Below are 138,593 nucleotides of genomic sequence, written 5' to 3' on the forward strand. Positions count from 1 at the left end.
CCAGACTGTTTACTCACGTGGCCCACACAGGCTGCAAGGGCAGAGGGAGGGTTGCCCCAGTGCAGGCAGTAAGGTGTGTTGCCTATAGAAGATTTTAAAATAAAACTAAAACCTACTTTTTTTTGTTACCATTCATCCTCTATTCCACAATGCTAGTGACAAAATACTCCTCAACCCTGCTTGGTATGCCACTCAACCCTGCTTGGTATGCCACTGCACACAAGGCAGTTTAACCATATCCACTTCACACACACACACGCGCACACCTTTTGAGACTCCCCTTTCCCCTCTCAACTCCCGGTCTCACCTCTCCCTGTGTAGGGTGGGATCTGCAGAGCTGCTGGACCAGCACCCTCCAGGGTGAGTTTCCAAGCCCTGTAAGCCCCAATCCCACCCTCCCTGAGTGACAGTAATCTAACTGCCACATATGAGTCCTTACTCCATTCCATTTCCACTTTGTTGAATGTCTTCATTGAACATTTCCTTTTCTATTTTATTGGTGCCATCTTTGTATTATTTCTCCTATTTGCTGTGTTTGAAATCCATATGCTGACCTTTTTCTAGTGTCTCAAGATGATCTCAGATCATTGGTTTCCATCTCCTGTTCAAACATATGGATTTAATTATATGTGCCCCTCTAAACACTGTTTAGTTGTATCTAACACGTTTTGATATGTTTTATCTTCCCATTATTATTCAGTTCAAACAATTTTCTAATTTCTATTGTGGTATTTTCTTTACTCCAAGGATTATTTAGAAGCATATTGCTTGAGATCTAAGCATTTTGATATTTTCTTATTGTGCTACTGATTTCTGCCTTTCAGTGAACATAAACTGAATTGTTTCAATTCTTTGGCTTTTTCTGAAGCTTTTTCTCTGATATAGCATGGGATAATTTTGATAAATAAAATTTGCTATACACAAATATGTGGATTCTTTTGCTGTTGGGGGAAGAGTTCTATATTTGTCAAATAGGTCAAGTTGTTAATTGTGTTTTTCAGATGTTCTATATCCTTACTGATTTTTCTTTGTATTTTTTTCTTTTCTATCAGTTATTGAAAAAGTGCGTCAAAGTCTTCTGCTATAAATGGGGATTTTCTATTTTTTCATTTATTTAATTTTATCAAATTCTGTTTTGTATATTTAATATATTTTGAATACGTATTACATTGGATTTGGGAAAGGGAAAGAGTCATGAGTATATGTAACTTCAGTATCATATTGTTTCTCAAATGGAATTAGGATCAGGGTTCAACTTTAAGTTCAGCATCTGGATCAGAATCAGAGGAGGTTGACACTGTCTTGGGGGGATGGGGTCTGGTGGGAGAAACCCAAGATGCAGCTACAGAGATGACCACCGAATGCTCAGTGTCTTGGACTCATCCGGGTGGCTGAGAAGCCTCAGTATAGATCACATGCAGGAAAGGAAGGGGCAGCAGCTCCTTGAAAGGAACCTGGATAGGCCAGGTCTGGAGCAAGTGGACAGGAGACAGGAGGTCCCCACGTCTGCACAGGGAAGATCCAAGAAGACTTTGTCCTACCATTTCTGTCCCAGGATACTCTGTGGGGCCCCACTATGAGAACAGGGCATAGGATCACTTCTTGGCCCCTGGTTGGCCTCATTAATAGTCCAGTGTAAGTTCTGCAAACGTAGCATTCTTTAGGCACTGTCGCCAGCTCTTCATATGGCCCTGTGCTTGAGCAATTGTCTTTGACAGTAGGTGATTCTGTTCTTCATCTCCAGATGTACCCTCCCATCCCTGTTTTTATCGTGTGATAGTTGAAATTAAACTCCCTAGCCCATCTACTCTATTGCATTGCTGTTTCCACGACGCTCTGTATTTTCTGGCTCTGACCCAGCGCTCCATTTGCCCCATCCCTAAGCTACCCTCATGCCCTCTAATGAACTGCAAATCTCCTCATCCCCTTTACTTCTCCGAGTGCTCCCTTCACTTCCTGGCTTTAACTGAAATATAACTCTCCCTTGAGGGCACTACTTCCTCTGCAGGCCTCTGAAATGGGAACTGTTTGTTTTCTTATTAGGGGAGGGTGCTTTTCTTGCTCCACGTTGCTGCCTCCAGACTCCTCCTCCTCCTCCAACCCCCACTTTGTGCTTTAAAATAACCCCCTGCCTCTGAGGCTCAGCCATTGAGCTCAGCTGCCCTCTTCCTTCCTCTTTGCTATCATCTGTCCCCTGTTAGACCTCTTCACCTCACTCAGTTGGATGCTGGCACCTGGCAGAATGTCTATTTCTTCTCTACTAATTGTCTGCGTGGAGAACTCATTCCCCACCTGGTCTCTCAGCAACATGTGACTCCATTCCCAGGAACTTATGTGCTCCAGATCAGCCTCTCATTCTCGTTTTCACACCTTGGACCTTGTCAGCTAAAGCAGCCCTCCTCAAGAGTCACTCGTTCAAGCAGCCGGCCCAGCCCCCATCACCTAACCTTCCCTCCTTTTGTCTGTCTACTCCTTTCACCATCTATCAGCCTTCTGGGACCTCCAGGTCAAGGATGCCTCCCTTCCTCCATCGGTCAGCTCCTCCTTATCCAGCTTGTGACATAATAAGTCAAAAGAAATACATATTTGGTCATACCAAATATGTATTTCCTAGGTATATTTGGTTCTCATTCGCAGTTTCTGAAAACACTGGAGTCTTAAAGGTGAAATGACTGTTTTGTCCTGTTAATGAAGACTTTTGGACCCGCCCAAGGGCAGGGCCGGAGGCCGAATCAGCCAATGGCCAGTGATTAAGTCAGGACTAGGCAATGAAGCCCTTGCAAAACCCCCTGAGAAGAGCTTACCACTCTTTGCTGTCTTGGATCCTGCTTCTCAGTTGGAGAGACCTTCTAAGCCTGGGGAACCAGAACGCCTCCACGGGACACGGAGCCAGGCCCCAGGCCCCACAGGGATAGAAGCTCCTTTATTTGGGACCTTGCCCTCTGTATCTCTTCATGTGGCTGTTAACTTGTATCCTTTATGGTATCTTATTAAACTAGTAAAGGTACGTGTTTTCCTGAGTTCTGGGGGCCACTCTAGCAAATTAATGAAACCTAAGAGGGAGGTCAAGGGAACCTCCAATCTGTAGCTGGTAGGTCAGAAGCACAGGGAACCACGTCTGGAGTGGGGGGTGGAGAGCAGTTTTGTAGGAGGGAGCCCTTAACCAGCGTAATCTGGTGCTGTCTCCACATACTTACACACATTGGAATCCAGTCCAGGGACTGGAATGGAGTTACACTACTGTCACTGCATAATATTGTATGATATTATGTATAATATAATTGTAATATTAATAAAATATTATATAATATTATACACTGCATTACACTGTATAATATTGTTATTGTTTTATATATATATATAGGAAAACACACCTGTGCACAGCTTCAACTGCATGAACATTCATTTCAACGGCTGTCTTGACAATATCCTGAACTCCCTTGCCCCTCTGTATTTTCATCCCCTGCACTTACCTGGCAAAACCCCACCCCTAGATGAACCCAGTGACATTTCCCTCAGGGTCACTCTGCTAGCTCAGAAGTGTTGAAGGAAGTCATGCAACCAAGAGATGGTTACCACTCCTCACTTGTGGCCATCCACCCTACGGTGGACCCAGCCACATCAGGCTGGCCATTGGCTACTTTAAAATCCCTGGTCTTAAACCTACAAGACCCCTCTCTCTGTCTCTCACCTCACTCTTGGCTGATGATCTTGCTCTTATGTCACCAAAAACTGAAGCCATCAGAGGTAAACTCCCTCAACCACCTGTTCCCAACTCCATACTGCTCCTGTGCCCCCCTCCACTCGTTCCTCATGTCAGAAGAGAGAGATGGTTCTCCAACTCAGTATGTGTCATAACTGCCTGGAGGGCATGTTAAAACATGTTTCTGATTCAGTAGTTCAGGGTGGGGGACCAGAATTTTCATTTGTCACTAGCTCCCACCTGATGCTTGACACTGCTGGCCTGGGGACTCCACTTTGAGAGCCACTGGAGCAGAGGAGCTGCCCTTCTACCCAAGGCAAGTCTCTCTGATCATGTTCTGCATCCCATTTCCTTGATTATTGCCTCCCCCCCAATATTCAAACTCTCCCTCTCAAAACAAAACAAAAACAACCCCTCCCACCTACCTCTTCCTCTGACACTCTGTTGCTTTCCGTCACCTAATCCAGCCTCACTTGCAGACACAGTACATGTACCTTGATGGGATTCTGGTTTGAAAAGACATATACAGGAGACATTTTGGGGTTAGTTGGGAGGAAATTTGAGTGTATTCTCTACATTAGGTATTAGGAGCCTGATGTTATTTTCTTAGCTATAATCATGGCATTGTGGTTAAATGGGAGAAAGTCCTTATTTTACAAGATGTATGCTGAAGTATCAGAGTGTGAAGCATCATGAGATTTCCTAAATTTTACATGGTTCAAGAATATATGTAAATACTTGAATATTTGTATTTGTCTATAAATGTTGGAAGTTAAATCTAGGTAAGTGGTGGATATACAGTGATAATTGTACCGTAGTTTCAACTTCTCTGTATGTTTGAAACTTTTCATAAGAAGTTGGGGGAAAAATGATCTCTCTATTCCCTCACTTCTGTCCGCTCCTCAACCATTCTGGGCTGGCATCCGCCTCTCCCACATCACTCAACTGCTTTTGCAATGACCTTCATGGCTTTTTTTTGTTTGCCTGGCTGAATTCCCAAACCATATTCGACACTGCTGACCAATTCTTTTGTGAAACACTGCCTTTCCTTGGCTCCCAGGACTGAGCCCTCCTCTGGTTTTCCTCCTTGCCCTCGGCCTGCTTATTGCTCCTTTGTTGGCTCATCCTGCCCTCTGGCCACACTGGAATCCATCACGGATCACTGAATCCTGAACCCCTCCTCTCCGTTCAGGAGATTGATCACACCTGACCCTGGCTTCAGTTGCTGTCAGCTTATCACTCTTAAATTTCTATCTTCCCTCTTATCTCCAGACTCATGTATCAAGACTGTCTACTCAGCATCCCCTCTTGGATGTTTCAAAGGTACCATAAACAGCATATTCCAAACTGAATCATGATCTCCTCCCACAATCAGTATCATCCTCAGATCTGGACCGCAAGGGCCCTGCCTTGCCCCACACACTTTAGGGAGCCTCACCCATCACACACATTTATTAAATGGCACGTGGACACCCTGTCACTTGGGGTCCAGCCCTCCGTGCTGGCATAGCTCAACCTGAAACCCTGAACATCTGCCCTCATAATTATCACCATTCAAGCTCCAAGGAAATGCTTTGGCAATCTCTCCCCTTGTATCTTGGAAACAAGATGACTACAACTGAATCCTATGAAAGTTAGAGGTTGTGCTTTGCTAGATTCCAAGGCACACCCTGTAAGTGTAGGGAGGATTTAAGTGGTGAAAGTGCTTACCTCTCAAATAGCATGATAAATTATCATTTCCCAGAAGAGTTGAGTGTCCACTTTTTTCCTTCTGTTTATGTGCTAGGGGTATCTATTCATGTTGGGCTGCATTCACAATAGTTGGCAAATACTGATAATAGAGGAATATTTTGCAATACTTGATGATTCTTATTACTGTTAAATTTGTATGCATGCAGGTCCAGACATAACTTTTGTGAAGTTGATCTCTATATACATCCTCTATGATACTGATTCTCAATACTGGTAAATGAATGAACATGAATACTAGATTTTGAAGACTTTGATTTCTATAAAGCTATTTAGTAAAGATTTTGAAAGTAAGCCAAAAATCAGTTTTATTTAAATTAGATTTAAAATATTAATATTATTAATTTTACCATGTATTTTGTTTTTTTCAATAGATAATTTTGAACACTTTAGAAGAAAATAACCCTGACAACATATTAAAGTGATCTTAAATTTTTTTACATTTACATATTTTGGTGAAAATACATTTAAATTTTGTAAACTCTGGCTAAATTAGATTTTATTTTTAAATCCTAGATCATTGAGAATGAGTACACATTGAAATCATGATAGAAATAGAAACTATGAATATGGAACTCAAAGAAAAAAGCTGAAAATAATAAAGAATATTTTCAAGGAAGCAACCTACTTAAATTTTTTAAAAGTGGGGAAAGACAAATGGAGGCCACAATATCGTCCCTGTTTTGACACAAAATTAAATCAGTAACGAATATAAAGTTGCATGGATTTTGTCTGACCTGTTCAAGTTGTAGATTTGATAAAACACTTTTCAGGCTCACTTTCATCCAATCTACAATCTGAACAGGCAGATTAAATCCCTGCAATTTCATATTCCTTATTTGTACTTTTGTCCTAGGCCCTCAAACATCAAGATACTCTCTTTCCCTCAGGAGTCTTGTCCCCCAGGAACCCAGCCATCCTGTTGTGCTGGGGTAGCAGCCAACATGTTTCAACAGCGGCCAGCATCAGCTGCCAGACAGACACGTGAGTGGACAAGTCTTCAGATGATGTCAGCTCCCAGCCAGCGAGACCCCAGACTTTGTGCTCAGTCCCCAGACTTTGTGGAGCAGAGACAAGGGGTCCCGCTGTGCCTACCCAGTTTCCTAATCCATAGAATCCAGGGGAGTTAATGTATGGTTATGGTTCAGTTGTAAGCCACTAAGGTTTGGGCACTTTGCTGCACAGCAGTGGATAACTAATACAGCTCTGCAATTCACTGCATTCGGCTCTACGCCTGCCACCCTCCCGTGGAAGGGGCTCTCCCTAAGGTAACCATAGATGGACCTGTTCATTGCCAAATCTCGTGGATATTTTTCATCTTCATTTTGGTTTTCTTATCTGGAGCATTTGATTCTGTTTTCTACCCTGTGAAGTTCCTTTCTCTGCTGATTTTTGTGAACCGCTCTCTCTCTCTCATTCTCATTTCTCCTCCTACCTCACTGACTCTCTCAGGCTACTTTCCACGCCTTGGCCCAGGCTCTCTTCCCTCCTCACCCACACCCTTCTTTAGCACTCTCACACCCTTTGCTATGCTGGTGACTCCTAAGTGCACATTTCTAGCTCAGATTCCTCTCTTGACCTCCACTCCCCAGATTCCTTCCTCTCTTGACCTCCACTCCCAGATATCTGTCTCATGAATCTCTCCATCTGAATGTCTCCAGTTGCTTAAAAATTAATGTTTCAATTCAAACTTAACAAGCAAGTATTGAATATCCCCAAATTTGAATTTGTCTTTTCTCCCAAACCTGCTCCTTCTCCAAGGTTCCTGGTTTCAGGAATCACCAAGCAACCAGCTGCCCAAGCCAGGAAGCTGGAAGGCCCCCACCCCAGGTCACACTCTTGCTCTTCACCCAGGTTCTAATCACAAAATCCTAGCAATTTTGCTTTCCGGCTTATTACCATATCTGAATCTCTCCAACCCTGCTGCCACTGCCTGCCTACCAACATGGCATTTTCCTCCTGGCACCATGTGCCCATCAGCTTCACAAAAGTGAACCACAAACACTCCCTGGGCTTTGCAGCCAGTGCTCAGGACCTTTCCTGGTCATTCTTGACCTCATTCCCCCATCTTGCCTCTTTCCAGCGCCTAACTCTCAGCTATCTGACCCTAGCCTTAATCTCACCTCTGGACCTTTAGATTCCTGGGTTTGAACTTCATTTTCCCGTCAGGTTATGACCTGGCTTCAGTGCTCTCTGTGTGTCAGAGTATTCAACCTTGTTCTGCCCCTGAATCTAACTCCCAGTCTCAGCCACTTGGGCAGACACAGGTGGCCTGTTCAGTTCCCAGGAAAGACGGAATGCAGCACTGTTTAGGTGTCCCCACCTAAACCTCTGGAGATGTCTTCTTACTGGTCTGCTTCCAGCTTTGCCATCCCCTCTTAAGCCCACAGCTGCCAGAAGGATGTTTCTGAAGTGAAAAGTGGAACATCTCACTCTCCTATTCACAATTCCTTAATGGTTGCCTCTTCCCTTCAGGTAAACTCTCTACTTTTTCACCTGGAACACAAAGCACTTTGGGATATAATGCAATATGAAGCTGTAGTGTCACTACAATATTGCAGAAAGAGCACAGGCTTTGCAGAGCTGCCTCTAATCTTGGCTCTGCCATTTGTTGGCTGTGTGATCTTTGGCAAGTTAACTAACCTCTCTGGCTGCAACTTTCTCATGATGTATAAAATGGGAGAGGGACATTTTTCCAAAGAAGAAATACAGATAGCCAACAGGCACATGAAAAGATGCTCTACATTCCTTATCATTAGGGAAGTGCAAATCAAAACTGTAATGAGGTATTACCTCACACCAGTTAGAATGGCTATTACCAAAAAGATAAGAAATAACAAGTGTTGGTGAGGACGTAGAGAAAAGGGAACCCTCCCACAGTGGTGGGAATGTAAATGGGTGCAGTCACTGTGGAAAGCAGTATGGAGGTTCCTCAAAAAACTGAAAGTAGAAATACCATACGACCCAGTAATTCCACTTCTAGGAATTTACCCAAAGTAAACACAGTCCCTTATTTGAAAAGATATATGCACCCCTATTTTTACTGTTGCATTATTTACAGTAGCCAAGATATGGAAGCAAACTAAGTGTCCATTAATAAATGAATGGATATACAGTGGAATATTATTCAGGCATAAAAAATCTTGCCATTTGCAACAGCATGGATGGACCTGTTATGGTAATTGAAATAAGCCAGGTGGATAAAGACAAATACCAAATGATTTCACATATTTATGGAATATAAAAAACAAAACCAAAAGAACAAAATAGCAGTAGACTCATAGATACTGAGAAGTGACTGGTTGTTACCATGGGGAAGGGGTTAGGGTAGGTGGGTGAGGAGTATGAGGGAGATAAAGGGGCACAAAAATTCTCAATCATAATATAAGTTGGTCACAGGGTTGGTAGTGCAGCATGGAAAATATAATCAATGAATCTGTAACATCTTTCCATGTTAGCAGAGTAACCACACTAGAGGGGGTGAGGACTTAGTAGTATGGGTAACTGTTGAACCACTGTATTGTATACTTAAAACCAAGACTGTATATCAATGATGCTTTAATTAAAAAATCATTTAAAAATGAGATAAGTATGTTGTGAGGATTAGAGATTAATATGCTTTTATGAAGCATCAGTTATAGTGCTTGGTACATAGTAAGTACTGAATAAATGTTAGACATTATTATCTTCAATTCCTCCCACCTTTGTACTTTTTACAACTAACTTACTTGGGAAACTTTGATTACAGCATAGTTTTTCATTATCCAAGGAATGTACATGCTTTTCCCTCTACCTGGAATGTTAACTACTTACTATCCATCGCCCCCTCCACAAAAAAAGCCAGTGTATGCCTTTTTCAAGAATTAGCTCAAATCTCAATCCTATGAAGCCATTTCTGAACCTTCTAGGTAGAGTGAGTTCTCGTTTTCCTTATGCTGCCTTCTTTGGTTATCTGTTGCTGCTCAACAAGATACCCTAATATTTAGTGCCTCAAAACAATAGAAATTTATTGTTTCTCACAATTCTGCAGATTGATTGGTCAGTGCTGCTTCATTTCGTGTTAGCTGGTTCATGGGGGTAGTTGGACAATCCAAAACAGCCTCACTCAATTGGCAAGCAATTGATTCTGGCTTCTGGCTCAAGACCTGTTGTCATCTATTGGCCTCCCCCTGAGGCTGCTTGGGCTTCCTCACAGCATGGCAACTGAGTTCCAAGGAGATGTGTTCTAACTGGCAAGAGCAGAAGCTGCAGATCTCATAAGACCCAACCTTGAAAGTTACACAGTCACTTCTGCCATAGTCTATTGGTCAAAACAGGTCATGAGGACAACCCAGATTCAAGGGAAGGGGAAACAGACCGTATATCACAATGAGAGAAGTGACAAAGGATTTGCTGCCTTCTTCAATCCACCACACTCCCATTGCACTGTTACTCACCTTTATTATAGCTCTAATTACATTGTAATTTTAAGATCTGCTCATGCTTCTGTCTTTGTGCCAGCCTCTCTTAGACCTCAAAAGTTAGCAACTCACTCAAGTATTTCATGTGGTTCACAGTGTGCCTTTATTATTCTTTTGAATTAATTGCAACACTTAAAAAAATGGAGAGATTTTACAGAAAAATTGGGACCTATAGTTTCTCTTGAAAAAAATTTTTTTAGTGTGGCAAAGCTAGTTCTTAATTTTTAATGGCAACACCCAAACAGGAGCTGTTGCTTTTCCAAACAGAGAGGTGCTCTCAGTCTGTTACAACCTTACCTTGGCACTTCGGACATTACCTGCTTGGCCCTTACAGGAATATGGGGTTGCAGTCCTTGATTTAGCTCCCTGAAAGCAGAGTCTGTATCTTCTCATACTGAGTTCTTTCACTGCTGAAGTGAGGTTCTTACGAGATTTTTTTTTCCTATGAGATTTTAAAGATGAATATTAAAAAAAAAGTTATATGCGGCTGGAAGTGATGCCTAACGATAATAATAGCATCATCATCAACAACGACTTCTAAAATAGTTACTCTAAGCTGGGTACTGTTTTAAGTACTTGTATTAACTTCTTTAACTCTGACAAGGATGCTATGAGGTAGGCACTTTTTATATATTTTCATAGATGAGGAAACTGAGGCATACAGCAGTTAAGTCATTTGCCTAAGATTAACAAGTATAAATAGGAAGAGTGAGACTTCACATGGCAGAGAATAGGTAGGGAAGTCAGATTTTTTCCCCTCCATAACCACCATTGTACTTTTCTAAAGAGACTGACATCTAACTTTCATTCAATATCATCCCATTTATTAGCTCATTTAATCATCACAACAACCAAATTAAGCAAATCCTTACTTCAGCATCACCTCTTTTGGTTTGTATCTTTTTGTTAAAATAAAAAAAGCACTACAGTGATTGCTAAAACCCATCCCATTTCTCTCCTTCAGTGGTAATTATCATTCTGAAGTTGCTGGGAATCATTCCCAAGCATATTTTGTAGTTTTAACAGATATTTTTTTCCTAAACAAGTATCATGGTTTTGAACTTACATAACTATCATACAACATCCATTTTAACAATTATCTTTTATTCAATGCATTGGTAAATATAGCCACAATTCATTTAATTGCTGTGTTAAAATAAGCAGTCCATTGTAACAATAAACCATACTTTATTCATCCAATTATTTACCTTAAGGATAGATTTCTTACACCTTTTCTTGACAGTCAAAAGATACTGCAATGCACGTCCATCAATAGATGACTAGATAAAGAAGATGTGGCACATATGGAATATTATTCAGCCATGAAAAGAAAAGAAATCCTGCCATTTGCAACAACATGGATGGAGCTAGAGGGTATTATGCTCAGTAAAATAAGCCAGGCAGAGGAAGACAAACAGCATATGATTTCACTTATTTGTGGAATATAAAACAAAGCAAAACAGAAGGAACAAAACAGCATTAGACTCAAAGACACTGAGAAGTGACCAGTGGTTACCAAGGGGGGCAGGGGAGAAGGGGGAGGGGGACTGTTGAACCACTGTGATGTACAGTTGATAAAAAAAGAAAGATACTGCAATGCACATTCTTATCCTTGCCTCCTTGTGTACATATAGAAATGTTTGAGGAATGCATCTAGAATCAAAGTTGCTAGGTATTAGGGTATGTGCATTTTCAGCATTAAGGATTGCTAAATTTATTTTCAGATTTGTAATAGCTGTTTACACATCAACCCAAAACGTGTGATTTCTTATTGTCCCACATTTTTGTCAACACTTGGTGTTATCAGAAGTATTTTAATTTTGCTGACTTAGTATGTATAAAATAGTATCTCATGGTTTTGATTTGTTTATTATAAGGTTGAGCATTTTTTCATTTATTTATTGGCCATTTGGATTTCTTGTTTGGTGATCTGCTTATTCATTGCCTCTTTTCATTTACCCTACCTTGTCCTTTTCTTATTGATCAGCAAGAGTTCTTCATAAATTCTAGATACCTATTCTTTGTTGGTTATATAGGCTGTAATTATTGTCCATGTCCACAGCTTGTCTTTTTCTTTTATTATGTCTCTTGTCTTACGGAAATTAAAAAATAGTTTATACTGTAGTCATATGTGTTAATCTTTCTTTTTATTGGTGCATTTTGTATGTTGTTTAAGAAATCTTTCCTTACTCTGATGTGAATTTATTATATTTTCTTCAAACAGTTTTAAGTCTTTTTTTGTGAAATAGGCTATCTGAAATTCATTTTGGGGTATGTTGTAAGGTAGGGATCTATTTTTTTCCCATTTGGATAGCCAATTAACCCAAGAAAATGTAACAAATAATTTATCCTTTTCCATTGATGTATTACTTTTGTCATATACCAGTCCTTCTACCTGTGAGGGTCTGATTCCAAGAAGTTCTACTTTGTGCTAGTGGTCTGTTTACTTACACATGTGCCAGGACTACACTGTTTTAATTATTCTAGCTTTAGAGTGAAGTTCTGATATGTGGTAAGGCAAGAACTCTGGTATTCTTTCATCTCAAACTTGTTTTGGCTTTTCTTGGCCATTTCATCTTCCATAAGACTTTTAAGAACAGTTTGTCAAGTTCCACAAATTATCTTGTGGTTTTTATTAGAATTGCACTAATTTATAGATTTGAGGAAAATACCAGCTTTATATTGAATTTTCTCTTCATGAACATAGTATATCTCTCCATTCTTGTATGTCTTCTTTTCAAAATGTTCTCCAATAAAGTTTTATAATTTCCTCCATAAAGATCATGCACATATTTTGTTATACTTATTCCTAAGTATTTTACAGTTTTTCTTCCTATTACAAGTGGTATTTTCTTAAAAAAATTTTTCTATTTGTTTACTGCTCTGGTATAGGCATATTGATGTTGGAATATTGATCTTGTCCCCAGAGGGGTGTATTGGTTCTGATTACTGTGGGCTTTGTAAATTTTCTTTGTCAATAATCAATCATCTATGTATAGTGATGTCTTTATTTCTTCTTTTCCTTAATGTGCCAGTTCAGACCTCTCAGCACAATTTGAATACAAATAGTAAAATCTAGTATCCTTGTTTTGACTTTGAAAGTTATTTTCTAATCCTAATTAGCTAGATTTTTAAAAATCATGAGTTAGTGTTAAGCTTTGTCCAATGTGTTATTTGAACCTCTTGGGACAATCATGTTTTTTTCCTTTTGCTATGTCAGTGTTGTAAATATCAATCATAGATTTTAAAAGTGGACCATCCTTGCCTTGCTGGGATGAAAGTGCATTCACATACACGCATGTACACATATGCACCCATGCACATACATACACACTTGCACAAACTCTACTGGATTCAGTTTGCCAGTATTTTATTTAGAATTTTTAGTCTAATAAGGGTGGCTAGCCCTCTTTTTTCATTGTCTGAGACAGTTTATATAATAAATAAACAGTTCTTTTAAGAGTTGGCAGAATACTTTGTCTACAAAACCATCTAGGTACTCTGTGTGTGTATGTTTTTAACTTCTCATTCAGTATTAAAATTTATAGATCCATTCAGGTTTTCTATTTCATTTTGAGTCAGCTTCAGCTGCCTTTCATCTAATTTCCTGCCTCTTCAGGGCCAACTCCATCTCCCTTCTGTGTGTGGCTGGTAATGGACCTTAGTTAACAGAACCAATTCCCTCCCAACCCCCCTCAAGGACCACAGTCATCCTCTTGCCTTCAGTTTCTTCTTTGTTTCTAGCACCTGGGATTTTACTTTCCTTCTTGAGAACTCAATCATGTTTAATTTTTTTCATATTTTATTCAGTACTTCTAGGTGATGGTGTGTTTAGATTTTCTAGTACTTCCATTTTGCTTGATTCTGAAGTTGTTCCCACTTTATAGATAAGGAAGCTAGGGTTCAGAGTGGTTTAATAGCCTGATGAAGTTCCACTGCTAATACTTTTAACCTACTTTATAACCCAGATATTCTGGTTCTGAATCCTGTGCTGTTGCCCCATTATTCCATGTTGCCTTTTGAAGCCAATGAGGCAAAACTAGAAAGGGGCTCTAAAATGTTAAAGTGGGCAGGGGTCTCACAGGCAAGATGAGGAAGGCCTGGGATGAAGGGGGGACTAAGGAGATGGATGATGCTAGGAAATATGGAGGAAGTAATGGTGTTAAGGAAATGGCATATGGGACTCCTGGGCTGCATGCAGCTTCTGGAGGTTAAAATCAATCCATCCTCCCTGGGATCCCATAATATGTAGTCCTCTGCTCCAGATCCTGGCACAATGCACCCTCTAACCATTTCAACTCAATATTTATGGAGTGTCCAATTTTAGGTCCAGCGAATGAATGGCAAGAGTGAGCATCTGCAGTCATGGTTCCTGGCCTTAGGGAGCTTACATTCTATAGGGAGACAGACTCAATCAAATAATCACCAACAAATATAGAAGTGCAACTACACTCAGTGCCTCCAAGGAAAAGTGTACTGTGGTGTGTCAGCTCAGAGGAGGGAAATTTGACCCTGAAAGGAAGGTTAGGGCACCTTTCCAGAGGATGTGGTAAAGGAGCTGAGATCCCAAGAATGAAGAGGGGCTAAGAGAGAAACGGAAGAAAGAGCCTTTCAGGAGGAGGGTGGGCTCCTGCAAAGGCTCTCTGCCGGAGGAAGCACCACACAGACAGGAAGTGGAACACTCGAGAGTGAGGGAGAGAGCACTAAGTGTTGGGAGTCGATGGTAGAGGGGTTGGCAGGGCCACACCTGAAAGGGAAGGCCAGTATAAGAACTTGGGTCTTTAACCAAAGATCAGTAGGAAATCATCTCAGTGATTTCAGCAGGGTGCCCGCAACAATCAGGTTTGCATTTCAAAAAGGTCTGTTACTCAGGTGTGCATCTAGTGTTAGGGAAGGTCATCCCCAGTTTTTTCACTATCACAATGCTTCAGAGGAGAGCCTGGTGGTCCAGGTGGTGGCTGAATGTGGGAGATGGAGGTATGGAGAGGAGTAGACAGATTTGAGAGATGTTATACTGGATACAATTGTTAGAACTAGATGCTGGACTCAATAATGAGATGCTCACCATTAACACCCCAAGGTCAAATCCTTGGGGTGAAGTTGCACATCATATGCCTGTTTGTAATACCCAGATACCAGAACAGTCCCTGACATGTAGTGAACTCAGTACATATTTCCTGGAAGGGTGAGACTGACTAGTGGTCTCCCAAGTCATCCTTTTATCTCTAAGGTTCTTTAATTTTTTCTTGCAGGGGTCAATAGCCAGCCTTTCTGATACATCACAGGAGAAATCTGCCAAGTTCTAAAGAGTGTACTTTGGGGGAAGTTAGTTAAGAAACTACGGTCTACTTTATCCTTTAACATGAACAGTAACAGTACACTTACTGCAAGTATTGCCCAAGGGAGTAAGTCTCCTGGAAGAACCTTCTACTAGGGTGAATGATGACAGGACCCTCCAGTGCCAGGCTGGCCCCAGGGGCATCTTCTAGAGGGGCACTCCCGTAAGACTCCCTGCTGACTGTTTGAGACTCGTTTCCCAGCCCATGAAGAAGCCATGAAGCAAGCAATATGGTGGGAGAAGTGCAAATGGCGGGACATGAAGTGCTTGTGTTGGCAGCTCAGTGTCTTGACAACGCTGGGGGAAGGATGTAAATGAAGAAGAGGTGAGTGCTCCCAACTGTGATCCTGCTGGTGGCGTGCAGGCTGGAGTGGCCAGGGCCCTCACCCTACTAGGGGCAGAGGAAGGGCTTCTCATCATATGCAGGGCTGTGTGGCAGTGGGTCATTGCCTGTGCCTGGGGGAGGAGCACACCAGTGTCCAGCAGGTGTGGGCTGGCGAGAAAAGCAGAAGAACCAGTGGTGGACTCACTGATGGTGGATCACGGGCCAGGGTGCTGTTGGAAGCCATGGTCATACCAGATGCACAGGTAGGGCATCTCCCCTGGGTGCACCTGTAGGTGATGGGCCAGGCTGGCACTCTGGGTGAAGTGTTTGCCACACTCAGGCAGGGGAAGGGGTGCTAAATGAGCCTTCTCGTGGTGGATGAGGCTGGGGTGGTACCCAAACCCCACCCACAGGTGACAGAGGAAGGGCTGCTTGCCTGTGTGAACAATGGCATGCTGCAACCAGTCGGAGCTCTTGGGAGAAACCCTGCCACGCTAGTTACAGGGATGGGGTGGGGGTGGGCTGCCCAGGCACATGGGAGCTGTGGCCACACTGGCTGTAAGAGCAGGGTGGTCACCAGCATGGGAATGTAGGTACAGGGTCAGGTGTGCCCCTTAGCTGATGTGCTTCCCACACTGGGGCAGGGTCAGGGCTGTTCACTCAAGTGGGCCTGACTGTGCTGGGAGAAGGAAGCAGCAGGAAAGCAGACTCCATATCCCAGGCAGGAAAAGGGCTTTGTGCTGGTAACGGGGACTTTGGTCGGGCATGTGTGGATGGGTCAGTTGTGACAGCTGAGGGGCTGAGAGGTGCCATAGTAGATAGGGAGCCTGGGATCTGTTCTGCCTTCTCCTCCTCCTTTCCTTTGCTTTCAGCCTGTGGGGGTGAGGAGACTAAGCAGAAGCAGCAAGGAGGTGGAGGGAACACAGGAAAAAGAGGTGGGGGAGTGCAGGCTGAGCCCTACGCCTGGCTGAAGGTGTGGCTGGGCTTCAATGATCTTTCCCTTCTCCCTGAGGTGTGGCGTGGGCTTGCTGGGAGGACTGAGTGCACACCTTCCTTGTGGGCAGTTTGCCAGGGCTTTGGGCGCTGCCACGCAAGAAAAGGGCCCTCGGAGTTGGGCCTCACCTGGACAGAGTTCTCTCGAGGACACTTCACCTCCAGCTCCTGAGGCACTCAGACACATGATCTGCTATGGTCCGGGGACCAGGAAGCCTGGGAGAGGTAAAATGGGGGGATGAGGCAAGGGAGAGAGAGGTTCCCCTTTCTCCCTCTCATGACCTCTCCATGCCCCAGACTTCTTCCCTTTCCATCCATCCCACGCAGTCCTATCTCCTCTGTGCGGCCCTTGTTAACCACCCACAAGGCTCGCAGTGATCCCCGTTCCAGAGGTGTGGCGCTCTGCCTTCCCCTGAACACTTGCCGTTCACTCTGTAAGGGCAGAGCCAACATCTCAGGGTGCATCCACTGCAGCGGTCCTCGATCTTGGCGCACCTCAGAAGCACATGGAGAGCTCGTAAAACAAAACTCTGGTCCCACCTGAAGAGTTTCTATTATCAGCCTCTCTTTATCTTGCTCCTTTGCATTGCTAGTTATTCTCCACCATGCGTCTTGTCCCTCAACAAAACAGTGGTCTCTTTGTACACTTTGTATCTCTCACTTTGCCTGACCTATGTGTGCAGGTTTGAGAGAGACTGAAGGACTTGGGAAACTAAGCCTGGGGGTCCAGGGGTGCAACAGGATCTGAGCAGCCCCCTCCTTCTCCCAGCCTCTGGGAAGGAGAGCACTGGGTCCAGTAGGGTAGTGTAGTTATTTTTAATTCCTGGGTGGGTAGAGGAGACTTACCTAGAGCAAAGCTTGATATATCTCCCCCAATGGTGTCACCTTAATAAACAAGCTTGTCTGAGATGTTCACAGTCGTGGGGGCAACAGAACGGAGGTTAGGAGAACTGAAAAGTAGAATGGGACTGTGGCCAAAGGGGAGCCGAAGAGGGAACGAGAACGAGGAGGCAGCCAGTAAGGTTAGGGCTGGGAAGAACGAGGTGAGGGGGTGACTCTCCCGGCGCCCCTGGAACCCGAAGAGAAGTCGGGACTCATTCCACACTCCACGACTCCGTCTCTCAGCTCCTCCGCAGCTGTTTCTCTTTCTTAAAACTCCAGGAGCACCGCCCACCTTCTTCCCGCCGCAACATCCTGGGAGCGCTACACCGCCTGGATACCTGGGGTCGAAGAGAAGGGGAGCCACAAAAAAAGGGTTCCAGGCAGACGGCGTAGAAAGGGGGCTCCACGAGGGTGCCGTGGGTATCGTCTATTTCTGCAGGGCAGGAGGTCTCTGGGGGCGGGCGCCCAGTCACCGAGACTGCGGTGTTTGCAGGGCTGGAAGGTGCGCCTGCGTCGGTACTGAGGATGCTAGGGACTAGGGGGTGGAAGGAGAAATCCCAAGGGTGGAGTGGGTGCCGGGTTGGCGGTTCAGACCCACAGGCTGACTCTTCTGCCAACAGGGCAGAGAACTGCGAGCAGGAATTTGAGGCGGATCGGGGTGGGGGCGCGAAGGGCAAACGGAAACAGGAAGTGAGGGGCAGAGAGGCTGAAGGGGGAACAGAGGGCATCTACCCCTGCCTGCGAGTCGGCTCCTCTTCTCCAGCCTCCGCACTGCCCGGGACTCGGGGCGCAGCGGGGAGCCCGTTGCCCGGCCTCTGGCCTGCGGCCCGGCCCCGCCCGCGAACCAGAGGCTCGCAGGCAGCGAGGGCTTTCCCTGGCGCTCCCCGTACAGGCAGAGCTACAACCCCCGGCGGCCCCCCTCCACTCAGCCCGCGACCCGAGGGCCCGGGCTAGCTGACTCCTGAGAACTGTGGTCGCCGACCCTGCCCGCCCTTTTCGGGAGGCAGTGGGGTGGATGGTTCTCCCTCCTTCTTTTTCCAGCTACAGAAACCAGCTTCTTGGAATGATGATCAATTACTCTTCTTCCAAACGTCAAGGTAGTCTTGTCTGGGTCTACAAGCATTCCTTACTCTCTGGGCCACTTTGTTGCTTTCCTTTGAGTATTGAAACCCTGGATTTCAGCGTGGGCTATTGTTAGGCGGCAAGTTTGGGGTCTGATTTCACACACCTCTCTGCTTTCTTCTCTTCCAGCTTCACGGACCATTCCTCCCTATTTTCATACATATTTTCTGATTTGGAGGCTCAGAAAAATGGGATTTATACACTGAATACCTGACATTTCCTCCCCATTTCCAAGGCTAAATTTCCAGGCTTCCCTCCCCAATCTTTTTTTCCCCCTTCTATTACATCCCTAATAAACAGACACGGAACCACAAGTTTCAAAGAGGAAAAAAAGCAAACTTGTTGTTGGTAGAAGGGTATGAGGGGGAGGGTTCTTCACCTTCCCCAACATTTTGTATAGATGGGAAGTTGAGGGGCAATAGAAAAGGCAGTAGATGGGGGCACATGCCCCACTCTGTACAATATAGAAGAATCTGATATAGATACTTTGTATAAAAGCCACTTGTCCTCATTTGTGTCCTCTTGCTGGCTGGCTGGGCTAGGGGGGACTGGGGGACAAAGACGCTGGGGTGGTGGGCTAGGACACAGGGATACCCCGTGGTCCCCATCCTCTGGCTGTCCCTGTGGGGTCACTTTGGATCCTTGGTAGGGGCATAGCAGAGCTCCAGCGGCCGGGATACCTTCCAGAACTTCTCATTCACCAGTTCCAGGGTCAGTGAGCCATTCAGTGTCTACAGAGCAGGTGGAAGGAAGAGGCAGGGGAAGAGAAAGTTGCAGAAGATAAAGGATATGAATGAGGCAAAAAGTGACCAAGGGAGGAAAGAAAAGGAGTAACAGAGAGATGAGGCAAAGCAGGGCATATAGAGTGATGACAGGGAAGGGAGATTAGGAGATGCAGAGGGAGAAGAGGGTCAGTCAGTTAGGTCGGATCATGGTCTGTGTGGCCCTAGGCTCACCCCTAACCCCTTACACCACAGCCTTCAGAGGCCCTTACCGTGAAAGCTCCACCCCCAGGAGCAATGTAGATGGTGTACTGCTTTTCACTGACACCTTCCAGACTGGGCAAGGCAGGCTCCTCAGGGCTGTCACCTCCTCCGGCACCCCCACCCTCTCCACCACCCCCATCAGGTCCCCCAGGATCAGAGGCACCCCCTCCATGCCCTCCTGGCTCCCCCGCCTCTTGCTGCTGCCTCCGCTCAAGGGCAATGCGTAGGGCCAAGTACTTGGAGAGATGGTCCACTGTGGCATTCCCAGTTGTCTTCACATATCTGAAGTAGGCAAGAGAACAGGTTTAGGACACAGAAGGCCTCAAATGGAGAAGGGAAGTAGGGAACTTTCCAAAAGGGCCTCTGGGTTAGGGTTCGTTCTGGGTTTGGGCAAAGCCCATTTCTGTTGGATGTGTATGCAATCTTTTGTTTCTTATTGGTGTGGGGAAAGACAGGGCTCTCACCTAGTCTGGCAGTATTCTCCCTTCTCCACGAGCAGGGGGTGGGGCCGGAACACGAGTTCAATTTCTCCACCTGGCTCCGGAGGACTGGGGGCCCCAGGAGGGCTTGGGGGGCCCAGGGTTCCCCCTCCCAAGGTCCCTCCTCTGTCACCAGAGTCTTCAGAACCGGCACCCCCACCCACTCCACCAGTGCCACCTCCCCCTGTCCCTACACTACTCCCCCCTGCACCCCCTCCACGAGGTCGCTTGGGAGCAGGGCCTGGGGCAGAGTCAGGGGCGGAGTCTGAGCTCACATCCTCTCCGTCCCCCTCCCCCTCCCCAGGCTCTCCTTCCCCGCCACTCATGGTGGTGGTCTGATCTGACCCGGGCATTGGCCGCCTCACACGCTGGGCCCTGTAGAAACAAGTGATTTAAGTTAGAAAGCACCAAGGATGAGAGACTTAGACTTTAAACTTCAGAGAATTAGGAGAACAGGAAAATCTTAATGATGATACCTAACAGTTTTAAAACACTATGTGCCAAGCTAAGTGTTCTGCACTGATTGCCTCACATAACACATACACTATAAGGGAGGAAATTGTATTGTTTCATATCTGAGGAAACTGAGGCTTAGAGAGGTTAAGTAGTTTGAGATCATAGTCCCTACCTTCTCAAAGTGTGGTTCAAGAACCAGTAGCATAGGCTTATAGAAATGCAGACTCTCAGGCCTAATTTCAGTCCTACTGAGTTAGAATTTGCATTTTTAACAAGTAATTTGGATACACATTAACGACTAAGCATACAGACCTAGGAGGTGATTTAAGTCCCAGCAGTGTGAATGCTAGAACTTATGCTCAAAATCACTCTATTGTTCTAATATCTAGAAAGTGAGGGGCTGAGTTATTAATAGTAGTAGTGCCAGATGCTAACTAAGAAGTTGTAATTTACATCCATGATTTCCAGATCTGACAATCAGGCTGTGTTTACCTCTTAGGATGCTAAGGCTTAGAAGCTGATAGGGAGCAAAGACAGCACCAGGAGTCTGACCCATGGATCTGTCCCACCAGCCCTGCTACCACCTCCCTCCCAGACCCGAACCTGTGCATGGCCTGCATACGCAGCCCCTCTTCGATGCTGGAGCTCAGTGCCTGCTGGTTGTGCAGGCGGCTGAGGCGGATGAGAACCCGGTCTTGGTGGGCCTCGTATTCCTCCCGGCTTGGATAGATCTTAGAGATCAGGGCATCAAAGTTGGGGTCTGGCCGCAGAGACCGCTTGGATACCAGCTTCTTACGGCAGGTAGGGCACTCCTTGTTCCTGGTGTGGGAGAGAGGAGACCCTGAAAGAACAGTCAGCTGCCAGGGCATTGAGGCCCCAACTCTGTACCCTTCACCCTATTCCAAAGATGTCCCTCCTGTTACCCGCTCCGCAGGGCCGTGACAATGCAGTCAGAACAGAATCTGTGGAGACACTCCTTGGTGGTCATTGTATTCTTCAGCATGTCCAGGCAGATGGGGCACATGAGTTCTGAATGCAGTGACCGAGGAGAAACTGCAATCTCTGTGCCATCCATGATGGCTTCCTGGAGGCATCAGTGAGTTGGAAAGGTGATGGTGGGTTGAGGGGGAAATGGGTTTTAGAAACAAGTGGTTCACGGAATGGCAATTTTGAGAAGTACATATCGTGAGATGGCAGAATCTGGGTATCCCATGTTAACCACTTGAAGAAGATGGAAATTCTGAGAGAGAGAAAAGCTATTAACTTGGAGAGATTGGAGAACAGAAAGGATTAGAGTTGTCAAGAGCAGGGGCTTTGCAATAGGAAGATCTGAGGTTTGGTGAGAGGTATGGGGTGGCATGGATTTGTGGTCTGGGGAAGACTTAAATTCAAACAATTTCTTAAAGTATTGTCCTGGTACCATCTATATCAGAATCCCCAAGGGTGTGTTAAAAACGCAGATTCTGAGACCTGATCCCATTATTGTATCAGAATGTTGGGGAGTAGAGGGCAAGCCAAGAAACTCCACTTTTAAATAAATTCCCAAGGTGAGTCATAAGACTCACTAACCTATGACATTTAAATGAGAAACAGTAAAGGTAATTTCTGTCTGTTTACTATCTTTCAAATGAAGGTAGTAACACTTGCTTTACCACTCTGGCACGGCTGTTTCGAGGATTAAATGAGTTAAATGTGGAAGTGCTGAGAAAAAATTAAGGTTATTCGAAGGTAGGGCCAAGGGAGTCCGGGAAATCGGGCAGTGATGGCAGAATGGGGCAAAAACTAGAAGAGGCTGAGAGATGGGAGTCTGGGGATTGAGGGGTTTGAGGAGAGGGTGTGAACTGCTAAGAGTGAATCCGTGTCACCTGCGGAGTCCGGTGGAGCTCATACAGACTCAATTCCCACGTTTTGCTGGCATTCTGGGCATTCGCCGGCGTCGTCATGGTGACCGGGCACAGACCTCGCCACCAGGGCTCCACAGCGGGGGAGGAGGAGTGGTGGGCTGGGGACAGAGGGAAGGGGAGGGAGGGTGTTAAGGGAGCCGCCCGCGCACAGACCCCGCCCCTCCGAGGCTCCCCCCTCCGCCCCGACCCGCACCGGCGCTGCCCCTCACCCGGCTCCAGCCGTCCGCGCCCCCGCTGCCGCAGCGCCCCTAGCTGGGCCCGGGCTCCCGGGCCCAGTCAGCTCGGTCCGCAGCCGCTGCTCAAACAGCAGCTCCCGCCGCCGCCGCCATGGCCCGGGCGCTGGGGCCCTACGTCACTTCCGCCTGCCCCTCCACCCTAACCCCCCAGCCCCTGCTGGCGGAGACGTCACCCGCCACTCGCGGCGCGGGGGGGACGCGACGTGGACGCCTGGGTTCCCCCGCCCTCGGGACGCTCCCGGCCCAGTGAGGAGCTGGCTTCCTCGTAGTCCCGCGCCACGTGGGGACCACAGACCCTGTACCCGGGCCAGCGCCGTCCCGCAGCCAACCTTAGCCACCATTCCCTTCTCGAGGGCCCCACCTAGGGCCTCCGCTCCGCAGGGCGGGGCCTGGGATCGCTTCGACCCCTGTAGGGGGACGTAGAGATTGGAAAAGCGACCACCTCCCCCACCGTGTCCCCTAGCGGCTCTGGGGAACGGGTCCCCCCTCCTCACAATCCCAGGCCAGGATTCAGGGGGGGGGAAATGCTGCAAAGGATCCTCTGTCGCTTCAGTTCTCCAGTCCCGTGAACGCAACTAAGTCCCGGTGTGCCCGGGATTCCCCTTACCACCCTGGGGACTTGCTTCACCCTCCGTTTTGGCTCTCCCTAGACCCTCCGACCCGCTCTCCCCTCGAGGTTTGGGGGCGGCGGCTCGGGACGTCCAGACTCAACTCTCGGCCAGAGCCACAGACTCGAGAATTGCGTTTGGACAATCAAGAGCCGCGGCCCGGGGCGGGGGAGGAACGGGGGAATGGAGACACCACGCGGAAGCAGGGACACACTAAGATGGGGAGGGGAGGGGGTGTGCGCGTGTGGGCGAGGACAAGGGGCCGAACGTCTGGAGCGGGAAACGGGCAGAGCCTTCTCCAGGACTTTCCAGTAGGAAGGGGACGGGAAGGAAAGAAGAGAAGGGGGCAGAGCGATCCCCATTGAGGGCAGGGGATGGGAGAGGCATACGGGCATAAGAGACCGGGACGGGTGTCCTGTCTCTTCCAGCCAGAGCTCCGGGATTTGGGCTGCAGCTGCCATGGGGTGGCCTGTTTATGGGAAGGCAGCAGTGGGTCCCCTCGCCCCCTCCCCCAGTTCCCCCCTACTTCCCTGTCCTCTCCTTCAGTCCGTGGTCAGTCCTTATGTGGGCTCCAGAGTCGATTAGCGCGGACCCCCTCCCCTTCCTCCTCCTCCCAACCCCCTCCCTTCTGCTCTCCTTCAGGTCCTTTCATGGGCTGGTCCATTCCCCTAATCCTGGCCCCCTCCCCTAATCCCCCCCCATTGGACCCCAGGCCGGCTGTAGCTATTGTAAGGTGGAAAGGAAAGGGGGAGACTCAGAGAAAGGAGAGGGGTGGGGGAGGGCCACCTGTTCCAAGACTTCCTTCCAAGGCCAGACTGGACACCAGGATGGGGCCATGGACAAATCACCCTTGGGGACCATAAGGACCCAGGGAATTGGGGGGAGGAGACTGGGACTGCAGGATGAGTGGGAGGGGATGGGGTAGAGACCCCTCCCCCCCAAAAAAAGACCCAGAGTGTCACGCATCCAGAGACACACACACACTCTCTTCTCTCACACCCGGTGGCGGGGGTTGCCCTGGGAGACCAGGCACTGAAAGGGAACAATCCTCTGGGAAAGGGAAAGGAGGGGGAGGTGGGGAAGGGTCTGAGAGCTTGGACACAAGAAGAACCAGAGGTGGCAGGGAAGAGGATTTGGAATTTATTAGGGTCACAAGCACCCCTGCCTCCCATATTCAGCATTCCTGAGCCATACACTGCCACCCCTTTTGTAGCCTGGGAACTGAGTCCTCACCAGCAGGAAGCCAGGCAGAGTGGTGAGGGAGTGTGCAGAGTCCAGGGTCCTTAAAGCAGTTACATGAAAAGACCTCCTGGAAGGGGCAGAAACATTTGGACAGATGCAAAGGTGGAGAAAAATGGGCTGGGGCACCCACTTCTGTCCCTGGCCTATGGGAACTTCTGCCCTTCCCTCAGTGGCACCAGACTTGCCTCACTTTCCCTTACCATCTGGGTTCCACTTCTCTGCTCTCTCCCTCCCCAGGATGGCCTCATACCAGTGACTTCCACTGAGGCCCCTGTGATGTATCCACTGGCTTCAGATGCCAAGAATGCAACCACATCTGCTACATCTATGGGAATAGTGGAGAGAGGGCACAATCCTACTCACTCTTATAGACCAAAGTGGCCATCACCTCCCCCTAGCAACACCCCCTCTTCCCAGGCACACACAGAAACAACCAATCCTGGTGAGAACCTCTCAGATACCACAGACTTTGGGATCTCTTCACTTAGCACCGTTCCCCATGGCCTTCGTCCCCACTCAGTGCTCACCCTCAGGGCTCCCCATATGTCCCATTGGGATCATTCCAATCACCTGTAAGGAAACATATGTAGGTGAAAGTTTCTTTTATGGATTTTTTTGTAGACCAAGTCTTTGACCCTTTTTTCTTTTGTATTCATTCTTTGTACACTTAATTGAATATCTACTATTTGCCAGACACTGTGCCTGGCATTCTCTCTCTGCAGCCCAGAGAGGTTGGGTCTGAATAATATAGTTCTCTGCCCACGGCCTCCTACCTTGTCCAGCACTTTCTGTGGCACTTTTTGTGTCATAGGTGTTGTAATGAACCCTGGGAGGACAGAGTTACAGCGGATTCCATGTCTGTGGAAGGGAGAATGGCTGCTGACTTTGGAGAGGACTGAACATTGACCTTTTCCTCAGACCTCCCATAAGCCTCAGCAAAACTTCCCCTCTCCCCAGGCGTCTGACCAACCGTCCAAGCTCACGGGCTGCAGTCTGGGTCAGCCCAATCACTCCAGCCTTGGATGCTGCATAGTTTGTCTGTCCCACATTTCCCACCTATAGGTGAGTCAGAGATTTGGGATGAGTCAGAAGTCCGAAGGAGGAGCTGTCCTCTCTATGCCCATTTTAGTTGGCTGACCTCGTCCCAACTCAACCTCACCTTCCCTATGATGCTACTGATATTGATGATGGAGCCATGACAACCACTGGACACCAGGGCTTGGGCTGCAGCCTGTGTGACTAGAAAGATGCTCTGGGTTGGGAAGAGGAACAAGGCACAAAGGATCAGCTGGAGTGACAGTCTTTCTTCAACTCCCTCCCCCAGGCTAGAGGAGCCAGAAGTCACGGGTTCAGAGGTCACCACCTTGAGATTGACAGCTATGACTCTGTCCCAGTCGTCCTCAGACATGTGCAGCAGAAACTCATCCCTGTTGATGCCCGCACAGGACACAACGATAGATGGAGGCCGAGAAAAACAGGCCTATGGAAGGAGGAGGTTACACACCAAAATACCACGGAAAGCCAGGGACAGTAGAGGCAGTGTTAGAGCTTTAAAGGGGGCGAGGTCTCTCGCGTTCACCTGCACTTGTTCCAGCAGGCGCCTGGTGGCCCCTGCCTCAGACACATCAACCTGGAAGGAAGCGTGGGCGCCGCGGGGCACCCCCTCCTCGCTCCCCCGCCCGCGCAGCAGCCGCACCGTCTCCCGTGCCGCTGCCCCGTCCAGGTCGCAAGCGGCCACGGTGGCCCCCTCTCCGGCCAGGCGCCCACTGACGGCTCTGCCGATGCCGCCACCCGCGCCTGAGGTGAGAGAGAACACGCTGGCAGGTAGGAGGGAGGAGTGGGCAGAGGTCAGAGGTCAACAGGGCACAAAGTAGAATTTGGACGAGGCCACATCGCTGCAGAGTCCGAAGGCGCGACCCCAACTTCAGCACCCCAAACCACCCAGCGATAGCACCCCTTCAACCTGTGACCAGGGCCAGCGCGGAGCGGAGCCGGAGTTGAGACGCCATGGTTAGCAGCGGGTAGGTGGGTGGGAACCCACTCCAGGACTGAGCCAATCCGAGCTCAGAGGGGGCGTGGCGAGAGCAAAGCCGCGCCAATCGAAGGCCCACAGGCGCTAGGCTAATTGTGGCCGCCAGCGCAGGCCAACCTCCCACAGCCAAGCCGGGGTGCAGCCAAGTACCACGACTTGGGGGGTCGGGTAGTGGGGAGGGGCCCCACTCCCCCTAAAAAGCCAAAGACTGCGTGTGAGGTGGAAGATTTAAAGACTTTATTTCCGGTCACCACCCCTCCCCTTCCATTCAGTGATATAAAAAGAAATAAAAAAATCAGGCCATGAGATTAGTAGCCCCCCTTATCCCCCAATCACTTCCAAATTAGGACACACGATTGACATTTAATTGATCATCCCTGACTCCTCCTGCTACACTCTGTCCAGGGCTCTGGTCTTTCCTGAAACTTCCAATAACAGGTGGGAAAGAGTCAGACCGACCCTGAAGAAGCCTGTGTAGTAGCTTGGTCCTCCGTGAAGAGGTTGAGTAGCGGGACAGGGGTAGGCTGCCATCACGCCTCCTCTTTTTTATGGCCCCATGTAGCCCCGCAAATCCAAAAACATGGTCAGCACATGCTCAACACTATGGCCCCTCTGGCCTCTCATTCTCACCTCTGCAGCCCCTTGTAGGACTGCCATGGCCCTCATGCCAAAGTCACCACTTTCCTAGGATAGAACTTCTTTGGCAGATGTCTCTGGGCAGGGCCTCCAAATTCCACAGCCCCCTGACCTGGGAGACTTAAGAGGCTAGAGGTTCAGGGCTGGGGTGGGGGCAGTTTATCCCACCTCTCACTCGAGGTGGGCAATCAGCACCATCATGACAACTCCTCCCAGCAGCCCAAGCACCTCCAGAAGTGACTGCAGTGGTGATGCCTCCCTCAACAGCTCAGGCAGCACCGACACTGTTGCCACATAGATAAAACCACCTGCAGTGAATGGTAGAACCCAGCCAGGACCTGTACCACCTGCAATTTCATTGCCCACTGCTCCTCCTTCAGTTAGGAGGGCACAGGCTGTGCCTGCCAGTGCCCCTACTGCCGTGAGTAGTTGTAGACGCATCGCCTGGTGGGCAGAAGAGAGAGGCACTCAATGACATGTAAAGGATATCAGTGGTTTAGACATAGCTGTGGGGTATAGGTGCACATAGGTAGGGTAAATGCCTTTGAGAACTAAAGAGTAAGACAAAAAGTGGGGTGGGGGAAGGTCTACAATAGACACTTTTTGAACAACCTTAGATATCAAAGAGGTTCTTTCCACAGACCTGACCCAGTAGGTCAGGGTGGGGAGCTGAGTGTGAAAGACCCTCATAAACCATTCAGATGGTTTACAGACCACAGTTTAAGAAACACTGAGTGACAGGACAAAGAAAGAGAACTTCCCCCTCTCATTTCTAGAGAATTTGTTGTTAGTAACAGTATGACTTGTTTGGAACTAATGAGAAGCAGTTCTTGGGTATGGGGTGAGCAGAGGATAAAGGATTTGAGACAACCATGTTCGGTGCATATCATCACCAACCTGCTTTTTGCTGCACCCAGACTGGACCAAGATGGCAAAGTCCCCGACTTCATGGGGCACTTCATGTAGCAGGACAGTCAGTGTGGTCACGATCCCTAGCCCCCGACCCCCACGAAATGAAGCACCAATGGCCAGACCATCTGTGAAGTTGTGTGCCAGGTCAGCAGCCAGATTTAGGTACCCTGACACACGCAGATCTTGTACAGGAAAAAAGGAAGATAAAATGATTAGAGACATCCATCCTCCGCAGTCCCAGCCCTGGTCAGCCCTGATCACCTTTCCACAGACCACTTCACAACTAGCCCCTCTGTGTTTCCCAGACATCTGCCATTATCCGCAGTGTATATTCCATGTGATTCACGATGATGCTCCTTGCCCAAGCATCACCAACCCTGGCCCTCACCTGAACCTATTTTTTCATCTTCAGAATTCTCAGGTCTCACTGGCCCATCTTTGGGCCCTGTACTCCCTGGTCTTCTCTTCTGTGATCCCCCTCCTTCCTTTTCTTCTTCCTCTGAGCTCTGCTTCTTCTTTGAAGGATGCTCTGAGGGAAGAAAAAAGTTGGTAAGAGTGGGGAACAAAATACCTTCAAAAGGGGAAGTCCCCTCCCATCTAAGAGCCATAAAATGAGCAGATTCTGAGGTAGACAAGGTGGCTTTTATGAAAGCTGTTTCTGGGCTCACCCTGTCTTCCATGTCCATGGCTTCCATGTGCGTGACCATGACTGTGTCCATGTCCTCCTTTCACATGTCTCACAAATTTCTCCACCACAAGAAAGGCAACAATTCCACTGAGGACCCACAGTCCCACAGACAGAATGGGGCCCTGGCCTGGGAATGGAGGTTTTGAGACATTAAAGGAAATGAGGATTTCAGACTCCTCTACCCCAAGTTTGAGAGAAGATTAGGGAGGGACAAACCTTTCCCAGCACCCCAACCTGGCTCCTTCCACCCCTTTCTCACCATTGTGGGAGTGTCCATGTCCAGGTTGCTCCAGAGGATGGTGAGAATGAGGTTCTGGAGGAAGTAGGAGAAAAGGCTAGATGAAGGAATATCCTGCTCAGGGGTGTGCATTTTGGGGAATACTGGCAGGTCGGTAAGAGGAAAGAACCCTTTTGTCCAAAGAATAAAATACATTAAGATGTGAGGTAGAGATCAGAGGTCACTTACCCAGGGCATGAGGGATGAGGTGCAGGAAGGCATCTCCCAGCAGTCCACCTGAAGCAAAACTGAGCAGGATCTGGAGTAGAGAACGGTGCCGGGGGGAGTTTGACTCCACAGGGATAAGGAAGAGAACGAAAAACGGAGCTGCAGAGATCAGCACTGTGGCCCCCAGTGCCTGGTGAGGGACAGTCAGGGGTCAAGTGGTATAGGATTTCCCAACAATCCAGAATCAGACCCTCTCCCTCCCATCCCCTGGGGACTCACGTAGGCCCAGAGAGTGACAGTGTCCAATTCCTCCTTGATGCCTGGAGCCCCATGGCTGTGCTCATGGTCATGTCCATGTCCCCTGTGATAGAGGCTCTCATGGGAGTGGCCATGGCCATGGTGCAAATCCTCATGTGAATGTCCATGTTCGTGACCGTGGGTATGCCCATGCCAGATGCTCTCATGAGTGTGGCCATGGCCATGGGCATGGCTGTGTCCTTGGTGGAAATCCTCATGTGACTGCCTGTGGCTGTGTTCATGAAAGTCCTCGTGCAGGTCCTCTTGCAGGTCGCCATGACCTCCGTGTCCGGCCACTAGCAGCCCCAAGGCTGCCCAGATCAGCAGTTCCACGGCCCCCCAGCGGGGGACCTCCAGGCCTCTGGCCATCACGCTGACCAGAGGGACAGAGAGTGATTCCACCTGACCTTCAACTCTATACCTATGTGGGGTCCTCTTTACTCCGCTCGCGCCCTCCGTCCACTTCTATGGGCCGCTCCCCATTCTGTCCCCACCCACATTGTTCCCAGGACTCGTTCTCTTTATCCCGAACCCCCTCCCGGATGTAGGGCCCCTGGACACCGCTCTAGGCTTTGGTCGTCCGTTTTACGGGCCTTCTGGGTCCTCGTCTCTATGACCCACTAAGTGGGCAAAAAGGCCTGAAAAGAACGGACGGTAGGGTAAAGCGGGGAATTCTCACCGGCTCCAGTATCCTTTCCTTTTCCCGTTTGCTTAGACGTGGCAGTCCCACCTCTAGCTCCCGCGAGAACAGGAAGTTCCGTTCTACCTCGGTTCCAATACCTTTACTAATATGTCGGCTCTCCTGTATTGGCTTGGCTGCCCTCCCTGATGCGCATGTGCGATGTGTGTGTGGAGGTTATTTGAGGGGAGGCTGGGCGAGGCCCGCTTACAGGCCCGAGGAGACCGCCTCCTACGTTTCCAACTAGACGAGAGGGCGGGAACTAACGCGAAGACTTCCCGTCTATACCAAGATGGTTGCCATATCGGCGCTGTCATTTTGGTACGGAGCAGAGCGAAGCGCCTAATTTGACCCGGTTCAGGCCAGAGTCCTTTCCCCTGGGGCCTTCTTGTGCTCGGCCAGCCCCCGGTCAGTCTTTGGGAATCCCTGGTACCTCTTCGGTATCCCTACACTCAGCCAGGAATCATGTCTTGGGCTGCTCGCCCGCCCTTCCTCCCACAGCGGCATGCCGCAGGGCAGTGTGGGCCGGTGGGGGTGCGAAAAGAAATGCATTGTGGGGTCGCGTCCCGGTGGCGGCGGCGACGGCCCTGGCTGGATCCGGCGGCGGCGGCGGCGGCTGCAGTAGGAGAACAACAAACCCCGGAGCCGGAGCCGGGGGAGGCTGGACGGGACGGGATGGGCGACAGCGGGCGGGGTGAGTGTTCGAGCCCGTGAACAGGCGAGCCAGTGACCGCGCTATCTGCAACCCCTCCCCCAGCTCCTCTGGCGCTCTTTCCCTGGCGCTCCCGCCCCCTTGTTTGTAAACACGCGTCCCCTCCCTGTGGAGGGCTTTAGCGCCCTCCCCCCGGGGCGGGGGGAGCTTCCGCCCTCCTGGCGGTGGCCGCCTGAGGCCCTGCGCTCCGGAGGTCCCGGGAGTGGGACACGAGTCCTCAAGGAGGAGGACTCTGGACGTTTGAAGTCGGATCCTGTGTCCTATGGGGGGTCCCTTCCTCTTCCCGCACGCTCCGGCTCCAAGCTGGGAATGGAGGGGCCGACTCGTCCACCCCACGTGCTGCCCCACCCACCCTGGACGCTTCCGGCTTGGGGTGACCAAGTGCCTTGCTTGGAATTTTTCCTCTCCTGAACTATCCTTTTTGTCCACCCCCTCCTCTTAACACTTAAACCGTTTACAGCAGGGAGTGGGCGGTCTCTGGACTTGGGGATGGGTGGGGTTGGGTGGGGCGCGGTGGGAGATTAGAGAATTAAAGTCTCCAGTGGGATGATTGAAGACTCATTTTCTCTTTTTGTTTCTCTGTTTGTGTGTCTCTGTGCCTGTATGTGTCCTTTCCTCAGACTCCCGAAGCCCAGACAGTTCCTCCCCAAATCCCCTTCCCCAGGGGGCCCTTCCCCCTTCTCCTCCTGGGCTACCCTTACCTCCTTCAGCAGCCCCATCCCTTGGAGGCTCTGGGGCCCCACCCCCACCTCCGATGCCACCCCCCCAGCTGGGCTCCCCCTTCCCGGTCATCAGCTCTTCCATGGGGTCCCCTGGTCTGCCCCCTCCAGCTCCCCCAGGATTCTCCGGGCCTGTCAGCAGTCCCCAGGTGAGAGGTTGTGGCCTACTTACTGCCTCTCCACTTTCATTTCCTTGTGACCCCGGATCCTTGTGTGAACTTCCCCACAGCCCACTGACCTTCCAGTCATCTAATCCTGGCAGGTCCTTGTGAGACCCTTTGCCCTTCCTGAGGTGACTGATATTTCAGTGCATGCTTCCTCTCCAACCCTTATAGTTTTTATGTCCCTTTCACCTATCAGTGATTTTCTGCCCTTTGTCCCATCTGTCATTCTGAGATACATGCCTTTCAGGGCCACTGTGTTGCACAGTTTCAGAGGGAACTGTATGTCTAATTTCTTTGGGGTTACGCTCCAGGGATGCCTCTTCACACAGACTGCAGTTTAAATAGTATCTTCCGTAATGTGCAATGCAGGGCCCTTCTAGGTGTAGGGATGATTTCCATCACCTCCGAGAGGTTCTTCCCAGTGAGTCTCCCTGTGACTTCCCTATTTCCCCATCCCAGATTAATTCAACAGTGTCGCTCCCTGGGGGTGGGTCTGGCCCCCCTGAAGATGTGAAGCCACCAGTCTTAGGGGTCCGGGGCCTGCACTGTCCAACCCCTCCAGGTGGCCCTGGGGCTGGCAAACGACTATGTGCAATCTGCGGGGACCGAAGCTCAGGTATGGGGTCCAGAGGGTCAGCAGAGAAGAAAGGGAGTTTGTAATTTACCATTACTTGTGGCATTCCGAGGGCTGCATGGGGTCTTGTTGGAGCCAGTGCGCTGGGGAAGGCCTGATGAGAGAGAGCTAAGGAGCCTGAAGCTCAGATGTGGGATGGGCAGTGGTCAGAGGGAAAAGGGGGCTCATACAGGGTTTTTGAACAGTGAGGAGAGTGGGACTGGATCATCCCACCCGTGTGCTGGTTTCTCATCTCTGTATTTGGCAAACACAAAGTGAACTTAAAAGTAAGCTTGTCAGAGACCTAATGGTGAGAGGTCTACCTGCTGCCTTGTCATTGCTCTTCCCCTCTTCTTGTAGGCAAACACTACGGGGTTTACAGCTGTGAGGGTTGCAAAGGCTTCTTCAAGCGCACTATCCGGAAGGACCTGACCTACTCGTGCAGGGACAACAAGGACTGCACGGTGGACAAGCGCCAGCGGAATCGCTGTCAGTACTGCCGCTATCAGAAGTGCCTAGCCACTGGCATGAAGAGGGAAGGTAAGGGCCTGTCCGTCTGCCCTATGGGAGAGGAGGGAAGGGGCCAAGGGAATACTTGGGGAAACCACCAGCTATCCATCTCAGAGAGGCTGGACTGTTCTGTCTCTCCTCTAGAGGGCGATATTTGATTTCCTTCTCCCCTCCTCATCAGCAATTGTCCCTGGTATCCTGATCTGGTCCCTTGAGTTTCCTTCTAAATGGGTCTGCTTCTGTGCCCTGCACCTGTGACCACTCCCACGTCTGGTGCTAGAGTAGAATAAATTTGCCTTCTCTTGGTGGGCTTCTCTGTCACCCCTTCTCTAACCTGAATAGTCTCTCCTCTCTTTGACCCTTTGATCCTTTTTGGTTTCAGTCTCCCTATTGTCTGGTTTTTCCTTCAAATTCTGGAACACTGTACTTTTAAGCTATAGACTTTATTGAAGATCCCAAGGTTGCTTTTCCTCTTCTTTATCTTACCTTCTTAAGTCTGATTCTGGGATTCTCAGAAATGCATTATAGAGTATCTCTTTCACTTGGTCAGGCTCTTCATTTTAAAGAGATGAGCCTCAGGCATGGCTTTCCCAAGGTCATGAAACAAAACAGTTGCAGGGCTGGGATCAGAACCCACAGCTCAGAAGACCCAGGCCAGTGTTCCTTTCATTACCCCTTTGTTGGGTCAGAGGAGCACAAAATTTGCAGTCAGGCACACTTGGATTCAGATGTGCCATGTGTTATGTGAACTTGGGCAGGCTGTTTAACTTCTCAAAGCCCCAATTTTTTCATCTTTAGAAATGGGGGTAAGAGCTCACAGGGCTGTTAAAATAACTGAGTGAATGTTAAAGTGAAATGTGCTTGTCACATTTTGCCCTTGCTTTCTTGGCTAATTTTTTGCCCTTTTATAACCCGTTTCCACACTGCCTTCATTCTACTTTGTTTCTAGTGATGTTCCCACTTTCCACAAATATGTCCTACGGGCTATGAGACCTTGGTAAGGCCCTGAAGATGTTTTGGAACCCTTTCATGGCTGGCTGCTGACTTTCTGTTTTTTCTTCTCCTGCCTTTTCCCCAGCGGTACAGGAGGAGCGTCAGCGGGGGAAGGACAAGGACGGGGAGGGGGAGGGGGCTGGGGGAGCCCCTGAGGAGATGCCTGTGGACAGGATCCTGGAGGCAGAGCTTGCTGTGGAGCAGAAGAGTGACCAGGGCGTTGAGGGTCCTGGGGGAACCGGGGGTAGCGGCAGCAGCGTGAGTGATGGGGTCATTCCACTCTCCTTCCTGATGGGGGTTCAGGGGTGGGAGTCTAGGTCTTTTATTTCCCCCTCCCCTTCCCCTCACAACCTCCCTAACACTGCCTGGGACTGGAAGTGCTGCCAAAAGAAAGTCTCTCAAACATCTGAGGTGGGTCTGATAGCTTCCTCTGTCCCTCCCCCAAAAACAACCCACGGGCAGAACCCCAAGCAAGTCCTAAATAAACAATTGTTTTCCTGAATGCCAGAAGAGAAGCCTGATTTACAGGGGTGGGTTCAGATGGGGCTTGCAGAGAGACTCCGTATAAGGAGGGGGTGTCAAAAGCCTCTTAGAAGGGTGGGGCTCCAGTGTACCTCCAAACTTCCATAACTTTTATTCCCCATCCCCTGCAGCCAAATGACCCTGTGACTAACATCTGTCAGGCAGCTGATAAACAGCTATTCACACTTGTTGAGTGGGCGAAGAGGATCCCACACTTTTCCTCCTTGCCTCTGGATGACCAGGTCATATTGCTACGGGCAGGTCAGTGGCCTTGTATTCCTTTGCTCTCTTGACATTTGACCCCTTTTTGACTTGACCTTAGTGACCCCAGTGCATACTTGCATACCCAGGGAGCCAAGTTCACTGACCTCACCACCTCTTCTTCCCCAGTGTGCTTTGACTCCCATACCTGATCTCTGGCTTCTGACTCTTGCTGTCCCCCACCCAGGCTGGAACGAGCTCCTTATTGCCTCCTTCTCCCACCGATCCATTGATGTCCGAGATGGCATCCTCCTTGCCACAGGTCTTCATGTGCACCGCAACTCAGCTCATTCTGCAGGCGTGGGAGCCATCTTTGATCGGTCAGTGGCCTCCGCTGGCCCTTACGTAGAGGGGGTGGGGCTATTGGCTGGTCCGTGTCCAAGGCTGGCTGAGCTGTGACCTTTGAGTGACCTGCAGGTCCCTCTCCAGGGTGCTGACAGAGCTAGTGTCCAAAATGCGTGACATGAGGATGGACAAGACAGAGCTTGGCTGCCTGAGGGCAATCATTCTGTTTAATCCAGGTAAGAGGAGGAATGGCCCCTGTCTCTCAAGACAAGGCACCCTTGGAGCCTCCTCTTCTCTGGAGACTCTTAAGTTACCCATTTGACCCCCTTAGTAAGACCCTCAACCAGGAAATCTCCAGCTGACCAAGAAAAAAACACATAAACACATCCACTGATGTATTTCCCTCTGCCCATCCCACAAACCTGATGTGCCCTTTTTCCCTTGCCAGGCAGCTGGTGAAGGGCAAGTAGGTGGGGTCCCAAAGGGACATCGTGTGGGCAGCATCTCCACACTTGTCCTGACTTGATTTGTCCTCCTGTTCTCTCTTCCCTGCCAACCCAGATGCCAAGGGCCTCTCCAACCCCAGTGAAGTGGAGGTCCTGCGGGAGAAGGTGTACGCATCTCTGGAGACTTACTGCAAACAGAAGTACCCTGAGCAGCAGGGACGGTGAGAAGGAGCTGTGGGAATGAGGGGTTGTGGGTAGGGTACTGAGGCTCCCACAGGGGTGCGGGATGATGCCATAAGGATGTGTTCAGGACCCATGTGGCTCCAGCTCTCACTTGGCTTCTCTCACCTCTGTCTCAGGTTTGCCAAGCTGCTGCTCCGTCTTCCTGCCCTTAGGTCCATTGGCCTTAAGTGTCTAGAGCATCTGTTTTTCTTCAAACTCATTGGCGACACTCCCATCGACACCTTCCTCATGGAGATGCTTGAGGCTCCCCACCAGCTAGCCTGAGCCCAGACCCAAATGTGGTGCTCCCCACATGATGAGTGCACATCTGGGAGGACTCCAAGCCTTGGGGCAGGGCGGGAGGGGCCGTGTTCCTAGAATCTTGGTGAGGTGAGGAGTACAGGGCAGAACCGAGACCTCCAAGGGGGTTCATCAGCCCTCCAAGGGGTTTGCTTGGTATCACAAGTCAGGGGACCCTAGTTCCCTGTGAGGGCTGGACCTCTCTCTTCAGTGGCCTTGAGTCCCTGAATTTATCTGGGTTTACCGTGATTTGGGGTGATTACTCACCCCCTGCCTGGAGTGATCTGTCCTTCTCCCAGCACAAAGCACTGGCCTTGCTCCCAGGACATTACTTCCTTCTCATCCTCCCTCACTTAGCTCCCCATCTGAGGAGTGGAAATAGGAACTCTCCCAGAGATGGATACTGGGGGGCAGGCCTCCCAGACTGATGGACACAGGAGGAGTGCTCTGACAGGGCTTCCTCTAACCAAGCCTGGCAGACAGGGGCTTCTCTGGAAGAGAAAGATGGCCCTGTCATTGCCCTCTTCAGAGTCCCTCTCACACTTCACCTGCTGCTGCAGTCAGACTGAAAAATAAGGTGGTGGTTAAGGGGCGGCGGGTGGACATGTAGAACCAATCTGCTATTTTTAATTTCCTCTGAGGATGACTTACAGTTAGACTCAAAGAAGTACTGTACTTTGCCAGGTTGACTGAGAAATGCCAGTGGTGGAGGTAGTGTTTGGAAAAGGCAGGGCCCTGAGATGGTCTGTCCCTGGGGTTCCTGAAGCACTGGCCTTCCCACCCTCCTCCCCGATCTCTCCCTGTCTACCTTGGGGACGGGGCCTGGCTGTGATGGCAGGGTGAGGTAGGTGCTGGTTTGGTGAACAATCTCAGGCTCATCCCTTCCCAGCTGTTCCCCAGCCCTGGGCACATACAGTATAGGCAGCAGGGACACAGGACCCTGGCCTGAGAATTGAGGGGATACGGTCAGCCTATTTGGAGCTGGGGTGTTGGGGCTGCATGATTTTTGCCCTGCAGCTTTTCTCTCTGGGGTTCCTTTCCCCTCTCTTTCACACACAAAATCGCTTTCAAATTAAAATCGCTGTTTTCTGGACCGAGGTGACTGTTGGGAAGTGGGCAGCGCTGTGATGGGCTGGGTGTGGGGGGCATCCGGTAGGGAGCCCCTTGACGCTGCCGTCCAGGTGCCCTGGGGCCTGAGAGGCGGGCGCAGGGTGGGGGACACAAGGCGCGCTTTGTCGGGGAGGGGGGGAGAGGGTGTTCCAGGCTTAGGGCAGGCCGGCCGGAGGAAGGGGGGGCGGCTGATTCTCAAAGGTTCCTTGTTCACTTGCGCTCTCCTAGCGCCAGCGGGCGGCGGCGCCTCTGCTCGCTCCCGGCCGGCCTGGCCGCGCCGCGGGCTCCGGGCAGACCCGGCGCCGTGCCCGTTCGTGGGGGCGCACTGGACGCTGAGCGCGGCGGCCTCGGGCTTTGCCCGCCTGGGGGACGCCTCTCATCCCTGAGTGACCCAGTTTCCCCGGACTCTTCCACCTCGCCCTCTTGTCTCCACGGGATCCCTTTCCGTCTGGGCGCCCGGCCTCCCTTACCTCGTCCCTTCATTGTCATATCCTTAGACCTGATTATCCAGTGTTTGTCGGTTCGTCCGGCCTCTGGCCTTTCTCCACCCCCACGCCGGTTCCTGCTGCCAACCCTCTGACTACCTGCGCCCACCCCCCGCGACGGCGGAGCTGCAGGTCTCCAGTTGCTATCTATATCCTTGTCTATAAATACCCCTGCCCCTGCCCTGCTCTGTAATTACACCGGGCGGGCTGAGGGCAAGTAATTATAGAGACTTTGATGGCGACCCCCAGACCCGCCTCTCTCCTCCCATTATGCCCTAAATCCCGCCCAGGACTCTGCTGAAAGGGAGCTCTGGGTTCCCAAAGGGGACAGACTGGGGGCCTGTGACTGGTCGTCTGGGTACTAGAAAAGAAAAGCGCTGCGAAAGAGATACTGCGATTCCTGAAAAGAGGATCTTAGGGTACAGGGCAGTAAGTCCCTGCAAGGAGCAGAAGAGAGCAGTGCGAGGGTCAGCGAAGGAGAGTTCCCATTCCGCCCCACCCCCACCCCAGGTGGAGCTCGAGGGTGGGGTTTCCCTTCGGTGGCTGTGGGCGGGCGGCTGCAGCCAGGGGCTGAGCCGGGGGCGGAGGCGCGGTGGGGGCTCTGGGCCGCCGGGGTGGCCGGGGACACTCAGGAGCGGCAGCCACCGAAGAGGGAACAGCGCCGGAGTCCCGACGGCGCCTCGCTGCATGGAGCCAGGCCGCCGAGAGCTGTCGCCCGCCGACAGCCTCTGACCTCCCCCGCACCGCGACGTTTGAGACTCAAGCCGGCTCGCTCTCTCCTGTCAGCCTCGGGGCGTCCAGCGCCTCCGGCCACATCTGGGTCCTTGGGATCCGGTTCCAGTAGCCAGCCATGGAGCGGTGCAGCCGCTGCCGTCGCCTCGTCCTGCTGGTATCGCTGGTGCTGGAGCTGAGCGCGGTGTGGGTCTGGGCAGGTAAGAGAAGCCCTGAAGGCTGGGTTGTGGGAGTCAAGCTGGAGTTCTGAGTATCCCCAGGCGGGGCACAGCTGATACCTGGGGCGGAGCTTCTGAGTCCGAGAAGGGGATTTTGCGGGGTTAAGGGTGCAGGCTGAAGGGCAGACACGTGGTCCCTTAAAGCCAGGCTAGGGAGCTCTTCTCTTCCTTGTAGTGATTGAGAGAGGGCAAGTAAAGCTGGAAGGTGGAGGCTTACCTTAGTGAGTCGTGAGTGGGGCTGGATGCTGGGTCCCCGGGCAGAGCAGAAGATGGCCAGGGCCAGGGTGGTTCAGCGGGTGCTGGGGTGGGGAGGTGGATGCCTGTTGTTGATGGGGAAGGGTGTGTGTATGTCTTCTGGGCTTTCTATCTGTATCTTTGGGGTGAAAGCATAGACTAGTAAATAAAGAAGGGATGCCAGACTTTTAGTCCCACTGGCTTCCCCGACAGGATCCCCTTCCCCCTCCCTGTGCCCTCGATGCTGCCACGCAGCTGGCTCTGGGGAGCACTGCGGCTGGCTGCCAACAGGACGGCTGCTGGACAGGCTGGGATCAGGTGTCTGAGGAGAGAGCCAGCTCTTTGCATTCCTGCCCCACCCCTCCCCCTCTGGCCAGCCGGGCTCCCCTGGGACCCTGGTGTCCATAGCCCCAATCTTTTCCTTCTTTTTCCCAGGATCCAGAAGTCCTGGCTCTAAAGAAAGGGGATTTGATATCGCAGAGAAGGGGGCTCGGAGCACCTGGGTCCTAGGCAGGCTGAAGCAAGCCTCACTCCTGGGAACACTGGTGCCAGATTTGCATATAATTTGACTATTCATTTCTTCTTTAATGGTCTGAAAAGCAGCATAAAGGATTTAGATTAGATTACAGAGGAAGAACTTTCAACATGTGAGGAGCATGAGGCTCAGAGACAGGAAACTGAAGTGTGTGATGTCTGCAGACTCCAGGAGTCTTCCTTAGGGGTAAAAGGAACCCTACAGGCAGGCAGATGGCTGAGATGACTGTTTTTTATGTGGTGGCTGAGTGGGAAGAGGTGGAACTCTATGGGGAAATGGGTTAGTGTGGAATTCCTAAGAGTAGGGGCACTTTGGGGGCCAGAGGTAGAGCAGTGGAGGGGGGTGGGGCTACCAGCGTGGAGCCTCGGGGGCAGATTGAGGCTGGAGGCAGTGGCTGCATATGGGGTCTGAGGTGGGTAGATAGGTGGGCAGATCTGTGGGTAGGTGGTCTATAAGTTAGAACTATGCTCTCCTGGGGTTTGGTGCAGGGTGGGGGCCTCTGAGGTCTCCTTGGCCTGGGGTCTCTGTGAGTCTCTGTGTCTCTGTCTCACTCACCCTTGGTCTCTCAAAGCAGCCCTTGTGTGATGGTGTTTGCGGAGCTGCCACACGTGGGGGCCAGGCTAGGGCGGGGGGGCCACGGCCCTGGTTTCCCTGCTCCTGGACTCAAAGGGCCTTTTCTCTGCCTAACCCGCCCCACCTCACCCACCCCACCCAACTCTGCTCTCCTGATCGCTCTGGTCCCTGCCCTGCCCCATGCGTTTATGAAAGTTCTGCTGGTACTTTCTTTGGGATTTTTCCAATGTGGAGCTGATGGTGTGAGAAGTGTGTGTACCAGAGAGAAGTGAGGGAGAGGTGACCTTTGTTTTTCTGGAAGTTTGAGCCCAAGGAAGCTGAGTTCTAGATGGATAGGACTGGTGGCCTGGGTCTTGAATCTTTGGATCCCGGGTGGAGGGGATGGTGGGGCAGGGCTGGAGTTCCAGGTGTGGGGAGCTTGCCCGGCTTTTGGGCAAGGATTCTGATGAGATTCACAGATGTGTGGCTTGGGGCCCTGGACCTGCTCCGGCAGCTCGTGGCAGCTTCAGGCTCCCACCTGCCCAGCCCCCAGGCTATCTCCCAAGCGGGGGGCACAGGCTCCTGGGGTAGTTCTTGCATAGCATCCCTCAGCATGGTCAGAGTTGTCCCCCTCTCCCCAAACATGGCAACTGCAGCAGCTTGAAGCCCCTTCTCCAGACATGCCTCTGTGCTCCCTCCCTGGTCACCACCCTGCAACCCCCATGCCCAGGATGATCTATTGCCCAGATGTTGTTTGTGCTGGAGACATGGGACAGAGGCCAGAGACCCAGAGACCAAGAGATACAGAAAGGGAATGAGAGAGGGAGAAAAGGAAAGAAAAAGATGGACAGTGTGAGGGAAATGGAGGAAGACAGAGGAGGCAGGGAGATAGAAAGAGCAACATATATGGAGACAGAGAGTAAGAGAGACAAAGTGAGAGAAGGGAAGATGGATAGAGAGGTGAGAGAGAGATTAAGAGAGAGCAGAGTGAGATTCACAGGGTGGAAGACAGAAGGAGGGAGAGAGTGAGGAAGACAGAGGCAGGCGCTGAAGGGAGAGGGGCAGGGGTGGGCCTGCAACTGAGCACTGGTCCAGCAGTGCCTTTTTCTGGGTGACTGGGCTTCCCATCCATTCAGGGCCCATGCAGGAGCAGGCAGGGAGAGGTGACCTTTGCCTTCCAGTGTTCTACACCCCAAGGGTTCCCTGTCTGGCCCTTCTGAGGGTTTGTCCCTCCCCATGATCCCAATGGACCCTCCCAGGTACAGCCCCTGTGGATGTGCTCCAGGCCCTGAGGTTCCCCTCCCTCCCTGATGGTGTCCAGAGGGCAAGAGGCATCTGTCCAGCTGATGTGGCCTACCGAGTGTCCCGACCTGCCCAACTTAGCGCACCTACCCGCCAGCTTTTCCCAGGTATGGATGACATGGGGGAGTAGGGAGAGCTGGGGGAGGTCAAGGGGTGGGGTCTGGGATCAGACAGCAGAAGGGAAGGGGCTTATGGTTCTCTTCGCCTCTCACTTCACCTGTGTTTCTCTTGGGTACCAGGAGGTTTTCCCAAAGATTTCTCTCTGCTGACTGTGGTCCGGACCCGCCCTGGCCTCCAGGCTTCCCTTCTGACTCTCTACAGTGCTCAGGGCGTCCGACAGCTGGGCCTGGAGCTTGGCCGGCCTGTCCGCTTCCTGTATGAGGACCAGACCGGCAGGCCTCGACCCCCGGTTCAGCCAGTCTTCCGAGGCCTCAGCTTAGCAGATGGCATGTAAGTCAGCTTGCTCCTCTGGTCTGCCTGGCCTGCACTTTCAGGAGATCCCCTCTGGCCACTGCCCTTAGAAACCCTACTACCTAAACTTGGAAACCCTGCTAACCCTTTTGACTACACCTCACCAACCTACTGCACAAACTTCAGTCACTTCAGCTTAGAGTTTGTGCTTTAGAGTTTAAATGCTTGCATGTAGCACTAGCCTGTGCCTTGGGCAAGTCACTTAGCTTTTTTGAGCCTCAATGTCTATGTCTGTAAAATAGGAACCAAAGAATCATGAGAATCAGATGAGAAGATTACTGCACGGTGCCTGTACTGTATTGTATATGTATTATGTAGGTAGCTGCTGTGATGACCTGTTATCATTGGCTTCAACCCTTCCATTAGCTGCTTCCCAGTCCTGTTGACTTTTCCCCCTTCAGTCACTTGAACCACTCTCCCCGTAACCAGGTGGCATCGTGTAGCCGTGGCTGTGAAGGGCCAGTCTGTCACCCTCATAGCTGACTGCAAGAAGCGAGTCACCCGGCCCTTCCCCCGAAGCGCTCGTCCAATGTTGGACACCCATGGAGTGATAATATTTGGTGCCCGTATCCTGGATGAAGAAGTCTTTGAGGTAATCACAGCAGTCAGAAGACAGACTGATTTCTGGTCCCATATCTTGTGTCCACCCCCTTCTGGCCTACTACTCCATCTTCATTTTTCCTCTCATTTCCATTTCCTATCCTCAGGGCTAATTTTCTCTGTAGGAGAACTAGGTGCCCATTTATATGGCAGGGCTGGCTGTCTTCATCAGTCCCATATGTCCACCCACCTCATCTACTCATGTGTATGAGGATGCATACATGTATCCATCCACCTATTTATCTGCCCATCTTACCCACCCCCTCTCCATCCAGCCATTCATTCACCTACAGATTCACTTCCATCCATCTAGCTCCCTACTGATCCATTTCCATCTATTCTGAACTCCCACCAATCCTCCCATGCATGCATTTATTCATTCACCATCCATCAACCCTTCTTCAATCATGCATTTGAACCCCCACTCACCCAGCCACCCAGCCACCCAGCCAGTCAACATTTCCTGAATACCTCCTGGCCCAAAGCCAAGGTGAGCACAGAAGACCAATATAAGGTCTCTACCATCCCCAGGAGTTCTCAGTTCCACTTTGAAGATGAGACAGTATCCCCAAACTGCAATGCAGGGCAGGGTATACTAAGCATCATGAGCGAGCACAGATAAATGCCAGTGGCATTCAGAAGTGGCTTCCCTCTGTCCCATTTCTAGAGGTCCTGAGAATTCTCATCACTGCCATTGGAAGGTCAAAGCAACTCGGGCTGGGCCACTGTCCTCCGAAGGCCCTGTGGAAAGGCTCGTGCATTACCACGAGGGGCAGGGAGAAGGCAAAAAGTATTAAACTTAAGAGTTAAGAGGCTTGAATTCTTGAGTCTACTATTGTGAGTGACCTTGGGCCAGTCATTGCCTCTTTGAACTTTTCTGAATGGAATGTATCTGAAAAATAGGCATAAAGATCCTTGTCCTACTGACATGCTCAGTTATGAAGGTCCAGTGGGATTATGAATGAGAAAGTCCTTTGGAAACTGAAAAGGGCTGTGTACATGGGAGAGCTGATAATGACCTTTTCCCATTATGTAGTTTTACCTAGGATTGGCCTGCTGCTCTGTGCTCCAGACTATACCCTGTGCCTCTCTCTGAAGCCCTCTCTGCATCCCCCCATTGGTATCGCCTCCTCATGTCTTGTCAGGGTGATGTCCAGGAGCTTGCCATCGTTCCGGGGGTGCAAGCTGCCTATGAATCCTGTGAAAAGAAGGAGCTGGAGTGTAAGGGGGGTTGGAAGGAGAGACCTCAGAAGCAACAGTCTCACAGAGCCCAGAGATCTCCAAAGCAGCAGCCATCAAGACTTCATAGGCCACAAAACCAGGAACCGCAGCGACAGGTGAGGGAGCTGGGTGAGCCTCAAACCACAGCACACCCCAGGGAAACAGGACCCAGACATATCCCCAGGGGGATCCCCCAGTGTTCTAGAGCTCCCCATCTGCTACCGGGCTCCTGTTCTCCTCTCCCTAGTGCCCCTCCCCAACCATACCTCCCTATTCCCATCACCCCCTACCCCCTTCCCAGTCCTCATTCAGCACCCTTTTTATTTTCATTTAAAAATAAAAAGATCGTTAAGAAGAATCTGTGGCTGGGAGCTGTGTCCCCTTCTTGTGTCTTCTTTTCCAGTCCTGGAACTGTGTCCCTGGGTTTCCTATCCCTTCTTTGAATTAAGAGATTGGGAGAGAGTTGGACGGGGTGAGACCTGGGGATGGGAGATGGGAGAACAGAGCAGGGGAGAGAGAGGCAGCAACAGGGAGAAAGCAGTTGAAATGGTAAGACCTAGGGGGAGAAATGGAGGAAGGGGTAGGAGGCAGAGGGGATCCCAGAGGAGTGGTGGGTGCAGGCTGAGGGGCTATGGTGGGGGGAAGGGAAGGGTGGGGTCTGGATGGTCAGGGTGACAGATATGATCTGGGGTCAGGGGTCTGAAGGTTAGAGGGTCAATCTCTTAATCATGTCTGCTTCTGTCCCACATGCGGGACCCATCCCTCCTTTCCTACCTCTCCCCCTCCCTCTCCTGTCCTCCAACCTCCCCTTTCATCCCCAACTCTCTATTTCCCAATTCCATGCCCGCCTGTTCCCTGCCTCCCACGCCATCTCCTCCTTCCCCCCCCATCTCCCCATGCCCTCCCTACCTGTACCCACTGCCTGCCCTCCCAGCCCCAGCCCCCTGAGTCTTTCTACTATGACTACGAGACCCCCTATTACGAGGTGATGACTGCAGGGACGATCCCTGATTATCAGGTAAACTTGAGGGGCCCCTTCACTTCTCCCCCCCCCCCCCCCCCCCGCCTTTGCAAACATCTATGACACTTTCCTCCCCTCCCAGCATGTGGGGAGAGACACCACATATTTGGATTATGGGAGTTTCCTCACAGCTCCTCCCATGTCTCTCTGCTACAGCGGCCTCTGAGCCCCAACCACAGGGTTTCCCCATCCCCCAGGGGGTGTTGGACCCCTCCCCAAAAGCCTACCCAACCTCCCAAGTGGTCAGCTGCCCGGCAGGCGTCCCCCTCACCAGGCTGGAGGCACTTTCGTATTGGAGGTTCCAGCCCAGCACGGCGCCAGCCTCTCCCCTCCCAACGCCCAGCTCAGCGGGCAGCTCTCCCCACTGCCCGGGGCCCCCCCAGGGCCAGAGGAAGCGGTCACTGGCAGGTAGAGCCTGGGCATCCAGATCTCTGCCCCCAAACCTCTATGACATTGGAGACTCACTCTCCCCACACTGTCCCCGCTCCAGAGGGGCCACGAGATCTGAGATCCACAGCCCCCCCACCCTCAGCGGGACACTGTGCCGCTTCGCTGCCCCTCCCACTAACCTCTCTCCTTGCTTCCCGCCCATGCTTCTCTTCTCTCTCTTCACCTTGGGGTTAGGGCCCCACCCCAACTGAAGAGGAAGGAACCCTGGAGTCAAGCCCCTTGCCACCCCCTGAGGAGGTAACTCCACCCCCCACCCTCACCCCAGCAGGGGGCAGCAGGCCTCTGGGACCCATTCCCCCTGCCCTTGTCATCTTGATGAGTCAGCCTCTCCTCCGACCAGAGGGCTCTTTATCATAGACATTTAAGGCCTCCTGGTCATTCCAGACCTCTTGGTCTGCTTGTCTCTCTAAGAACAGCCATTTTCTTCTGTGTCCATGTCTTTTTCTGTTATGATTTGATTCTGGAATAACCTCTTCTCCCTGCTGGTGTTAAATGGTTTTACTTTCTAGGTCATATTTCTGTTCCCAGGAATCACTTTCTGTCCAATGCTGTCACTTTTTCTCTTCTTCCAGTCTTTCCATCCATTTCTTTGGTCATTCCCTGGACTCCTTTGTCTATCACTGTGTCCATGGACTGTCACTCTGTGTCCAGCCCTCTGGCCACCCTTCCTGTTATCCGCCATTTCTCCCACCAGGCCCATTGGTGTACATCCCTCCTCATTTGGGGCCTTTGATGGCCAGCCCTTTCTAAACAACAGCTCCCCTTGCTCTTCTTAAGAGAATTCCAGTCCTAGTTACCCTCAGAATCCTTTGTTAGAAGTCACACCCTGGGGTCCAGGGAAAACCTCTCAGCCCTAATGCCCCTATCTGCCCCCCACTCCCTGGGAAGGAGCAGACAGATCTCCAGGTCCCCTCCACAGCTGACAGGTTCCTGACAGAGGAATATGGGGAGGGTGGCACAGACACTCCAGCAGGGCCCTACGATTACACCTATGGCTATGGGGACGATTACCGTGAGGAGACGGAACTTGGCCCTCCCCTCTCTGCGGAGACAGCCCACTCAGGAGCAGTAAGTGAAAGGAGCTCCTCTTCCTTTCTCCACCTCCAGTCGGAGGTATAAGAATTGCTTCCTGTTGTTTTTGATTATTGTCTGTTGGCTGTGAGCTACTTCTTATCAGTGGTTTGCTATTTTCTTTTCACATAAGATATGTACGTTGCTTAGAAAGATTACTTCTTGCCTTCTCTTGCCAAATATCTTACCCTGTGACTCCTTATGGTTCTTTCTGCCCAAGGCAATTGGGATTTTTCCTATCCTATGGCCCCTTCCTGTCTTGGCCACTTTCTGTGTCAATCAAGCTAGATTTCATAAAACTTTTGGTCAATAAATCCTTACCTTGTGGTCATTTTAAGTCTGTCTCCATCATTTCTTCTTGGTCAAAACAATTTCTTATCTGTGTTGCTGCCAAATGATCTAACTTGCTATTTTGCATTTTTGTACCTACAGACCTCTTCCTATCTACCCCTTCTTGTCTTCTCCAGACATGGGATCCTTCTTGATGACTGTCAGAGATAGGACTAACATGAACTTATTATTTATGTTTTGGCTGTAGTTTTTCATGCTGTCTTGTGACAATTTCCTTTGATAATAAGCCACTTCCTATGTGTCTTGGGTCATTCAAATCATGGTTTCCACTGTGGACCTAGATATTTATCATGGCCACTTCCCATGTATAGTAGCCTTAATGTTTGTGTTTTTTGGAAGAACTGCCTTTCATTGTCATAATCCCCTTTCCAGAAGTCACTTTCTGTCTGTTTTGTGAATTTCTTGTCTCCCTTCATGGTAGCCATGTTTGTGAAGGTCCACTTCCTGGATCCTCTTTTCTTGGCTGCTTCCTGTCTGTCCAACCACTTCCTGTTTGTCTGGTTCACTTTCTAACCATCTTGTCGATGTTTAATTTTTCTTGGCCCTGCCATCATTCTTGCTTCGAAGTGTTTGTCCCTTTGTTCTGTCTCTCTTGTTTCCCATGTCTTCACCCACTCCCTGTCAGTGGGGATATTTCCTGTCAACTCCATTTCATCTTTTTGCCTGCCTTAAAGTTCGAGTTGCCTCCTCTACCCAAACCTACTGCTTTGTCCCACACCTCCCTTTTCTAATATTGCCCTCCTTGACCCTCTGCTTCCTTTCCCATATGCTGCTTTCAGGAAACTTGGCATTGATCTGGGATATGGGAAAGTTTGGAAATTTTTCACAACTGTTTGGTCTGGGTGGAGGTGGAGGGGGACATTCTGAAGATTTTTGCTGGGAGAGTTGGGGATGGTGGTGGTAAATGTCCTCCACTCTCCCTGTCCTTATCTTGGTTCTGGCCCCTAGAGTTAGGGGTGGGCATCTGAGTGGAAGTATAGAAAAAAGGGAACTGATGGGCTTGGAGTATAAATGAGGGCCAGAGGAAGAGTATATAGCATCCTTGCTGGGAGAGGAGCTGGGGAAACTTGTGGGGTCTGCTCTGGGACTTGAATAGCAACCCAAGAACTGTATTTTTCCAAAAACCAGCTATGAGATCTGAATTTGGGATTTCAGTGGGGACTACACTCCAAAGCTATTTCATGTATGGATGTTTAACTACTAGGGAGCTGTTAACTTGTGAACCCCTTGAAATTCTGAGAAAAATTCTGTGTATAAGGGCATATCTTTTTTCCTTTCTGGGGAAATATTCCAAGGATTACATCATAATCTTATATGGATCCATGTCCTCCCCCAAAACCCAAATAAAAATGCATTCACAATCTTAGAGAGATTCTTATTTGGTGACTTGGGGTACAGGTGGGGAAGTTGGTGGTTTTATAAGAATTTCTGGGGGACCAGAAGGAGTTTGGGGGATAGGGCAGGGTCCTCCAGAAGAGAGTTTGAGAAGGCTGAGGAGGTTGGAAGCCCAGGAAGTGTGTGGGTACATTCCTGAAAGAGGTTCTTGGAGAGATGAGGAGGTTGTATTTGCTGAGTTGGGGATGGGAATTGGGGGTATGGGGAGCCCCAAGGTCTCCTTGGCTGGCCTGGGAGGTCTGTGAAGAGGGAGTCTTGGGAGAGGGCTGGGGGCTGTGGAAGTAGGGTCTGTAGGTCTCCAGAAAACCTGAGAACTAAGGTGAGAGTTGGGATGGGGGCATTCCTGGTGTCCTAGCTGTTCACAGTCCCCACTGGGGGTTACATGTGTGTTTCCCTCAGGCTGCCCATGGACCCCGGGGGCTTAAGGGAGAGAAGGGGGAGCCTGCTATGCTGGAACCTGTAAGTCACTCTGGTTACTGAGCTGAAGGCGGTGGGAGGAAGGGAAGGAGGTGGGGTGCTAGCCCTGTAGCCTCTGACTTTTAAGGCTTCTAACCTTCGGTCCCACAGGGTATGCTAGTGGAGGGGCCTCCTGGCCCAGAAGGCCCTGCGGTAAGCCTAACTGTGACCCATTCTCTTCGCAGAGACCTTTCCCACACACTCATGTGTGCCCCTGTAGGGCTCACTCCTCACCCACACACCCTTTGTCTACTTGACACCCACGCCTGACCCCTCCCTCTTGTGTTCCTCAGGGGTTGACTGGTGCCCCTGGCATCCAGGGCAACCCAGGCCCAGTTGGAGATCCTGGCGAGAGGGTAAGGGAGTGTCCTATTGTGGGTGGGGGACTGCAGGGGAGCCACTGGCACCCAGTGGGGGCACCACGGTCAGGAGTTCCTCATTAGCTGGCTGACTAATGAATGAGGGGGCTGGTATGCTCCCCAACACCCAGAGAGGAGGGTGGGCTCTGGTTGGGGAAGTGAGTTGTCTGTGTCTCATTCTCCTTTTTCTCCATGGGGTGGAGGGGTTCAGGAATGATCTAGGGAAGTCTACATTTATTCTGTTGAAGAGGTTTTAAAATCGATGCCAGGACCCTAACATTCCCCTGTCACCTAAACTTCTCATTCTCTCCCCACACCAGGGCCCCCCTGGCCGGGCAGGGCTCCCTGGATCGGATGGTGCCCCTGGGCCTCCTGGTACATCTCTCATGCTCCCAGTGAGTTGTCTTCTGGGCTTTGGAACAGGCTGATGGGGAGGGCAGGAGGATTGTGTTGTGTCTCCAAGAACCAGATGGTCAAGGAAGCTAAGGAATCTCTAAAGGCCATCAACCCAGAGAGATTGCTCTTTGGGATGGAGAGACTAGGGCCTCATTAGCTGACCTAGAACCAAACATGGATCTTTTAGAACCAAACTTGGATTGTCTAAACCTGGGTAGAAAATCCTATATTTCAGAGGGTTTAGAACCAAGAGTATTTCAGGAGGAAGAGGCTAGGGAGCAGCATTTCTGAAGACCTACGAGGGATCATTGGAGAACCTCCCATAGGAAGCCCTGGAGGACATGGGCGGGAGGTGCTCAGAACTGGGAGATGGGGCAGCAGCGCTGAGGGAGCCTCTGGTGGGAGTGCCACGTACATTTCGTAGAAGAGAGACCAGATGTTCTCTCCTTGCCCTTCAGTTCAGGTTTGGCAGTGGTGGGGGTGACAAGGGCCCTGTGGTGGCAGCCCAGGAGGCTCAGGCCCAGGCAGTTCTACAGCAGGCACGGGTGAGTAGGGCTGGAGGAGATCTTGGTGGAGGGAGGGCTTTGGTGGGACAGGGAAGACGCTAGGAAGGGTAGGTTGGAATGAATAGGGCTGGGAAACCAGTGTGAGTTGGTTTGGGGCTGAAAGGGAGGTTGGGAGAATATAGGGCACTGGTGTGGCAACCAGGAGTGGATGGGCTGAGTTGGAGGATGTGCTGGGGCCTGGTTCCCCAGCTGCCTCTTCCTCAGCTCTGCTGTGTCCCCTGCTCCCCTAGCTGGCACTCCGGGGACCTCCTGGCCCTATGGGATACACAGGCCGCCCTGGACCCTTGGTGAGTGAGTAGGGTGTTGGGGTAGGGGGTATTTTAGTTGTGTGTTGGGGGGTACAGATAGTTCTGGAAAGGGACCAAGTTGGATGTTACTTTGCTTCTTTTGGAGGGGGCTTTGGGGTTACCGTTGGTTCTCCTTCACCATAGCCACCCTCCCTCCCCTCTCACAGGGACAGCCCGGGAGCCCTGGCCTGAAAGGAGAATCTGGAGACCTAGGACCTCAGGTGGTGCTCCGCACATATCTGATCCCTCCACCCCGCGCCTCCCTCCCTGTCTATGTCCATTAATCCCGTCCCTGACTCTCCCTCACCAGGGCCCCAGAGGACCTCAGGGCCTCACAGGTCCTCCTGGCAAGGCTGGTCGAAGGGTGAGTGACCTGGGGATGAGATGGGTGTGGTGGGAGGTGGGGGACAGAGTGTGGTGGACCGTGCCCCTGCTTGTTCGTGGACACCTCGCTTGCACCTCCAGGGCCGAGCAGGTGCTGATGGAGCCCGAGGGATGCCTGGAGAGTCTGGAGTGAAGGTAAGGGGCTTGGGCCCCTCTCTGACACTGCAGCCTCCCCCCGTCTAAGCTCATTCATTCTCTGGGGGTGACTGAGTTCCCCAGGTTCCCCGCCAAGTGGCACCTCCCCACTCAAGACACAATAGGGGGGGGATGGGGACCTCACTTGGGCTGCCCTTCTTCCCCCAGGGTGACCGAGGTTTTGATGGACTCCCAGGGCTACCTGGGGAGAAGGGACACAGGGTGAGTATATTGGGGGTAGGGTGTTGTGATGAGGGGGTACATCTTCTGCAGAGGGCAGAGAGGTAGGATCTTAGGGCAAGGAAGGAGGCAGAGGGTCCCAGCAGGAGCTCAATGGATGGGATTAGTTGGTTAATTGAAGAGGATCAGCATCTGCCTACGTTGGGGATTCTTACCTGTCCTCTATTTCCCAGGGTGATACTGGTGCCCAGGGCCTTCCTGGACCCCCTGGTGAGGATGGAGAGCGGGTAAGTGTGGCCAGGTCAGCAGCTCAGTGTGGGAGAGGGCTGGGAGGTGAGGCCACTTCACCAGGCCCCCCTTTTCTAGGGAGACGATGGGGAGATTGGGCCTCGGGGACTGCCTGGAGAGTTGGTGAGTGTCCAGGGCTTGGGTTATGGGTAGGGCTGGGGGTGCCAGAGGAGGGACATGGGCATGAAGGCGACACATTTTCTCTTACCACGCATGCCATATCTTCCCCTCACCTGACTGCAGGGACCTCGAGGTCTCCTTGGCCCCAAAGGCCCACCTGGTATTCCTGGACCCCCGGTATGTGACTGACCCTGACCTCAATCCCTGGTCTTTCCAACTCTCCCCCCTTCCTAACTGCCTCTTCTGCCCCTCTCCTGTTGCCCCCTCCCTGGCCCTGCCCAGCCCTGTCTCAGCCTTCACCCCCAGGTGCCCTTGCAGGGCTATGTGGAGCAGCTCACCAAAGGCTCTGAGCATAGCTTTAAAAAATTCTCCAGAAAAACAAAACAAATACCCACAGACCCACAGATCTACAGACTCACACCCTGTGGATCTGGGCTGGCTGTGTTTGCTTAGGTTTGGGTTGAATGGAGATCTGCCCCACATGCTCATCTGCCCCACCCCACCTGCTGGAATGGCTGGGCCTCTCAGAAACCACAGGTCCATCCAGGGCTCTGACCCCACCTTCCAGCCTGCTCACAATGCTCTCATGTTGCAGGGAGTCCGAGGCATGGACGGTCCCCACGGTCCCAAAGGAGGCTTGGTGAGTGGTGGGCATGGAGACCCCGCCGGGCCCTTAGCCTGTGGTCCCTATCAGGGTCATTTTTGCCCTCACTGCTATTTTGTGCTACTGCCTGCTCCTGGTTCTTGTCTCTGCTGGGACTCAGCTCTCTGTCCTGAGGTCATTTGGTCACCATCTCCTTCTGACCCCTGCCTGGTTACTCATTTCTAGGGACCTCAGGGAGAGCCAGGGCCTCCTGGACAACAGGGTACTCCTGGAACCCAGGTGAGTGGCCCTGTCTACTTCCTCCCCAACTTTAGTGACTTCCCCTGGGCTTCCACAGTGAGTGACAGCCTTCACGGGGACAGGAAACTAAGGGTCTCAAGCCTTCTCTGCTCCTGCTTTACATGGGGGATGCTGGCTGGAAGAGAGAGTGGCCCACCCCCGTGACTTCTCTCTCCCTGTGTGTAGGGTCTCCCTGGGCCCCAGGGTGCCATTGGCCCTCATGGAGAGAAGGTAAGTGACTAAGACTTCTGGGGACAGGTGTGCTGAGGGAGCGTGTAGGGCTGGGACTTCAGCCATGTTCAGACCTGACCCCTCTGGTGACCCTGAGCCGCCTCGTTTTCCTGCAGGGTCCTCGAGGGAAACCAGGACTCCCTGGCATGCCTGGCTCAGATGGACCTCCGGTGAGCGGGCCCCCACCTCTTAATCCAAATTCCACTTGACCCTCTACCCCAGGGAATGACCTCCAAGTGCCTTCAGGGACTATCCCGTGTGTCCCTTGCACTGGGAGGTCACTGGTGGTGCCTGCCCACCATCAGGCAGCTTCATTAAGTCAGAAGGGGAATTTGGGTTAAAGGAGTGCAGGGAGGGCAGAGGGAAGGTGATAGGGCAAGTCACATTCTGCGTCCTCCACCCCCAGGGTCACCCCGGGAAGGAAGGCCCCCCTGGAACCAAAGGAAACCAGGTGAGATCTCCCACACCTGCCTTTGCCCACTGAGGGGGTACCCTGGGGCTCGCAAGCCCTTGGGATTTCCTTGTCTCATCATTCATGTGCCTCTGACAGTATTCTCTGTCCCAGGCCCTGGAGACCTCTCCAGACTCCAGTGTTCTCATTTCTATTGCTCCCACCCCCAAGACCCCCACAGTGACACTCTGAGACCCCTTTATGGATACCTCTCTCTCTTCCTGCAGGGTCCATCTGGACCTCAGGGTCCTCTAGGATACCCAGGACCTCGAGGTGTCAAGGTAATGGACAGCCAGGCTGGGGGATAAGGGACTGCGACTGGGGGAGCTAGCTGGAGCCTTAGGAGCTCCATCCTTCCAACCCAACCTCCATCCATGTCTGTGTCACTCTCCCCCTCTAATTCTAGGGTGTGGATGGAATTCGGGGTCTGAAGGGTCACAAAGGTGAAAAGGTAAGCAATGTGCCTTCAGCTTCCCAGCGTCCCCATCTTGCCCCCCAGGCAACCTTTCTGCCCATCTCTTTCACTCACTTCCTTCCCTCCAGCCTGCCCCAGGCTTCCTGCCAGCTCCTGGAACCCACCCTTCCCCCCACGTGCTCTGAAATCCCCCACTGGGCCCCCAGCCCTTCATCATCTGTGATTCCCTCCGCCTCTGTCTTTCTCAGGGCGAGGATGGCTTTCCTGGGTTCAAAGGTGACATGGGTGTGAAAGGTGACAGGGTGAGTAGGAACCCCCACCCCGGGCCCACAGCTCAGGTCCTCATGCTCCTCTGCGCTGGAGCCCCATCACCAGCCTGTCCCCTTGATGCCCTGAGCTCCCCATCTCCAGTGCTCTGCTCCCTTTATAGCCTGATCCCAGTAGGACGGCTCCCCACCATCTGTGTTCCCCTGGCCCTCCAGTCTTCACTCTCCCCCTGCCCCTGCAGGGCTCCCTGTCCTGCAATGGCTCTGGGACTCCCGTCAACCCCACTCAGACTCCCTGGGGCCTGCCTCTACTCTTGGCGCCTAGCCCCCAACACTCACTTCTCCAACCCTCTCAACCAGGGTGAGGTTGGAGTCCCTGGTTCCAGGGGAGAGGATGGTTCCGAGGGGCCGAAGGGACGTACTGGACCCACTGGAGACCCTGGGCCCCCTGGGCTCATGGGCGAGAAGGTGATGGGGGATGACAGATCTGTGCCTGCATGTTTTAGGGATGTAGACGGGATGAGGGCCTGGGCCCTGGGATCAGGAAGGGGCCGGGCTGCCAACAACTGGAGTCGATGAGCCATTCGGATGCCCATGCATCGATATGCTCCTCTCTCTGTACGACATCTCCCGAGCACTGATGGGGGTAGTGGGAGTGTATGAGAAGTCAAGGAGAGCCCCTCTCAGGAGAGCTTAAGGGACATAGAGGTGGTGACAAGGCACAGGAGCTGATGTAGGGTAAGTGCAGGTGCAAGGCTGGGTGAGCATGTCTTCTGCCTCAGAGCAGTAGGAGTTCTGGGAAGGGAGATAGTCAAAGCAGAGGTGAGCTCCCAGGGTGCCTACTGCGCACCAGCACTGCTCACTTGTATCAGTCCTGTGGGGTAGACGCTGGCCCAGTCCTGCCATGCAGAGGTTTCCCAGAGGAGCGGGGAGGGTAAGGTGCTTGTTGATCACACAGCTGGTGAAGGCCATGGCTAGGGTTGGATTCCAGCCAGTCTGGCTGCAGAATCCCTGCTCCAGCTTCTACTCCGCAGCTGCCCTGGCAGGAGGGAGGGGCTGTGTGTGTGCAGGGAGGTGGGGGTTGCTGAGCATGCTGGGTGGGGGCCTGCCAGGGGACTGGTGGGGGAGGAGTGTGTGCCGGAGAAGACAGAGCTGAGGTTGACAGGTATGCAGGGACTGGATCACAGCACGTGACAGACTTGATGGAGCTGCAGACTGTAAGACACAGGGAAGGCAAGATGCCAGCCCTGGAGTTGGGGGAAACTGTCTCTCGGGAAGGAGAAACTGCAAAAACCCGGCAGCCTGTGGAGCAGATCAGGAGGGGCCAGGGTCTGGAGGTGTGGTGGGGAGCAATGCTGGGTGGGACCGGCTCCCATCTCTGAGGCTGGGGCCTCCGTGGATGGGATGGCATCTGTGTCTCCTCACTCCTAACTGCTTCCTGTTCCTCCACAGGGCAAGCTGGGTGTTCCTGGTTTACCTGGCTACCCAGGACGCCAGGGTCCCAAGGTGATGATACTCCACTTGTGCCCCCTCCTTTTCCCTTCCGCAACCCCTGATTCCGGGAAGTATGGCTGATGGAGCAGTGGGGAGTCAGAGAGAATTTAGCCCATCCCCATTCTGCAGATGAGGGAACAGAGGCCCAGAGAGCAGCCGGGACTTGTCCGAGGCCCCCTGGTCACCAGCAGGGCCCAGGTCGCCCACTGCTGCCTCCCGCGGCCCCTGACCCTTGTTGGCTCTTCCTGGGTGCTCCCTCCATGCTTTCCCAACTTTTCCCCTTCTCCATCCTCACCAGGGTTCCCTGGGATTTCCTGGTTTTCCTGGAGCCAGTGGAGAGAAGGGAGCCCGGGTAAGCTGGGGGAAGGGAGAGGGAGTGGATGGAAGGGTGGCTCCTTGGGAGTCACTGCATGGATGACGTGTTGTCTTTGCTTCATTCCCACCAGGGCCTGTCGGGGAAATCAGGGCCTCGGGGAGAGCGGGGGCCCACGGTGAGTGCAGGGGGAAGAGACTGTGGCTCAAGATCTAAAAGGGTGTATTTGGGTTCTCCTGACAATTCCCTTCCCCTCTCTCTAGGGTCCACGGGGTCAGCGGGGACCCAGAGGCGCCACTGGGAAGTCTGGAGCTAAGGTTAGTGGTCTTGGCCAGGATCCATCCACCATGTGCCTCTATGATGCTTAGAAAGCAGCTTTTATCACTTCGCTAACTCTGTGTCTCCTGCCAGGGAACATCGGGTGGTGACGGCCCTCATGGGCCCCCCGGGGAAAGGGTGAGTGTGCCTTGAGTCTCCCTGCTACTCCCCAGCTCCTTCTTGCCCCTGGCCCAGCAGCCCTCCGCATTCTCCTGACTCAACCCAGCTCTCTCTCTAGGGTCTCCCTGGACCTCAGGGCCCCAATGGGTTTCCTGGCCCCAAAGGACCTCCGGTAAGCTGACCTCTAACCTAATTTTGTTCCGTGAGTCATTCTTCTCCATCCGCCTTCCCAGCCTAGTGTTTATCTCTTGATGAACTCTTTCCAGGGCCCCCCTGGGAAGGACGGGCTTCCGGGACACCCAGGCCAGAGAGGGGAAGTGGTAAGTGATGCTAGGCCCCTCCAACTCTCAAACTCCAGAGCTGTCTGGAAGTTCTGGCAGAGTGGAGAGCATCCTGGTGCTGCTCACCATGGCCAAGCCTGCGTGGTGGCCCTGCCCTTCCTCTGGGAACCTGGGGTGCGTCTCACAGTGTCCAAGCCTCAATGTGTGCTTTGACTGCTCTCTCCTCTCTGCCTCCCTCAGGGTTTCCAAGGGAAGACTGGACCTCCGGGCCCTCCAGGCGTGGTGGGACCTCAGGTATGTCTGCCCTTGGGGAGAATGAACCCCAGATCCCGGAGTTAGTCTACCCCTCTTCTCCCTCTTTCCAGTCTCATCCTCCCACCCCTGCTTTGCCTGACCTGGAGCCTGGGGGCTAGGGTACAGTGGGGACTGGGATTTGGAGCCAGGATCTGAAACTTGGGTCTGTTTCCTCGGCTGGTTCTCATCTCTTGTCTCAGAGAAGCAGTTCCCCAACGGGCACCAGGTGGTTCCTCCACACTGGGGAATGAAAGCCAGAGCAGGGGCCTCGAATAGCCCCCAGGAATTTCCCATTAGCTTCAGGGCAGGGATAAGGGGGTTGTAAAGGGGTATTCCAGGGTGGCCAGGTGGCCTCTTTGGGCAGACAGTGGGTGAAGGGTCTGAGATTGGAGCTTCTCTGCCTCTCTCCCAGGGAGCAGCAGGAGAGACGGGACCAATGGGGGAGAGAGGACACCCAGGCCCCCCAGGTCCCCCTGGAGAGCAGGGACTGACTGGGACAGCTGGAAAAGAAGGGACAAAGGTCAGTGAGGGGCCAGGAAGGGGGAATTTGGGGAACCAGGTGGGGGCGCCAAAGGGAAGAGCTAATTGGGGATTGGAGGGGCCAGAGATCTGTCTGATTTGGGATTTCCTTTTAAGGGTGACCCTGGTCCCCCAGGGGCCCCAGGGAAGGATGGTCCTGCTGGTCTGAGGGGCTTCCCAGGAGAGAGAGGCCTCCCTGGCACAGCTGTGAGTGTGACCTCAACTGAGTCCATCTCCATGTAGCCCGGCACCCCTCAGCGTCACCCCCACTTCCATTTCTCCAAGCCTGCCTCCTTTTCATGACCCCCATCCTTTCCTGCATGTTTCCTGGGCCCCTATTCTTGAAATGGCCCACTTTCCCTCTTATGTCTATTGCCCCAAATCTCTGCTTCATAGGGTGGACCTGGTTTGAAGGGAAATGAAGGTCCGGCTGGTCCCCCTGGCCCTGCGGTGAGTCTGGGGTCCCTGGAGGGCACTGAGGAGGAACCAGGAAAAGGAGTTGGGTGAGGAAGGATAAAGGGTAGGGTCTGGACCTAGGCAAGGCTATGGGCCTGGGGATGTAATGCATCCGATTTTGGACTATTCTGGGAACCATGGTCAGGAGTCCTCTGGTCTGGTCTGATCTCCTCCGTGGGGGTCTGACTCTATCTTCTGTTTCAGGGCTCCCCTGGGGAGCGAGGTGCAGCTGGATCCGGGGGACCCATTGGTCCCCCAGGGCGCCCAGGACCACAGGGCCCACCTGGAGCAGTAGGAGAGAAAGGTGTTCCAGTGAGTGTGGGGTCTCTGGGGAGAGAGTGGGGAAGGGTCTGTGAGTGGTGAGCTGATGGGTTGGAGGGTTTCCTGTGGGGATGTTTGGGGGTGAGGGTCATTTCCAAGTTGTGACTCCTTTATTCATCCCCACAGGGTGAGAAAGGCCCCACTGGTCCGACTGGCCGAGATGGGGTGCAGGGTCCTGTGGGGCTTCCTGGTCCTGCTGGACCCCCAGGCGTGGCAGGAGAGGACGGAGACAAGGTAAGGGAACCCACAGACTTTGGCCCCAAGCTTCTTTCTAGAGGAGACCGCTGATCTGGGCCCAGTCCGCCATCCCTGTCTTACTACTCTCCCCACTCTACCCAGCCCCTTTCTCTAATATCTCACCTGCCTTCTCCTCCCAGGGTGAGGTGGGAGACCCTGGACAGAAGGGCACTAAAGGGAACAAGGGTGAACATGTAAGTGGCCATGACCTTTGACTTCTGACATCAGCCATTAACCTCATTCCCGCCTGGTCTCTCTCGCTGCCTTGGGTGTCTCTGATTCTCCTTTTTCCCCCAGGGCCCTCCTGGACCCCCTGGACCCATTGGTCCTGTGGGGCAGCCTGGAGCCGCGGTGAGTGATTGATGTCCCATCTGTCTGCACCGTCAGCAGCCAGGCAACCTCTGCCTGCCCTCAGTTCCCTTCTGCCCTGGGGTTGAGGTTGAGGGGTGGGCCCTGGGCCTGGTGCCCAGCTCTGTGTGGGATTCATGGATTGAGAATGTCTGACCCATGACCTTCCCTCTGTCCTTGTTGCTGCCCTCCCCCAAACTCAGGGAGCAGATGGGGAGCCTGGAGCTCGGGGACCCCAGGGACACTTTGGAGTCAAAGGTGATGAAGGAACTAGAGGATTCAATGGGCCCCCAGGACCCATTGGCCTACAGGTGAGTGGAGACAGGAGCTGGGAGGCGGGGTCAGAACGGGGTGACAAATGTCCTTGAACCCCTCCCCCCTCCCCATTGGCCAGCCTCAGGCTGAGGAGGATGGAGCAGGGTCTGAGCGGGAGGGAACTGGGGGCCCAGCTGCCTAGAGCTGTGCTTTGGCCAGCTGGCCACCTGCATCTGTGCTGTGTGTTCCCGCACAGGGCTTGCCAGGCCCCTCTGGCGAGAAGGGAGAAACAGGAGACGTGGGCCCTCTGGTGAGTGTGACCCCACTGGGGGTGGGTTACTGCTCCCAGCCCAAGCCCCACCTCCTAGTCACTCCCGGCCAGCCAGCTCCCACCCCAGCACCCCACAGCTACTGACACTCCTGCACCCTGCATGCCGCCGCTGGCCTGGCTGTCATCCCCCTCAGGACCGCAGTCCCACCCAGCCCTCCACCGTTCCTGACCGGTCACTCTCCCTCTCTCACTTCCCTTCCACATTTGTGGTTCTTCTGTTTCTCCCCAGGGACCACCTGGCCCCCCAGGACCTCGAGGCCCAGCTGGACCCAATGGAGCTGATGTGAGTTGTCTCAGCCTCTTGTCCCTTCAGGTCAATGTGGCCAGCTTCTGCCTCCCTTTCTCCAGGCTATAAACTCTGGCCTCATCTCAGGTGCCATGAGAAGCCACTGGCCCCTGGAAGGTCTCCCGCTGTCTCACTTCTGTGACCTTGGGGTCCCCACCCAGGCTCCTCCCCTGTGGGATCTCCTCCCTTAAGTGGTCCCTACTTCTGTCCCTCTTCCAGGGTCCACAAGGTCCCCCAGGAGGTGTTGGGAACCTTGGTCCCCCTGGAGACAAGGTAACTGGGAAGGGAGTGAATGGACCGGTCCTGGGGGAATAGGGGACAGACATCTGCCATTTTGGCCAGGAGACAGAATAAAATAAGGTGTGGGGAATATCAGGACTTTTGCAGGGGAAGGAGGTTATTAATCCCAATCTCCTTGCAGGGTGAGCCAGGAGAGTCAGGCTCTCCAGGGGTTCAGGGCGAGCCAGGTGTCAAGGTGAGTGATGGATCTGAGGCCCTGCTCCACAGCCCCTTTCATGACCTCAGTGCCCCCCACTCTTCCTGTGACCTCCTGGAGCCAGAAATCCTTCACTCTGTGCTCCCTGTCATTCTCTGTGAGTCCCGATCCCTGGAATCATGAAGGGAAGGGGTCCAGAGGACTCCCTATGGGCTTGACTTTCTGTGTGCATCTCACCGTCACTCAGCGGGTAGAGGGGAGGCTGAAGGTGTCTTGGAAGCAGGGGCTGCATCCTTGATCTTCAAGACCCCTTTGGGACCATCTGTACCCTCCATTCATCCCCCAGGGTCCACGTGGGGAGCGTGGGGAGAAAGGAGAGTCGGGGCAGCCAGGAGAGGCAGGCCCACCAGGCCCTAAAGGCCCCACCGGCGATGATGGGCCCAAAGGGAACCCTGTGAGTCTGGGGAGAGGGACTGAGAGGAGGGCCCTGTGAATGGAAGATCTGGGAATGTGGGTGTGTGTCAGTGTAAGGGTCAGTGCAGTGTGGGAAACCCAAGAGTGGGGGGGTACCTGGAAGGAAGAATCTAGGGATGGGGTCTCCTGGAGGGATGCATGCGGTGTAGGATCCAGAGAGAAAGAAAGTGAGGGAATGACCTCTGGTTAACCCCCTGAAGGCACGAGAAGGCACAAGTGCATGAGGTGGGGGGAGGGGGTACAGGAGACCCTCTTATAGTGGTGCAGGTGGGCACTGCCTGGAGAGGGGGAGTGTGTGGCATGTGCCCATGGGGGTCTGTGTTGGCTCTGGGTAGGCTTAGGGGGCTGTGACCCTGACCTTTGTTCTTCTGGACTAGGGTCCCGTTGGTTTTCCTGGTGATCCTGGCCCTCCTGGAGAAGGTGGCCCTCGGGTGAGTCTTGCCCAGAGAGGGGAAGGGGTAAAGAGGGTGGGCTTCTGTTGAGGGCCTCTGTGTGGCTGATGGGCTTGGGTGGGTGTGGAAGCTGGGTGCCGGGCAGAGCAGGCGGAGGAGTGGGAGGACTGGCTGTTTTGGGGATGATGCCAGCCAGGTGGGGCCCCCTGACCTTCCTTCATTCCCTCAGGGCCAGGATGGTGCCAAGGGTGACCAAGGAGAGGATGGCGAGCCAGGGCAGCCTGTGAGTGACCAGTGAGGCCCAACCCCGCTGAGCCCAAGCTCTCAGACCTGTTACCTGGCTTCTGTGCCCCACCCATCAGGGGCCTGCTGGCTGGAGACTAACACTCACCCACCCCTATTCCTCACTCCACAGGGATCCCCTGGTCCCACTGGGGAGAATGGACCCCCTGGACCACTTGGAAAGCGGGTAAGCGAGGTGGACACCTGGGACTTTGAGGGGAAGTCCTCGGGCAGGGAGGAAGGAGGAAGGGGCAATGGCAGGTGGGATGCACAGGGAGACCCCTGGTGTCCAATTGTCCTTGTGTGGGGTGCATATGGTGTGAGCACATGTGTTCATATGTGTGCTGCGTATATGTGGGATGTTTGTTCCTGGTTTTGGTGTGTGTGTTCTTGCCAGGGATGTTGGTTTTTACAAACTGATCAGAATGGATGCTGGAGGCAGTGGCTAGCTTTTCTGGAGGGCCCCTGCTGGGCCAGGGATTAACACTTTAGTTGCTGGGGCAGGAGGTGGGCCCTAGGTAAGGTGTGGGCACGTGGCTCTTCACCAAATGCATGGAGCTGCTCAGCATTTTAACTGGTTCAGCTGTCCGGGCTGTCGCCATCTGTGAGTTGGCTTCTGTGATTGTGCCTGTGTGTGCTCAAATGTGCATATGTGTGCACACACACTCACACCCAGGAATACTGGAAGGGGAAGGAGCTGAGCCTGGCTACTCACTCCCTCATCCTTCCTGCCTCCATCTGCAGGGTCCTGCTGGCACTCCGGGTCCTGAGGGGCGCCCAGGCGAGAAGGGAGCCAAGGTGAGGGAGAGGCTGCCCTGGGTGCCTGGACATTCCCTCCATCTTCCCACCTGCCCTGGCCCTCAGATCCATAACTCCAGACGCCCACCCCAGGTCTCCTCCTCCATGCCGACCCCCTTGTGGGGACAGGGCTTCCCTATACTTGTTCCTCTCCCAGGGACTCCTGAGGTTGGCTCTCTCCTCTCTGCCTCATCCCATCCACCTTGGACCCCCTGCCCCAACTTGTACCCCCCTCCTCTACTCTTTAGGACACAATCCTTGTGTGTGTTTCAGGGGGATCCTGGTGCTGTGGGGGCCCCAGGGAAGACAGGCCCTGTGGGTCCTGCCGGTCCAGTAGGAAAACCTGGTCCTGATGGTCTGAGGGGGCTCCCAGGCTCAGTGGTGAGTCACAGTGTGGAGACGCTTAGCTGGGATGGGAGGGGTAAGGGGCTCTGGGTGGGGCACCAGTGTGGGGACACTCCTCCTGATTTCTGTGGTCCTCTTGAACCTATAGGGTCAACAAGGCCGTCCTGGTGCCCCAGGCCAGGCTGGGCCTCCAGGTCCTATGGTGAGTAACTATGGATGGGTGGCATGAGTGGGCGCCCTAGGGTACTGGGCATCTAGCTGAAGCCCTGGAGGAGGTAGGAAGTGGTGGGGGTAGAGCTTGGTCTCAGCTCTCCATGGAGAAAGTGACTTCCTGTCTCCCCACAGGGACCCCTGGGGCTTCCCGGCCTCCGAGGTGATGCTGGGGCCAAGGGAGAGAAGGTGAGTGACAGAGACATGTGGCCAGTGGTCTCCTTTACCCTCACCCCTGAAACCGACAGGCGTCCAGAGTGCCTGCCGCTCTGCATCAGGCCCTGGCCCTGAGTCTTCCGAGGTCCTTACCTGGGGAGGCTGTTCACAGCCTTGCTCTGTCCTCAGGCCCTGCGCCCAAGTCCCTCTTGTTTTCTGGGCTCTGACACCCCTGCACCTGTCTGTGCACCTACATCCCCCTGATCACCTGTCCCTTCTCCAGGGTCACCCAGGTCTCATAGGATTGATTGGGCCCCCTGGGGAGCAGGGTGAGAAGGGTGATCGGGGACTTCCTGGCCCTCAGGGCTCCACTGGACAGAAGGGAGAAACTGTGAGTAGAGAGTGCAGTCCCAGAAGGCCTGGGATATGAGGGTGGGTTCATGTTGGGAGTGGGGGTGGACAGGAGGGGGTGGGGAGGAGGACCCAGCTCACAGGCCGCTCCCTTTCCTAGGGTATCCCAGGAGCGTCTGGCCCCATCGGTCCTGGAGGGCCACCTGGCCTCCCTGTGAGTACCCCATCTGTTCCTCTGCTAAATCCCCTAGATCCTGCCGCTCCCCATCCATAATCCTCCAGTGGTTTCCGTGGCAAGTGCCAGCCTAACAAGCATGGGCCCCAGCGTCTCCCATACATCCTCAATGCCCATTTCCTCCCCATCCTTCCAGGGCCTCCTGAATGTCCCCATGTTTCCTCATGTCTGCTCCTCCTGTCATAACCCCAGGGTCCTGTGGACTCATGATCTTGCCTTGACCTTCCCCTGCAATGACCAGCTCTTTCTTGTTCCTCATTTCACAGGGACCTGCTGGCCCCAAAGGAGCCAAAGGAGCCACAGTGAGTGATTCCCAGCCAGCTCTGACCTCTGCCCCCTGCCCCCTCGACTGGACACCGCCTCTCTAGGGAAAACATACTCTCCACAGTGGAGCTCCTCATTCCCAGTGTGGAGACTGATTTGACGATCTGTGACCTTGATTGCCTGCCTGACCTCTTGACCCCTCCATGACCTCATGTACTCCTTTGGCAGGGCCCAGCTGGACCCAAGGGAGAGAAGGGTGTCCAAGGCCCTCCAGGACATCCGGTGAGTTATGGGTCAGGACTGTTTCTCTGGCTGTCCTGGTGTTTCTGCGCTTCACCCTCACATTGACCTCGTCCCTTGCCCTCTCCATCTGTCCCTTCACCCAGGGTCCCCCTGGCGAGGTGATCCAGCCGTTGCCCATCCAGATCCCCAAGAAGACTCGGCGCTCAGTGGATGGAAGCCGCCTGATGCAGGAAGATGAGGCTATGCCAACTGGGGGGGCCCCAGGCAGTCCTGCGGGGCTGGAGGAGATCTTTGGCTCACTTGACTCCCTGCGGGAGGAGCTTGAGCACATGAGGCGGCCGACAGGGACCCAGGACAGCCCTGCTCGCACCTGCCAGGACCTCAGGCTTTGCCACCCGGAGCTGCCCGATGGTCAGTGCCAGGCTCTGGAGACAGATGCCTCAGCAACAGCATGGGCATGAACAAGCAGAATGGGTGTTGCAGCCGCCTTGGGGAAGGTGTTGGGTGTGGGTGAGGGTTGAAGGGCTCGGAACAGCAGCTCTTTACCAACCAGGGAGGAAGTATTTCAATATATAGCAACTGATACGGTCCTATCAATTTTTACCAGCTCATTATGGGCCAGTGTTCACAGGAAGAGAAAAACATACACGTGTGCACACATGCTCACATTTTTTGCATGGACAGACGTGTGCGGACCTACAACCACACACTGTACCAATATGAGGGTGTCAGTGCTCCCACCTCCTCCAATGGGGAGCCTGAGGTTACTGCTGGGGGAAAGGGCATTGGAGATGGGCCATGGGCACAAGCAAGGAGGGAAACTGGAGGTGGGTGGACTGCCCTGGGGGACTCTGCGGTAGGGGGAGGTGGGAATAGCAGGGCCTCACGCCGCCTGCCCCCTCCCAACAGGAGAGTACTGGGTCGACCCTAACCAGGGCTGTGCTCGTGATGCCCTCCGGGTTTTCTGCAACTTTACAGCAGGAGGGGAAACCTGTGTTTCGCCCAGGGATGACATCACACGGGTGAGAGCTGGCATCTGACTGCCCTCCCCATGTCCCACAGCATAGCCCCATCAAGGCCTAGTGTTTCTGGGCTTATGGAACAAGCTCCCTGGTCCTTGTGCCTCCAGAGCCTGCCGATCCTTCTCCATTCCTTTACTCCTTCTTCCTTTTCATCTGTCCTGTGGTGTCCACTTTGTCTCTGTCCTTTGACAACCCAAGGCAAAAGCTTGCTTTTTGTTTATGCCCAGGTCTCTACCTCCCACTCTGGCCTCTCACTTATCACCCAGCCCTTTCCTCCTACCTATTCCCTGCCTCTGACCCTGGCTCAGCTGCCTTGCTTCACAGATGCTCTGTAAGTCCGTCTGTCTGCTGCTGACCACAGCCCTGTCTCCCGCCAGTTCTCCTACGTGGACTCAGAAGGCTCCCCAGTAGGCGTGGTCCAGCTCACCTTCCTGCGGCTGCTCAGTATCTCAGCCCACCAGGACATCTCCTACCCCTGCTCTGGGGCAGCCCGGGATGGTCCCCTGAAGCTCCGGGGGTCCAATGAGGATGAGCTGAGCCCGGAGAACAGCCCCTATGTCAAAGAGTTCAGAGACGGCTGTCAGGTGAGAACCAGGAAGAGCTGAGTAGGGGATGGATTCCAGACTCAGGATGGAGGATGACCCTCTGGGCAGAGGCACCCAGGGAAAGCAGGAGGAGCCCAGCTTCCTGATGTCAGATATGCCTGAGGGAGCTCAGATGGGGGTGAGGAGCATTGGAAGGATGGAAGGTGGGGTTCACCAGTGAATGCCAGTATTACCCAGATAGAGTCATGCATGCTCATACGCACATTTACAGGTTGCCTAGCAGAGGCACTTCTGTACATACATTTCCCAAGTTACCTGGACAGGTCACACAGGTGCACACACATGGAACCTTGTTGGCTGTTGTTGTGCAGTTATACACACAGACCTGTGCACACCTCCCTGGGGAGTCCCACAGACTCATACAATCACCACAGACAGGTAATCTCAAAGACAAACCCAAAGCTGCACAGACTGGCTCACGAGCACAGGCATACAGGTGCACGTGCACACACGCACAGATGCGCACACACACCTTTTTTCCTAGTTTTCCCAATCCTGACTCTCTGAAAGAAACTTTAGCAAGAGAATTTAGAAAGTTTGACCACATGACAGGATAGGGGGACTAGCATCTCAGGGTGCTCAGAGGAGAGGCGAGCCTGGGCCTGAGGTCGGTGATCTGGGGGTCTATGACTCCACTCCACTCACTGCTCTCTCTCCCTGATGTCCCCTCAAGACACAGCAAGGCCGGACAGTGCTGGAGGTGCGGACACCTGTGCTGGAGCAGCTGCCAGTGCTTGATGCCTCCTTCTCAGAGCTGGGGGCCCCCCCAAGGCGGGGAGGGGTGCTGCTGGGGCCTGTCTGCTTCATGGGCTAGGATCTGCTTCTCTGTCTGACCCTGTCCGTCGAAACCAGGCCCACCTGGAATCCCACAGCATCAGCTCTGTGCCACTTCCCAAGAAGGCTCCTCACCATCTGGGACCTTGGGCCAGGGCAGCCAAAGCCCCGACTTAGGGGCCATCCAGGGGAGGGGTGGAGGCAGCACTGGGACAGCCCAGGGGAGGGGTGGCATCTGGGGCCCTTGGCCCTCCCACCTGGAGCCTGTGACCCCGCTAGACAGCTGAGACTGTTATTTAAAACTCACCTTCCAGTCACCCCAAACAAGTGGAAGAGAAGAGAAAGGATGCTGTGTATTTTGTATTTAAAAGTAATTATATTAATTATTTAAGGAGTGGAAAACAAAATAACAAAAAAGATAGAGAAATGCCAACAAATCCAATGGACTTTGGAGACAGGGCTCTCCAGGGTGAACCCCCTTGCACTGTCCCTTTTGCCTCAGGGCTTCAGTCAGTGACTGGAGTGGGGATGGGGGGTGGGGTGGGGGATTGTAGTGGGGGCGGTTCCAGGCTCAACCCCTCCTCCCTCACATCTCGCCTGTAGCACCCACTGTGAATGTTGGAATATATGGTCTCCTTTGCCTCAGGGCTCTGACTCCCTCTGCCTAGGCTTGGGCCGTCTCATCCCCACCTGCCAGGTGTTTGGTCCCTGACCCACATACCTGCTGTCTTTCCCTTGGTCTGGGGCTTACAGGAACTGCCCGCTACTGGAAGACCAGGCCCCTTCCCCAGGGGAGAAACGGAATAGTGAGGGACGTGTGCAGGGTCTGTGTTCAGCAGAAATATTAAAAGTCTTCCATGTTAGCTGGAAAATCACCATGGCCCTAAGCCCCCTGAGTATCCCATTGCCACCCCAGCCGCCCAGGTCCTCCCGTGCACAGCCCTTCCCCTTCCCTGATCTTACAATTGCAGGATTAATGTGCGGCAAATGGGGAAGGGACTCCCAGGACCTGTCTAGCCCTATGGCCAGTGTCCTTGCTGACTGATGGTTAAACAATGTGATTGTCTCCTCCCAGAATGTGTGTGTGTGGTGCTTGTGTTGTTATTTTAATCTCCATCCCAGTGCCCCTTTTTGCTGGCTGAGCTGTTACCCTATTTCCTGGAGGGCCTGTCCAGTGTGTCATGGCCCAGAGAGAGTTCATGAAACATGGCTGACAAGTACAGACTCAAACGGATTCCCCAGTGACATCAGGTGGGGGCCCAGGGTTCTGTCTGACACTGGTGCCAGATTCCTTCTGGGTGAGGGAGTGCCTGCCCTCTCTGATTCCCAGTGCGTCCCCTACACCCTATCTTTAGGGACTTCAGGGCTGGACGGAGCCTTAGATGGCCTACTCTAAACTCTTTGCAAATGAGCAGCTCACTTCCAAGACCACATTTCCTGCCCGTTACCTCTGGTCACCTCATGATCATCTGTATTCAGCAGAAATATTAAAGCCTTCCCTTCAAGTTTGCCGTATTCTGTTACAAAAAGCCAGGGCTGCCGCCAGGGTTCCCATACTTGCATGTATTAACGTCTGCATCGTACCAGGCTTTGCACTGTGTCAAGATGTACAGTCCTCCACCCCCAGCCCTGACCGCACCCCCACGACTGCTCCCACTCTGTACCTCCCCCTCTGCTCCTTTCCCAGCGTGGCTTCATCTCTGTGCCTTCCGGGTCGGTCTTTTCTGTTCCGGGCGACAGATCAGCCTGGCATCGCTAGCCAGCCTCCTCGTCTCCTGGGGTGTCCCATCCTCACACAGCGTTTCCCGGCGCCCGTCTGTCCTGGCAGTATAATAAAACTTATTCCAGGGCCTTAACCCAATCGGGGCGGTCCTTCCTCCCTGGACGCCTGGCTGCAGGGGCGGGAGGGGAACAGGTGTACGAACGTGTGCACGTGTGGGTCGCGGTTTCGCGTTCGCACCCCCGCCCCCACCCCGGAGGCTGGCGAGGGACGAGCTGCCTTGCACCCCAATACTCCCGGACCCCGAGTCCCCGAGGCGGCGTTCCCGCCTTCCCGGCAGCACCCCTGCCCTTCCGGCGGAGCCCCGACGCACCGCTTTGATCGTTGTGTTCCCCAAGGACAAAACCCGCATCTTTGAAACCCTGAGTGTGGAAGCTAACTCATTCTTGACCCGAGGCAGCTCTCCCACGGGGTCTAGAAGCCCAGTCTTGCTCGGACGTGTGGGCAGGAAAACACGTCGCAGGTGACAGTACCTCCTTCGCGCATCCCTCCGCCTCTGCTGCCCCCTGCTGCCGGCGTCAGGACCCTGTCCCGCTAAAGGGCGACCGGACCAAGTCACCTAAAACGCTTCCTCCTCCTTCGTCACCCACTAATCCACACCCACACCCACAGCGCACGAGGAGGCCAAATGCGGAGGAAGCCCCGATCTTGTCTATGTGAGGTCAGGCGATGGACGGGGTTTTTGGGGTTACCCATGCCCTCCATCTCACTCTCCAAGTCCTGGGGGCTTCAAACACCCTCTTCCCTCCCAGGCCTCAGCTAAAGAGAAGATTAGACCTAAATAGATTCTCCCTCGCACCCACTTCCGGGCAAGCAGGGCCAGAGCTGAGGTTTCTCTGGTGCTCTCTCTGCAACTGAAGCCAACCCCTAAGGTGCAACCCCGCCCCACCGCCCCCAGAGCAAAAGGGAGTGCCCCAAAGGTCACTTTTGGTCAGATGTTTCTCCATGGAAACAATGCCATACATCTACTCAAATATGCTTTATACATAGTGGTTATGTCCCCAGGCCTGGTATGCCAACCAACCTCCTGTTAAGTTTTAGGAGTGATTCTGTGCCAAGTTGTAGCTAAGGATCCCAGGGTGGCGGCCCTCTCATTGCAGCTGGACTTCTTCCCCAGGGGCAATCTGGGACCTGGCTCTCAGGAAAGATGGGAATTAGTTTAAGGGCAGGGCTCCAGAGCTGGGGCTTTTGGGGTGGGGCTGGGGGTGGGTAGTGCAGGTCACCTGGCATCTGGACATGTGGCTGCTGGCAGAGGCTCCAGCAGCCTGTGGGTAGTGGAGGCTTCAGGACAGGGCTGGGAGTAAAGGAGAGAGGCAGAGACTTCCGAGAGCCGCTTTGGGTTCAGCTGGGTCAGACAGACTTCTGTAGGAGGGGCTGGGTTCTGAAACATTCTGACTACCTCTCAAAGGGAGTTAGCTTGGACCCAATGAGGGAGACGGAGTCACTGACGGTGTTTGAGAAGGTTAGTGACATGACAGAGCTATGTACTAGCAGGTAAGGTCCCACCCAGGCTGGCTGAGGGTGTGAAGGGCCTGGACAACAGGCCTGGAGGCTTAGAAGAGGACATGGAAGGGGGAGAGCAGCAGAGTTTAGTGGGAAGGCTGTGGGACAGGCCCTCTAGCCTGTCATGCCCTTGGAGCTGCTGCTTAGCCTTAAGCTACTATTTTTGGCATCTGTGACCTGTGGTCAAAAAACAGCTCATAACATCTGGACCTCTTAGATTACTGTACCTGGGAGCGCTACATATCCCAGGAGGCCATGGTCTACATATCCCTGTCCTCCCCTCCCTTGGCTGTGTTGCAGGCTGGGATTTGTAGTTTCAGAATGGATCAGGGCAGGTGGTGGTGGAGAGGAGATAGGGAAGGGAGTGGATCAAAGCAAGGCGCTCACTGCCTCAGAAGCTCCTGTGTAGTAGCAGGTGGTAGTGACCCAGGTTTGTAGCTGTGTAGCCCCTTTCCTTGCAAGTATGGTGTGGTCATCAGGGACTGTTAGGGCCATACCCTGCTTTTCCCTGGCCAGTTGTGCAATTCACAGGCCTGATCATGTTCCAGCTCAAACCTGTTCAAGTAAGCAGAAGTCACATCTGGTTGCTTGCAACTGGCTTTCTATGCTCTTTTTTCTCATCTTCAGGGTAGTTTCATGGGAACCAGCACTGCCAGTGGACTGCCATCTCAGTAGGGAAGATTTGTCCTGCTGACCAGGGACATCTATATGGGCATCTCCTTTAGGGCTTCCTGCCGAACAGCCAGGTTGGTAGAATCAGCCTCTGTGAGAGCCAGCACGTCACACTGCCTTCCCTCAGCTGGTGTAGACATGGCAATCTATTTGTTTACTTTCCTCTAGCCACTCTTTCTAGTAGTAACATCTTCCAGGCTGAAGGTCTTTTGATTCCAAAGAAATAGATGGGTAGTTTTCCAAATTATAACAGACAAAAGCCACATTGGATACTCTGGCAGCTGGTGTAAAGGTCATATTCCAGTTCTCACCACTTCATTTATAAAGGGCTTGGTCTCCACAGAGACTGGGGCCAAAGTATGTGGGTCATGGCCATATATTGCTATGCTGTGTTCACATCTCCCTGGGGTCTGGGCTGTATTGCTGATTCAGGCAGTTCGCCAATTCTCTCATTAAATAAGGCATACTTACAATACCAGGGCAGGTAGAGATTTCTTGTAACTCTTCAATTTCCCAGTTGTGGTTATTTTTATTAAGACCTCAATATTTCCCCTGCTTTTCAGAATTGAAAATCTATAGAAACAGATAACTTAAAACCAAAAATATGGCTCAGAAATATTAAGGAGAAGATGGGAAATAGCAGCATGTTTAACTGGAGCCTTGGTGACAGAGGGAGTTAGACAGCAAAGTCTGTAGAGCAGATTGTCTAGGTGGGGCAGGGCTGAGCAGACCCGGGCGGAGGGTGGCACTGATGTTAGCTGACAGGAGACCTCTCTGTATTCCTAACAACAGCTTCCCCATTTAGCTGGCCTGTGGTACTTTGCTTATTTAATATGAGCATCTGTTTTCTCATCTGCAAAATGGGATATTACTTGCTGTGTAAGGGAATACTGTTTAATTGCAAAGAGAAGGGAGGGGAACTGATCACGCTGCCTTGGTCACTGCAGACACACTGTCTAGAGCACACTGCTTCCCTTCAAACTTCTGATCTTAGTGCTGTCAAGAACCCATGCTTCTTAAGTTTTTTTTTCTGCTACAAACAAGAAAAAAATCTGACTCAGAACAGTTTAAGCCCCAAAGGAAATTTATTATAAAAATATTGGGGTTCTCAGGATTTGAAGGAGGGGATTGACTAAAGAAGAGCAAGGGCAGTTCTGGGACCTCAGGGGTTCATGGACTTTGTCCCTGGAGTGTGACCACAAACACCACTCGGTTGATCTGCTTTCAACCTCCTTGTCTCTGGGGCCTGTGGTTCAGATTCCTGGAGTACCAATCTGGTTGTCTAGCTTCGAGAACCAACTTCCTATGGCTGGGGGCACAATGTAACAATGAACAGATAATATTTATGAGCACTGGCAAAGTGGAGGGGTGTTGGGGGTACTCTTCCCACATAAGGCAGGATTACTGAGACCCCCCAAAGTGTCTACTGTCTTTCTAAATAGACCCCTTTCTATACGTGTGTCCTGCATGATCCTACCAGCCCCTTCATGACTGCAGTTGCACTTCTGGACTCACACTCTCCCCAGTGGCCAACCCAAAGTCATGTTCAGCTGTTGTAGCCAGGACGTCATGAGCTCTCCAACCTCAGAGTCCAGCATCTCTGCTAGTTTGTATTTTGCTGTTTTTCAGCATGTAAATGCTCATGGCCATTATATCCAGGGTTACATTATGATTATGTGGTCCTGAACACTTTGGCCTTTCTGGAACCTTCCCAAAAAATATACCAAAACTATATTTTGTGACCATATTGGTTTATAAATAAATATTTCTTTATATATTAAGATATTTTCTTCAACCTAAAAGTTCATTTTCTGTTTTAAAAATAATGTAAACATTTTCATGGATCACAGAAAGTACTGTGGGTCCTATGTATGGCCTACTGTACCTAATGGATAAGTAGGCCCTGATTGTGTCTTCATTGAAGATTTATACTTTATTAATAAAAAAGATCCTTTTTCCTGTTTACTGAATTTTATCTTGATCAATATATTTTGTTTACTGTTGAAAAACCTTGCCTTTTCTCATTTGCATTGTCTGGTTTGTACAGATCTATCATTTATTTTTAGAACTTTTTGTTATGGAAAATTTCAAACATACAAACATATAGAAAATAATAAAATGAATGTCCTGATATCCATTAGCCATGAGTTGATAACAATTTTCAACTCATGGCCAATCATGTTTCCTTTCTGCTTCACCTGTTCCTTCCTCCTCATCTGGATTATGTTGAAGCAGTCCTAAATATCATAGGATTTCATCTGTAAACTTTTCAGTATGTAGTACTAAAAGATAAAAATTCTTAAACATATAATCACAATTCTATTTTCACATCTAAAAATTAATAATCATTCCTATTATCGTCAAATAGTTGTTCAGTGTTCAGATTTCCAAGATTGTTGAGTGTGTGTGTGCGTGTGTGTGTGTGTGTGTGTGTGTGTGTGTGTGTGTGTATCATTGTCTTACCCATGGGTTTCAGCCTCAGGCAAGTTCACTATGGATTTAGTGAGACCAAGGAATGACAATGGAGCATTCTTTGGGTGAAATGGTTTATTACCTGGCTTGCTCTCCCTGTGATAGGTCGAGCACTAGAATTATGTCTGCACCCAACAGTCTGCAGATCCGTAATCCTCCTTCGTCCCTGCCTCTGCCCAGAGAACTGGCACTATATAGAGCACTATAGTGACTCAGTCAATAACAGCTTATTGCCTATGGGTGTGGAAGCAGTAGCCTAGCAGCAGGCCAGTTACATGATCAAGTAGTTTAGGTTCCAGTGAGTATCCCGGCCATAGGAACTTCACTTTATCCACACTCCACCCTTCCAGGATTCTTGCTTCACAGTCTACACAGTCTCAATCTTCTTAATGGTTCCTGCGCAAGAAAGCTGGAACATTGTAACCAGATTCCACAATGGCCACAGAGGATAACAACATAGAGATAATAACAAAATTAAAATATAATAAGACTTTGATACAGGTAACAAAAATTATAATGATCCACAAGCTTGAGGAGATTATTTCAGCTATATTCAAAACCAGTTCCACTCAGATGAGTTCGTGACTTACACTTAGTAGTGGTAAGTATAGGGATCTCCATGCGCCCCAGCAAGTAGCAGTTTTTTTGCTCGGGTGTCAGCACAATCCAAAAAGACCTTAAAGGCAATAAGACACATGTTTTAGTGACACCAACATAGGCAAATCTTGTCCATCAGTTAGGATGCATGCAAGAGAGTGGTCCTGTGACAGGACTGTAGCAGGAGGGGGGTCCTGTCCAGGTCTAGTATACCATACCTTTACTCCTCTCCCCATGGGGGTTACTGAGGGGGTCTATATATATAGTGCTACTTGAAGGTGCATGCACTGGCTATAATGATAAAACATAACTCCCTGGTAAGATGCTCCTACCCTCTGGCCGTTCAGGATATACTACTGTGATCTTTGGTGACCACTCTGCTGTTACTCTGGGAATACACAGGAGGCCAGCTTCCAGGCCTTGTCCCCAAAGTGCCAGTAGGGCCAGCCATCATTTGTCCATGTGTCAAAATGTCCAAGGTCATGTCCACTAAGTGGAGTCTCCAGGGTTTAGTGCAGTTGGTGTTGGCAGCAAGATATTATTATGATGGCCAAACCTCAGTTTCAGTGATTCTTCCTTGGTTTGTACTTGCAGTTGTATAGGGGAGGCAGCCATATGTGTTAACATGTCTACAGGGCTCAGGGTTCCTTTTCAGAGTCTCTCGTTCAAACGCCATAGCACAGTCCATAGGCAGACTGACCATCCCCGCAGACTTTGGTGTCTGACTTCAGTCTAGATTTTAACAAACCATTGTACCTCTCTATCATGCCTGCTGCAGTAGGATTGTGTGGCACATGAAACTTTCATTTGATTCCCAACTGTTGCACCTATTCTTGTAGTACATGTCTAGTAAAATGCATGCCTTGATCACTCTCAATTACCTGTGGTCAGCCATGGGCAGCAAAGAGACACTCCAGGCTTCTTTTGGTCGTCTGCTGGTTTGCACAATGTGTAGGAAAAGCAACCAGAAGTCCAGTAGTTGTGTCCACACAAGTCATGGCATACCTATATCCTTCTGACACAGGTAGAGGCCCAATATAGTCTATTTGCCACTTGACAAGGGATATAGGCCCCTTAGCTATTGCCCCATGTTGCTGTGGAACTCGGTGTAAGTGCCTTTTAGAGCATACGACACACTCCTGTCGGGCTCTGCTGACTTCTTCAAAGGTCAAAGGCAAGCCCCACCAACTGGCTACAGCCCACATTGTCTTTTGCCCTCTGTGCAACAAATGCTGATGTAACCATTGGGCTACATCAGAGGCAGGCTTTCCTTCTAGCCAGTGCACCTGGGCCAATTGATCTGCTTCATCATTTCCTGGGGATGCTAGTGGCAAATGACCTGTCACATGATATGCTATGATTGTTTTAGTCTGACCACAGGCACATAAATCTTGCCACAATTCTTTCCCCTGAAGGGGCCGGTGACCAACCATCCAGTTGGCATGGTACCATGTCAGTAGCCACAGGGTCAAGCCCCAATAGATGGCCCAACTGTCATTGTAGACAACTACTGGGGAGGGCACCTGGCTGATCACAAGCCACACTGTCTACAACTCTGCCCACTGACTGCTCTCCCTTCACCATCTTCTATCCATATTGTCTCAATCTTAGGATGGAAAGCTACGGCTCTCCATTTTGGGGCTACCCATGGCTGGAGCTGTCTGTGTACCAAGCGTCTTTGGGTATAGGGGCTCTTCCTTCCCAATAAGGACTCTCTGCTACAATAGTTCTAAAGTAAATTCTTCCTGCTTATCACTAGTATATGTCACTGGCCCCAATAAGCATTGGAGTTCTTCACTCAAGGGGCTACTAAAGAGGACACTACACTGCTGTAGGTAAGCACCCCACTTGGCCAGTGTAGGTGTTTGTGCCACACCACTCCTTGGCTTTTGGGTCCAGTCTCATACCCGCTCCATGATGCAATAGGTGGTTATTACTTTTATTAGGGCCATTTCAGTGATGGGTTCTGTAGCCAGCAAGGTGTGATACACAGCAGCCAGTTGTTTTCTATCAAGGTGTATTGTACCTCTGCCCCTTTCCAAAGTTGCAACCAGAATCCAATAGGTTGGTAAGTTCATTCAAGCCACTGCCAGAGATCCCAGCCATAACCATCTTCAGTCACATGTACATCCAGCTCACAGGCCCTTGATGGGTCTATCACACTCAAGGACTGCATGGCCTTGACTGCCCATTTTACTATAGTAAAAGCAGCTGCACATGTCTCATCCCAGTCCCACCTGATGCCCTTTCGTACCAACCAGTATAAGGGCTTCAGAATTTGTGCAAAGTGCAGGATAAACACTCTCCAGTAGCCTTAGAAGACCCAAAAACTCCTGTAACAATGCCACAGTTGTAGGTATAGGGAAGGCCTAGACTTTATAACTGCTGCTGGTGTAACTTTAGTCTTATGTGACCAGATAACCCCCAAGAATCTGACCGACAAGCCAGGTCCCTGACCCTTGGTACTGTTCACAGACCATCCTTTCTCTTGTAAATGTTGCAGCAGTCTAGATGCTACACCTTCTAGATCTGAAAGAGAATCAGATGTGAGCATGACATCGTCAATATAATGAATGGTACAGCTGCACTGCTGGTGGTTTCTCCCACGTAGCCAAGTCCTGGGCTACAAGTCCATGACAGATGGTGAGGCTGTGGAGGTATCCCTGTGGAAGGACAGTGAAAGTCCATTGCTGTCCTTCCCAAGTGAAGACAAACTGTTTCTGACTTTCCTGCTCAGTGTCAATGGAAAAGAAGGTAGCAAGATCTACCACATGATGGTATGTTCCTAGTTCATGGTTGAGGGTATCCATCAGGTCTGCAATAGAATGGATGACAGCATGCATAGGGGGTATGACTTTATTCAATTCTCTGTAATCCACGGTCATACACCAGGAGCCATCTGGCTTATTTAGTGGTCACACTTGGGAATTGAAAGGACTATGGGTGGGCTTTATAATACCCATCTTTTCCAGTTCCTGGAGGGTTTCTCCCAATTTCTTTATGCCCTCTAGGCAGTTTGTATTGTTTGGTATTAGTCACCCACTGAATCACAGGCAAAGCTATGTGTGGGTGCCTAGCATGTCCCCTCAGAACTGCCTTCACCACACATACTCTCAGTCTGAACTCACCTGCAATGGTCTGCAGCCATAGACCCTGCAGGACATCAATCCCCAAAATATACTCAGGGATAGGAGATATATATGCAGTATACTCCTTTGGGTGTAGATGCCCCATTCCCAAAGGGATTTGGGCTTGTTTTTCACTCTGATAGCCTTACCCCCACATCCATCTATGATAGTGGGGGTCCTGGGGAACTGCTTAGGGTTATGGTGAATCAGTGAACATTCAGCCCCAGTGTCCACAGGACATGTTGTATGTTCACTGGGGACCAACATGTGGCCTCTGGTACCTCCCTGGTCCCTTAGAGCAGGTACCTTGACCTTCCCCTCAGTCAAACTATGTTCCCCAATCATCTTCTTGTGTGGGTTCAAGTGGGGTTGGCTTGCTCTCCAGCAGGAAGTCTTGAAAACACACAGGCCTGTCTTGTGGCTCCATCTCTGACCTCTACCTTTTTGGTCTTAATGGCTGGAACTGCTCCTCTGGTTTCAGTTGTTGCCACAACTCCAGCAAGATTCTATTTGATTTCCCATCTAATTTCCTTCTGTCTGCTCCTGCCCGTATTTAATCATAACCTTCATGGGGCCCTTTAAATTCTTCCTGTGAGTAGCAAAACTCATTTCTTTCCATGCTTTTATTGCTTCAGCCTCTCCTAAGTCTGCTACTGTATGGTTAATCATACTTATGGGCTGCCCTAAGTGAGGGGGAAGAATGGCCACTAGAGACCCAAAGAGGGACGTGAGAGCCATTTGAAGCACAGCATTTCTCATCCCTGCAGTAAAAGACTCCTTACCTGGACCATAATTCTCTGGACTAGAGATGGCAATTTTTTGTGCCTAGCTCCTGTAACACCTGTTGGAGCTCAGCATATGTCTGCCATCTAGCAGGGGAGGATGGTAAAGTACCCTGATTGGGCCACACAGCATAAAGTGCAGCCATAAGCCAATCGAGGAGGGAGGGATTTCCTGGGGTCTGATGTGCTATGTGTAATTGCTGCCTCAAGACACACTGAACTGTCAGGGAGGCCAGCTTTCCCATCTCTGATCCCGACAGAACAATTCCATCCACCCCTAAATCCCATAGATGCAGGAGTCACACTGATATTGACTCTAAGGGCTTCTGCCTAAACCCGGAGCCCAAATCCACCAGCTCAGCCTGAGTATAGGGGTGGAACATAGAGTGCTCCACGACCTGGGGAGGGGGCTGCACCTCTCCTGGAAGGACCCTCGATTGCTGTGTCTTTTATTTTCTTTACAACCACTGGGTGTGCTTTCAATAGAGGAGGGGTTGGTGCCCCAGGCACCATCCCTTCATCCTTCCCCAGCTCCTCCATTCCAGGGCTGATGGCACCTTCCTTTCCACTCCCCCAAGTGCCTCCTCTGCTACATCCTTTACCTTTTCTACAGGGCCTCGCAGCAATTCCAGCTCAGTCTTCAGCAGCTCTCTTACCTTCACCTCAATACCTTGCAGCTGGTGTTCTTGTGCCGCCTCTTCCTGTGCTTTCTTCAGGAGTCCGTCCTTTTCCTCCATGGCCTTTGCCTCCTTCAGAGCACCTGGCAGCACTGCTGTCTCATTCTGTAGGGCATCTTCTACCTCCTCCACTGGACTTCTCGGCTCCCGTTCTCGCATTGCCTCTTCCTGTGCTTTCTTCAGGAGTCCGTCCTTTTCCTTCACGGCCTTTATCTCTTCCACAGTGCCTCACAGTGATGCCGTTTCAGTCACCAACAAATATTTTACTTCCTCAATGGCACCTTGCAGTCGGCATTCTTGTGCTGCCTCCTCTCTTATCAATGCCATTTCATTCTTCAATGAATCCACAGCAGTTCGCAGCTTGTGTTCTTGTGCTACCATTTCTTGTGTCTCTTTAAAGAGCATGTTCTCATCTGCAGACTTTTTTAATACTGTAAGAAGCAGCCAACCCACAGTCCCCGCTGCCTCACGGGCACTCTGTTTCTCAAAGGACCTACTTGCTATACCAAGGGCCGCCCCTACTACCTCAGGTATCACCTCCACCTGCCTCCAGTCCTGTGGTGGGGCTCAGTCCTCTAGGAGGCAAGCCGCCTCAGACTACACACCCACTGGGGGACAATCAACTGTCTCCCCATTCATATGAGCAGCCAGCTGAAGCACCTCCCTGACCCCCCCACCCCTGCCCCCGCCATAAGGGCAGCTTCTTCTTTTTCCTTGGTCAACAATGAATCCTGCTGATGTTGCCACTTGTCTTGCCAATGGGTTTCAGCCCCAGGCAAGTTCACTGTGGATTCAGTGAGACTGAGGAATGACAATGGAACGTTCTTGGGGTGAACGTATTTATTATCTGGCTTGTTCTCCTGGTGATAGGTAGAGCGCTAGAATTACATCTGCATCCAGCAGTCTGCAGGTCTGTAATTCTTCTTTGTCTCTAGCTCTGCCCAGAGCACTGGGAAGCGAACTTTATATAGTGACTCAGACAATAATATATAATTGCCTATGGCTGTGGAAGCAGTAGCCTAGCAGCAGGCCAGTTATATCATCAAGTAGTTTAAGTTCAGGTGAGGATCCTGCCCATAGGAACCTTCACTTTATCCACAGGGGATCAGTATGAGTGTGGAGTCAGGCAAACCACAGTGTCTGACACACACTACATTGAATCAGTATGTGGGGAGTCAGTGACTAACTTCCTTCCTGGGCAGGACTCGTGAAGCTGAACTATGGTGTTACTTTTAGACTAAGTTGGCACCATTGGGTGAATTCTTGCATATTTTCTTTGGCTAAACTATTAGCACATTTTTGGTTATAGCTTCTATTGTACATTTTTTATGTCACTGTCAAACATGACAATCACCAATAAAGAAAAGATGCTTTTGACATACCTGACACCACTTAGCTGTAGATATGCCCAATACCACTTTGCTGTGTCTTTGAAGAGCAAGTTCATGGCTATTGCAAATGCTCTGAAAATAGTAAGTCTCATATGTGGGAGATACAGATGCAACTACAATGGGAAACTGGGAAGTACAATGCCACTGAATTGTGTTACTGATTTATTACCATAAACACATCTATACCCGTTCTTTTCTGGAATCATTAGATATGACCCCAAATGCCACAAATGCTTGCTGGCTCACACGACAGTGTCTGGTATTCCTTCTCTATCCTGTCACAGGGTCTGGGGCTCACAGAACTGCGCTTGCTCCTTCTGAACAAGCGCTATGGAGGTGTGTGATGTTGGGCAAGGCACCTTTTAAGATGTGGTTAACAAGCTGTTAATGAGAGTCCTGCACCTGGACTGGAGGGAACCATTCCATCATGTACTCTATCTGATGCTTCAGATGACATGCACATTGAGAGCTCAATTTTACATTTCCACATGTCTACTCTTGTTATATTTTGGCTGTGAACCAGAGATAATGCATATATTGGACTTGTGAGAAACCAGAAAACCCTGAGAGCAGTAGTGGCTTAACCAAGATAGAAGTTTATTTCTCTCACATGAAATCCCAGGGCTGGCATGGTGTTTAACAGTATCAGGGATTCAGGCTCCTCCTATCTTGTTCCACCAGCCTCTGTAATCTCTCCTGGAATGCATTACTGCTATCAATATATACTTTAGTGGGAATTCTAGAGGCTTGTGCTTGCCTTACCATAACAGAATGAATTCCTTGCTGGCACAGTCCCCTTTGGCTAGCAAGGAGGAAGGTGGGAGCTCTGCGTTCTCCAGGACAACTCAGCCCCGTGGGCTCTGACACTGAAGGAGCGGCACTGCGGGCACTTGGTCAGGGGGCCGCTCCTGCTACCAAAACCCGGTCCTCATCCCTGAGGTCAAATCACAAGACACAATGACAAGGTTTTGAGGAGGAAAGAATAGTTTACTGATTTGCTAGCAAATGAGGGAGTGGCAGGCTCCAGCCTTAAAGAACCACTGTCCTCCTGACACACAAGTGGTCAGGGCTTTTTGAGAGAAAATCGTGGGAGAGAGGCTGGGGTGCAGACACATGAAGTAGCAGCTTGCAAGGGTCCGAGCAGACATTCCTGAACTGATTCACTAGCTTTTTGTTTTTTTTTTCCTGCTCCTCCTCAGTCCCCTGGAACAGGATGCTTGGGGTTGAACAAAATCAGCTTTCAGCATTATCTCTGACCCTCAGACTCAGAAAATCTGTAGAACAAGAAGAAACTGCAATGAAACCAGGCAATGTGGGGGTAATGTTAGGTTTATATGCTGCTAAGGACTTTGGAACTTTGGATGGACTTAGATCCTTTACTCAGTTAATCAGTATATGGCCTGTATTTAGGATTAACTTTGTAGTGCAAGTCTGGGTTATTGCCAGAATAAAAAACAAGTGTTTGTAAATGTGTGAATCTTACTGAATAAACTAATGTTGGATGACTTGTAAAAAACAAACAAAAAAACCCCACTCACCCACCCCATTAGTGGTTACAAAGTTTCTGGGACTACTTGAGTTCACTTTCCAGTGAATGTTAGTGTTCAATTTTGAACAAAGATTTGCTTCCCCTTTTCCTCTATTACAAATTCACTTATTATTGTGACATTCCCTCCTCCCAGACCTTAACAGCAGTTGCAAAACAGATCATGAAATGCCTTTAGGAAGAGTTTCTGACTTTATTTTCTGAAGATAGCCACAAGTTGAAAAACACACCTCTAAGTTTTTTTTTGGAATATCGGTGCTGGCTGACAAGGCAGGAACTGCCATCTGCAGTTCAGATTCCCAGTGGACTTGTCTTATGTGTTCAAAGTCTGCAAATGCTGGTGTTAGAATCAGCAAGAGACTGTCTCCTTGCAATTGCCTGGAGCCAACAGCCTTGCATTTAATAATAACACGCAGAATTTTCTCAAGAGCCCCTCCCCCATTTCTAGTACATGAACAAATTGGGGAAATGAGAAGAGGGGACCCACAGATGCCTTTATATCCAGACCTACTGCCCTCATCCCTCCACAGAGGCCTCAGGAGCAGAGTGTTCAATGCTTGCAAGCCCAGGGCCTCCACTTTGCATTCCAGGCTGTTGCCCCCTGCTGATGCTACACTTGTTACCACTTTCAGAAATCTACAAGAAAAACACAAATGCAACTTGGGCCTTACTGAAATTTTGGTTTAGTAAACAGGTGAGGCTATAGATCCTAGGAGTCAGCCTTTCCTGGTACCATGGCCATGCCAGTCCTTAAGTTAATTCTGTGTCGTGAGTACCAGAGCTGGCCCTTCCTTCTGAAAACCTTTTAGTCGATGCTGTTGCCAAGTGCCTATTGCCTTGTGCAGCCAGCTGTGTATGCAGCTGGCTGTGTATGGATCCCACTATGCTGCCCCCCTCTCCACACAATACCCTGGGACTCTGATACCACCTTCACGTCTTCTCTCCCTATCCACATGCCCTCTAGCTTAATTGAGGTATACCTGACATAGAAACAATGGCACACGCTCCAAGGGAGGGATTGATGATGTGATTATCACCTCCTGAACCATCACCACAGTCAAGATGAGGAATGGCCATCACCCCAACAGTGTCCTCATGCCTCTTTGCAATTCCTCCTTCCCTGCCACTGGCAAACACATCCCCATTCCCAGGTAATGCCTGGTCTCCTTTAGATCCCTATAGATGAGCTTGTATTTTCTGGAGTTTTCTATACACTCATTTTTATCTGGCTCCTGTCACTCAGCATCATCATTTCGAGATGTATGCCTGCTATTGCATGGATACTAGACCATGGTTGGTTTATCCATTCCCTTGTGGATGGACTACAAATAAAGCTATTATGCATTTTGTATAAGTTTTTGCATAGACATATGCTTTTATTCCTCTTGGATAAGCTCTGCAGATGAAATCGCTGTGCAGGTGTACATAACTTTTAAAGATGTAGTGAAGCTATTTTTTTACCAGCTCCATAAGAATACTTCACTTGTTCCACATCTTTGTCAACACATTTACATTCAGGTTTTTAATTTTAGCCATTCTCATGTGCAGTATCTCATTATGTTTTCCACCTACATTTGTCTTTCACTTCCATTTCCCACATGAGTCATGTTGTTAAGAAAAAGAAAAGTCAAGCCACACATGGACTGGGGACAAATGCTTGCAAATCATACCCTCAGCAAAGGACATATATTTATAATATATAAAGACCTGCTACAGCCCAATGGCAAGAAGACAAGTAACTGTTCCTTGCTCCCCAGGAAATGGCAGAAAAGGCAAGTGATGTGTCCCAGGAGTCCTGCCAAGGAGGTGAGGTGATGGCCCCCATCACCAGCTGTTGCCAACCTGACCCCCATTGCTGCCCTGGCCCTTACCATCCTTCCCTGTAGAACTTTCTAATATGATGGAATTCTAATATGATGGAATTCCACAAAGGGTGATGGCCATTCCTCATCTTGACTGTGGTAATGGTTCAGGAGGTGATAATTAGTAGTATGATTATCTCAAGCTTCTCCAACTGTTTTATCATAATTGTTATTTTATATAGTCTCCTGGAGACCTGGCACTGTTTTATGTTTGCATTTTTTGATGTGGAAGTGGAATTCCAGAGGTTCAAACCGGGAGCTTTTCCACTTCCCAGAACTGTAGTAGTAAATTCAAGTGACATAACCAGGAGCAGGTAAAATCATGTTTTTCTGTAATATCCTTTAATGTTATCACAACTTATCACCTTAAATACTTTCTCCTCCAATATTCAAAGTAGCCCTCTTATAAGATTTCCTGATTAAAGTTTTCCTGATTAAAAGTTGCTGTTGATCCTGTATCCCAAAGTTCCTAGAATTCTGCAATATCTTACTTCATCCAAAGTTTGTTAGCGGAGTGTTGAGTGTCTCCAGACAGATCTAACGCTGTAAGAGATCTGGAGGGAAGGACATTGGGCCTATTTGTGTTGTCCTTGGAGAGGACTAGGCTTGGTCTTTAGCACAAAGCTCTTTAAACTCAGGGGGTGAATCAAAGGCAATGTGCTGAGGTGCCCCCTCCCTGGGTGAGCTGAGAGAACTGCGTCCTTGAAGTTCGCAAGCTCTTTGGTGATTCCCTTGGGCTTGGTTCCCAGCACTTTAAAACTGCATGAGTTGAGCATTTGCCAAGATGATTTCTATGGCTGTGGCTTCTGTACCTGCTAGAATTGGATTGTTTTTTATTCTTCCTTAGCCTCTTTTGTAATTTTATTAACTTGCTAGTGGATCTGTTATGTTCTGGGAATCTGATATACTCAAATCTAATGATCCATTACCAGACAAGACACTTTATCCCCATCTTCTCATGCTTCTTAAATTCTTTTTCATTTTGCAGTTCTCTAGTAGTTTATTCTACAGAAGGCTCTGCCTCCTTTAAAAGCCACATGGAGAGGGCCTACATTTTTTTAGAGAAAGATCATAAATTCTCTTCTGCCTGCCCATTATCGTAGCCATTAGTTGTATGTGGTTATAACAATTGAAATTTAAATAATTTAAAATTAAATGAAAATTTCAGTCCCCTAGTTGAACTAGCCACTAACATTTGTTAGTGTGTATGTGGTTAGTGGCTACTCTACTGGATAGCTCAGATGTACAGCATTTCCATCATATCAGAAAGTTTTTTCTGTTGGCATTGCTCTAGATGTTCAATGATCACACTGATTTTATAGAAACTAGGATTCTCCACTTATGTAGACCTCCTTCTTTCCAAAGTTGGTGCTGAAGGGTTGCCTTCTGTTGGTATATTTTCTTTAAATTCAGTTATTTAAAAATATAATTAGGGCTTAGAGGCAGAGCAATGGTTAGCATATTTTCACAGCTGCTGATAAAGGCACAGCCATAGCACAGAAGAACTGGTGCTGCTAAGCCCTCTACATTTGAGCATATTTATTCTGAGTTTTGTATACATAATTCTTTCTCTTTTTCATTACGGATGTTGTAGTAGTTCTAAATTTTTGACAAATTCCCTTCTTTCTTTTTTTTTTTTTTTTGAGAGAGCATCTCTCATATTTATTGATCAAATGGTTGTTAACAACAATAAAATTCTGTATAGGGGGGTCAATGCTCAATGCACAATCATTAATCTACTCCCACCCTAATTCTCATCAGTCTCCAATTTTCTGAAGCATAACGAAAAAGTTCTTACATGGTGAACAAATTCTTACATAGTGAATAAGTTCTTACATGGTGAACAGTACAAGGACATTCATCACAAAAACTTTCAGTTTTGATCACTCATTATGAACTATAAACAATCAGGTCAAATATGAGTATTCGTTTGATTTTTATACTTGATTTATATGTGAATCCCACATTTCTCCCTTTATTATTATTATTATTATTTTTAATAGAATGCTGAAGTGGTAGGTAGATGAAAGATAAAAGTAGAAAACATAGTTTAGTGTTGTAAGAGAGCAAATGTAGATGATCAGGTGTGTGCCTGTAGACTATGTGTTAATCCAAGCTAGACAAGGGCAATAATACATCCACGGATGCAGAAGATTTCTCTCAAAACAGGGCGGGTGAGGTTCTAAGCCTCACCTCTGTTGATCCCCAGTTTCTCACCTGATGGCCCCCCTGCGACTGTGCCTGTCTTAGGTTGCTCCTCCCTTGAGGAATCTTACCTGTCTCTGGCTAACCAGTCATCTTCCGGGGCCATACAGGGAAATGTAAAGTTGGTAAGTGAGAGAGAAGCCATATTGTTTGAAAAGCTTAGCCTTTTACTTCTTTACAGATTTATGCCCTGTGGCTTCTATGCCCAGCATTTGTCTTGAGGTATCTTTACCACTTGGAGGAGTTATAATACTCGGTGAATTCGATATGAGACATGAATTCTATTTAAGGGTTGTAATTAGGAAGGAAGAAGAAAAGTTATAGAGGTAGCAGATGGAAGAAAACATGGGAAGATTATTATTTCTTTGACATATCTTCTTGTAGAGTAACTTAAGCATGTATAGGTTTTAAACTCCTAATTAAATTGTGCACACACATTAACATAATAGGAATACAGTTACATAACCAAAGCAGATCTATAATTAGCAGCCATCTCCAGTGAAGCCAAGAAAACCAGTTAGGCACCCTAGGCATTTGTGAAAATTTGTCTATGATATAATGGATATTGTCCAACTGTATTTGAACAGTCTGAGAGAAATCAGACAAATTAAAACAACCCATTCCTGGGGACTGTTCACATCCCATATGTTCTTTTAACAGTAGATAGTCTGTAGTTGTAAGATTTTGGAGTGCTACAACTTGCACTTCTCCTAATTCTTGGTTGAGTTCCAACAGTATAGATCCAGTCAAATTTGTTGTTTTACTGTATGCACAGGCCACCTTAGATATCTCCTTCATTCCAATGGCAAGTCCAAGAACTGTTGGGATGAATGCAGCTACAACTGCAGCATCGCCTGGATCTTTGTTGAGGTTTTTTGATGATCATCTTCTGGTATGTCTCTTTCAGAGAGTGCTGATGTTGGAAGTTCTTCTTCATATCGTATCTTAGTTCATTTTCTGGGTAGCCAAATTAGGCTTTGATCCTCTGTATAAACACAAACAGACACTTTGCCCACACTTTGATATGCCCTTTATATCATTGCATAGAGAAAGGAATATTATCAGAAAAGTGTACATCCATAGCCGATCTCTGACACCCTTTAAGTGGTCAAAATTAAGGATATTTAAAGCATGCATTAATCGTTGATTTACAGTTAGTTTTATCCTATCAGGGAGTAATCCCCCTTCTCTTTCTTTTTTTTTGTTATCTTTAATCTACACTTACATGAAGAATATTATGTTTACTAGGCTCTCCCCTATACTGGGTCTCCCCCCATAAACCCCCTTACAGTCACTGTCCATCAGCATAGCAAAATGTTGTAGAATCACTACTTGTCTTCTCTGTCTTGTACAGCCCTCCCCTTTCTCCACCCCCCCCCATGCATTCTAATCTTAATACCCCTCTTCTTCTTCCCCTCACCTTATCCCTCCCTGCCCACCCATCCTCCCCAGTCCCTTTCCCTTTGGTACCTGTTAGTCCATTCTTGGGTTCTGTGATTCCACTGCTGTTTTGTTCCTTCAGTTTTTCCTTTGTTCTTATACTCCACAGATGAGTGAAATCATTTGGTATTTCTCTTTCTCTGCTTGGCTTATTTCACTGAGCATAATACCCTCCAGCTCCATCCATGTTGCTGCAAATGGTAGGATTTGCCCTCTTCTTATGGCTGAGTAGTATTCCATTGTGTATATGTACCACATCTTCTTTATCCATTCATCTACTGATGGACATTTAGGTTGCTTCCAATTCTTGGCTATTGTAAATAGTGCTGTGATAAACATAGGGGTGCATCTGTCTTTCTCAAACTTGATTGCTGCGTTCTTAGGGTAAATTCCTAGGAGTGGAATTCCTGGGTCAAATGGTAAGTCTGTTTTGAGCATTTTGATGAACCTCCATACTGCTTTCCACAATGGTTGAACTAATTTACATTCCCACCAGCAGTGTAGGAGGGTTCCCCTTTCTCCACAGCCTCGCCAGCATTTGTTGTTGTTTGTCTTTTGGATGGCAGCCATCCTTACTGGTGTGAGGTGATACCTCATTGTAGTTTTAATTTGCATTTCTCTGATAATTAGTGATGTGGAGCATCTTTTCATGTGTCTGTTGTCCATCTGTATTTCTTTTTTGGAGAACTGTCTGTTCAGTTCCTCTGCCCACTTTTAAATTGGATTATTTGATTTTTGTTTGTTGAGGCATGTGAGCTCTTTATATATTTTGGATGTCAACCCTTTATTGGATCTGTCATTTACAAATATATTTTCCCATACTGTAGGGTTCCTTTTTGTTCTATTGATGGTGTCTTTTGCTGTACAGAAGCTTTTCAGCTTAATATAGTCCCACTTGTTCATTTTTGCTGTTGTTTTCCTTGCCCGGGGAGATATGTTCAAGAGAAGGTCACTCATGTTTATGTCTAAGAGGTTTTTGCCTATGATTTTTTCCACAAGTTTAATGGTTTCATGACTTACATTCAGGTCTTTGATCCATTTTGAATTTACTTTTGTATATGGGGTTAGACAATGGTCCAGTTTTGCCAGCACCATCTGTTGAAGAGACTATCATTTCGCCATTGTATGTCTATGGCTCCTTTATCAAATATTAATTGACCATATATGTTTGGGTTAATGACTGGAGTCTCTAGTCTGTTCCACTGGTCTGTGGCTCTGTTCCTGTGCCAGTACCAAATTGTCTTGATTATTATGGCTTTATAGTAGAGCTTGAAGTTGGGGAGTGAGATCCCCCCTACTTTATTCTTCTTTCTCAGGATTGCTTTGGCTATTAGGGGTCTTTGGTGTTTCCCTATGAATTTTTGAATTATTTGTTCCAGTTCATTGAAGAATGTTGCTGGTAATTTGATAGGGATTGCATCAAATCTGTATATTGCTTTGGGCAGGATGGCCATTTTGACAATATTGATTCTTCCTATCCACGAGCATGGGATGAGTTTCCATTTGTTAGTGTCCCCTTTAATTTCTCTTAAGAGTGACTTGTAGTTTTCAGAGTATAGGTCATTCACTTCTTTGGTTAGATTTATTCCTAGGTATTTTATTCTTTTTGATGCAATTGTGAGTGGAATTGTTTTCCTGATTTCTCTTTCTATTGGTTCATTGTTAGTGTATAGGAAAGCTACAGATTTCTGTGTGTTAATTTTGTATCCTGCAACTTTGCTGTATTCTGATATTAGTTCTAGTAGTTTTGGGGTGTAGTCTTTAGGGTTTTTTATGTACAATATCATGTCATTGGCAAATAGTGACAGTTTAACTTCTTCTTTACCAATCTGGATGCCTTGTATTTCTTTGTTTTGTCTGATTGCTGTGGCTAGGACCTCCAGTACTATGTGAAATAGCAGTGGGGAGAGTGGGCATCCCTGTCTAGTTCCCGATCTCAGAGGAAAAGCTTTCAGCTTCTCACTGTTCAGTATAATGCTGGCTGTGGGTTTATCATATATGGCCTTTATTATGTTGAGGTACTTGCCCTCTATTCCCATTTTGCTGAGAGTTTTTATCATGAATGGATGTTGAATTTTGTTAAATGCTTTTTCAGCATCTATGGAGATGATCATGTGGTTTTTGTCTTTCTTTTTGTTGATGTGGTGGATGATGTTGATGGATTTTTGAATGTTGTACCATCCTTGCATCCCTGGGATGAATCCCACTTGGTCATGGTGTATGATCCTTTTGATATACTGTTGAATTCTGTTTGCTAATATTTTATTAAGTATTTTTGCATCTACATTCATCAGGGATATTGGTCTGTAATTTTCTTTTTTGGTGGGGTCTTTGCCTGGTTTTGGTATTAGGGTGATGTTGGCTTCATAGAATGAGTTTGGGAGTATTCCCTCCTCTTTTATTTTTTGGAAAACTTTAAGGAGAATGGATATTATGTCTTCTCTGTGTGTCTGATAAAATTCCTAGGTAAATCCGTCTGGCCCGGGTGCTTTGTTCTTGGGTAGTTGATTACTGTTTCAATTTCTTTGCTCATAATTGGTTTGTTTAACTTTTGTGTTTCTTCCTTAGTTAGTCTTGGAAGGTTGTATTTTTCTAGGAAGTTGTCCATTTCTTCTATGTTTTCCAGCTTGTTGGCATATAGGTTTTCATACTAGTCTTTAATAATTCTTTGTATTTCTGTGGAGTCTGTCATGATTTTTCCATTCTCATTTCTGATTTTGTTGATTTGTGTTGATTCTCTTTTTCTCTTAATAAGCTTGACTAGAGGCTTATCTATTTTGTTTATTTTCTCAGAGAACCAGCTCTTGGTTTCATTGATTTTTGCTATTGTTTTATTCTTCTCAATTTTGTTTATTTCTTCTCTGATCTTTATTATGTCCCTCCTTCTGCTGACTTTATGCCTCATTTGTTCTTGCTTTTCCAATTTCGATAATTGTGATGTTAGACTATTCATTTGGGATTGTTCTTCCTTCTTCAAGTGTGCCTGGATCGCTGTATACTTTCCTGTTAGGACTGCTTTCACTGCGTCCCACAGAAGTTGGGGCTTTGTGTTGTTGTTGTCATTTGTTTCTATATATTCCTTGATCTCTATTTTAATTTGTTCATTGATCCATTGATTATTTAGAAGCATGTTCTTAAGCCTCCATGTGTTTGTGAACCTTTTTGTTTTCTTTGTAGAATTTATTTCTTTTATACCTTTGTGTTCTGAAAAATTGGTTAGTAGAATTTCAATATTTTGGATTTTGCTGAGGCTCTTTTTGTGGGCTAGTATGTGGTCTATTCTGAAGAATGTTCCATGTGCACTTGAGAAGAATGTATATCCTGTTGCTTTTGGATGTAGAGTTCTATAGATGTCTATTAGGTCCATCTGCTCTACTGTGTTGTTCAGTGCTTCCGTGTCCTTACTTATTTTCTGCCCAGTGGATCTATCTTTTGGGGTGAGGGGTGTGTTGAAGTCTCCTAAAATGAATGCATTGCAGTCTATTTCCCCCTTTAGTTCTGTTAGTATTTGTTTCACATATGCTGGTGCTCCTGTGTTGGGTGCATATATATTTAGAATGGTTATATCCTCTTGTTGGACTGAGCCCTTTATCATTATGTATCGTCCTTCTTTATCTCTTGTTACTTTCTTTGTTTTGAAGTGTATTTTGTCTGATATTAGTACTGAAACCCCTGCTTTCTTCTCGCTGTTGTTTGCCTGAATTATGTTTTTCCATCCCTTGCCTTTTAGTCTGTACATGTCTTTGGGTTTGAGGTGAGTTTCTTGTAAGCAGCATATAGTTGGGTCTTGCTTTTTTATCCATTCTATTACTCTGTGTCTTTTGTTTGGTCCATTCAGTCCATTTACATTTAGGGTGACTATTGAAAGATATGTACTTATTGCCATTGCAGGCTTTAAATTCGTGGTTACCAAAGGTTCAAGGTTAGCCTCTTTAGTATCTTACCGCCTAACTTAGCTCACTTATTGAGCTGTTATATACACTGTCTGGAGATTCTTTTCTTCTCTCCCTTCTTATTCCTCCTCCTCCATTCTTCATATGTTGGTTGTTTTGTTCTGTGCTCTTTCTAGGAGTGCTCCCATCTAGAGCAGTCCCTGTAAGATGCCCTGTAGAGGTGGTTTGTGGGAAGCAAATTCCCTCAGCTTTTGCTTGTCTGGGAATTGTTTAATCCCACCATCATATTTAAATGATAGTCGTGCTGGATACAGTATCCTTGGTTCAAGGCCTTTCTGTTTCATTGCATTAAATATATCATGCCATTCTCTTCTGGCCTGTAGGGTTTCTGTCGAGACGTCTGATGTTAGTCTGATGGGTTTTCCTTTATAGGTGACTTTTTTCTCTCTAGCTGCCTTTAAAACTCTTTCCTTGTCCTTGATCTTTGCCATTTTAATTATTATGTGTATTGGTGTTGTCCTCCTTGGATCCTTTCTGTTGGGGGTTCTGTGTATTTCCTTGGTCTGTTTGATTATTTCCTCCCCCAGTTTGGGGAAGTTTTCAGCAATTATTTCTTCAAAGACACTTTCTATCCCTTTTCCTCTTTCTTCTTCTTCTGGTACCCCTATAATACCTATATTGTTCCTTTTGGATTAGTCACACAGTTCTCTTAATATTGTTTCATTCCTGGAGATCCTTTTATCTCTCTCAATGTCAGCTTCTATGCGTTCCTGTTCTCTGGTTTCAATTCCATCAATGGCCTCTTGCATCGTATCCATTCTGCTTATAAATCCTTCCAGAGTTTGTTTCATTTCTGTAATCTCCTTTCTGGCATCTGTGATCCCACTCCGGACTTCATCCCATTTCTCTTGCATATTTCTCTGCATCTCTGTCAGCATGTTTATGATTTTTATTTTGAATTCTTTGTCAGGAAGACTGGTTAGGTCTGTCTCCTTCTCTGGAGTCTCTGTGATCTTGGTTTGCCTGTAATTTTGTCTTTTCATGGTGATAGGAATAGTTTGCAGAGCTGGGACTAGTGAGAGCTGGAAGAACTTCCCTTCTTGCTGGTTTGTGGCTTCCTCTCCTGGGCTAATAGCGACCTCTAGTGGCTTGTGCTGGGTAGCTGCACACAGACAGGGCTTCTGCTTCCTGCCTGGCTGCTATGGAGTTTATCTCCACTGTTGCTGTGGGTATGGCCTGGCTCGGGCTGCTGCTCCAAAGTGGTGGAGTTGCGTTGAAGGGGGAGCGACTGGGAGACTATTTATCTCTGTAAGGGGCCTCCGTGCTCCCTGCAGTCCAGGGGATTAGAGTGACCAGAGATCCCGGGATTCCCTATCTCTGGACTAAGTGTCCCTCCCTGCCCCTTTAAAACTTCCAAAAAGCACCCGCCAAAACAAAACAACGACCACAAAAAAAAAAAAAAAAAGGCCGCTCATTTTTCTTTATTCTCCAGCACCTCGGGCACCCGCTCACCAGACTTGCTGCCCTGTTTCCCTACTATTAGGGTCCCTATCCCTTTAAGACTTCCAAAAAACGCTCGCCAAAACAAAAAGAAAAAAGAAAAAAAGAAAAAAAGGTGGCCGCTCGCGTTTCTTTTGTTCTCTGGCGCCAGTCTCTGATACCCACTCACTGCTCTTGCTGCCCTGTTTCCATAGTATTGGGGTCCCTGTCCCTTTAAGACTTCTAAAAAGCACTCACCTCAACAAAACAACAACAACAACAACAAAAAGATGGCCGCTCGCTTTTCTTTTGTCCTCCAGTGCCGGCTTCCGGTACCCGCTCACCATTCTTGCTGCCCTGTTTCCCCAGTATCCAGGGCCCCGCACGTGCACTGTGTCTGCGCTCTGGTCCGGATGGCTGGGGCTGGGTGTTCAGCAGTCCTGGGCTCCCTCCCCCTCTAGCTCTGACTCCTCTCCTCCCTCCGGGAGTTTGGGGGAGGGGTGCTCGGGACCTGCCAGACCGGGGCTTGTATCTTCCCCCCTTTGCGAGGTGCTGGGTTCTTGCAGGTGTGGATGTGGTCTGGATGTTGTCCTGTGTCCTCTGGTCTCTATTTTAGGAAGAGTTGTCTTTGTTATATTTTCATAGATATATGTGGTTTTGGGAGGATATTTCCGCTGCTCTACTCACGCTGCCATCCTGGCTCTGCCCTCGAAATTCCCTTATTTCTTATTCCAAGTCTAGATTCCAGTCTTGGCCACTAGGTGAAGATGGGTACTATTTAATTTTGAGCTTGAAAGAATACTATTTAAAATTTAGATTCTTTGCAATGGGTAATCTGGTTTTTTCCTCAAAAACCTTAGAACATTTTTCATGAGAATTAAAATATCCTACAGTGTTACTTACAGTTGTTCAATAAAGGAAAGTAGTACTAAATAATTTACTTACCATGTTTCCATATGTCAATCCTCTAAGCTCAAGAGGGTAAGCTTCAACCCTGAGTTGCTGGTTAGAATTCTGAGTTAACTTACAGCTCTATGACATACTCTAATGAACCCATGTTAGGAGGAATTCTTGGCCAGCAGAAAATCAGGGAGCCCTCGTTCTCCTTTTCAAACCTTAATCTATTGGTTTGGCTTTATAAGCAGAGGGTGAAATGTTCAGGACACTACAAAAACAGTTTAAGTGATTTTTATCTAAGTACCTTTTAATTATGACTGAAGATAATATTAAATTAACCATTAGGCATTAAAAACACTGACTTCTCCATCCTTAGCTGACATGGTTTGTTTCTTCTCAAAATCCCAAATAGTGAGGCCTCTTATCTTGGACAGAGTAGGCAATGAGAGGCTCATTCATAGTCAAACTCCTGACATGTGAAATTCTGTGGTCACAGAGGGGGCTGCATCTCTCTTTTTACCAAGATGATTGACAGTGGATACAACCAATTATAATTTCTCTTTCTCATTTGGGGCACTAAGAGATGAACTACCTCTATCCTCCACTAGAAATATCGCAGAACAGCAAGCATGTGTAATCTCTCATGGCTTTGAGCAAAAAACAAATTTTCACAGAACAGAACACTTTGATCTGCATCCTTGGTTTGTAACTTCGGTGGAAAACTGCTTAAGTGTTAGTAGGATTCATGAAACACTTGTAATAATAATTTCACATAATAATAATGAAAAATAATTACACTAATTTAGCTCTCTGTCTTTTAAAATAACTAATGATTCCAGAATACTAGGATTTAAGAGTGTTTTCTGTACCAGTATATGATTTCAATAAAAATGGATACTCTGTTATCTTGAGAATTGTCAACAAAACGGATGGTTTGCGTTGTGTGAAAGAACTCCCACAGCAGGGGTGGCTGCCATCCTTTGAAAGGCTGGCTTACAAGGTTGGTCCCTAGTGGGTATGTAGGGACTCAGATTTCTGGAGCATTCTCACCATTCACAGAACTGATCAGAGTGTGCCTAAACTGTACAAACAGTATGGTTTGTGACGAACACCTGCTTTCCTTCTGGGAGTCGGGAATTTGGGATTGCACTAGGCAGAGGGTGCCTACATGACCAATCCCCCCAAACCCTTGAGTCCTGACTCTCTTCTGAGCTTTTCTGGCAGATAATATTCTATGCTTGTTATCCCAGCTTGCTGCTGGAGGAATTAAGTGCATCCTGTGGCTCCCACAGGAGAAGACCCATGGAAATTTGAACCTGGTCTCTGGCTTTGCCGATGTGCGGTTCCCCTAGCTTGTCCTGCTTTGTATCCTTCTGCTGTAATGATCACAGCCATGAGGGCAGCAATCTGATGAGTCCTGTGAGTACTCCTAGGAAACCATCTCCTCACCTAGCCTTGGAGACCCCCAACACAGTCTCTTACTTGGGATTGGTATCTCATAATACCTAAAATCAACAAAAACCAACCTAGAGTCATAATTTATGAACACATTTCATCAAACTTACTTCCTGTAGTCACACACAAGAAGGCAGTTAAGAAAGGAAAACTCTAAGCTTGGTTAAGGCCCTGCTGTTTTTTTGAAAATTGATGTTAACCTATGAATATTATAGGAATTAGAAGTTTTCCTGGTTACTACTTTATAAATTTTGGGCTTAGGTGTCACACCATTCCATTAAATGACTGAGGCAAATATGACTTCTGTCTTGGCCTCCAACATCAGCTCAAAAGATTTACAAAAATCATAATAAACTGTATTCTAAAAGTAGGCCTATGGCTGAAAAAGCTGATATACACATCCCTCTGACCCTTTTGAAACTGGAAATGTATTTCCCACTGAATGAGTCAGAAAGGAGGGTGTTCAGGGTGATTTATGAACATAGTTGGGGTAAGTCTGCCTCTATAACTAAGCAAATAATAATGCAAAGAGAACTATAATGCACTAGGCTTTTATATCTGCTTTTTACAGTTCTGATCTTATGTTTTCTTATATACTTGGAAAGCATATTTTTAATAATTGACATGCTTTATGCAGTCTTGTATAAATTTCAGTGGCAAAATCTAGTCTCAGTGTCTGTTCCCTCTGGGATTACTAGGAGTAATGGTTCCACCTTTCACTGGTAAGAACACAACAGGAAGTTGGGCAACTACTGTGCAATAAAGCAAATTTTATAAGGTGCATTATCAATTGTCCTCCTATCCAATAGGGAGACCAGCATCATCCAGAAGGTTGTTTCCCCAGTCCTGGGTAAAACAACAAGGACTTGTCCCCAGGCTCTTCACCAGACCCAATGGCCACCACACCCTTTAAGCATGAACATGGCCACATGACCATTTCCTTGCAAGAAAGGCAGACCATAATATTGGGTTTAGGTGGGTCAAATGTTCCTCAGGAAAGGTCACTCTATAGACTGAAGAACTTGAGAAAAAGGAAGTACATTGAAATAAAATGCAGAGACTCAAATTGGTGTCAGGGGCATGATTCTGCCATAATGTCCCTCTTGGAGGTGGAAGGTTGCTGGACATCAAAAGTATCAGGAGCCTGTGAAGAATAATTAAAAGCAACTTAAGCTCAGTGGCTACATTTCCTTTCCCTTTTTGGTCCCAGGAGAGAAAAAATTATAGAGAGAGGCTGAGTGCTGGTCTGATGAAAAATGGAAGAGAGTTTCTAGAGTTACCTTCAGAAATGGCGCGAAGTAATGCTCATTGATTACATGCACTCAAAGATGAAAATGGGACCTAGAGTTGGGGGCAATTTAGCTCAACTTGAAAAAAAAGGACAGCCTCTGAGAGTTTCTCCTTGTGCTCATGAACCTCCTACTGTACAACCCGAACATGGCTATGATATGAGTTATAAGAAATACATATGTTTAGTCACTCATATGACCAAATATATGTATTTCCCAGGTATATTTGGTCTTCATCCACAGTTTCTGAAAACACTGCAGAGTCTTAAAGGTGAAATGGGTGTTTTGTCATGTTAATGAGAGACTTTTGACCCCTACCCAAGGGCAGGGCTGGAGGCTGGATCAGCCAATGGCCAATAATTTAGTCCATCAGGACTGCAATGAAGCCCTCACAAAACCCTGGAGAAGAACTTAGCTTTCTTCTCTGCCTGCTCAGCTCAGCTGCACCCTGCTTCTTGGTCACAGAGCTTCTATGCCTGGGGAACAGAACGCCTCCGTGTGCAGCTAAGCCAGGCCCCAAGCCCACAAGGATAGAAGCCCCTCAGAGACCATGCCCTATGTCTCTCTTCATCTGGCTGTTAACTTGTATCCTTTATTAAACTGGTAAACATAAGTGTTTTTCTGAGTTCTGTAAGGGACTCCAGCAAATTAATGGAACCTAAGGGGGAGGTCGTGGGAACCTCCAATCTGCAGTTGGTAGGTCAGAGGCACAGACAACTGCCTGGGGCTTGTGATGGGAGTCTGGAGTTGCAGGGGGTGGAGGGCAGTCTTGTAGGACTGAGCCCTTAACCTGAGGAATCTGGTACCATCTCCAGGCAGACAGCATCAGAATTGTTGAGTCCTCCAACACCCTTCTGGTCCTGGAGAATTGCTTGGTGTATGTGTGAGGTGATCCCCTCCCACATACTTACACACACTGGAATTGGATCTGGGTACTCGAATGAAGTTATACTACTCTTCCTGCTGTGTATGATATTGTTACTGTCATATATATATGTAGGTAAAAAATACACCACTGCATTTGGTGTCAGAGATATGATAACAGCATACTCATTAAATGCTCCCAAACTTACATTGCAGTGAAATGAGTTACATCCCAAGAAGGATGAAGGGAGCAGAAATACTTCCTTTGGCTAAGGTCCTTGTCATCCTGAAAGTGAAAGGGGAGATATATTTAGTCATTGTAACAGTAAAGAGCAACATCTAAAATTATACAAACATTTACATCCCATCCCCCATGTTGCTGGGAATTAAAGCAGAGCCTTTGTAGACTTACTCCAGGCTTAAAAGAACACCCTGCAGAATGGGGAAACCAGCGCTCTCGGGTATCTTACTGGGTCAGGATCTTGGTCTAGGCATCTTCCTCCCTACAGCACTGTCTGTGCCTTTCTGAATCTGATTTCAGTGGCCTTTTTTGCTCTGTCATTTTGCTTTTCTGTCTCAACTTCATCACTGAAGAATAGGACTGTGAGACATTGCAAAGGTGATATCGACCACTTTCCAGGAGTTTCTGACCTCACTGGCTTCTAATATGGAAAGCGAAGCTTGCTGTGAGGGCCCGGAGCCCCAGTACAATACCCCGACTCTGGCCAGGATCTTGCTCTTGGCAGAATCCAGCTGTGCCTCTGGGAAGAACAGATATCAGGGTCAGTCTCACCTCCACCTGCCACACTCCTTGTCCCTCTGACACCTGCAGCCTGATCCAGTACACCGGGCAGAGACCAGGAAAAGGATAAGGCCAAGCCCGGAGCTGTTGTGGAGAAGTAGATGTGAAAAGTACCCCAAAGATCTGGGTTCTGAGTGATGACTTCCACAGCAGGCAAATGCTGGTTTTCGGTCAGCTCATTAAGTCCAAGCTTATGGGACTGAAGAGACAGGCCAGCCCCCATGTCTGGGGGCCTTCGGGAAGGTGACTGCCTTTCTGAGTTTTTCTACTGAGAAATGATTCTTTAGGGTCTCCCAGGGCAGGAATAAACATATATTAGAATCAGCAGGTCTCTGCTCCCAGCTCAGACCACCGTTAGGGGGTTCGTGAGGAAAAACACAAGCTGGTGTGACCCCAGTGTGTAGGGACACAAGACAAACTGAGTAGACTGCAGAGTGTGGAGTCCAGAGGGCCACCAGGGAGAACTCACTCCACTCCACAGTGCCAGTCCTGTCCAGGCTGGGGTGTTCCGCATGGCAGGTGTAGACATCTCCCTGCTGGGGGGTCATTTCCAGCATCACCAGGGTCTGGAAGACTCAGTCTCCATTATGGACCATGTTGGTGGACTCAGCCCCAGCTATTCCCTCTTGTCCATTCAGGAACCAGCAGACCTGAATGTGGCCTGGGTAGCAATCTGTCCCGTGGCAGACGAGCAGGTTGTGGTTGCACCAGGGACAGGCCGACTTTCACATCAGGCTTCACTAGGAGCGGGAAAATGAATCTTGTTATGGTAACTGAGGCAGCTAGGCAGTACATACAGCGATTATCTTGCCAGAGTTCTAGATGTTAAAGATGAAAATATCACCTATGAAGCTATTTGAAGACAGAAGATGGGGAACAGAGTAGGAAAAACAGAATAAAATGTTCGAACATTCTGAGAATGACCTTGTCATAGGCAGAAAGAGCAGAGAATAGGAGAGAGTCAAAGTTGGCACTCCATATCACTTTTGCCAGAAATGTATAAGGTAGTAACTAATATTCTTTGAACAGAAATGTTGAACCAGCTAAGCTACCTAAAATTACATTTTCCCATCTTGTTCAAAAGGATGTATAATCTTGCCAAATATTATCTTGGAATCAGAATATTATTCAGCCAATGGCATTCCTTTGATCTATCCATCTGAAATCCTCATTAAAAAAAGAAAAGAAATGAAGTAGCTTGAATTGTTCTTCATTTAACTTACACATCTCCTGGTCTCATCTACAAAAAAAAAAAAAAAAAAGAAAGAAGAAGAAAGTTTGCAGCAAGACCCACGAACCCAGTGTTCTTAGCTCTCTGGTGTTTGATCAGCAAGGGAGTCTGGTCTTTACCACAGCTGGTCTGACCCCTGGGCACCAAGAAGCCCTTTGAGTTCAGGCTTCCAGCCCAAGATGCTCTGGGGCCTGAGATGGGATGGAGACCTCTTCTCTGCTGCCCACGTGCATCCCCTCCAGGGCCTTCTCTTGCCACCCCGTTGCCCCCACCCCACCTCTGGGCTTCCGGGTGAAACCCTGCTCCAGCTGGTAGTTGTGCCTGCACACCATGTCCACAGCACTCCGTCGCAGCTCCTGGAACCCCCTCTGGATGTTCCACTTCTTGGCAGTCATATGCCCCCACTCTGTAATGGCCGCAAACCACTGGCACTGTCCAACTGATGTCTACCACTTTGTTGTAACCATATGGCTCCCAGAAGCCGCGGTCCCGCTGAGCTCATGGCAATCACTCCCACTCCAGAACGTGTACAGCACTACAGGCAGTGAGGGCGGGCACTCTGAGCTGGGCGCCCCCATGCCCACCAGGCCCTCTACCCCTTTCCCTGTGTTGGCCCTGCACTGGGAGGTCGAGCAGCTGCCTCCTAGGCCACGTGTGTCCTGTCTTTGCCCCTCTTCTCCTGGGTCTCCAACTTCTAGCGGAGTCAGGATATAGAACTCAGAGGGGCACTTGGCCCTTCGGCCAGGGGGCACTGAGCCAGGGCCCCGAGCCCGGCTAGAAGAAAAGCCTGTGTGCACCGAGCTCTCTTCGGTATTTTCTCTCCCCCTTCACCTCACCTTCTTTGTCATTCTCGCACAATGAATCAACAAATCAATATGATATTATTTATTACTGTTGATATAAAGGTATTTTGCTAACTACCCCTAAACCTGCCACTTTGCAGGATGAAATTAGGAAATAAACATTTTTCTTGTACCATATCGTATAATCTTGTATAAATCATAGCACCTCTCTGGACCAGTTTTCTTACCTGGTAAATGGGGGATTTAACTGAAGTCTCTGAGATTCTTTCCAGCATTAATGATAAAGAGACCTGCCTTAGAGAACCTGAAGGTCTAAGAGGGAAACAACATGAACACAAGGCAGATGCTTCACAGAGGTGGAAGCAGGGGAGTGTGGTAAGAGCAACTTGAATTTGCTGAGAGTTGGGGGCAGAGGGAGAGATGAGGGCTTCCGATGGAGTTGCTATTCTACCTGGGGTCATAAGCAGCACAGTCTCACCGGAGGGAGCAGTGGGGGAAGAGCACTCTAGGTGGACACTGCCTAGGGACCTGGAGCAGAAGGAAAATGGAAACTGAGTGCCTGAGGTGACAGGAGACAGGACAGGAAGGTGGTGGTGCCTCCCAGCTGTGCCAAACTAAGGAGTTTGAGGATTTTTTCCTACAGGGAACAGATTATTATGAACAAGTGAGTGATTTAATCTGACTGTATTAGGAAGATCATCCCAGAGGTAGCATGGGGAATGGACTGGATGTTTTCCCACTATAACCAGGACCTGAAGAGTTTATATTCCATGTTGCCTCCTATTATATGACCTCTTATAAAGCCTTTGTAATAAAAATCAGTGAAGTATTAGCACAAAAAGTATCAATAGTAAAGTGGAACAGAATGGAGAACTCAAGTGTTTGTGAATATATGGGATTGAATACACACCTAAAGGAACCCTGTAACATACAAGGAGAGAAAAAGTTGTTAAGTATATGGGGCTGGGGAAACTGGGTTATATTATACATAGAAAAAAAAATTTAGGTCTGTACTTAGCACAAAAAGTTGGATCCAAGATGGATTAAAAACCTGAATATGAAAAGTAAACTATGAGATTAATTTAAGAATGTGTAGGAGAATATAATTAAGAACATGGGGGCAAGGAAGCATTTTTAAGCAAATATAAATCACAAAACAAAAATACAATAAAATGAATTACATTAAAATCCAATACTTCTCTAAAGCAAAGGGTACCGCTAAGAAATTAATACACAGAGAATAGAAACAGACTCACGATGTCTAAAATTGCAGGGAGATTAATATCTAAAATGTATAAGCAACTCCTAAAGAAATGAACAAAATAAAGGATAATAATAGAAAAGTGAGTAAAGAGTAGAAATGGGAATTTATAGGACAGGAAATTTGCAAGGCTAACTTTAGTTCACCAATGGAAAGAAAATTGCAACTTAAAAAAGAAAGGAGACTGAGATCTATTGGACTCAGAAAAATAAGAGACCTGAATAATTCCCAACGCTGATGGATGGGATATGGAGAAACCTTCATGTATTGCTGGTGGAGTGTAGAGCCTTGGATGGTCAGAAGAGCACTCGGTCAAATTGAATAGATGTGTGCTGTGTGACCACCATTTGTTATACATCAAAAATGTTCACACAAGCCCATAAAAGGGATAGGCAGGGGATGCTGCTGGCTCTGGCATTATTTGTGAAACTGAGGAGCTGGCAGTAATCAAACAGTTTGATCATCACTCAGTTAATACATGTTGTTGGTGTACACCATGGAATATTGTGCAACCATTAGAAGAAACCAAATGATTGTACTCTTCCCTATTTAGCCAGATCTTAAAAACATTATGCTGATTGGAAAAAAAAAAAGAAAACAATATACTTTCTTTTTAACTTGATTTGTTGCCTAATATGTGGTCTATCCCAGACAATGCTTCATGTACACTGAAAAGAATGTGTATTTTTCTCTTTAGGGAAGACTGTTCTCTATATATTGGTGGAATCTTGTTGGTTTTTAGTCTTAAGTCTTCTCTTTATGTTTTGTCTTATAAATAAATGTCCTAGTCATTACTGAATGTAAGATTTTGAAATCCTTAACTATTACAGTAGAATTGTTTATTTTTTCTTTATATTCTCTTTATTTTTCCTTCATATATATTGGGGCTGTGTTTGTAGGTATGTATATGTTTATAATTTTTGTAATTTATTCAGAGATTGACCATTTTATCGGTATATAAGTGTAGTTTTTGTCTTAAATTATTTTTTGCATATGATGTAATTATAACCACCTCAGCAATCTTTGCATGACATATTTTCCATTCTTTTACTTTTAACCTACTTGTATCTTTGAATGTAAAGTGAAGATCTTGTAGACAGCATACAGATGGATCATTTTTTTAATTAAAGTATCACTGATACACAATCTTATGAAGGTTTCATATGAATAACATTGTGGTTTCAACATTCATCCATATTATCAAGTCCTCACTCTCTGATTGCAGTCACTGTCTATCAGCATAGTAAGATGCTATACACTCATTGTCTTCTCCGTGCTGTACTGCCTTCACTGTGACCTACTTATATTGTGATTGTGAATTATAGTGCCCCTTAATACCCTTCTCCCTCCCTCCCCACCCATCCTCCCCAACCCTTCCCCTTTGGTAACCACTAGTCCCTTCTTGGAGTCTGTGAGTCTGCTGCTATTTTGTTCCTTCAGTTTTCCTTTGTTTTTATACTCCACAGAACAGTGAAGTCATTTGGTACTTAACTTTCTCTGCCTGGCTTATTTCACTGAGAATAATACCCTCTGGCTCCATCCATGTTGTTGCAAATGGTAGGATTTCTTTTCTTTTTATGGCTGAATAATATTCCATTGTGTATATGTACCATATCTTCTTTATCCATTCTTCTATTGATGGACACTTAGGTTGCTTCCATATATTGGCTATTGTAAATAGTGAAGTGATAAGCATAGGGATGCATATGTCCTTTCAAATCAGGGATCTTATTTTCTTTGGGTAAATTCCTAGGAGTGGAATTACTGTATCAAATGGTATTTCTATTTTTAGTTTTTTTGAGGAACCCCCATATTGCTTTCCACATTGGTTGAACCAATTTACATTCCCACCAGCAGTGAAGGAGGGTTCTCTTTTCTCCACATCCTCACCAGCATTTGTTGTTTCTTGTGTTTTGGATGTTGGCCATCCTAACTGGTGTAATGTAGTATCTTATTGTGGTTTTCATTTGCATTTCCCTGATAATTAGCAACGTGGAGAATCTTTTCATGTGCCTGTTGGCCATCTGAATTTCTTTCTTGGAGAAATGTCTGTTCAGATCCTCTGCCCATTTTTTAATTGGGTTATTTGTTTTTTGGGTGTTGAGGCAAGTGAGTTTTTTATGTATTTTGAATGTATTAACCCCTTATCAGATAAGTCATTTATGAATATATTCTCCCATACTATAGGCTGTCTTTGTTCTGCTGCTGATGTCCTTTGCTGTACAGAAGCTTTTTAGTTTGATGTAGTCCCACTTGTTCATTTTTGCTTTTGTTTCCCTTGCCTAAGGAGACATGTTCAGGAAAAAGTTGCCCATGTTTATGGTCAAGAGATTTTTGCCTATGTTTTCTTCTATGAGTTTTATGGTTGCATGACTGACATTCAGTTCTTTGATCTATTTTGAGTTTACTTTTGTGTATGGAGTTAGACAATAATCCAGTTTCATTCTTTCACATGTAGCTGTGCAGTTTGGCCAACACCAGTTGTTGAAGAGGTTGCCATTTCCCCATTGTATATTCATGGCTCCTTTATCATATATTAATTGGCCATATATGCATGGTTTATATCTGGGCTCTCTATTCTGTTCCACTGATTTATGGATCTGTTCTTGTGCCTGTACCAAATTGTTTTGATTACTGTGGCTTTGTAGTAGAGCTTGAAGTTAGGGAGAGTAATCCCTCCACCTTTGTTCTTCGTTCTCAGGATTGCTTTGGCTATTTGGGGTCTTTTGTAGTTCATATGAATTTTAAAACTATTTGTTCTAGTTTGTTGAAGCATGCTGTTGGTATTTTGGTAGGGATTTCATTGAATCTGTAGATTGTTTTAGGCAGGGTGGCCATTTTGACAATATAAATTCTTCATATCCATGAGCATGGGATATATTTCCACTTATTGGTGTCTTCTTTAATTTCGTTCATGAGTGTCTTGTAGTTTTCAGAGTATAGGTCTCTTGCCTCCTTGGTTAGGCTTATTCCTAGGTATTTTATCCTTTTTGATGCAATTGTAAATGGATTTGTTTTCCTGATTTCTCTTTCTGCTAATTTGTTGTTAGTATATGGAATGCAACAGATTTCTCTGTATTAATTTTGTATCCTGGAACTTTGCTGAATTCAGTTCTTAGTTCTAATAGTTTTTTTGGTGGAGTCTTTAGGGTTTTCTATGTATAATATGTCATCTGCAAACAGTGACAATTTAACTTCTTCCTTACCAATTTGTATGTTTTTTATTTCTTTGTGTTGTCTGATTGCCATGGCTAGGACCTCCAGTACTATGCTGAATAAAAATGGTGAGAGTAGGCGTCCTTGTCTTGTTCCCGATCTTAGAGGAAAAGCTTTCAGCTTTTTGCTGTTAAGTACGATGTTGGCTGTGGGTTTGTCATATATGGCCTTTTTATGTTGAGGTATGTACCCTCTATACCCATTTTGTTGAGAGTTTTTATCATGCATGGAGGTTGAATTTTGTCAAATGTTTTTTCAGCATCTATGGAGATGATCATGTGGTTTTTGTCCTTTTTGTTGATGTGGTGGATAATGTTGATTGATTTTCAAATATTGTGCTATCCTTGCATCTCTGGAATAAATCCCACTTGGTCAAGATGGATGATCTTTTTGAAGTATTTTTTAATTTGGTTTACTAATATTTTGTTGAGTATTTTTGCATCTATGGTCATCAGGGATATTGGTCTATAATTTTCTTTTTTTGTGGTGTCTTTGCCTGGTTTTGGTATTACAATGATGCTGGCCTTGTAGAATGAGTTTGGGAGTATCCCCTCCTTTTCTACTTTTTGGAATACTTTAAGGAGGATGGGTATTAGCTCTTTATATGTTTAATAAAATTCAGCCATGAAGCTATTTGGGCCAGGGGTTTTCTTCTTAGGTAGCTTTTGATTACCAGTTCAATTTCATTGTTGGTAATTGGTCTGTTCAGATTTTCTGTTTCTTCCTGGGTCAGTCTTGGAAGGTTGTATTTTTCTAGAAAGTTGTCCATTTCTTCTACATTGTCCAATTTGTTTTTCATAGTATTCTCTAATAATTTTTTGCATTTCCATGGTGTCCATGTGATTTTTCCTTTTCCATTTCTGATTCTGTTTATGTGTGTAGACTCTCTTTTTTTCCTGATGAGTCAGGCTAGGAGTTTATCTATTTTGTTTATTTTCTCAAAGAACCAGCTCTTGGTTTCATTGACTCTTTCTATTGTTTTATTTTTCTCAATTTTATTTATTTCTTCTCTGATCTTTCTTATGTCCCTTCTTCTACTGCCTTTGGGCCTCAATTGTTCTTCTTTTTCCAGTTTCATTAGTTGTGAATTTAGACTGTTTGGTATCATTCTTCCTTCCTGAGGTAAGCCTGTTTTGCAAGATACTTCCCCCTTAGTATGGCCTTTGCTGTGTCCCACAGATTTTGTGGTGTTGAGTTATTGTTTTCGTATATTGCTTGATCTCTGTTTTTATATGGTCATTGATCCATTGATTATTTAGGGGCATGTTATTAAGCCTCCATGTGTTTGTGGGCTTTTTTGTTTTCTTTGCATAATCTATTTCTAGTTTCATACCTTTGTGGTCTGAGAAGCTGGTTGGTACAATTTCAATCCTTCTGAATTTACTGAGGCTCTTTTTGTATCCTAGTATATGATCTATTCTGGAAAATGTTCCATGTGCACTTGAGAAGAATGTATATCCTGCTGTTTTGGGGTGGAGTTTTCTGTAGATATCTGTTAGGTCCATTTGTTCTAATGTATTATTCAGTGCCTCTGTCTCCTTACTTATTTTATTCGTGGTTGATCTGTCTTTTGGTGTGAGTGGTGTGTTGAGGTCTCTGAAAATGGATGCATTTCATTCTATTTCCCCCTTTAATTCTGTTAGTATTTGTTCCACATATTTAAGTTCTCCTATATTGAGTGCATAGATATTTATAATGGTTATATCCTCTTGTTGAACTGGCCCCTTTATCATTATGTAATGTCCTTCTTTGTCTCTTGTTACTTTCTTTGTTTTGAAGTCTATTTTGTCTGATACAAGTACTGCATCTCCTGCTTTTCTCCCTATTATTTGCATGAAATATCTTTTTCCATCCCTTCTTATTTAGTCTGTGAATGTCTTTAAGTTTGAAATGAGTCTTTTATAGGCAGCATATAGATGGGTCTTTTTAAAAATCCTTTCTGCAACTTTATGTCTTTTGATTGGTACATTTAGACCATTTATACTTAGGTGATTATCTATTGCTATGTACTTATTGCCATTGTAGGCTTTAGATTTGTGGTTACTGAAGGTTCAAGAATAGCTTCCTTATTATCTAACAGTCTATCTTAAATCACTTATTGCTCTATTTCAAATACAATCTGAAGGTTCCTTTTTCCCCTTCCCTTCTTCTTCCTCCTCCAGTTTTTATATATTAGGTATCATATGCTGTACTCTTTGTGTATCTCTTGACTAACCTTGTGAATAGTTGATTTAATTTTGTGTTTGCTTAGTAATTAATTGGTCTATTACATTTACTGTAGTTTTATTTTCTCTGGTGACAGCTATTTAGCCTTAGGAGCATTTCCATCTAGAACGGTCCCTTCAAGAGATTTTGTAGAAGGTGGTGGTGAATTACCTCAACTTTTGCTTATCTGGAAATTGTTTAATCCCTGCTTCAAATTTAAATGATAATCTTTCCAGGTAGAGTATTCTTGGTTCAAGGCCCTTCTGTTTCATTACATTAAATATATCATGCCATTCCCTTCTGGCCTGTAAGATTTCTTCTGAGATGTCTGCTGATAGTCTGATGGGGCTTCCTTTATAAGGATCTATTTTCTCTCTCTGGCTGCTTTCAGTACTCTCTCCTTGTCCTTGATCTTTGCGATTTTAATTATTATATGTCTTGATGTCGTTTTGTTGTGCTTCCATGACTTGAGTGTTTATTTCCCTCTGTAGACTGTGGAAGTTTTCAACAATTATTTCCTCAAAGAGCCTTTCTGTCCCTTTGTCTTTCTCTTTTTCTCTGGTACCCTTATAATGCTAATGCTGTTCTGTTTTGATTGGTCACACAGCTGTCTTATTATTCTTTCATTCCTAGAGCCTTTTTCCTCTCTATCCCTCGGCTACTTTGTTTTCCTGTTCTCTAATTTCTATTTCATTTACTTTCTGTTCTACCTCATGTAATCTTTTAAATCCCTCCATTTTTTTTAGATAATTATTTTTTATTGAAGGGTAGTTGACACACAGTATTACATTAGTTTCAGGTGTACAACACAGTGATTGAACATTTATATACATGATAATTCTAGGTACCAGCTATCACCATACCAAGTTGTTACAATATTTTGACTATATTACATCCCGGTTACTTATTTATTTTACAATTGGAAGTGTGTACTTTGTGTGTGTGTGTGTGTGTGTGTGTGTGTGTGTGTGTGTGTGTGTGTGTGTGTGTTTGTGAGGGCATCTCTCCTATTTATTGATCAAATGGTTAACAACAATAAAATTCTGTATAGGGGACTCAATGCTCAATGTATAATCATTAATCCACCCCAAGCCCAATTTTCATCAGTCTCCAATCTTCTGAAGCATAACAAGCAAGTTCTTACATGGAGAACAAATTCTTACATAGTGAATAAGTTACATGGTGAACAGTACAAGGGCAGTCATCACAGAAACTTTCAGTTTTGATCGTGCATTATGAACTATAAACAGTTCAAATATGAATATTTGTTTGATTTTTATACTTGATTTATATGAAAATCCCTCCATTTTATGTTTCATTTCAGATACTGTATTCTTCAGCTCTTACTGGATTTTTTTGAGGATTTGTACCTTTGTTGATATCCTCCCTGAGATCTTGAATATTTTTCTGTAAATCCATGAGCAGGTTTATGACTTTTATTTTGAAATCTTTATCAGGAAGATTGGTGATTTCAATTTCACTAAGCCCTCTTTCTGGTGTTTTCCATGAATTTCTGTTTGGACCAAATTCCTCTGTCTTCATTTTTTTTTGGTGTTTCTTATGGGATGATAGATTTGTGCAGGAGGTGCCCTTTAGTGCCCAGGAGCTCAATTTCCTGTGCAGGAATCCTAGCTATTGGCATGCAGTTGGTGTGGCACCTGTCTGCCTTGCTCATAGTGTTCTGATTTCAGGTGGGCTGTGTGGGCTGTCAGTTGTTCACAGGAATGGGGAGAATACTCTCTGGAACTGTGGTGGACAGAGCCCCCTCCCTCCAGCCTGCTGTAATGGTGGGGGCTGCAGGTGAGGAGGACCAGTGCCTGCCAGGAGGAAAGAGCTCTTGGGGCTGTGCCGTGCATGCAGGAGCACTGGTCTGTAGGCTGGAGCTACCATGGGTGGAGCTGCCTCTCTCCTGGCCTGCTGTGATGGCAGGGGCCACTGGTGAACAGGACTGGTGCCTGACAGGAGGAAAGAGCTCCTGGGGCTGGCTCTTGCACACAGTTCCCAGGCTGGCCCAAAATGGGGCTGAGCAGGCTGGGGGTTCCCCCACTGCCTACTAGAGAATAAAGTCTGATTTACTGGACAGCCTCCCACATCTTCTGGGTGTGGCCAGATTCCAAAAAAGGAACCAATAAGCAGAAATCACCACTCACCAGGCAGAGGTTTGGTGTAAAGCACATGATTCTTCAAGATCTAAGACAGTATAAGGGATCTTCATTCTGAGCATCTGGGTGTGTCATAAGACTTGATTAATTAATTTATTTTCCTTCTTAGGAAGAGATCCCAAGGAATGTTTCTTCCCCCTCCTTGGTGACCACCATCCCCCTTGGTTGGATGTAGTCTGGGACAGAGCAAGTCTGAAGTGGTGTGCTGAAGATCCAGATTAGACTCCTTACCTCCAAACTCTGAAGACATTCTTTACATTTCAGTATTTTGGGTAGGGGGTTTAAACGCCAAATGATCCCCTACAAATGAATTTACAGATGGTTCCTGATACATACTAAATATACCTTTGCCTAAACACAAAATCTAAGAGATAAGATGACAAAACAAATACACATTAACAAATTTATTAAGTACTTAAGTAAAATGTAGATAAATTAATTGAAAGCTTTTAAAATTATTTAAGTTCACTATTTGAGTGAAGATGCATTAAACAGAAATTGTGCATGAACACCCTCCCTCGGGTGTGGCGGGGTCAGTTACAGGCACAGTAACTATGCCCACACTGACTGCTTCCTGTGGTATTTTTGCCTGTGCCCAGTGGTGCCCAGCTTGAATACATTTTCATTTATGGACACTTCTTACTCACCTTTCTTCAACCATTTTCATAAACTCACAGTTCATCATCCAGTAATCCCATGTTGGAATCCCAGTTGTGGATGAAGTTCAATTTCTCTCCCATAGTGCACTTGGGCACCACACTAATCATGGGATATATATGGATGTCAATTTTAAGGCCCCAAAACATGATTAGGTACTTTGTGTGGACTACACATCTGACCTCTAAGAAGTGCTGAGGCTGTCTATAAACCACATGGTTACATCTCTGAAATGCGAAATACATTTCACAAAAGCAAAACATTCCTATGTATTCTAAGACTGTCTTGTTGAATGCCCTCAAACCATCTGCTGAGTTATTTCTAGAATTTTGTTGGCATTCACATTAGAATTTCCACAACTCCCTTTCCCTTCCCCACTGTGTTCTTCAACATTCTAATTCATGCCCTCATTACATTTCTCTAGGCGATAACAGTTTTTTTTTTCGATAACAGTTTTTTATCCCATCTTTCTGATTCTAGTTCCTACTCTCTCTAACCCAGTTCACATATTTCTGAAAACACAGCTCTGACCTTGTCATTTTCCTATTTAGAAACATCCTCAAGGCTGATATCAACAAGGCGGTGACGGAAGAGGAGTCTGGATTCTCCCTTCCCCCACAGACACTGAACAGCTACACATGGATCAGTTCCCTGTGTGAAAAATCCAGAAACTGGTTGAGAGACTCTTGCACACCAGCAGTGTGAGAAAATGGCCGCAACAAAACTGGTAGAAAAAGCTGAGACACATCCTTACCATAAACCTAGTCTTCACACAACACCATAGGATTGGGAGGGAGCTCCCAAACCTCAGCTTTTCTTTGAGAAACAGTCTGGACCACACATGGAGAATCCCAACTTTTCTGGCTGCTACCTGAGAGTCTGGCTTCTAATTCTCCTATATCGGGCGATTGGTGGGGCAGGTAATCACTAGTTCCCTGGGAGCCTGAATGGGTGTGTAGGCATTTTCCACAGCTCCTCCCCCTGGCTTGCTCCTCCAATAAACTCTTCTCTCTGGAAGGGTTGAACTGTACACCTAGCCTCCCAACTTTTCCAGCTGCTGCTGGAAGGACTGGCTTCTAACTCACGTGTCTCTGAGAGCTGATATTCACTAGGGCCCTGAGGGCTGCAGAGAGCAGAGCCATGGTTTGGAAGAGCATGTAGTTTGAACCAGAATGCCGGCATTTGCTACAGCTCTTCTCCTTGGCTCAGTGTGCAGTGACCCATCTTTGTCACGTGGGGCAACCAAGTGGCATAGACATGTCAACAGCCATTGTGTGTATCTGTTTCATCCTCTTCAAGTTAACATCTCAAGACAAGTACCTATGGTCTTCTTTTTACTGAGCATTTAACATAGTGCTTAGTAAATATTTGTATACTGGTGAATGAGTGAACCAACAAATAAAATGAACTACGTCCTTGGAACATAAGCGGGAACTCTACAGTGGTTGTTAAATGTGTTTTTAAATAGCCATCTCTGTTAGCTCATGGAAACGACAATCTCAAATTTTAAACACTAGGTGTAATGTATCACACAACTGCTGATTTGACATTTACTTATGGGTGTGGTGCACCGCAAATGTGTTCTTAAATAGGATGCTCACCTGTTTTTCACAACGTCTTGGCAGGGGGGTGAGGGGTGGCTAAGGAGGACTGGGAAAGGGCAAAGCCGCATATGAGGAGCACAAAGCCCCAGATGAAGCTGGGCTGCCTGCTCCAGCCCTAAATATCGGCAAGCCTTCCTGAAGGTAGAAGAAAATAGGTTCCAGGAGCAAGAAGGAGCCTGTCTTGGGGGGCAGTCTGACTGCTGCCTCTGTCGCCATAGTGACAGCAGAGTCACTGGTTCATCTGGTGAGTTCTTGTCCTACCTCAGGGCTCACTAGAAGCTGCCCCTCTGGTGGCAGAGGACAGAGGAGAGCCGTGGGGCCCAAAACGCCTTCAGTCTCAGTATCACTGCTAAGGCAGGATTCTACTTCTTGGCACACGTACCCTGATGTGCACCCTCTCCTGGGACCTTGTGCCCTGTGCCCTGAGCCCAAAGCCCAGCGTTAGTCCAGAAGTCTTTCTCATTCTGCCAGCCATATGCCTCTCCCAGCTCAGTGGCCCAGGTCTGAATGTGTTCCTGTAATGTTAATCATTAGTCCCTATTTCTCTTCCACATTTATCAATCTGGTAACACTTATCAGTATAGAAAAATAATTTTGAAATTTCCTGGGGCAACATATGCCTTTTTTAAACAAAAAAAAAAAAAAAAGAAATTTCACGTGCAAAGGAGATGTAAGTGATGTACAGATTCTTTGGACAACTGAAAATTTTCATTTTTTTATATGAGAAATTTATGGTGTTTGTGGAAGCTGTGAAGCAGCTCTGAGTTGCCTAGATCAGTTTGAAGACTATTGATCTAAGTGAAGTTGTCTCTTATTTTTAAAACAAAATATAGGGGGAATAATGGAAGCAATATGTTTTAAGAAGATGTTACAGGTATTGGCTCATGTTTCAGCTCTATTATTTATTAGCTCTGTGATCTTGGGCAGGAAGAACCTCTCTAAGTTTCCATTTCTTGACATGTGAAATAGTACTAAGAACATTTACTCTGAAGCACTGCAGTGAGAATTGGATAAATTAATATGTGTACAGTAGGTAGCATTGAGTCTGGCACTGCTCAACACACGTTAGTGCCCTTCCCTCTTTTCAATGTGTGATGTTTTAGTATGTGCAAAATTCTAAAGAAAGACAGGAGAGCTGGAACAGTGCAGCACATGGGTACTGGAAAAATCTCAAGAGGAGTTGCCCTTTGAACCAGACCTTAACGGTTGAAAAGTTTTGCTGACTATTTGCTATTAAATCTTCCTGCCTCCCATTTTTCCTAGTTGTTTTATTTACTTGGGGGTAAAAAAAATGACAAAAAAGTAAGTGAAGGGAATAAAGAAGCATAAAATTCCAATTATTATGTAAATTAATCACAGGGATAAAAGTACAGAATAGGAATGTAGTCAATAATATTGTAATATCTTTGTATGTTGATAGATGTAACTACATGACTTGGGGTGAGCATTTAATAAAGCAGATAACTGTTGAATCACTATGTGGTATACTTGATATCAACTATATCTAATGAAGAAAAAAAGTAAATACGAAAAGACTCTAATCCAGTCATTTTCTGCAACTGCAGGTGGTGGGACCAGTTTTGTTTTGTTTTTGTATTATGCTAGGTATTTTGCTAAGTCAGACAGAGAAAGGCAAATGCCATATGATTTCACTTAAATGCAGGATCTAAAAAAGAAAACAAACAAACAAAACCCAGGTGGAGTGCTCAGGAGTCTGGCTTAAAGACCTGGGGTAGTGGGTGCAGTGAAGGGGGAACCCCAGTTGTCTTAAAAGCATCAAAGCTAAAAGGACGTCGCCTGCATGAGTCTGGCTTCTTCAAGCCCATCTGCTGCCTCCCCTTGAGTTCACTGCGTCAACCAAGCTCTTCCTCCCCAGGCGCCCTTTGAGGCTCTTCCTCTCAGGCCTTTTTTCCTTGTTGCTTGAGGTAGGGGGCAATCCGCAGAGCTGAAGGAATCTGAAGGAATCATGGAATCAGCCTTGTCACTGTTTCTGCATTACCCCTACAGCTCCAGCTCTTCCCCAGTGGGTTCTTGCTGAACATTTGCTCTGGTTAAGCCCCACCCCTCCCTTTCACAAAGCTCCACATTCTCACCTCATTCTTCCTACAAATCTCAGCCCACCCTGAGAATCCTCTGATCAAATTCTGGAAAACCGGAGAACAACCTTCAACATGAATGTGGTTAGGGGCTAGAACCAGAGCCTGTCACTCCTTCCTCCCGTCTTGCCATCCCTGTCCAACAGGGTGGGCTCTGTGGAATCACAGAGAATATCTGACACGAGAGAATCCATTTTGAAGCTCCCAAATCAGTTTCTGATTGGCCATTTGATGAGTTAATTTTTAGAAAGTTGATTTTCAATAAATTGAAAGTTGATTTTTCAGTTTCAGGGTGGCTATGGAGAGGGTGGAATTGGCTCAGTTTCAAGGGCCATAGTCCTGACCACCGGCCCAGGATCAGGTAGCAACTGCATCAAGATCTAAGAGTTATGCATCAAGAGCTGAGCTGCACAGAGGCCCATCAGAAGGGAAAGTGGCGAGCTGTGCTGCCTTTGCCAAGGAGAATGGATCACAGGTTAAACCAACCACAGAAACTTTGGCGACTGAGGGATAGAGGGAGGTCACCCTGGAAGCAGAGAAAAATGCCACCCACCCAGTTTCCCACCACTGTAGCATTATATAAGTGTACCCTCTGTCCCAGGATGTCATTCCAAAAAGAGGGAAGAAGACGCTAAGGAGCAGAAACTCTAAAAGATGACATTTCCAAAAAAAAGGAGACATAACTTTTTAAAAAACATATCTTTTAAGCAGGAAGACCTGCATCAATACCTTTATTTAAATGGCCAGTTTGGGAGTTTTTCTACATCATTTGGAACTGTTGCTCCAGAGTGTAATGAAACTAGTTATATATGTTTTAAAAGCTACATTTTTCACATGTAAGTTTTAATGTGAAAATTTCAAACTATCTACAAAGGAAGAGTGATTTTAGTCTAAGATTCCCAGTTTCTTCCCAGGATACAGAGGCTGGGGCTCTGGGACTTAAAGAAGTCAGGAAATGGGAAGAGAAAGTTCCAGGGGAAGTAAGCAGCTTCCCACCATTCCAGAAGTCCCGAGCCTGGGAAGTGTGACCACTGAGAAGTGTGCTATGGAAGAGAGCTGCCTCAGCATGACTGAAACGGTGTGCCCAGGGCAGGGGGTTGGAGCAAGAGATGGCATCGGTCACCCGGCATGTGTCAGCACACATTTGTACCCCTTCTCTGTGCAGGACATTCTGGGGAGAGAACTACGTGTTTGAATCCTTGCAATAATGTGGGTTGTAATAATCTAATTAATTACTAGGAAAGGATCACCCCAGAAAGTTGAAGATAACTGAACATTCATATTGCACCTCAGTATAATGGGTTTTCTTCTTCTTCCCCCCTCCACCTCATATTTGTGCGCAGCCTTCCGTGATTGAAAGATTGAAATATTCCTGATGGCCAGAACCATAACTGTGTCTCCAGAGCTTAGCATGGTGTCTGAAGCAGAATCGATTAAAAGTAGTTAAATTACATGAATATATATATGTGCCAAATAGATTTAAGTTCCAGAATTGAAACAGTGGAAGGCAAGATCTCCCTCTGGTGGAATTTCTAGGTAGTAACAGGAAAGGATCCATGGGCCCTGACAAGGAGGCTGGCTATTAAAATGCAGAATCTAAGAAAAGGAATGAATGGCCAGGTGGTAACCAGCCAAGAGCTCCCAGAGTGGCGCTAATAGAAATATACTGGAGGTTATATATTCAATATCAAATCTTCTGGTAGCCACATTATAAAAGTAATGAGAAACAAGTGAAATTAATTTAATAATATTTACTTAAGACCCAACATATCCAAAATATTGTCAATTGAACATTAATCAATTTAAAATTATCAATGAGATTATATGTATACATGTATATATTTAAGGTGTGTGTGTGTGTGTGTGTGTGTGTGTGTGTGTATACATATATTACAAAGTCTTGGAGTCCAGTGGTTTTATAGTATATCTCAAATCAGACTGGCCCTATATGAGTACTCAGCAGCCAGCCATATGTGGCAGGTGGCACTGTATTGGACAGCACAGTCTAGAGGGAAGGGGTCATGTCCTGCTCTTCTCTGCGTTCCCATGGCAGGACACAGTGCCCAGGACACAGTAGGTATTCATTCCATCAATATTTATTTAATGAAAAATACTTCCTAACATCTACATCAACTTATTAGGGTCCAGAGAATATGATAGACATGAACAACTACGTTTACCTCAAAATCAACTTCTTAAACAATTTAGAGTAAGCGATTTTTTATCATATGCAAAGAATAGTACATTTTTCCTGAACAAACAGCTAAGTTGCATTTTTCCAGCCCTGTTGCCCCTAGGTGTGCTCATTGTTTAGTTCTTGCTGATGGAATGGGAATAGAAATGCATTTCCAAAGCAATGAGAACAGCTGTGCTTCTTCCCTGGCTCTCCTCTGTCTGCAAAGCTAGAAACTAAGTTCTTTTCAATAGTGGAGATGCAAGATGAAGATAGTTGGGGCACCTTTTAGAGAAAAGCTACAGAGAGCATCCAGCCTGCCTCGAACTGCACACAGGTAAAAAATAAATGTGTGTTTTGTTAAACTACTGAGGTTTCAGTGTTTGCTGCAGAGACAAGTTTGCTCACTTTGATACATGGATTGAACCAACAATCAGAAGACAGATGGGGCAGAATGAATCAAAAACAAAATCTTTCTTCATGATATTTACAAGAGCTACATTTAAAGCATCAGTGCACATAGCGAAAACAAAAGAATAGCAAAATATATATCAAATAAATACTAACAAAAAGAAAGCTGTGTAGTGTGTTAATATCAGATAGAATAGGGTTTAAGACAGAAATATTGTCAGTATAATTGGGAAAAAACTCCAATTCACTGAGACTATAATAATTCTAAAAAGCACTTAATATTTAAACATATAGAGAGCAAAAATTGACTTAAAAAACAGAAACAAATAGAAAAATCTACAGAGTTGGAGATTTAAATACACCACTCTAAGTTATGCATAGGTCAGCCCCAAAATAAGGAAAGATACTAGATATCAGAACAACAAAGTCAATACTCTTGATCCAGTAACATTTATAAAATCCTGCATCCCACAGTTGAGCACCTGTGAAACATTTACACATATTGACTGAATTCCAAAGCCATAAAGCAAGTCTCAGTAAGTTTCTAAAATGTACCCAGCTGACATGATTCTTGGATTATAATAGGATTAAATTAGAAATTCATAACCAGAAAACCCACACATTAAAAAAATCCCATGTATTTTGAAATAAAAAACACTCAATATCCAACTGCTACTAAAAGAAGCAATGTTCTTTGCCATGAGCTTTCCGTGATTTACCGAACTCTTAAGAGTCCCATATTCTGTGGTTCCACCTCCCACCTCAAAGGAAAAAGGTGGTAAGGGACCTAAGCAGGGCAAGGCTGAGCAGTGATCATTCATTCATGCACAAAAACCTATTGAGCATCCACTATGTGCTAGGCATTATTCTAGACACTGGAGAATGGAAACAAAAAGAACTAAGGTTAGGGTTCCCCATAAACTGTGTCCTCCAAACCCATTAGTAGTAGAAATTTGGTTAATTTGAAGTCAGAAGCCATGATCTGCTGTACTCAGGGTAGGAATCCCTTAGTCAACCAGGAAGGAGTATCAGATCAGCTTTTTGCTAGAAGGCAGTCCACAGGCTGGCTGCCCAAGAATCACCTAGGAAGCATACTAAAATCATAGGTCCCCTGGCCCTACCTTTGCAAAGGCTACTCTAATTCAGGTCAGGATGGAACCCATGAATCGGTATTTTTAACACACTCCCTGGGTGATTCTCATGTGTAGCCAGGTTTGTAACCACAGACTCATAAGATTTCTTAGATCCCTTCCAAGTTGAAAAACATTGATTTCATGATCTTTGACAAATTGCCTTCAGATATTTGGTTAGATTTCTCCTTACACAGCTAGCTTTATATATATTTTTTCACGTTGGACCACATTCTGCCAGTGCCTCCTATTGGCCGAGCCCAACCAGAAGCGAAATGCAAAAGTGATAGTCCCCGCGGTTCCCCCTCTAGGCGGCGTGGAGAAGGGAGCCCAGGGCACTTGTGGGGACAGAGATCATCCAGCACCCCCTGTCCTTCTCAGAACAGTCCACTGAAGCTCCTTACAGCCCTTCTTACAGGGACCATCTCTAACAATTACAGTTTTTCTCACAATGAAATAAAGAAACATTTTGGGAAGTGATTTAAAGGTGCAAAGGATTTTTATTCTATTGTGTATCCAACATTTCCCTTTTAAAGTTTCTTAGTAAAGTTTACATTATTTTTTTTATTCCAAATTTGTCTGTAGAAACTTACAGGGAGACTAGGTTTCTCTACCCCAGGTCTCAAGATGGAGAAATGATTTGCTGGAGCTCAGCTGCGCGGTGCTCTGATGGCCTCAGAGGGTCTCTTCTCGGAGGATGTAGTGATGGTTGACCTAAGCCCCTCCCATTCCCCCGCCTCCCGCTCACGAAATCGAAACTTCCTTCTGACTCTCTTGTAAACCCGCCTTCCTGGTGAGAGTGGGCCCTGTGAATTCTCTCTTCCCCCAGGACTCTTTACTCTACTTCTTTACCCAGCAACAGCTACATTAGCTCGGAGAATTTCTCTGATTGGCTGATTACGGCAGGGTTCTCCCCGATCCTAGAATCCGCTTGCTTCCTCTCTAGCTCCGCCTTGTTCCTTTACCGGACGCATACATACCTAATGAGACATTTGGTTAAAGCACGAGAGGGCAATGGCCCTCGGCGGGGGCTTGGTCCTGGGACTCCACACCTTCATGATCCTCCTGAACTCCCAGGAATCTAGGACCATCAAGGGTGAGTGTTGAGGGTGATGGGTGAGGAGAGGAGATTTTAGGGCAGCGGTTACACGAGAAACCAAAGACCAGTGTGAAATGTTCCTCTCCCTCTCTGGTTTATGGGCAACTTCTTTTACCAAGAGATCCCCAATCCCTCTCACCTCTATCATGTCCTTTCTGGACCCAAAAGGCAAGTGCCCCTCAGCCCAGCCGTGCCGGGGTCATGTTCATGTTCAGGCCTCTTCAGGTTCAAGTGCTTCCCCAATTCCTTCCTTGTCTCTGAGACCCTGATCCATCCTACTGCCATCCAGCACCCAGACTTCTCTACCGCTTCTTGGCTTGGAGTGTGTCCATTCTCAGCCAGCTCTATTGCAGTATTTATCATCGTGCTGATAATTACTGTTTACCTGTCTTTATCCTGCTCCATACATGAGCTCCTCGTGTGCAGGAGTCCATAGATGGCAAATCTGTATCTCCCTGGGGCCTGGAATCATGCTGGGCACATGGTAGTCCCTCAATGACTGTTGAACAAATAATTTCATAAAATTCTAAAAGATTCTTACTAATTGAAACCTAACCCCTAATTTGCAGAAAATCAAACATTCAATCATAATGCTTTGAGATGGAACAGCTGGGACGTGAATCTGGAGCTTCTGTCTCCTTTCCCAGCTCTCTGCACGGCCTTGGCTGCCTTTTCCTATCCTTTGGTCTCTGTGTCACAAATCTGAATTCTCCCTCCTGCCGGCCACCACCTGTGTTTCCTCACACCCACCTATGCTGCATCTCTGTGCCCAAAGCTTCACCTGTGCTCCTACCCTGAGTCGCCTTCTCCCCACCCCACCCCCAAGCCCCTCCTCCCACACCCAGGACCTGCTGGCACAGCTAGAGCAGATGGTCAGGCCCAAGGTTGAACTCTGGGGATCCCAAGCATGGTTCTAGGCAGCCTCTCCTCTTCCCAACCTGGTGTGCCAGACGGCACCTGTGCCTCTGTTAGGAAGGAAGGAACTTGGCTCGGTGTCACAGGGAAGTCAGATACAGTGAGATGAGAAACCAAAGTCAAGAAAGCAAAGTAAGTTTTAATACACTCTGCAGAGAGTCACAGAGCAGGCCTGCCTAAGGTGAGCACCAGGCCTGGGTGCTTATCCTGAGGCTTCTTTTATGTAGTTTCGCCAGGGCACAGTAGTCCCTGATTGAAGGCTCTCAGCTCTTTAAGGCCTGTTCTGATTGGTGAAATGAGGACAGGGTCTGTGCCAGGCCTGTGCTTCTGATGTTTCTTATCTGGGGGACCCTGGACATTTCCTGAGTCCCTCTTGGACCCTGTGGCTTCATCTAATTAACTCTCTGAGTCATTTCTGGCTCTCTGGCTCTATCTGATCAACTTTCTGAGTCATTTTTTGGGGACCCTCTCTCCTTTCCACCCCACTCATGTCTGTCTGCTGAACACCTCTGTGCTGGCAGGTGTGCTGGGACGGCCCGTTTCCCTCCGTCCTATCCGCCACCCCACCCAGTAACCCTTCCACTCTCCAAGGGCCAGCTCAGTGCCCTAACAGGACTGTGCCCCACACAGCACCTAGGATGGCTATGCTACCAGGGGTGGATTGTGGAATTCCCCAGTTCTTCTCCTCTCCAAGGAAATAATTCAGTCAGAAACTCAACAGAAAGTTAAAGCCGCAAAAGGTTTTTTATTTAGCAAAGAGAAAGAAAAACGTTCTACAGAGACAGAGGAACGGACTGACCCCGAGGGTGGGTAGGTAGCAGCCCGCTGGGGCTGGTTGATTTGTTTTCACTGCAGGGTTTTAAAATGTGTCTTTTTATGGGGGGTTATTTAGTTTCCTCCCAACTATTTTGTCATCCTTACATCATCCTTTGGATCTGTCTTGCTTCTTCCCATCAGCCTTTTAGCAGCAAGTTTGTGTTCATCATTTTCCCCACAAGCATCTGAGCAAAACCCAGGGTGGGACCAAAACCTTAATGTAAATGACATAATAATGATGTTATAATGGCCGCAGGGACATTAGCGACATGGTCTTCCTTAAGTCCACATGCTCTAAAATTGGGAAGCTCCTGGTGACCCCTATCTTTCACTTATCAGTGTGTGCTGAACAGCAAAAGAGTTGGTCTAAGGGAGATGGGGTCACTGGACGGAGACTGGGGGCCTGCCACCCTCCTTCCTCCCCTTGGGCTCTGGTCTATCTAACTGCCCACTCTCTCAGGCTCCATGTAGCACAGGGCATGGATGGGCTTGACGCATTTTCTTTTTTCTCCTTGACCCTGGTCTCCCCATACAGCTGACCACATGGGCTCCTATGGACCAGCCTTCTACCAGTCCTATGGTGCCTCGGGTCAGTTCGCACATGAGTTTGATGGGGAGCAGCTGTTCTCTGTGGAGCTGAAGAAGAGGGAGGCTGTGTGGCGTCTGCCTGAGTTTGGCAACTTGGCGCACTTTGACCCACAGGGTGGGCTGGCCAGCATCGCGGTGATCAAAGCCCATCTGGATGTCTTGGTGGAACGCTCCAACCGCACCAGGGCCACCAATGGTACCTGGCTATCTCTTTGCCCCCATCACCCCCATCCCCACTCCGGTCAGGTGGGGTGGCCCCAGGAAGCTTCATCCCGGCCTTACAAGCCTCTCTGTGCTCTGCACACAGCTCTCTGGGATCTGACTTGTGCTTATCCCCTTTATTTCACAGGAGGCTCTGTATCTCCCCAGACTCCCTTTAGCACCTCTTCCTTTTAGAGGAATGACCCCTCCTACCTGGTCTCCTCCCTCAGGGACCCGGTGTGGTCAGGGACCACAGGAGCCCCTGATGCCCGCACCGCCCTCCTCCATCTCTCCCTCTGTCTGCCCCCTCCTGCCCAGTGGTTGCCCTACCAGAGCACCCCCGCCTGCAGATGGCTGCATAAGAGGAAATGTCCCCCCACCCAAATCCTAGAAAGGCCTCACTTCAGGGATGAGCCTTCAGGATTCAGGGCCTCATTCCTTCTAGTGACTCCCAGGGTGACCGTACTCCCCAAATTTCGAGTGGAGGTGGGCCAACCCAACGTCCTCATCTGCATCGTGGACAACATCTTCCCCCCGGTGATCAATATCACCTGGCTGCGCAATGGTCAGACGATCACCCAGGGGGTGGCCCAGACCAGCTTCTATTCCCAGCCGGACCATCTGTTCCGCAAGTTCCACTACTTGACCTTCATGCCCTCAGCGGATGACTTCTATGACTGCAGGGTAGAGCACTGGGGCCTGGACGAGCCCCTCCTCAGGCACTGGGGTATGAGCACCTCCCCAGCCACTCTTCTCAGACTCACTTCCTGGACTCTAGAATCCTTTCTCTGTACCCCCTGACCCTTCCTTTCTCTCCCAGAGCCCCAGGTGCCTATCCCACTGCCAGATACCACAGAGATCCTGGTCTGTGCCCTTGGCCTTGCCTTGGGCCTGGTGGGCTTCCTCGTGGGCATTGTCCTCATCATCACAGGCACATGCCTGTCCAGAACCTGCAGGTGCAGATGCCCCGGGAGTCTGGGGAGGAAAGTGGGTGACTGGACAGGATCGGGGTGGAGAATCAGGGATTCTGTGGGGAGGGATGAGGTCAGAGAAGGGTGGTAGAGACAAGTGGTGGGCAGCGGATAGATGAGCAGAGGCGAGGGGAGCAGGTGAGGTTTTGGGGAGGTGGGCAATCAGAGACAGGGTCAGAATTACAAGCTTGAACAACCTTGGTCAAATGTTTTTTCCTTTTTAGGAAATGACCTTTCTGAGAGGCCAGGCTGTGGGAGACCCTGTGGATTCCTCACAAGTTTCTGACAGCTCTTGCGTGCTCAGTGCCACCGCCTCCTGACTCAGAATGGGATGGACCTCTGTCCTATGGGTCTCCTCCTTTTGACCCCAGTACTCATGGCAGGACTTGTGGGGTACCAACTAGCTCTTCTTCCTGCTCCCAACACACACACACACACACACACACACACACACACACACACACACGCACGCACGCACGCACGCACGCTCTTGCTCTACTCAAAGCTCTGGTCAGCAGCAGCTAATTCTTTAGTGGTGTTTGCACTGTATCCTTTTTATGAGCTTTTGGCCAATTCTCCCAGGGTGTGAGGCATGCTGGGACCTGGGAGAGGGGATTTCAGGTGATGACTATTGAGTCTGACCACCTGGTCCTGGGGATGGGCAGTCACCCTCAGGCCAGCCCAGCTATGTCTTGCTCTATTTGACTCATCAGTTTGGGGCCCATTGTGAGTTACTTGTGAATGGGCCATTTCACAAGGACTTCATGAAATTTACCTCCTGAATTCAGATTTGCCCCAAGAAGGGTGGAGGATATCCTGTTCATTGCAGATTCCCTCAACCAACAACAGTCCTGCACAGCACCAGGAGTGGAAAGGTTCATGGGAATTCCAGTGCGGTCTGTATTTACTCCATAATGAAGGGGGCATTGGTATCCTGCCATGACCAATGATGTCATCTTTTTCTACCTTCCCTAGAGTCTCATGTATGACAAAGAGAAGTCCAAGGCTTGGATAAGATAGCTACTTCCTTGACCAGGGGTCAATCATATCAGACCAAGGGTAGCAGAGTAGATCTGAAAATTCTGGTAAGAGAGGATGTCTAAAGAGATCCACCTGAACTCTTCCTAAATACATTGCCTGGACGATTTCAGTTTACTGTATCCAAAATTAAAAATATGCACAGAGAGATAAGTAATCACACAAAGTAGTTTATGTCAAGTACCAAAGGAGTGGTACAAATTAGTAGTTTTCACACTGGATCATATGTAAGAGTCCCTTGGGAATCTTTTAAAAAGTACAGGCTTTATCCAGATCTACTGAATTAAAATCTTACGGGTGGGGGTCGGGTGACAGGAAGTCTGAAATTTTTAACAAGCTCCAGATGATGCTGATGCAGCCAACCTTGACATAGACTGTGTTCTGGTAACTGGGACCCACTGACATAGTCCGGTACTGTTACTGAAGGTCATTGGAAGAGGGGACCTCTGAGGTCTGAGGTGGTCTGGGAAGGCTTTCCGGAGAACCTGGGTCTTTAGGACATAAAAGTTGAGCAAAATACAAGTAGGGTCAAGACGGGGATTTGAATTGTGAGCATTTGGTCCTGGAAAAGAAAGAAACCAAGAGGTTATGGGGACTCTGTGAATTTTGCAAGAGAAAATACGTTGGGAGAAATCAGTGGCCAAAGAACACTGTGGTGGTGGGGGAGGGTTGTTCTAGTCAAGACTTTTGTTTGCCAGCAACAGAAACCCTCTTAAAATGATCACAGACAGGAGAGGTTATTTACAATAAAGACACAGGAGCGGCACCCAGAACCCAAGGGAGGGTCTAGCCAGGGAGCAGAACTCAGAACTGAAGTGTCGGTTCGGAGCAGTCCCTCTTGGGCCACACGGCCTGTGTTCTCCAGGCACCTCTGCATGTCAGATGCATTAGCCATACTCTTGGACTGACTGTCCTCTGCAGCTGACAGTCCCCTGCAGCTCCAAGTCTGCTTATCACGGCAGCTCTCCCCACCTACTTGTCACTCCGTCACAACTTTAAATTCTTGGAAAAACAAATGACCGCCCAAACTTGGGGCAGGTGTCCATCCCAGTCCAATGCACTGTGACCAGGAGCACAAGCTCCGATACAAACATGGCTGCGGACGCAGCTCTGGAGTGAGGGGTCGGCTCATTCTCAAAGAAGGAAGAATGGGTTGGCCCTGGGAAGACCCCACAAGACCTGCCTGTTCCCAGTGTGCCCTGATCTCTGCTGGTCTTTTGCTTAAATGTGAACTCAATGCATACTTGGAAAAGTATTTCTCTGATCTCTGTCTTAATATTTAATAAAGTCATTAGAAGTGTTTTCTTTTGAACAGAAATGTGCTTTTTTCATATATATGCATATGTCACCCAGAAGTCACTGGAACTTCTAGGAAAAATTCCACATCTTTTAGATTTATGTATCTGCTTTCATACTTATATTTTTCTTCTTGTTGCCTCAAAGTAAACAGTCTATCATTAAAATAATTGTCTTCCTGCATTCTTGGTCTGACCCCCTTCAGTCTCTTGTAGGATAGACATTCAATAGTCTCCTCCTCTTCAAACTCTCCCTCTTTGCAAGGTTCCTCTCTACAGACAATAAACTTATCCCTTTCATATACTGAGAATAGCAAATTCCCTTTGTCCTATAACCCTACCTCCCCACCCCTTAAGCTTCTCCCACTCCCTCTCTGAAAGAATGTTCTGCATGGGCCTCCTCCTGATCCCCTCTTCTGTTCCACTTTTTCTTTTTTATTCTGGGTACATGCTGTGTATCATGTACCATGCATACATTGTATCTTCTAATCCCCAAATAATTCTATCTGGTAGATCCTAATATTCCACTTTTAAATAAGAGGGAACCGAGGCTTAAACAAAATCAGTAACTTGTTCAAAGCAGCACAACTATAAATGTTAAAGCTGAGAATAGAATTCAAGTCTGACTCCAGAGGCCATTCCTTTCATGTTTCAACAGGTTTAATGCAGAGAAATGACCCATGCATGGACCGGGAGGTGGCAGGGCAGGCACAGACATACTCAGAATTTTCATAAGACGGCTGAGTGCAGTAATTCATTTTAACTTCCGTGCAGTAATTCATTTTAACTTCCTAATATTAGGAATGTCTGTGTAGTGTTCCAAAAGGAAGCTTGAGAAAATACCAGTAGCTCTAATTTATGTTTAATGAAACAGGCCCATCTTAGTCACCTAATTGCTGCACCTTCAATTAATTTATGCATCAATCCCTCTAGTTGACTGGGTGAGCTCATGTTGCTCGAGGTGGGAGTTGGGAGTGCAGCATGACAAAGCCAGACATAGTCTCTACCTCCAAAAGCTGTACTTAGTGAAGGAAACAGAAGCCACCAGGAAAAAGGTTATTTAATGATAAATATGAAGCCTGCAAATTGTGATGAATTCTATGAAGAAAATGAAAGAGAATGAAGGATCTGATAGGGCGCGACAAGGAGGCGTGACCTGCACCAAGATGTTATTTCATGAAGACTGACTGGAGGTCTGAGGAATTAGTTCTCCAGAGAGAACCGAAGCACAGAACAAACTGCTCCCAGGAAGGGAGCTAAGTGATGCTATTTTACCCAGAACTTTGTTTCTTCCCCTTCACAGGTTGGGGTTTTTGTTCTTTATAACTAAGTGCATTATTCATTTGATTCATTTGCTTACATTCCTTTTTTTTTTAAATACCTTTTGACTCCCTTCAGCCATTTTTCCCACCTCTTTACCCCCGCCCACACCTTTGGCAACAACCAATCTGTTCTGTATCTATGAGCTTGGTTGTTTTTGTTTTTTTCATTTATATTCCACATGTAAGTGAGATCACGATATTCGTCTTTCTCTGTCTGATTTATTTCACTAGCTTTCAAGTTCCCATCCATGGTGTCACAAATGACAACATTTCTTTTTTTTACAGCTGAATAATATTGCATTGTGTGTGTATGCTCACATGAATGAGAGAGCATGCATTTACCACATTTTCTTTATCCATTCATCCACTGATGTATATTAGGTTGTTTCTGTATCTTGGCTGCTGTAAATAATGCTGCAATGAACATGGGGTACACATATCTTTTCGAATCAGTGTTTTCATTTTCTTCTGGTAACCCTGAATAATTTTAATTTTTAACAAAGTTGTGTTTAATACATGGTTTAAAGAGTCAAATAGTTCTACAAGATTTACTAAAAATGTCCAGTCTCCAGGCCTCTCTCCCACAACGTCTTTGACCCTGGAGGTGATAACTTTCAACTGTTCTTAACTTATTCTGTTGGTATTACCTCCCATCTCTAAAGAACATGTTTATGTTCCTACATCTTGGTTTTTCAGCCTTAGGTTTTATCTCTTTACTTCTTACTATGAAGGAGGATTTAGATTTTTTTCCTCCTCATATTATACACATGCCCCCTTCCCATAATATAGTTATGATATCACTTTGGCTAAGTTGATATTCAGTGTTTATATTATTATGATCAAGTAAAGTTTATTCACAGCCAAACTGTAGAGTAAACCATGCTTGTTCTTCCTTTCCTAGACATGTTTTTGTTTTCCTGAATTTAATAATTGTCATGTTTTCTCCTTGCTTTTATTTGTACATATTATTACTGAATCACAAGTTTCCTCATAATACAATCAGACCTATTGGGTATTCTGTCAAAGTTGCTGTCAGATAAAACTCTCCCTGGACCTTCTGTCTGCCCCAGTCTTAACTAGTTGACTTCAGTGACACAGCTGTCATCCTGGGCTCATCCTTCACTATCCATGTCAGAATTTACCTGCTCTGTGTGGGATCTCCTCTTTCTCATATCAGGCAATCACCCTTTTGTGCTCTACTGTGTAATTTTAGAGATGCACATCCTGCAAAGGTTTCCTGAGAAAGTGCTCATGAGGCAAATTTTTATGCTTTGCATGTCATAAAATGTATTTATTCTCACACTTGAACAATAGTTTGATTGGGTATAAAGTTCAAGGTTTGAAATAATTTCCATAGGAATTTTTAAGTCATTTCTCCATAGTCTCTTAGCTTCCAGTGCTATTGTTGAGAAGCCGCCAAAAGGTATTCAGAGTCCTGAAACCTGTATGTGATCTGCTGTTTTTTCTCTTTGGTAGCTTTTAGGATATTTTTCTTTTCCCTCCCTCCAGCTTTAAATTCCTATGGGTGCTCCATTACCCACAGTGTGACGATGCTTCTTAGATTGTCCCTAGTCTACCTTTTTAACCTTATTTTTAATAACAGTTCTGAAAATAATCAGTGAGAAGTCACACAAAACTCTATGTGTTTACTTCTCCCTACCTTTGCACATGCTATTCTCTGTGCCAGACCTGCCTTCTTCTTCCAACCAACCAAAATCTTACCTGTCCTTCCCCAGATCCAAATTCGATGACACTTCTGTGAAGTCTTCCTAGTACCAGACTGTGATATTTTGCCCATTCTTTCACTAGTTTATACCACATTCTGCCACATATCAGTGTTATCTGTTTGTGTATTTTCCTTTGCCACTTCTTGAGGGCAAGGGAAGTCTGTGTCTTATATTCCCAATACCTGTCCTATTATCTGGAATTTATGTGGCATTAAAGAATTTGTAGAATATATATAATTCCATTTTATGCGCTTCAAATTCAGCCTGCTCCCACTGTTCAGCAGCTGGCTTTAATAACATTTACTGAACACAAACAATGTGCCAAACCTTGAGATAAATGCTTTCCATGTATGGCTTGATTCTTGGTCCACAAACTCAAGAAAATAGTGCACAAAGTGCAAGAAGTAGTCAATTTCTTTAAACAGTCGTAAATTGGACTCATAAACTCCCCTCCCCTCCATGAGGTTGGTGTTAAATTTGATCTCAGTCATTATTGGGGCTTCCCTCTTTCAAAGTTGTTCAAAGGCCCTGACATAGTGCTGAGGCATTGGACAAGCCCATGCCGTCTTCTTGCAGCTGCCCAGGCTGCTTTTCCCTAGGATCTGAGCGTTAACTTGTAAGTTCTTTTCAGAGTGGCAGCTCTGCTGCTCTTGGACCAGGCTTAGGGCAGGAGAATCTTTGGTGAAGAGTAATCTTCAGTGTTTGGGAACAGGACTGCAAAAAAATGTCCACACAGCCCTTTTCCTTTTCTCTGAGGTCTCCCACCTGCTTTGGGTGCCACAAGCGACAGAGCTCTCTTAGGACCCACAGACCACTGTGCCTTCCACAGTTTGGGAGAATCTCCCCTCTCTGCCTTGCCTTACTGCCTTTCAAAGTCATTCCCCTCTCTCTCCCTAATAAGATGTCTGGGATACCTGGTATAATGCCAAAAATGATTTGGGCTTTGGAAAATTCAAAGCCAGAACAGCAAGAGTCTTGGAGGTGACATATGCCATTATTCTATAACACATACCTAAATACAGATAAAGAAAAAAGAAAAAAGAAAAGCATTATTCTGCTATCATCCATTATTTAATTCCTTTCTTAAAATCAACCTGCAAAGTAAATATAATTATGTATATTTTATAGAGGAGGAAACCGAGGTTTCAAATGACATAACTTGCCCAAGATCAGACAGCTAGAAGGTGGCTGGGAAGGTCTGTATGATGCTGGAGCCCAAATTCTTTCCACTGCACCATCACTATTCAGAAGTGATGAATATTCATTCTCTAATTTCTTGATGACATGCCCAAATAAAGAAAACTGAATAAAACATTTTTCTGCTATTATTAACATCATTGCTCTTATTATTATGGTACCTTTCATTTACTGAGCACTTCCAATGTGCCAAGCACTAAACACCTTACATTTGTCAAATCCATTAGTCTGCACATTCATTATGAAGCATACCTGGCATTTCCTATATTGTTCCTTGAAATTTGAGGGTTCTGAAGAATGTTAGTAACTTAATTAAAAAACAAATCAATATGAGTAATATTTTCTAAAATATATTTTAATGTGTAAGGAAATGCCAAACATGTAGTCTTTCTATATATTTATTTCATATAATTTTATATTTTATGTTATAGAGTCATCTGCCTTTCAAGACTGATATACCATTTTTTGTAATAGCAAAAGATTAGAAATATGTCCAGTTAGACTGGAATAATTGAAAAAACTATGGTACATCCACAGAGTGGAGTAATATAAAGCTGTTAGAAAGAATGAGGAAGACAAGATCTCTTTGAACGGATGTGGCAGAATCTCCAGGATAGAGTGGAAAATTCAAGATATAAAGGAATGTATATAGTATGTGTCACCTCTGGAATAAGAAAGAGGGGAAATATATATTTGCAAAAATAAAATAAAATAAAAGCCACACTGGAAGGATAACCAGAAGAGGATGAAAATAGGGGAGGGACAGTAGAGAGTTGAAGGATGGCTTTGAGGCAATAGGGATAAAAGTGAATATTGACTTTTGAAAATGCTTTACAATAAAAAATAAATAAACAAACCCTAACACTTAAAACAGAAACAATTGAACCATGCAGAGAAAACAATTATTTTAAATAATATTAGAAGACAGTATTGTATATTTTTAGTGGAATATATTCTGACAAAAAGAACTACCAAAAACTTAACTCAGTAATTTTATTGTTAATAGTGATATTATATTATTACTTTGAAACTATATTATGCATAACATACAAATGTATGTTATGTATGTTACAGGATAAAGCAAATCATTAATTACTGATGTAATATAACTAGGAACCAAGATCTCTAGTGTAAAAAAGGAAGAAAAAAATAGCTGAATTAATACACTAATATTAAATTTGAATTAGAAATGTCAGATCTGACTAGTAAAATATACATATATGTGTGCATGTGTTTATATCTCCTAGCTCTAGCAAATGAAATAATGTGTGTGTGTACATGTGTATCTCCTAGTTCTAGTAAATGAAAGAATCTGGAAGCAACAATACCTCAGTAGCAATGAAATCCCTAGTGCACAGATTGTGGTTTCTAAATAGCACTACCCAGTGAAAGGATATTGAGCTTCTTAAGAAGTGACCAATTTCAAGTCTGGGTTAGGGAAAATACAAAGCAAGCTTGAATTAGAAAACAAGGAAGTGTTCAAAGACTAATAAAGTCATGTAAAAAGAAAAGAGCAGCCAACTTGAAAGGGCCATTGGTCAAATTTGGGACAATTTGAGCATCAAAAAAGAAAGACTATAATTGACTTAAATACATGGAATATATAAAAATCCATGAGTCCATAATAATCAAATAAAATAAAGAAGGAACAACAACAAAGCTTTTCTGTCACCACTGGAAGTGATATTCTATTTCCTAACACTGAAAATTAGTACTTAAAATGAGCATATATCCTGACTTTTCAGAAGGAACTATAGTTCCATTGATGAGGAAAGTTCTTTCTTTTAGATAACTGCCAGCTGATAAATGTAGAAGTAATAATAGAAGTAGAAAAATCAGCATTTGTAACTCCAATATGATCATTGACCAGGGAGGACATTGTAGATGTTAAAACCGTTAGGAGAACAGAGGAGGGAGAACCAGGGTCACATCATGCCAAAGCATCATGTTAGCTATTGATAAAAGGCAAAAAAAACTACGGAGGAGAGGAACCTGGTTGTCAACACTCAACTCGGTGATCAAACTTGGCCTCATCAATCAGGGACAAGAATATAGCCATCATATATTTCCTGAGGAGATGAAAATGAAGCAGACATCATTAGCTATGAAGAATTTTTGCCAAAAATCTTTAATCTGAGTCTCATCTAGCCATTAATTCAAAGTTCTAGTTTATAGAAAATATACTGGATAGAGGAATAAATTAAACAAAACTATGAAGAAACAATTTCAGAATGTAAGATATTCTACAAGACAACTGGTCTGGTCTTTTTTTTTAAAAAAAAACAACAACAGGGTAAAAAACATGAGTTAGTAGCAGAGGGAGATTAAAAGAGACCTAAGAGACATTATAATCAAATTCAGTGGGTGATTCTTGGTAACATCACTGGGGGGGAAATAAAGACACCTTTGAGACAAATGGGAAAATTTGAATTTGGACTGGGCAATCAATGATATAAGGAAGTGATTTTCAGATTTGTTCGGTATGATTATGGTACTGTGGTTATGTAGCAAGACATCTTTATGCTAAAATATTTAGAGATGAAATGCCACGATGTCTTTATTTTGAAATGGACCTAGATGCAAATACATACACATGCATAGTTTAAACAAATATGGCAAAATCTTGACAGTTGTTGAATCTCGGTTATGAGTATTCAAGAATTATTTAAACTTTTCCCCGTTTCTCTGTATGTTTAGAATTTCCATAATGAAGAGTGTGTGTGTGTACATTTGTAATGTTATGCCAGACATGAAAATAGCAGGAAATCAAATGAGAGATCACTGGATTCCTGAACCCATGAGTTGATGTATGTCACCTACTGAATAATTAGTCCTCTGTAAAACATATTATATAATTTAAATATAAATGATTTTAATCTTTTAACTAAAAATGAAATAATCATGATGTAACACCTTTAAAGTTTTTGTTCCATTGGTTATTAAATAAACACACAGTTTGACCATTTTTTCCAGCAATGTTTTCATCTGTGCACGGATGCAAAGTGAAGTCTCCTTTTATCTCAGTAGTCTTACAATTGCTTTATCAATATCTTATCTTTGGAAAAAATGTTTTTAAGTATAGTCACCTCAGGAACACTAAGAATAAGTTCAACTATAAAAATATGAAGATGGTTTGTCCTTTTGTACTTTTCTCTGTGTTTGTTTGAGATTCTATTGTCAATCTCAATCAGAAAACAGACAAGATTAACTAAAAAATAGTAAAAATGGAGAAAGTACAAAGTTTCCAGAATCTTACAAAGTTTTTGTAATTTTTACTCCTGGTCTGTAATTTTTGTCATTCTTTTTCAGTCCTTCTTACATGGTCAGTACAAGCCCAGCTATCCATCCCTTTCTTCTTATGGACCTGACCACCACAGCCCCACCTCCTTCACCCTGACTCCCATAGGCCTCAAACTTGAAGGATGGTTAGGAGGGCTGGTAGGTGTGGATAGTCACCATTCAGATATTACTCAGTCCAAGGTGAATAATTTCCATTCAGCTTGTTTCCTCTTCACACAGAAAAAGCCGTCACTGGGAATCTCTTCACCTATACTTGTGGAATGAGGTTGTTTTATTTCTTCTTTTGTGTCTTTCACACTTCTGATAGTTCTTCAGCTAAGCTCAATTAGTTGGATTTGGTGAAAAAGAACACTGTCTATAACATGGAGGAATCTTGGGCAGAAACTACATTTTTTTTTTTTTTTTTTTTTTTTTTTTTCTTCTTTTTCTTTCTTTTTTTTTTTTTTTGAGAGGGCATCTCTCATATTTATTGATCAAATGGTTGTTAACAACAATAAAATTCAGTATAGGGGGGTCAATGCTCAATGTACAATCATTAATCCATCTCAAGCCTAATTCTCGTCAGTCTCCAATCTTCTGAAGCATAACGAACAAGTTCTTACATGGTGAACGAATTCTTACAGAGTGAATAAATTCTTACATGGTGAACAGTACAAGGGCATTCATCACAGAAACTTTCGGTTTTGATCATGCAATATGACCTATAAACCATCAGGTCAAATATGAATATTCATTTGATTTTTGTACTTGATTTATATGTTGATCCCCCATTTCTCCTATTATTATTATTATTTTTATTTTTAATAAAATGCTGAAGTGGTAGGTAGATGCAAGATAAAGGTAGAAAACATAGTTTAGTGCTGTAAGAAGGCAAATATAGATGATCAGATGATCAGGTGTGTGCCTATGGACTAAGTATTAATCCAGGCTAGACAAGGGCAGCAAGACATCCACGGATGCAGAAGATTTCTCTCAAAGCAGGGGGGGTGAGGTTCTGAGCCTCACCTCTGTTGATCCCCAAATTCTCACCTGATGGCCCCCCTGCGACTGTGCCTGTCTTAGGTTGTTCCTCCCTTGAGGAATCTTACCCGTCTCTGGCTAACCAGTCATCTTCCGGGGCCATACAGGGAAATGTAAAGTTGGTAAGTGAGAGAGAAGCCATATTGTTTGCAAAGGTTAGCTTTTTACTTCTTTGCAGATTTATGCCCTGTGGCTTCTATGCCCAGCACTTGTCTCGAGGTATCTTTACCACCTGGAGGAATTATGATACTCGGTAAATTCGATATGAGGCACGAATTCTATTTAAGGTTTGTAATTAGGAAGGAAGAAGAAAAGCTATAGATGTAGCATATGAAGGAAACTTGGGAGGATTGATTATTTCTTTGACATATCTTCTTGTATAGTACCTTAAGTATGTATAGGTTTTAAACTACTAACTAATTTGCACACACATATTAACATAATAGGAATACGGTGACATAAACAAAGCAAATCTATAATTACCAGCCATCTCCAGTGAAGCCAAGAAAACCATTTAGGCACCCTAGGCATTTGTGAAAATTTATCTATGATATGATGGATATTGTCCAACTGTACTTGAACCATCAGACAAATTAAAGCAGCCCATTTCTGGGATCTGTTCACATCCCATATGTTCTTTTAACCATAGATAGTCTATAGTCATGAGATTTTGGGGTGCTACAACTTGCACCCCTCCCAACTCCTGGTTGAGTTCCAACAGTACAGATCCAGTCAAATTCGTTGTCTCACTGTATGCACATGCCAGCCTAGACATCTCCCTCCTCCTTCTTATGGCAAGTCCAGGAGACGGTGGGCTGGATGCAGCCACAACCGCAGCATCGTCCGGATCCCTGTGGAGGCTTTTTGATGATCATCCCCCGGCACGAGTCCTCCAGAGAGTGCTGATGCCGGAAGCTCCTCCTCATATCGTATCTTAGTTCATTTTCTGGGTATCCAAGCTAGGCCTTGATCTTCTGCGTAGAAACAAACAGACCCTTTGCCCACACTTTGACATGCCCTCTATACCACTGTGCAGAACTCATTGGAGGTCAGCACACAGTAACTGCTTTTTTTTTTTTTTAATTAAGAGAAAGGAATATTATCAGAAAAGAGTACCTCCATAGCTGATCATCTGACACCCTTTAAGTGATCAACATTAAGGATATTTAAAGCATGCGTTGATCTTTGATTTACCAATAGTTTTATCCTGTTAAGGAGTAATCCCCCTTTTCTTTCTTTCTTTCTTTTTTTTTTTTAAATTTTTAATCTACACTTACCTGAAGAATACTATGTTTACTATGCTCTCCCCTATATCAGGTCCCCCCTAACAACCACATTACGGTTACTGTCCATCAGCTTAGCAAAATGTGGTAGAGTCACTACTTGTCCTCTCTGTGTTGTGCAGCCCACCCTCCCCTTTCTCCCTCCCCCCCATGCATGCTAATCTTAATACCCCCCTTCTTCTTCCCCCCCCTTATCCCTCCCTGCCCACCCATCCTCCCCAGTTCCTTTCCCTTTGGTACCTGTTAGTCCATTTTTGGGTTCTGTAATTCTGCTGCTGTTTTGTTCCTTCAGTTTTTCCTTTGTTCCTATACTCCTCAGATGAGTGAAATCATTTGGTATTTCTCTTTCTCCGCTTGGCTTATTTCACTGAGCATAATACTCTCCAGCTCCATCCATGTTGCTGCAAATGGTTGGATTTTTCCACTTCTTATGGCTGAGTAGTATTCCATTGTGTATATGTACCACATCTTCTTTATCCATTCATCTACAGATGGACATTTAGGTTGCTTCCAATTCTTGGCTATTGTAAATAGTGCTGCGATAAACATAGGAGTGCATCTGTCTTTCTCAAACTTGATTGCTGCGTTCTTAGGGTAAATTCCTAGGAGTGGAATTCCTGGGTCAAATGGTAGGTCTGTTTTGAGCATTTTGATGCACCTCCATACTGCTTTCCACAATGGTTGAACTAATTTACATTCCCACCAGCAGTGTAGGAGGGTTCCCCTTTCTCCACAGCCTCGCCAACATTTGTTGTTGTTTGTCTTTTGGATGGCAGCTATCCTTACTGGTGTGAGGTGATACCTCATTGTAGTTTTAATTTGCATTTCTCTGATAATTAGCGATGTGGAGCATCTTTTCATGTGTCTCTTGGCCATCTGTATTTCTTTTTTGGAGAACTGTCTGTTCAGTTCCTCTGCCCATTTTTTAATTGGGTTATTTGTTTTTTGTTTGTTGAGGCATGTGAGCTCTTTATATATTCTGGACGTCAAGCCTTTATCAGATCTGTCATTTTCAAATATATTCTCCCATACTGTAGGGTTCCTTTTTGTTCTATTGATGGTGTCTTTCGCTGTACAGAAGCTTTTCAGCTTAATGTAGTCCCACTTGCTCATTTTTGCTGTTGTTTTCCTTGCCCGGGGAGATATGTTCAAGAAGAGATCACTCATGTTTATATCTAAGAGGTTTTTGCCTATGTTTTTTTCCAAGAGTTTAATGGTTTCGTGACTTACATTCAGGTCTTTGATCCATTTTGAGTTTACCTTTGTATATGGGGTTAGACAATGGTCCAGTTTCATTCTCCTACATGTAGCTGTCCAGTTTTGCCAGCACCATCTGTTGAAGAGACTGTCATTTTGCCATTGTATGTCCATGGCTCCTTTATCAAATATTAATTGACCATATATGTTTGGGTTAATTTCTGGGGTCTCTAATCTGTTCCACTGGTCTGTGGCTCTGTTCTTGTGCCAGTACCAAATTGTCTTGATTACTATGGCTTTGTAGTAGAGCTTGAAGTTGGGGAGTGAGATCCCCCCTACTTTATTCTTCTTTTTCAGGATTGCTTTGGCTATTCGGGGTCTTTGGTGTTTCCATATGAATTTTTGAATTATTTGTTCCAATTCATTGAAGAATGTTGCTGGTAATTTGAGAGGGATTGCATCAAATTTGTATATTGCTTTCGGCAGGATGGCCATTTTGACGATATTAATTCTTCCTAGCCATGAGCATGGGATGAGTTTCCATTTATTAGTGTCCCCTTTAATTTCTCTTAAGAGTGACTTGTAGTTTTCAGAGTATAAGTCTTTCACTTCCTTGGTTAGGTTTATTCCTAGGTATTTTATTCTTTTTGATGCAATGGTGAATGGAATTGTTTTCCTGATTTCTCTTTCTATTGATTCGTTGTTAGTGTATAGGAAAGCTACAGATTTCTGTGTGTTGATTTTGTATCCTGCAACTTTGCTGTATTCCGATATCAGTTCTAGTAGTTTTGGAGTGGAGTCTTTAGGGTTTTTTATGTACAGTATCATATCATCTGCAAATAGTGACAGTTTAACTTCTTCTTTACCAATCTGGATTCCTTGTATTTCTTTGTTTTGTCTGATTGCCGTGGCTAGGACCTCCAGTACTATGTTAAATAACAGTGGGGAGAGTGGGCATCCCTGTCTGGTTCCCGATCTCAGTGGAAATGCTTTCAGCTTCTCGCTGTTCAGTATAATGCTGGCTGTGGGTTTATCATATATGGCCTTTATTATGTTGAGGTACTTGCCCTCTATTCCCATTTTGCTGAGAGTTTTTATCATGAATGGATGTTGAATTTTGTCAAATGCTTTTTCAGCATCTATGGAGATGATCATGTGGTTTTTGTCTTTCTTTTTGTTGATGTGGTGGATGATGTTGATGGATTTTCGAATGTTGTACCATCCTTGCATCCCTGGGATGAACCCCACTTGGTCATGGTGTATGATCCTTTTGATATACTGTTGAATTCTGTTTGCTAATATTTTATTGAGTATTTTTGCATCTACATTCATCAGGGATATTGGTCTGTAATTTTCTTTTTTGGTGGGGTCTTTTCCTGGTTTTGGTATTAGGGTGATGTTGGCTTCATAGAATGAGTTTGGGAGTATTCCCTCTTCTTCTATTTTGTGGAACACTTTAAGGAGAATGGGTATTATGTCTTCTCTGTGTGTCTGATAAAATTCCGAGGTAAATCCGTCCGGCCCCGGGGTTTTGTTCTTGGGTAGTTTTTTGATTACTGTTTCAATTTCTTTGCTTGTAATTGGTTTGTTTAACTTTTGTGTTTCTTCCTTGGTCAGTCTTGGGAGGTTGTATTTTTCTAGGAAGTTGTCCATTTCTTCTAGGTTTTCCAGCTTGTTGGCATATAGGTTTTCATAGTAGTCTTTAATAATTCTTTGTATTTCTGTGGAGTCTGTCGTGATTTTTCCATTCTCATTTCTGATTATGTTGATTTGTGTTGACTCTCTTTTTCTCTTAATAAGTTGGGCTAGAGGCTTATCTATTTTGTTTATTTTCTCAAAGAACCAGCTCTTGGTTTCGTTGATTTTTGCTATTGTTTTATTCTTCTCAATTTTGTTTATTTCTTCTCTGATCTTTATTATGTCCCTCCTTCTGCTGACTTTAGGCCTCATTTGTTCTTCTTTTTCCAGTTTTAATAGTTGTGATGTTAGACTATTCATTTGGGATTGTTCTTCCTTCTTCAAGTGTGCCTGGATTGCTATATACTTTCCTCTTAAGACTGCTTTCGCTGCATCCCACAGAAGTTGGGGCTTAGTGTTGTTGTTGTCATTTGTTTCTATATATTCCTTGATCTCTATTTTGATTTGTTCATTGATCCATTGATTATTTAGTAGCATGTTGTTAAGCCTCCATGTGTTTGTGAGCCTTTTTGTTTTCTTTGTAGAATTTATTTCTACTTTCATACCTTTGTGGTCTGAAAAATTGGTTGGTAGAATTTCAATATTGTGGAATTTACTGAGGCTCTTTTTGTGAGCTAGTATGTGGTCTATTCTGGAGAATGTTCCATGTGCACTTGAGAAGAATGTATATCCTGTTGCTTTTGGATGTAAAGTTCTATAGATGTCTATTAGGTCCATCTGTTCTAGTGTGTTGTTCAGTGCCTGTGTGTCTTTACTTATTTTCTGCCCGGTGGATCTATCCTTTGGGGTGAGTGGTGTGTTGAAGTCTCCTACAATGAATGCATTGCAGTCTATTTCCCTCTTTAGTTCTGTTAGTATTTGCTTCACATATGCTGGTGCTCCTGTATTGGGTGCATATATATTTAGAATGGTTATATCCTCTTGTTGGACTAAGCCCTTTATCATTATGTAGTGGCCTTCTTTATCTCTTGTTACTTTCTTTGTTTTGAAGTCTATTTTGTCTGATATTAGTACTGCAACCCCTGCTTTCTTCTCACTGTTGTTTGCCTGAAATATGTTTTTCCATCCCTTGACTTTTAGTCTATGCTTATCTTTGGGTTTAAGGTGAGTTTCTTGTAAGCAGCATATAGATGGGTCTTGCTTTTTTATCCATTCTATTACTCTATGTCTTTTGATTGGTGCATTAAGTCCATTTACATTTAGGGTGACTATTGAAAGATATGTACTTATTGCCATTGCAGGCTTTAGATTCGTGGTTACCAAAGGTTCAAGGTTAGCTTCTTTAGTATCTTACTGCCTAACTTAGCTCGCTTATTGAGCTGTTATATACACTGTCTGGAGAGTCTTTTCTTCTCTCCCTTCTTATTCCTCCTCCTCCATTCTTCATATGTTGTGTGTTTTGTTCTGTGCTCTTTTTAGGGGTGCTCCCATCTAGAGCAGTCCCTGTAGGATGCCCTGTAGAGGTGGTTTGTGGGAAGCAAATTCCCTCAGCTTTTGCTTGTCTGGGAATTGTTTGATCCCACCATCATATTTAAATGATAGTCGTGCTGGATACAGTATCCTTGGTTCAAGGCCCTTCTGTTTCATTGCATTAAGTATATCATGCCATTCTCTTCTGGCCTGTAGGGTTTCTGTTGAGAAGTCTGATGTTAGCCTGATTGGTTTTCCTTTATAGGTGACCTTTTTCTCTCTAGCTGCCTTTAAAACTCTTTCCTTGTCCTTGATCCTTGCCATTTTAATTATTATGTGTCTTGGTGTTGTCCTCCTTGGATCCTTTCTGTTGGGGGTTCTGTATAATTCCATGGTCTGTTCGATTATTTCCTCCCCCAGTTTGGGGAAGTTTTCAGCAATTATTTCTTCAAAGACCCTTTCTATCCCTTTTCCTCTTTCTTCCTCTTCTGGTATCCCTATAATACGAATGTTTTTCCTTTTGTATTGGTCACATATTTCTCTTAGTGTTGTTTCATTCCTGGAGATCCTTTTATCTCTCTCTATGTCAGCTTCTATACGTTCCTGTTCTCTGGCTTCTATTCCTTCAATGGCCTCTTGCATCTTATCCATTCTGCTTATAAATCCTTCCAGGGATTGTTTCACTTCTGTGATCTCTTTCCTGACATCTGTGATCTCCTTCCGGACTTCATCCCACTGCTCTTGCATTTTTCTCTGCATCTCATCCCATTGCTCTTGCATTTTTTTCTGCATCTCTGTCAGCATGTTCATGATTTTTATTTTGAATTCTTTTTCAGGAAGACTAGTTAGGTCTGTCTCCTTCTCAGGTGTTGTCTCTGTGATCTTTGTCTGCCTGTAGTTTTGCCTTTTCATGGTGATAGAGATAGTTTGCAGAGCTGGTACACGTGACCGCTGGAAGAGCTTCCCTTCTTGTTGGTTTGTAGCCTTTTCCTGGGAGAATAGCGACCTCTAGTGGCTTGTGCTGGGCAGCTGTGCGCAGACAGGGCTTCTGCTTCCTGCCCAGTTGCTTTGGGGTTTATCTCCGCTGTTGCTGTGGGCTTGGCCTGGCTGGGGCTGTTCCTCCAAAATGGTGGAGCCCCGTTGGAGGGGGAGCAGCCAGGAGACTATTTATCTCCGTAAGGGGCCTCTGTGCTCCCTGCTGCCCAGGGGATTAGAGTGCCCAGAGATCCCCAGATTCCCTGCTTCTGGTCTAAGTGACCTGTCCTGCCCCTTTAAGATTTCCAAAAAGCACTCTCCAAACCAAAACAACAGCAGCAACAATGAGAGAGGGAACAGAAACAAAGAGAAAAAAAAAAAGGAAAAAAAAGGAAAAAACAAGCGGTTTTTTGTTTTTTTTTTTTTTTTTTGTCCTCAGGTGCCGGTCCCAGGCACCCATTCACTGGTCCTGCTGCCCTGTCTCCCTAGCACCAGGGTCCCTGTCCTTTCAAGGCTTCCAAAAAGCACCCACCCACCGGTCCCGCAGGGAAGGAACGCTCAATATTCTTTGTCCTCAGGCACTGGTCCCACGCACCCGCTCACCAGTCCCGCCGCCCTGCCTCCCTAGCACCGGGGTCCCTGTCCCTTCAAGGCTTCCAAAAAGCACTCGGCAAAAAGAGAGAAAAAAAAGGGGAAAAACGCGCGATTTCTTCCGTCCTCAGGTGCTGGTCTCAGGCACCCACCCACCGGTCCCACAGGGAAAAATGCGGGATATTCTTTGTCCTCAGGTGCCGGTCCCAGGCACCCGCTCACCAGTCCCGCCGCCCTGCCTCCCTAGCACCGGGGTCCCTGTCCCTTTTAGGCTTCCAAAAAGCACTCGCAGAAAAGAGAAAAAAAAAAAAGGGGGAAAAACGCGCGATTTCCTCTGTCCTCAAGTGCCGGTCTCAGGCACCCGCCCACCGGTCCCGCAGGGAAAAACGGGGGATATTCTTTGTCCTCAGGCGCCGGTCCCAGCCACCCGCTCACCAGTCCCGCCACCGTGCCTCCCTAGCACTGGGGTCCCCGTCCCTTCAAGGCTTCCAAAAAGCGCTCGCCAAAAAGAGAAAAAAAAAAAAAAAAGGGGAAAAACGCGCGACCTCCTCCGTCCTCAGGCACCGGTCTCAGGCACCCGCCCCCAGGTCTCGCAGGGAGAAACGCAGGATATTCTTTGTCCTCCGGCGCCGTTCCCAGGCACCTCCTCACCGGTCCCGCCACCCTGCCTCCCCAGCAACGGGGGCCCGTCCCTCTAAGGCTTCCAAAAAGCGCTCGCCAAAAAAAAAAAAAAAAAAAAAACCGCTCCGGTTTCTCTCCACCCGCCGGGAGCCGGGGGGAGGGGCGCTCGGGTCCCGCCGGGCTGGGGCTTGTATCTTACCCCCTTCACAAGGCGCTGGGTTCTTGCAGGTGTGGATGTGGTCTGGATGTTGTCCTGTGTCCTGTGGTCTCTATTTTAGGAAGATTTTTCTTTGTTATATTTTCATAGCTCTATGTGTTTTTGGGAGGAGATTTCCACTGCTCTACTCACGCCGCCATCTTGGCTCCGCCTCTCTAAAACAGGAATAATAATGCATATCTGAG

General features: G+C 47.3%; 6 protein-coding genes and 1 long non-coding RNA gene across 33 annotated transcripts; 4 read left to right on the forward strand and 3 right to left on the reverse strand.

The window, feature by feature from the left end:
• The first annotated feature begins 6,322 nt into the window (after nt 1-6,322).
• LOC108396271 (uncharacterized) lies at nt 6,323-18,840 on the forward strand. Of its 6 annotated transcripts, none has more exons than XR_012126014.1 (4): nt 6,323-6,436; nt 15,165-17,952; nt 18,492-18,547; nt 18,702-18,840. It is a non-coding gene; the product is annotated as an uncharacterized lncRNA (long non-coding RNA). The 6 variants fall into 6 exon arrangements; XR_012126012.1 differs by having other exon boundaries at nt 15,165-16,793; nt 17,730-18,547; XR_012126013.1 differs by having other exon boundaries at nt 15,165-15,838; nt 16,588-18,547.
• A 47-nt stretch (nt 18,841-18,887) lies between these two features.
• RING1 (ring finger protein 1) lies at nt 18,888-23,350 on the reverse strand. Of its 4 annotated transcripts, none has more exons than XM_037005050.2 (7): nt 23,241-23,350; nt 22,359-22,495; nt 21,417-21,455; nt 21,097-21,312; nt 20,023-20,412; nt 19,567-19,840; nt 18,888-19,303 (listed from the first exon to the last, which is right to left on the reverse strand). In XM_037005050.2, exons 2-7 carry the CDS (start codon nt 22,379-22,381, stop codon nt 19,202-19,204), a joined length of 1,044 nt encoding a protein of 347 aa, XP_036860945.1. In that variant the 5' UTR covers nt 22,382-22,495; nt 23,241-23,350; the 3' UTR covers nt 18,888-19,201. The 4 variants fall into 4 exon arrangements, with proteins under 4 accessions (XP_036860945.1, XP_017514524.1, XP_036860939.1 ...); XM_017659035.2 differs by having other exon boundaries at nt 21,417-21,577; nt 23,241-23,265; XM_037005044.1 differs by lacking the exon at nt 23,241-23,350 and adding an exon at nt 22,607-22,766.
• Nucleotides 23,351-24,358: 1,008 nt separating this feature from the next.
• HSD17B8 (hydroxysteroid 17-beta dehydrogenase 8) lies at nt 24,359-26,553 on the reverse strand. 4 transcript variants are annotated; one of them, XM_073224731.1, is made up of 9 exons: nt 26,447-26,553; nt 26,063-26,280; nt 25,847-25,963; nt 25,643-25,735; nt 25,454-25,539; nt 25,257-25,341; nt 25,011-25,053; nt 24,684-24,808; nt 24,359-24,550 (listed from the first exon to the last, which is right to left on the reverse strand). In XM_073224731.1, exons 1-9 carry the CDS (start codon nt 26,490-26,492, stop codon nt 24,416-24,418), a joined length of 948 nt encoding a protein of 315 aa, XP_073080832.1. In that variant the 5' UTR covers nt 26,493-26,553; the 3' UTR covers nt 24,359-24,415. The 4 variants fall into 4 exon arrangements, with proteins under 4 accessions (XP_073080832.1, XP_036861046.1, XP_073080830.1 ...); XM_037005151.2 differs by having other exon boundaries at nt 24,734-24,808; nt 25,643-25,771; XM_073224729.1 differs by having other exon boundaries at nt 25,643-25,771.
• A 177-nt stretch (nt 26,554-26,730) lies between these two features.
• Nucleotides 26,731-30,363, reverse strand: SLC39A7 (solute carrier family 39 member 7). 2 transcript variants are annotated; one of them, XM_073224727.1, is made up of 8 exons: nt 30,173-30,363; nt 29,476-29,866; nt 29,218-29,386; nt 29,011-29,064; nt 28,732-28,878; nt 28,452-28,592; nt 28,049-28,245; nt 26,731-27,595 (listed from the first exon to the last, which is right to left on the reverse strand). In XM_073224727.1, exons 2-8 carry the CDS (start codon nt 29,860-29,862, stop codon nt 27,323-27,325), a joined length of 1,368 nt encoding a protein of 455 aa, XP_073080828.1. In that variant the 5' UTR covers nt 29,863-29,866; nt 30,173-30,363; the 3' UTR covers nt 26,731-27,322. The 2 variants fall into 2 exon arrangements, with proteins under 2 accessions (XP_073080828.1, XP_073080829.1); XM_073224728.1 differs by having other exon boundaries at nt 29,218-29,287; nt 29,476-30,314.
• Nucleotides 30,320-37,012, forward strand: RXRB (retinoid X receptor beta). Of its 6 annotated transcripts, none has more exons than XM_037005115.2 (11): nt 30,320-30,493; nt 30,674-30,866; nt 31,505-31,752; nt 32,227-32,383; nt 32,741-32,920; nt 33,969-34,141; nt 34,537-34,666; nt 34,854-34,986; nt 35,084-35,187; nt 35,513-35,618; nt 35,757-37,012. In XM_037005115.2, the coding sequence occupies exons 1-11, from the start codon at nt 30,335-30,337 to the stop codon at nt 35,902-35,904; spliced, it is 1,731 nt and encodes a 576-aa protein (XP_036861010.1). In that variant the 5' UTR covers nt 30,320-30,334; the 3' UTR covers nt 35,905-37,012. The 6 variants fall into 6 exon arrangements, with proteins under 6 accessions (XP_036861010.1, XP_036861019.1, XP_036861029.1 ...); XM_037005124.2 differs by having other exon boundaries at nt 35,096-35,187; XM_037005134.2 differs by having other exon boundaries at nt 30,392-30,493; nt 30,674-30,793; nt 31,715-31,752; nt 32,330-32,383.
• A 177-nt stretch (nt 37,013-37,189) lies between these two features.
• COL11A2 (collagen type XI alpha 2 chain) lies at nt 37,190-66,321 on the forward strand. Of its 10 annotated transcripts, XM_017659151.3 has the most exons (66): nt 37,190-38,446; nt 41,045-41,194; nt 41,327-41,537; nt 41,988-42,150; nt 43,304-43,495; nt 44,314-44,397; nt 45,025-45,087; nt 45,739-45,918; nt 48,067-48,126; nt 48,235-48,276; nt 48,417-48,479; nt 48,803-48,877; nt 49,337-49,423; nt 49,675-49,731; nt 49,899-49,952; nt 50,042-50,095; nt 50,197-50,250; nt 50,419-50,472; nt 50,664-50,717; nt 50,797-50,841; nt 50,962-51,015; nt 51,434-51,478; nt 51,668-51,721; nt 51,908-51,952; nt 52,069-52,122; nt 52,359-52,403; nt 52,631-52,684; nt 52,810-52,854; nt 53,067-53,120; nt 53,445-53,552; nt 54,537-54,590; nt 54,877-54,930; nt 55,025-55,069; nt 55,155-55,208; nt 55,303-55,347; nt 55,448-55,501; nt 55,596-55,649; nt 55,851-55,904; nt 56,317-56,424; nt 56,541-56,630; nt 56,820-56,873; nt 57,084-57,191; nt 57,327-57,434; nt 57,578-57,631; nt 57,735-57,788; nt 57,989-58,096; nt 58,297-58,350; nt 58,601-58,654; nt 58,877-58,930; nt 59,079-59,132; nt 59,440-59,547; nt 59,945-59,998; nt 60,189-60,242; nt 60,375-60,428; nt 60,986-61,039; nt 61,313-61,420; nt 61,533-61,586; nt 61,730-61,783; nt 62,034-62,141; nt 62,262-62,315; nt 62,603-62,638; nt 62,829-62,882; nt 62,987-63,254; nt 63,753-63,865; nt 64,243-64,449; nt 65,144-66,321. In XM_017659151.3, the coding sequence occupies exons 1-66, from the start codon at nt 38,365-38,367 to the stop codon at nt 65,282-65,284; spliced, it is 5,217 nt and encodes a 1,738-aa protein (XP_017514640.1). In that variant the 5' UTR covers nt 37,190-38,364; the 3' UTR covers nt 65,285-66,321. The 10 variants fall into 10 exon arrangements, with proteins under 10 accessions (XP_017514640.1, XP_036860992.1, XP_017514646.1 ...); XM_037005097.2 differs by lacking the exon at nt 48,235-48,276; XM_017659157.3 differs by lacking the exon at nt 45,739-45,918.
• Nucleotides 66,322-115,866: 49,545 nt separating this feature from the next.
• LOC108396370 (HLA class II histocompatibility antigen, DO alpha chain) lies at nt 115,867-121,857 on the forward strand. The gene is made up of 5 exons (XM_017659181.3): nt 115,867-116,023; nt 118,293-118,541; nt 118,992-119,273; nt 119,367-119,502; nt 119,742-121,857. The coding sequence occupies exons 1-5, from the start codon at nt 115,942-115,944 to the stop codon at nt 119,746-119,748; spliced, it is 756 nt and encodes a 251-aa protein (XP_017514670.1). The 5' UTR covers nt 115,867-115,941; the 3' UTR covers nt 119,749-121,857.
• Nucleotides 121,858-138,593: the final 16,736 nt, after the last annotated feature.

The sequence above is a fragment of the Manis javanica genome, chromosome 16 (assembly GCF_040802235.1).
Source record: "Manis javanica isolate MJ-LG chromosome 16, MJ_LKY, whole genome shotgun sequence".
Lineage (NCBI taxonomy): Eukaryota > Metazoa > Chordata > Mammalia > Pholidota > Manidae > Manis > Manis javanica.

Bases quoted from the DNA above. Each gene is read 5' to 3' on its own strand.
- RXRB (XM_037005115.2), top strand. From the start codon at position 30,335: ATGTGTGTGTGGAGGTTATTTGAGGGGAGGCTGGGCGAGGCCCGCTTA. The intron at 32,384-32,740 runs GTATGGGGTCCA...CTCTTCTTGTAG, and splicing joins CTGCGGGGACCGAAGCTCAG to GCAAACACTACGGGGTTTAC. The intron at 34,142-34,536 runs GTGAGTGATGGG...CATCCCCTGCAG, and splicing joins CCGGGGGTAGCGGCAGCAGC to CCAAATGACCCTGTGACTAA.
- HSD17B8 (XM_073224729.1), bottom strand. From the start codon at position 26,492: ATGGCGTCTCAACTCCGGCTCCGCTCCGCGCTGGCCCTGGTCACAG. The intron at 25,964-26,062 runs GTGAACGCGAGA...CTCCTTCCATAG, and splicing joins GCCTGCTGGAACAAGTGCAG to GCCTGTTTTTCTCGGCCTCC. The intron at 24,809-25,010 runs GTGAGCACTGAG...CTATTCCCATAG, and splicing joins ACATATGGGGAGCCCTGAGG to ATGTAGCAGATGTGGTTGCA.
- RING1 (XM_017659035.2), bottom strand. From the start codon at position 22,436: ATGACGACGCCGGCGAATGCCCAGAATGCCAGCAAAACGTGGGAATTG. The intron at 21,578-22,358 runs GTGACACGGATT...TGATGCCTCCAG, and splicing joins AGCTCCACCGGACTCCGCAG to GAAGCCATCATGGATGGCAC. The intron at 21,313-21,416 runs GTAACAGGAGGG...CTCCCACACCAG, and splicing joins GTCACGGCCCTGCGGAGCGG to GAACAAGGAGTGCCCTACCT.
- COL11A2 (XM_017659151.3), top strand. From the start codon at position 38,365: ATGGAGCGGTGCAGCCGCTGCCGTCGCCTCGTCCTGCTGGTATCGCTG. The intron at 48,480-48,802 runs GTAAGGGAGTGT...TCCCCACACCAG, and splicing joins TTGGAGATCCTGGCGAGAGG to GGCCCCCCTGGCCGGGCAGG. The intron at 55,905-56,316 runs GTATGTCTGCCC...CCTCTCTCCCAG, and splicing joins CAGGCGTGGTGGGACCTCAG to GGAGCAGCAGGAGAGACGGG.
- SLC39A7 (XM_073224727.1), bottom strand. From the start codon at position 29,862: ATGGCCAGAGGCCTGGAGGTCCCCCGCTGGGGGGCCGTGGAACTGCTG. The intron at 29,065-29,217 runs GTAAGTGACCTC...TACTTCCTCCAG, and splicing joins CCTCATCCCTCATGCCCTGG to AACCTCATTCTCACCATCCT. The intron at 28,593-28,731 runs GTGAGCCCAGAA...TTCTTCCCTCAG, and splicing joins CCATGGACATGGAAGACAGG to AGCATCCTTCAAAGAAGAAG.
- LOC108396370 (XM_017659181.3), top strand. From the start codon at position 115,942: ATGGCCCTCGGCGGGGGCTTGGTCCTGGGACTCCACACCTTCATGATC. The intron at 116,024-118,292 runs GTGAGTGTTGAG...CTCCCCATACAG, and splicing joins GGAATCTAGGACCATCAAGG to CTGACCACATGGGCTCCTAT. The intron at 118,542-118,991 runs GTACCTGGCTAT...CATTCCTTCTAG, and splicing joins CCGCACCAGGGCCACCAATG to TGACTCCCAGGGTGACCGTA.